At 38.4% G+C, this 139581-nt stretch overlaps 6 protein-coding genes across 10 annotated transcripts; 4 read left to right on the top strand and 2 right to left on the bottom strand.

Moving 5' to 3' along the window:
* The first annotated feature begins 46247 nt into the window (after window positions 1–46247).
* LOC129732214 (zinc finger protein 236-like) lies at window positions 46248–49171 on the top strand. The gene is made up of 5 exons (XM_055692862.1): window positions 46248–46882; window positions 46935–47054; window positions 47113–47573; window positions 47627–48663; window positions 48723–49171. Exons 1-5 carry the CDS (start codon window positions 46454–46456, stop codon window positions 49034–49036), a joined length of 2361 nt encoding a protein of 786 aa, XP_055548837.1. The 5' UTR covers window positions 46248–46453; the 3' UTR covers window positions 49037–49171.
* Window positions 49097–51427, bottom strand: LOC129732215 (RNA polymerase I-specific transcription initiation factor RRN3). Its single transcript, XM_055692863.1, has 3 exons — window positions 50623–51427; window positions 49944–50561; window positions 49097–49880 (listed from the first exon to the last, which is right to left on the bottom strand). The coding sequence occupies exons 1-3, from the start codon at window positions 51159–51161 to the stop codon at window positions 49220–49222; spliced, it is 1818 nt and encodes a 605-aa protein (XP_055548838.1). The 5' UTR covers window positions 51162–51427; the 3' UTR covers window positions 49097–49219.
* A 17562-nt stretch (window positions 51428–68989) lies between these two features.
* Window positions 68990–73197, top strand: LOC129732213 (cytosolic 10-formyltetrahydrofolate dehydrogenase). The gene is made up of 3 exons (XM_055692861.1): window positions 68990–69187; window positions 70231–72934; window positions 72995–73197. Exons 1-3 carry the CDS (start codon window positions 69149–69151, stop codon window positions 73048–73050), a joined length of 2799 nt encoding a protein of 932 aa, XP_055548836.1. The 5' UTR covers window positions 68990–69148; the 3' UTR covers window positions 73051–73197.
* On the bottom strand, window positions 73119–84913 carry LOC129732212 (dynein axonemal assembly factor 1 homolog). 2 transcript variants are annotated; one of them, XM_055692860.1, is made up of 12 exons: window positions 84741–84913; window positions 77211–77281; window positions 77079–77149; window positions 76926–77017; window positions 76732–76871; window positions 76570–76657; window positions 76362–76504; window positions 76199–76297; window positions 76071–76135; window positions 75928–76013; window positions 75828–75871; window positions 73119–75763 (listed from the first exon to the last, which is right to left on the bottom strand). In XM_055692860.1, the coding sequence occupies exons 3-12, from the start codon at window positions 77117–77119 to the stop codon at window positions 73178–73180; spliced, it is 3384 nt and encodes a 1127-aa protein (XP_055548835.1). In that variant the 5' UTR covers window positions 77120–77149; window positions 77211–77281; window positions 84741–84913; the 3' UTR covers window positions 73119–73177. The 2 variants fall into 2 exon arrangements, with proteins under 2 accessions (XP_055548835.1, XP_055548833.1); XM_055692858.1 differs by lacking the exons at window positions 77211–77281; window positions 84741–84913 and having other exon boundaries at window positions 77079–77198.
* A 2238-nt stretch (window positions 84914–87151) lies between these two features.
* On the top strand, window positions 87152–133615 carry LOC129732211 (sodium/potassium-transporting ATPase subunit beta-2). Of its 3 annotated transcripts, none has more exons than XM_055692855.1 (9): window positions 87152–87299; window positions 87445–87678; window positions 104992–105293; window positions 126485–126625; window positions 127065–127184; window positions 127251–127414; window positions 127479–127589; window positions 127667–127835; window positions 127903–133615. In XM_055692855.1, exons 3-9 carry the CDS (start codon window positions 105164–105166, stop codon window positions 128004–128006), a joined length of 939 nt encoding a protein of 312 aa, XP_055548830.1. In that variant the 5' UTR covers window positions 87152–87299; window positions 87445–87678; window positions 104992–105163; the 3' UTR covers window positions 128007–133615. The 3 variants fall into 3 exon arrangements, with proteins under 3 accessions (XP_055548830.1, XP_055548832.1, XP_055548831.1); XM_055692857.1 differs by having other exon boundaries at window positions 87185–87364; XM_055692856.1 differs by lacking the exons at window positions 87152–87299; window positions 87445–87678 and adding an exon at window positions 104266–104537.
* A 2973-nt stretch (window positions 133616–136588) lies between these two features.
* LOC129732209 (uncharacterized) lies at window positions 136589–138799 on the top strand. 2 transcript variants are annotated; one of them, XM_055692854.1, is made up of 3 exons: window positions 136589–137794; window positions 137852–137917; window positions 137972–138799. In XM_055692854.1, the coding sequence occupies exon 3, from the start codon at window positions 138085–138087 to the stop codon at window positions 138772–138774; it is 690 nt and encodes a 229-aa protein (XP_055548829.1). In that variant the 5' UTR covers window positions 136589–137794; window positions 137852–137917; window positions 137972–138084; the 3' UTR covers window positions 138775–138799. The 2 variants fall into 2 exon arrangements, with proteins under 2 accessions (XP_055548829.1, XP_055548828.1); XM_055692853.1 differs by having other exon boundaries at window positions 136589–137917.
* Window positions 138800–139581: the final 782 nt, after the last annotated feature.

Here is a 139581-nt window from a genome sequence, read left to right as displayed (position 1 = left end):
AGTGTAACCACTTTCCGACATTTATCAGACGAAGGCAAAAGCAGCAATAAATTATATGAGTCTTAGTGTCCTGTGCTGGCTCCTCTCTGGCACCCCGCAGCAGCTTGAGCGTGGCCACGCCACCGGACCGTATGCCAACAGTATGCTGCTTGGCCTAGGCAAACACGACGACCAACACACGTACAAACCGGGGAAAGACGGCGAGCGAATCCAGAAAGCGTTCATACATCATAGGAATAATACAAAATGTATTTAAAAACTTTATCAGTAAATCTAGTCATTCTCAGTGTTGTGTGGAAACATGCCCGGACATGGACGTAGCTTGTAAAGTTCAGCTCGCACTGAGCCGGTCATGCGTCTCTGCACTGCATGCATGTAAAACGCTTAGAATTTATGAAAAACATAAAAATGTATAAATTTAAATTTAAGTTTTCATTTCTATCATAGTAGTATAAATTATCAAATGTAAGCATTATTAATCCATTTAGCAGAATTTATCGTCCTGACACGTAAATGTACACCGGCAGTACACATTAAGTTCGGAGCCAGTTCTGCATTTCTACACAGTTTCCAAAGTGTGCGATGGTTACTTGTTGACATAAATATCTCGCCAAACTCGGGCTCTCACGGCGTTGTGGTTTACCGCTATCCTCGGTGAGTGTGCATGCAGTGCAGCACCCTAAAGGGGCGTTTCTTCGGTAACAAATCAGCAAAACATGGCTTTCCCACAGTAAACCAAAAGTTTGCTCGAAGGTAAGTTTTTATGTTTGGTGGATGGAAACGGTCCCATCGACAACTATCTTCTGCTGCATAACAAAATTGTGGATGCTCACCAAAATCACACTGCCAACCGGTACCAGCTCAAGGTGCTCCAGAATTAGTTCGACTGCTTGTTTGTTTTTCTCGGCGACAAATGCACATTATTTCCATCCGTATCCCCGTTCCTGATGAGCGAAACAGCAATCCGCTTCTGAGAAGCATCATCGCCATCGCTACCACCGAGCAATGCTTTGCCGAGGGATAAGATTTTTGAATAATATCCATAACTGGACAATAAATTCCGGCACACTCAGTAATAATAGCTCCCTCTTTGCCAGCTATTCAACCGAAAAACCCACCACCGCCACCCATCACGGAGAACGGTAACGTTGTAGAATACAAACCGTTGTTGTTTCGGCACTCATAAATTTGCCGATGCTAAAATATTTCTTCACGTGGTGTACATTCCAAAACTATTTAGAGCTCCTACACCTCGGAAGCCCTTCTTGGCTCATTCCACCCCTACGTTCGGCGGAAACAGGGTGGTGGCACCCGTTCGCGTCCCGGGCGGTTGTCGAAAAATGGCATTACATATATTCATTAGAAGCGCAAACAAAACTCAGCCCGGCTGCCACAGACACACACACACACACTCACACACAAAGCAACATCTAAACTTATACTCGGGTAGCATAGCACACATCATATGCATACGGGCGGCTTCGAATGTAACTCTGCACCGAGGAGAACCGTTCCGACACCTTCCTGCCGAAAAACCTGAAAGGGGTTACTCGATGTTATGGGGGAGGGTAAGCGCTAGCAGTTATACTACAAACCGAAGCTCTAAACGACATATATTTCCTAGAATGCGCCTGTGGTACAATTACACACGGGGTTTTGTAATGAATTTATTTTCTTACCGCTCTGCAGTACCTCGTTATAGATGACCGAAATGGTTCAAGTGGGGTGAGAAAACCCTCAGATTAAATATGGATCCTTCCAAGCGCTGCTAGTTATCATTACGTGAATTATAAAAAAAAAACTGTTTCCATCTGTGAGGCTCAATAATGCCTCGTTGGCTTTCTGGAATCAATTGTTTCGGAAGTGGGGGAGAAAAAAATGTATTACCTAAACCTGCTGGCATGGTTATTGTCAATAAATAAATTCCAAATAAAAACAAAAGTCAACCAAAACTCGCCCCAAAACGGAACCACTTCTCCCCGCCGAAACAGCAATCGACCTAATTATCGTTAATCTTCCGATCAATTACAATTTCCTTGCCGTAGCGAATCAAATCGAACTAATCAAAGTCAAACCTCCTGCCAAAGAAAAACCGGTCCATTTTCCCGCCGTTAACTTTCGCCCGCTTTCACTCGGCCAAATGATGCCCACCCATCCGTTTCCGGAAGCGCGAAAACGCCAAACTGCGGCCCGTCAGGGTCGGCCATGAGGAAGGGGAACGATCACAGACATGAAAATAAATATGAGAATGATACCAAACCGAAATTAGCTTTGCGTTTCAAATTTATGACCAATAAGAACAAAAGGAAAAGACCCCGCGGGGCAGTAAGAATTTATGCTTCACCGAGCCGGTGTTCAATTTCCTCCAGGCGGCTAACTCCAAACTCAAGCATCATCATCATCATTAACAGGGTCGGGTAAGCAACAAAACACACTACTCCAACAAAAAAGAAAGTAGAACCCCGGCTCCTAGAGCGCTCCGTTCCGAAGAGCAGCAGCCACTCACAGTCACTGGAGCAAGAAAACACGTAAAACATCCCTTCCTATTTTCCACGACGATCCTTTCCTAAATTCACGCAGAAAAACGCCCGGAGCAATTTTTGACGTGAAATATATTTTTGAAGCCTTATTGTCGAATTCAAATCAAATCAAAATGAAGGAAAGGAAACTTTGGTTATAATCGTAAATCGCCTCCACCCCCGATGCCGGTTTACCCCTCAGCAGCGCTCGCCGGCCACGTGCTACACAAGCATCCTAGGCAGAGAATCTCCCTCCTTCTTTTTTCTATCCATTCTGCGTGCTCTGTTTTCAGACGTGTCAGGATCTCTTCCAATAACTTTTCATCTCTCCAACCCAACCACCCCCCCCCCCCCCAAGCCTTGAAAAACGGGCCAACCGAGCATGAACTGTACCAGTCTTCGTCAGTCTTGTTGTTGTGGAGAACGCTCAACTAAATCCCCGAGCCCAAACGATTCCGAGTCCTTGCTTGTCTTGCTTGACTTTCTTTTCACCACGGCTGCCACCGTTCGTCGTCTTCTATTCCCAGTCAAATGCCCCGAACCAGAGCAACTATATATTTATGTATGTATAAATTGTACATATCCAACGCAATCCCGCGTGCTATCGCTATTTCCCAGCGCAGCATTCAAACTGACTGATGAAAGACTCTTCTGCGGCACTGCGCTATAATTTTTCACCAAACCACCCCGCCCCGCTACCGCTGCCACCTACACCTACAATCCGTCACCACCGTCAGACCTTCCGGCTCCTTGCGATGCTGGCTGGCTGGCGATGATGGCTTCTTGTAGAAATTGTCGAACCACGGAAGCAGAAGAAACGCTCTACCGCAGGAAAAAAGGGGGATCAACTTGGACGAACACGACGGAGGAATGCTGCACCCGGTGTGGGGTGGGAAATATATACATTTTTTTTTTGCGGAAACTTTCGCTCTATCTCTCTCGTCAGGAACATCAACGCTTTGAAGGCAAGATTAGTTCAGACCGGGGTGCGAGACTTTTTGTTTTTTTTTTTTTTGTGCGACCCTTTTTTATGCCATTATAGAGGGGGTAAATTTACTCATAAATTATGACAAATTCAACTAGATGAACCACATTTTAATGTTACTATTCTAATACTCGTCAAAACGTTCTAGCATAATTTGAGTAACTAGTGCACTTATCTAATCAACAATTATGATTTTGAATGATAGAATATTATTTAAGCAGGCTGATTTAAACTTTGTCCAAGAAATAACTATGAGCAGTGATTTTTATTCCACTGTTGCTTAAGAATTCTGGTGTACAGTTTATATAATAGCTCCTATAACATATAAATGAGTCAATTAACACCGATATAAAATCTTAATGAGCGTTTTGAAACCATTAGGATTGCGTAAAACGAGGTAAACGCTTAGGTTATATACAAGGTAAATAAAAGATTGAATACGACAAAATTAATTACTTAATTTTGGGGTTAAAGGGGTAAAAGGAGGTCAAACACGATAAGAATAAGAAATAGGAAGATATCGTAAACTAAATAAACCAAAAATTCGTCACATTGGTATAAAATAAGATAAACAAAAAGGGTAAACATTTTAGAAAGTGGTAAATTTGCCAAAAAATTTAGAAATAAGTCAATGTGAGGCGAATAAAAAGGTAATTAAGTGAAGGGTGAGTTAATTATAGAGCAAATGAGGAATAGAATCAGAAAAGAGGTTGGTGCCACCGGCCAAACTGTGGAAATTACCTGGCGAAAATGCATGGCAACTTGCACTTTGCATTTTACTTACCCCACGAAGGAACACGCAAAAGTTGGAGTGTGCGTAACCAGATCATTTATGAGCGAAATTAGCGCATTTACTGATTAAAATCGGAACCAGTACAACGCATGTGCGCAGCTCCAAACCACTACACTTATAAAGCATCATCCGATGTTCAGAAGGTTGGCATCGTTAAAACAGTGTAACCAGCAATCAATACTGATAAGTTGGGTACTGACTCCATTGAAGAAAGTATTGTCTGATCGATTCACTTTCAAGAATCAGGTCATTTGAAAACATCATTCAAGCATTATGAATTATCATTGAACAAAAACATAAGATTAGTCCAAAACATTTTGCATTTAATTATGCATTAACTAATTATCTGGTGTCATTCACATGCATTCGGTTCTGCGTTACTGGCACCAGCGTCAATAACTTCCGCGGCAACAAGGCTCGCCATTGGCTGTTTTGGTTGCTGACGATTTTTAGGGATGCACGAGCTGTTGATACGCACCGGCTCGCGAAAGTAAAGAACGGTTTTTTGAGCGCCTCGAAACTGATCGTTCGCCCGAAGCCGGAGTTTACCGAGCCATTACGATTTTTGTGTATATGATACATATTCTGATTTTGATCTCTGTCAATGTATTCCTTGTACAACTTTTGCGTTATGCGTATCACGCATTGGTTGTGCGAAGTCAGAGCAAATTCTGTGCGAATTGAAAGGACACATTGGATGATTAAAGCTTGAACTTTTGCGTGAAGTGAGTTCCGAGGTGAGGTTTATTTGACACACCAAGTTCCCCATGAAGGTGCTGCTGTAGCTGACAATCAACCCAGAAGGGGATGTCCAAGTCACTCTTCTTTCGATCCAGACTGACCGTGAACGGGGAAATTTATAGTAAAAGTACCTGCCAGAAGTTGCTTCGTAAGTGAGGGCGAAAACGCGGTGTACTGACTGGATCTGCTTCGGCTCACTACTCTAAGCAATCGTTGGAGGAGTAGAACGTCTTCCAGCTACGCACCATCAAGAGTTTCTGGGCAAAACTGAAGCGTTTGATCTACTCCAACAATTTTGTCGCGAATATTGATAAATAAAACGAAGAAAGAACAAAAAAACATCCCTACACGCATGTTTTCGTCCACCATGGCGATTGTTCTGGTTAACTAGCGGAAGGCCACCCATAAACCTTCCTTATTCCACACTACCCCTAGCAAAAATATAACAAAAATAGAGTAAATGCGCCAAAAACAGAATAAGCCAAGTATATGGTAATTAGATCAACAACCGTAAAATTCTTAATCTGAACACTTCAAATCCGATTAAAATGTCCATTAGAACTTTTAAAGTATAATACGTCTTAAGGCAACATATACAGGGACCCAACTTCAAAACAGGGATCCAATTTCAAAACCGAAAACATCGAGAGCGTCACGAAAATTGTCCAATTTCAACGTTTTAAACTCAGTCAGCTTCCAACCGATTTCTGTCATTTTTGCAGCAATCGATTGGAAAATCATTTAAGCACCCGTCCAAATGTAAAAAAAATGTAATCTGATTGTTCGAACTATTGTACTATTGAAAATTGTTGGATATAGTCGAAACGCAAATGTCGACTTTTGATTGGTCGCTCGCTGCCTTTCCCTAAAAAGGACGACAGAATGGACAACCTAGTTAGCCGGGAATGCACTCTTTGGGCTATATAAGAGACTGTTTCTCCTCAAGCAAATCAGTTAACTAGCAGCAGGCAGCAGCAGCGGACATCAACACCGATGGCAGTAGGCGAAGGCAGCGTGGATCAGCAGCGGTTAAGAGCGGCGGTAGTAGTGGTTAGTTGCAGTTCCTACCTCTCTCAGTTCGGCTTCTATTCGATCTGAGTTGGACCCCACCAGCGGTAATCCAATTCAGATATCGTTGGGTGAATACAACCCGAAACTGAAAGAGACTCGCACCGTCAGGTGGTTTGAGAAGTCACCATCATCCAGCGTATGTATATATAGGGTGTGTGCACTTGACTGGGACACGGTTATATGGAAAAAAGGGATGGTACGATTTTGTCACTCCCATGCACTTTTTGTGTTCCTTATAGGTCATATAACAACTGTGTAACCTTCAGATCGTTCGGTGGAACTATATTTTTGCGCCCGATTTTTAAAGTTTCCATACGATTTTATATGGGTAAATCCACTGTTTCGAAATTTATTCTCTAGAGATGTCTAGTTGGATCCTAAAAATATATCGATGCATGATATTTGTAGGAAATTTTCCTGGAAATAATTCTTCTGAAAACCGTAAGGCGCTAGAACGGCGCTTATAGAAAAAGTTATTGCCCTCAAACTGACTCAATATCTGACGAATGGTTTACCATTGAAATTTTCTGGCAATACCATTGAATTGATTTACCCCAATTGAGTGTATTCCCAAACGTATTCCAATAAATACATTGACATGAGACAGGCTGTCGTATTCTACGTTAACTCTGCGGTCGTGTCTTATAAACAACCTCTTCAACTTTTATTAGAAAATTTTATCATTTTACTCTAACAGAGTTTCAATGTGCGATCCATCTGTACTTGAACACAAATTTTTCAATTAATTTTTCAGTAATGCATTTTTAACCCTCTAGTGCCCAAATTTTTTATTTTAATAAAGAAATTCTCCAAAACGCTCATTTTGTGGTCAGATTCAAAAAAAAAATTCAATTCAAATACACTATGGTCGCTTTTTACGCGGCTGTTTTTAAGAGGATTCTGGAATTTACGCGTTATTTTTTTCTCGTGGACTCCTGAATTAATGCGTTTTTTTTACGCGGATTCCGGAGTTTACGCGGTATTTTTTACGAGGATTCCGGAATTCACGCAGCTTTTTACGCGGACTCCGGAATTCACGCGGTATTTTTTTTAACGCGAATTCCGGAATTTCTTTACAAGGATTCCGCAATTTACGCGTTTTTTACGCGGATTCGGGAATTTACGCGTTATTTTGCGCGGATATCGGAATTTACACGTTTTTTTTTTTGCACGGATTCCGAAATTTAGGCTTTTCTCAGGCAGATTCCGGAATTTACGCGGTATTCTTTTCTCACGCGGATTCCAGAATTAACGCAGTTTTATTTACGCGGATTCTGGAAATTCGCGCGATTTTTTTACGCGTATTCCGGAACTTACACGTTTTTTTTTTGAGCGGATATCGGAATTCACGCGTTTTTTACGGGGATTCCGGAATTCACGCGGTATTTTTTTCTTACGTGGATTTCGGAATTTCTTTACTCGGATTCCGGAATTTACGCAATTTATTTACGCGGATTATGAAATTAACGCGTTTTCCTATGCGAATTCCGAAACTTACGCTTTTTTTACGCGGATATCGGAATTTACTCGGTTTTAATTTCGCGGATCCTGGAATTTGCGCGGCTTTTACGCGTATTCTGGAATTTAAGGGTTTATTCACGCGGATAGCGTGAAAAAACCCTTAACGGTTTTATTTACGCGGATTCCAAAATTTAAGCTTTTTTTCCGCAGATTCTGGAATTCACGCGTTTTATTACTCGGATTCCTGAATTTACGCGGTATTCTTTTCTTACGGGGTTCCAGAATTTCTTTAATCGGATTCCGTAATTATCGTAGTTTTATTTACGCGGATTCTGGAATTTACGCAGTTTTTTACGCGAATTCCGGAACTTACGTGTTTTTTTACGCGGATATCGGAATTTAGGCGGTTTTTTACGCGGATTTCGAAATTTACGCGTTTTTTATGCGGATTCCAGAATTTACGCTGTATTTTTTTCATACGAGTAATTGTAGAATTTAAGTTATTTTTTACGCAGATTCCGGAACTTACGCGTTTTTTACGCGGATATCGGAATTCACGCGTTATTTACGGTGATTCCGGAATTTACGCGGTATTTTTTTCTTTCGGGGATTTCGGAATTTTTTTACGCGGATTCGAGAATTTACGCGTTTTATTTACGCGGATTCTGAAATTTACGCGTTTTTCGACGCGAATTCCGAAATTTACGTGTTTTTTTTTACGCGGATATCGGAATTTACGGTGGTTTGAATTTCGCGGATTCTGTAATTTACGCGGTTTTTACGCGTATTCCGGAATTTACGCGTTTTTCACGCGGATATCGGAATTTACTCGGTTTTAATTTCGCGGATCCTGGAATTTGCGCGGTTTTTACGCGTATTCTGGAATTTAAGGGTTTATTCACGCGGATAGCGTGAAAAAACCCTTAACGGTTTTATTTACGCGGATTCCAAAATTTAAGCTTTTTTTCCGCAGATTCTGGAATTCACGCGTTTTATTACTCGGATTCCTGAATTTACGCGGTATTCTTTTCTTACGGGGTTCCAGAATTTCTTTAATCGGATTCCGTAATTATCGTAGTTTTATTTACGCGGATTCTGGAATTTACGCAGTTTTTTACGCGAATTCCGGAACTTACGTGTTTTTTTACGCGGATATCGGAATTTAGGCGGTTTTTTTGCGCGGATTTCGAAATTTACGCGTTTTTTATGCGGATTCCAGAATTTACGCTGTATTTTTTTCATACGAGTAATTGTAGAATTTAAGTTATTTTTTACGCAGATTCCGGAACTTACGCGTTTTTTACGCGGATATCGGAATTCACGCGTTATTTACGGTGATTCCGGAATTTACGCGGTATTTTTTTCTTACGTGGATTTCGGAATTTCTTTACTCGGATTCCGGAATTTACGCAATTTATTTACGCGGATTATGAAATTAACGCGTTTTCCTATGCGAATTCCAAAACTTACGCTTTTTTTACGCGGATATCGGAATTTACTCGGTTTTAATTTCGCGGATCCTGGAATTTGCGCGGTTTTTACGCGTATTCTGGAATTTAAGGGTTTATTTACGCGGATAGCGTGAAAAAACCCTTAACGGTTTTATTTACGCGGATTCCAAAATTTAAGCTTTTTTTCCGCAGATTCTGGAATTCACGCGTTTTATTACTCGGATTCCTGAATTTACGCGGTATTCTTTTCTTACGGGGTTCCAGAATTTCTTTAATCGGATTCCGTAATTATCGTAGTTTTATTTACGCGGATTCTGGAATTTACGCAGTTTTTTACGCGAATTCCGGAACTTACGTGTTTTTTTACGCGGATATCGGAATTTAGGCGGTTTTTTACGCGGATTTCGAAATTTACGCGTTTTTTATGCGGATTCCAGAATTTACGCTGTATTTTTTTCATACGAGTAATTGTAGAATTTAAGTTATTTTTTACGCAGATTCCGGAACTTACGCGTTTTTTACGCGGATATCGGAATTCACGCGTTATTTACGGTGATTCCGGAATTTACGCGGTATTTTTTTCTTTCGGGGATTTCGGAATTTTTTCACGCGGATTCGAGAATTTACGCGTTTTATTTACGCGGATTCTGAAATTTACGCGTTTTTCGACGCGAATTCCGAAATTTACGTGTTTTTTTTTACGCGGATATCGGAATTTACGGTGGTTTGAATTTCGCGGATTCTGTAATTTACGCGGTTTTTACGCGTATTCCGGAATTTACGCGTTTTTCACGCGGATATCGGTGTTCACGCGTTTTTTACGCGGATTCCTGAATTTACGCAGTATTCTTTTCTTACGGAGTTCCATAATTTGTTTACTCGGATTCCGGAATTTACGCTGTTTTATTTACGCGGATTCTGGAATTTACGCGAATTCCGGAACTCACGTGTTTTTTTACGCGGAAATCGGAATTAAAGCGGTTTTTTTACGCGGATTCCGGAACTTACGCGTTTGTTATGCGGATTACAGAATTTACGCGGTATTTTTTTCTTACGTGGATTCCGGAATTTCTTCACTCGGTTATCAGAATTTACGCGGATAGCAGAGTTTAAGTTATTTTTTACGCAGATTCCGGAATTTACGCGGTATAATTTGCTTACGCGAATTCCAGAATTTCTTTACTCGGATTCCTAAAATTTACGCGGTTTAATTTACGCGGATTCCGGAAACTACGCGGTTTCTTTACTCGAACTCCGAAATTTACGCGTTTTTTTACGCTGATTCCGGAATTTACGCGTTTTTTATGTGGATATCGAAATTTACGCGGTTTTTTAGGCGGATTCCGGGATTTTAGCGGTATTTTTCTCTTACGTGGATTCCGGAATTTCTTTACTCGGATTCCGGAATTCACGAGGTTTTTTTTTCGCGGATTCTGGAATTTACGCGGTTTTTAACGCGGATCCCGGAATTTACGCTTTTTTTACACGGGTTCCGGAATTTCAGAATTTCTTTACTGGGACTCCGGAGTCTAGGCGGTTTTATTCACGCGGATTCTGAAATTCACACGTTTCTTTTACGCGGATTCCGAAATTTACGCGGTTTTTTGCTGGGTTTTCTTTTTTGCCGATACGTGCCATTCTTTTACGTATCCCCCGCGTAAAAAAATGACTCTAGTGTAGTTCATAAATAGTTTGTTATTTGTGAAAATGTGAAACCCGTCGAATAGCGAGGTTGGGCAGGTGGGCGAAAAAAAGTTGCGAAACAAAATTTCTTATAGACATTTCTTTTCTTAGTCAAAATGTTCTTTGTCATCTTATGACTCAGAAAAAGTTATACAAGAGGTCTAAAAGTGGTATTTTTGCGTTGCTGAGCATTTTGTATTTTTGTTAATGCTGATTTCTCGCGTGTTTTATTTATATTAACTTGTTGCTTGCGAACTTCTTCTATGATATTTAGAAAAATAAGCTTCTTGAGATTCTGAATTCCGAGTTGAAATATGAAATTCATAAAAAAGTCTTAACGAGCTTGCAGATAGAGGTAAACATTATACTTAATGCAAGTTTCTTTAACTTCTACGATAAATTAACCTTCATACCAAAAACTACAATGTTCTATCTACTTACTAATAATTTTATTGTTTGTATTGACCAATAAATAAGAGAAAACCAGCGGTTATAATTTCACTGTACACAGCACAATTATTTTTTCTGTTTGTTACAATTTTTTTTGTAGCCACCAATTTATCGATCAAACCAGTCTGATTGGAGCGGGGGCCTAGTGTGGTTGGTGACGTCTCCGTCAACCACGCTCGACGCCTGGGTTCGAATCCCACCGCCGACATAGGTGTCGATGGTTGTGAGGTGGCGTGATCCACTCACAACCAACCCAACTGGTCTAGATTCAATCCTAGCCGACACCGGGAGATTTTCTGAGGCGAAAAATCTCTGGGATCACGCCTTCCATCGCATGAGGAAGTAAAGCCGTTGGCGCCGGTCCGTTAATAAACGGGTCGTGAGTTAGGTTCCTGGGTGTGGAGTCGCCTCCCTGGGCGTCGGTGATTGGCCACAACAGTGGCGGAACTAGACCGACGGAAAATAAGCGAGAATAAAAAAAAAACAGTCTGATTCAATGCAAACAAAGTACATGATTGGATAAATAGTTGAGACTATGCTAATCAAGCATGAATTGGAAAAAAGCAATGTTTATTAAAGATTTATAGTCATTTTGCTGAAGCCCGTCGAATGACGGGCTTGGGAACTAGAGGGTTAATTGATCAATTATTTAAAAGTCTCTCTATTGAACTTTTGTTGAAAACCTTGCATGTGTGGCGAGTGGAAAAAAGTTCTGGAAATTTTATTTAAACTGATCTCGTTCAGCTATAGTGCGAGTAACAAAACGCAAACAGGTTCGAGAGTTAAGAACTATGGAATTAATTCAAAACAACATTAGAATAGAAAACCTTTCAAAACGCATTCTCATCCCGCTAGTATGCCAACACTGCTTGCCAATTGGGACATCCCTTTTTTGCCAATCGAGAAAACAGCGCAGACTGTATCACCACAGCAACGCGCACAAATAGCTGTGATGTGACGTGATGTGATCCGACACCGTTTCGTTCCGCCGACAATGTCGCCCCTCTCTGCCCAGACGCTATCTCGCATTCTGTACTGCTCTACTATTCGGATCCTTATTCTGGCTGGCTGACACCACCCAATACGAAATGTGCCACTTTGAGGAGGTACTGAAGCCGTGCCAGCAATTTGTCCATGAACGAAAAAGTATACAACAATCTAAGCGCGGTGAAAACTTACCGGCACACAATTCAGTAGCAATAAAGATGTTGCCCGTCGAAATTCTGAGAAGCTTTTCTTTTTCTAAAAAAAATGTGAATTATCACCACACAGGGTTCGTCACTGTACAGAGTGACGAAGTAATCTGCTATATGTGAGTACAACTCTCCCACGTCAGATTCTGCAGGAGACGCTCGGTGACTAGGAGACCGCTTCGCTCATCCTATTAACACAAAGGCTGCGGTCTAACGAGTCGAGCAGCAGCACAAAAGGACGAAGTTGGGCGTAATAATATAATACCGCTGCTGTATTTATTAATGATGGAAGCAAAGAGAAAAGCCAGAGGAAAAGTATTCAGAAATAAGGACAGCCTAGAGAGATGGTTTTAATGGCCACCGAAGCGGAAAGGTTGGAAAAATAACAACAAGCGGACGGTGTGACACGGCCTGATGGCGAGGTGGAACTGTGATGGACAAGAGTACAATATAGCGTTACAAGGTTGTTGTTGTTTTTCCGTGCTCTGGTTGTAAAGTTGCTGCGGGATCGTAATTATCGAGATTTTTTACTTGCGGTGGATACCGTTCATCATTTACGTTTTTGTTCGTCTAAACCGAGGTGGCCTGCAAAATTTAACCATCTCATGGTTAACTTGAGAGTCCATTTACCCCAGGTATAAAAGTATTCAAGTAATGAAACTGGATTATATATCTGATACCCTAGCTGAATTGGTTTTTATTTGATGAACTCTTCCTCAGACAATTTTCTATACAACCTAGGGTGTTTAAACTATACTGCTCTATAAAAGGGGATTCTTAAATACATACGCCCTTTTAGAACATTACTCTTGAATTCACAAAAATTTTCCAACCGAGTAAAAAAACAATATTTGCTGAACTAAACTCGCGTGGAAAGCTTTATTCAATTAAATATGATCGATAAAATGTACCATACGGTGTTTTTTTCTCGCCGCGATCAGTATCTCAGCAGCAGCGCCACTGTATCCGCATGTGTCAAACAGGGAACCAGAAAGAAATGACATTGCACGCCAGCGCTATGAACAATTACAACGATTATTGTTGTTCAGTGGAGATATGGAATGGCGGTGTTTATTCTTCCATTTTTTTTTTCTTTATTCACACCACTAAAGCAGTGTATGATCAACTTACAAGATTTACGTCATAGCCTCATAGTCATTCGTAGAATATACAGTATAGAATTGGCAATAACCGGCCACAATCAAGAGAAATTCAATTGAAGTTGCGAGGAATAATACCTCACCGGATTCCACTCCAATGATACATTCTTTGCTTTGGGTTTTTATACTCTTTTCTCAAGCATTCAGTCGGTTGCAAATTGGTTGGTTGCCCGATTGCGAAACTTGTCTGATGATAAACCCACAATTGGAAAATATTTGTAGAGCGTGTTAGTAGAATGATATTAAATATTGAGAGAAATATTTATCTAAATTTAGTTATTATCAGAGGTTTATTTGTTTGTGCATTCATGGCTTTTCGCTGTCTCAAAGAAAGAATTGTGCGTTAGCATGTCGATCAGCGAATGTTGTTAAGTTTTATAGAAATTTATAGTCAATGTCATCAGTCATCGAGATCTAATCAAATTTAGTAACTTTTTAAACTGATGCAAAAGAATAGGAATAATCGATAAAAATATGTCAAATACCGTTCAATCCAATATTGTTTACCGCATCCACACAAATTGCTTAATCCCTAGGCTACATCAGTGAGTCACTAAACAAGACAAAAAACACCTTCCCTAATGGGACCGCAACCAGCAGGACATTGCATTCGTAATGCTGGCTCGAGCACCACCAATCAAAGTAATAGAACGAGAAACAAGAGCAAGAGATTAGCCGTGCAGTGGAAAATGATCCAAACGACGGGGTGAAAATAAATCTTTCTTAAACTTTTAACATATTTCTTAATGGTTACATGTATTTGAGATCGGAAAGCATTTCTGGAGCAATGTGCACCGACGGACAAACGGTACATGGATAGAATGTGCACAAATACATCTGGACTTGTAGCAGCAGCAGCAGCCACCATCCGAATGGCATCAGACCAAATCACCGCCATTGAGATGTTTCTGACGAAAGAACGGGGCGCGCTTCGGAAGGGGAGGTTTCACTTTTCGCAAAAAGTTTGCACACCGACCGCCTGCCAACCCACCTCTGTGCTTCACACCCTGCGGGAGGAAACACTCTGATGAACGGTTATATAGCTGCTAGCTATGATGGTGAAATGCGGATAAAGTTCTGCATAAATATCCTTCTTGCCAACATCAGGAAACACGTCGACGACGAGAAACGACCAGGACGAATCAGGACGCTGCGCTAGCTGTACTTGCCTTGCCATATACATGCACCAACAGGAGCAGCAATATCACGCTTCAGCTCGTGAGAAGACGTCACGACCGTCGACCGAAAGGAGGAAAAAAGGATGGATGGATATCGCCAATTTCTGCCGGGAGTGTGAGAAACGGTACACAGTGGTACTACAGTGTTTCGTCTATGTGTGTGCGAAGCGAATGCACTTTTTTCAGCATTTTCTTCGTACTGGCGAGGCGATGCTAGATGGAACCATTTCCTCATCACTATGTGACTGCTGCCTGGCGTGCTACTCTCTTTTCTGATGGTATATAGTTGTGCACGTCTTCAAGTATTCGCACATTTCACTGTTCTTTTTTTCTTTCTCCATCTTGTTCTTCCACTACTCCTCTTGTTTTTCCAGCCGATCCTGACGCGTACACCGAGGCAAGTACGCCGTATCGAGCAGGTTGACCCAGCGGCGTCGGTCCGCTGCTGCTGTGTGGTGGCATGGTGGGAACCGGTGAGCAGCAACAGGGAAGTAAAATGCACCGGATGACATCGGTCCCAGGGCTGCCGGGGCCTGGTGCTGTCTCTCGGAAATGAATCCGAAAACTCCTCGTACCGTTCGGATATATGGAGATGATTGTGATATGCGCACATCTAGATATTGTACATGCCATAAAATAATAAAATACAAAACTTTTCCGAATGAAGCCGTACATTTAATTTTATGTACAATTTCAGTCGGAAAATGCAGCAGTTTCGGAATTTATTTCTCGATTCCGCAGTTGCTGGTAACGATGATTGTTGTGCGACCGATTGAATTGGAATAGTTTTAATAGAATGATTTATGCCGTCTCACTGCACTGGTATTGCCAACTTGCTGCTTCATTTCAACGAAAACAAAAACGATGACTTATGAGTAAAAAGTCAATTGAGTTTTGTCACGATAAAAAGAAACAGGATATATTGAGACTTTGTAATTAAAATTTGTAATCAATCAGCACATTTTTATAAAAACAGATAGGGCTTTTGATATTAATCAAGATGTTGACGTTGTATCATATAAACGCGTTTTTGGCCAAAGTTACAGCATCGCAATACAGTATCCCAGTTCGAGCAAAGAGGTACTAACGACGATACTCCACTGTGTAATTTTTAGGATTTGGGAGGAACTGAGACTACTGGAGGAATGGATGGAAGGAGTTGTATGCCCCATCTACAAGAAAGGCGTTCGACTACATTGCAGTAACTACCATGTCATTACGTTGACCAACGTTACCTACAAAGTTCTCTCCCAGCTCCTACTCCCCCATCTTACTCCTCTAGAAAACGAATCCCTAGAGCAGTATCAAGCGGGCTTCATGCAAGCACGTGCCACTACGGATCAAATCTTACTCTCTGACAGATCCTTCAGAAATGCCGGGAGTACAAAGCAGCCAAACATTATATTTTTGTGGACTTCAAGGCAGCGTATGATAAAATCGACAGACCAGCACGACAACGGTTTTCCAGTGAACTGACACGACTTATCAAAGCTATCTTGGATTGAAAAATGTGTTGAGGGGCGCGTTTCGGGGACACTCTCGAGTCCCTTCAAAGCGCGCAGAGGGTTGACATATCGATACACTGCTCTTTTCATCAAAAATAGTCAACTCATAGGCTTCGCAGATGACCTCGATGTTGTCACGAAAAACTTTGTGACGGCGGAGGCAATCTACGACAGACTAAAAGTTGAGGCTAGGAAAGTTGGACTAGAAATTAATGCGTCGAAAACCAAGTGTATGAATTGGAGAGGCTCGAGAGAAACCAACATTCGACTCCCTCGGACGGTGGTCGTGGACGGTGACGAACTTGAAGTGATAGATGAGTTCGTATACTTGGGATTTCTGGTAACCGCCGACAATAACACAAGTATGGAGATCCAACGTCGTATTCAAGCTGAAATCGGGCCTGATTTGACCAGTAGTTCTCCATGAAGTTGAAACCATGACACATTTTAGCACATTTTTCGCAACGTCCGATCAGCAAAGAGGAGCCGTGTACCTCGCTGTAATATAGCAGTAACGTCGTTGATGAAGAGTGAGAACAAAGTTGGGCCCAGATTGCTACCTTGCGGAACTCCAAAAGAACTCCAATACAAACACATACAACTCTGTCAGTCAGGTATAATTCAAACCATCTCACAAGAACGGTAGAGAATCCCAGTTTATCCAGCTTTCGAAGTTGGATGTCATGATTTACTAGGGCTGGGACTATCCGGATTAAAATATCCCGATATCCGGCATCGGATATCCGTCAAATATCCAAAATCCGGATCAACCGGATATCCGGATATTATCCGATAGGATATCCGGATTTTCGGATAGTCGGATATCCGGATTCTATATCCGAACATAGTTTAATGAAACTTATTTACATAAATAATAACGAGCATGAAGTTCAGCTACATACTCGGCTACATAGGGATATAAAATGAAAATCTTAAACCGGAAATAGTTAAAAATATGTCCAATTTCAAATGCTAATAAATTGGTTAGTTTTTGGTGGATTTCCTTCGTTCTTGCAGCAATAGATTGGAAAATCTTCTAAGATTCTTCTCAAATGCAGAAAATTGTAATTTAATTATTCAAACTATTCTGCCGGTATCCGCAAGTTAGTCTCATCTGTAAAAATATGAAATCGAGAAAACAGCTTCGAAAGATATTTTATTCACGCTCAGTTATCACTTATTTAAGATGAATTATTTGAACAATATTCATGCTAAAATATAGTTTGCATGCTAGCCTGCACTAATTACGTTGTTAAAATACTGAAATCATATATTTCATGATAAAAAAATTGAGTGTGACTGACTTGCCGTTACATTCTTCACCGAAGAGAAGAGTAACATCAAGTCAGTCACATTGCCATGTTGATGCTATAGTGCGTGTTGACGTTTTGTTATTCGTTGCCGTGAAAAGCCGTCAATCCTTTGCAGTTCGGAAGTGTATATTCATGAGAACAGTTTAAAAAATCTCGGTTTTGAAAAATTTCGAGATGTATGGAACCGATGAAAGCTCATCCGGTGAGTATTTGGATGGAGAAACTTAAGGGGTTATATACCTTTTTAGTTTTCAAAAAACCGAGAAAAATTTTATTGCATTATCTTCAAATACAACATCTTGAGAACATTTTCACAAATTTTCATAAAGATCTGAGCAATAGGAAGAAAGTTAGAGCGATTTGCAGCGCGCCTCGCCACGGCCGCATAAGCTAAACTTGAAACTTTACACGCGATTATCTCGGAATAGTATTTTCCGAAAAATGACTTTGCCGTGATCCTGATTGCGGGAAAACTACTGAACCGATTTCCTTCATCTTTTTTTTTTTTTTTTTTTCGAAGTAGAATACTTCTCTCAGGAAGTTCGGCTACGTAAGGATGTGAAATGAAAATCTAAAACCGAAAAAAGTGAAAAATATGTCCAATTTCAAATGCTAATAAATCGGTTAGTATTTGATGGATTTCCTTCGTTCTTGCAGCAATAGATTGGAAAATCTTCTAAGATTCTTCCCAAATGAAGATAATTGTAATTTTATTATTCAAACTATTATACTATTGAAAATAGTCAAGCCTCGTCAAAACGAAAAATTCGACCTCTAATTGGTCGTTATATGATTGCTTCCCAAGCACGGTCGAGAGAATCATATACCTTGCAATTTAAAATATACTTTTTGGCCTATATAAGAGCCTGTTTCAGCCGAAGCCGCTCATAATAGTTCTAGACAGCGACAACAGCACTGCCGTAATCTCGCACACTGACGTAAGCGCCAAAGTGGTCGATTTGTGTTTTTTGTGATTAAACGATAGAACACACCAGATCGGACCTATAGGCACCGAAATTTTATCAATAGTGTAAAAAATAACGTCATTAATTCACGAAAACGAAATGACGTACCCGCCATTTGTACTCAAAGTGACGTAAATCCAACCCAACCATTCAACGACTCAAGAACTAATCAAGCAAATTAAACCAAATTCAGCATGTAGAAGTTTTTGGGAGCAAGAAATCTTTCTATGGTGGTACAACACCTCTTCTCTGCAAGAGAAGGGTTCCGTACAAGTAAAACACATATTCGAAACAATTTTTCCGGGAACCAGCTTAAAATGATCGAAATGATACCCAGGAGCCAAGATTTGCCCCTAGAGACTATTTTGAATTCTAAGATGGTAACTTCTGTTTCTTGATAACGGACCAAAATGGCCCAATACTATCCAATATGAGAATTTCTGGAACCAGAATGATACCCAGAGGCCAGAAATTAGGCCTTTTTTTGAAATCCAAGATGACGACTTTTGCTCTCTGCAAAATATTCCAAAATTATCGAATACCACTGAATATGGATATTTCCGTAATCATGATGATGCACAAAGCGTTCAATCGACCTCAGAGATAACCGTGTTGATTTCCTTCCACGGATTTAGCTTAGCAGTGATGAAATCGAGGTAATTGACAAATGCGTGCACGTAGGCTAACTGGTGATTACCAATAACGACATTAGCAGAGAAATTCGTCGAGGTCCCAGGGTAGGAAATCGTGTCTTTTTTGGATTCCGGAGGACGCATTGCTCAAATAAAATTCGTTGCGGCACGAAGTTGACTATTTACAAAACTTTTATCATACTGTAGCTCTCTAAGGCCACGAAGCTTGGTCCATGTTCGTGGACAACTAAAGCGCACTTGCTTTTTGTACGGAAGAAGTGCAGATGGAAGATGGCAGAGGCCACGAATGCAATTATATTCCAAACCAAATTCATTTCTGAAAAAGCATTCTCGAATCGCGACTATTTGCCTAATTAGCAAAAAAATTTGTTGAGCGACTTGTCGCATACTACGATGGATGTACGTCAATCGGTTGTAGAAACAGTGAAAAAAAATCGCTGTTTCTACAACAAAATGACGTTGGTAACATAACTTCAGTTAATAAACCTTTTTGTACAACTCATACGTTCGGCAATGTTTTGTGATTATACTAATGCATTATGTACATATCAGATTGTTGATGTTCGTCCGCATATGTCAAGATGGCTTGACAAAATAATTTTTTTTGATTCTTTTATCACCAATATTTAGTGGATAATTTGTGAGTTCGAAATCCAATTTGTGGTAATTTGTGGTTAAGTGGTTCCCGAGAAATTTTCTAAAAACTGAGTCAAGCCATCTTGAAACATGATTTTGCTTCAAATGAATCGGACAACGATGATATATACATCAATCGAAAGCTCTCAATTTGTGGTTCATGAAAATGTAATTTTTAAAGCGGTAATTACTAGTGTTTGTACAGAAATTTGTGTTTTATTGTTCACATAGTTTTATGTTTTGCTGCTGGCCGCTAGTGGCGTTAGCTGTTAGCGGTGTTTGTCACTGCTATACTGAGCGTGCCTGCGGGGAATATGGTAAATATCGAGATTCGGGTAACTAAGCCAACACACTTGCTATTTCAGGTAGCCAACCAGGCGCAAAATGAATGTGTGTAATTTTTTTGGTACAAAGGAAAAAGGGTAACGAAAATGTACTTTCAAAGTGAAGCAATCCAAATTCGACGGATTATTTTTCAGAACCAGTAGGTATTTTTCATCACCTAGATTCTGAGAAATGTTTCGGAAATATTTAAACAAATGTTCAAATAAGCTGCCGGGATCCAACTTAATGTTGCTCTTCTGTTATTTTTCCATGCATGTGTGCTAACTTATGAGCAAAGTAATAAAGAAGATGTCTGCTGTCTGCGGGTCTGTTAAGCTACTAGTGGCACCATCGGGAAAAACGTGCTGTTTTGCAAATGGAGGATTTGTCATGATTTTGAAAAATTTGTAAAATCAACTTGAACCATTTTTGAATGAAAAAAGAACTGTATAAAATCAACATGCATTGAACCCGAAAGTATGTTGTTAAAATTGATTTGGTTTATTCAGAAAAAAAAACAAAATTGATTTGAAGCACTGAAATCAATAAGAATATACTTAAACAAGTATTAAAAGCACGTAAAAGTTGGTACAAAGTGCAGAAAGTAAGAATAAATCTTAGGCGTTGAAAATAATAATTACACATATAAAAATTATCAAATATTTGTCAGAAATCTAAAATATACTGCCCATTGAGAGAAATTAAAATAGTCAGAGCATTAACATCAACAGCAGAAGCAGAACATTCAACTAAAGAAATTCTTAAAATTCATCTGGACGTTAATAGACAGGAATGCATAAAATTTTAAAGGCGGTAAGAAAAATGAAAACGAATTGATTGAAATAGAGATTTTAGAAAACTACAATTTTTATCAAATTTTAATGAATAAGTAAGCTATCACTGTGGTTGTAAAATTAATTGAGCAAAATCGTGCCGAATGATTTGGAAATTCGCAACAATTTTATCGGCCATATTTGAATGAATATTTGATTTGAAAGACCTTCCAGTTGGTCTCGAAGTACGATGCTGGCCTAACAAGCCAGTCGTCGTAGATTCGACTCCCGGCGCGGGAGAGACTGTTAGTGTCAGTAGGATCGTAGCGTTGGCCCCGCAATTGTCCTGTAGGGGAACAACGGGCAACACTGACAGGGCGAGTAAGATGGACCGTTGCTCATTTCTATATAAACCACTGAAATTAGCACAAATCAGTTATGCCAGTTACATACCAACAGGGTCCTGGGAGTTTCGAGATATTATGTAGATTGAAACAATAGTTAGTTATTTGAGAAATAATCAAAATAAGCACACCCTCAACAGCAAAGCAATGTGATGTAGTTTTGGCCGTGTCGAATTTAAGCTTCTGCTTCGGTAAAACTTCAGAAAAATATAGTTTTCAATGACATTGGAATAATTGAGCATATTTGAGACACGTGGGCGAAGATAGTTTAGTGAAAATATAATTTTTTTTTGGAAATCACATCGATCCAAAAAATATTTGCCTCTTGGGCAAGACGGTCAGATGTTGTGTTAGCAAAATGGGTAGTCTAAGAAAACAACAATAGCACCATTTATTATTCTTTTTTCAGCATTCTCAGCATGCGATATGAGACCTAAAGTCATTAACTCTCATTTGAAACAAATATCGTCATTAAAAACATTGTTAAAAGCTGTAAATATGTTACATGTAAATGATGTGAATGGTTCCATCGGCGCAGCCGACGGTAAGCTTCAAACACGTGCTTTTTTGCGCAACGCGTCGTCCCGTATAGAAAAGAAATTAGTTTTTCATAGGTCTGTCTTACCAGCACAGCCGGTCCGTTTCATATGCACGTTGTGAAATAGTGGTTTTTCGAGACTGTTTTTATTTTAGTGAAAACTAATATAAAATCACTCTAAAAAGGAAAAGTTTGCATTATTTAATGAAAAGCACTAGTAAATGTCGAATGTTATGAATATCGTTGGTTGAAATGTTGTGTTTTGAGCAGAATAATGAATGATTTCCTTAGGGTGACCCCGTTCTTGCCCGTTGTTCCCCTACATCAAACAGTTGGCAAAATTCCATTGAAACCGTTGTATGTATAGAAAAACTGTAGTACTAGAGAATTGCTAATGCCTTGTAAAAAATGATATTTACCATATTCCCTACACGCACGCTCAGTATAGCAGTGACAAATACCGCAAACAGCCAACCCCACTAGCGGCCAGCAGCGTCAACAAAATAAACAAAACATAGAACTACGTGAACAATAAAACATAAATTTATGTGCAAACACTAGTAATTATGACCTTGAAATTACATTTTCGCGAACCACAAATTGAGAGCTTCGTTGTCCGATTCATTTGAAGCAAAATCATGTTTCAAGATGGCTTGACTCAGTTTTTTGAAAAATTTTCGGAAACCACTTAACCACAAATTACCACAAATTGGATTTCGAACTCACAAATTAACCACTAAATATTGGTGATAAAAGAATCAAAAAAAAATATTTTCTCAAGCCATCTTGATATATGCTGTTCGTCCTAACAGTTATTATACAAACGTTTTTGGGAAAAGCTTCGTACTGAAGATTTTACTCACTGTCTCATACGTCAGTCTGCGAGATTACGGCAGAGCAGTCATCCCTTAGCAGCAGCAGTAGCAGTGCAGTGGATACCAGCGATAGCGGATACCGGCCCCAGCTGTGGCATAGTGATAGCGCACTAGTTGCAGCGGATCACAGCATCGATAGCAGCTGAGTCAGCTGATGCAGGGGCAGCGGATACCAATGGCAGCGTATAGCGGCCACAACTGTGGCATGGCTACGGATAGCGTAGCAGTTGCAGCGGGTATATCTGACCATGAAGCATTTAGGCAATAATTGAATGGAAATTGCAACAATCGGCCTTTTTCAAGGCTACTAAATGTTTTGGAAGAGCATAATGAATGGTTATTAATAAACTGCAACTGAGGTTTGATGCTGCTGCAAATGCACAGCAGTGTGATGTTTATTACGATTTGTTTATACTGTGCTTAACAAGCGGTATATACGAAACAAATCTTATTTCAAAATGACTGACTAGCAAGCAGCCGGGTTATCATTCTTGTAAAAGTATTCTACTTCAACCTTGCGGTCGTGGCTTTGCACACAACCTTCCTGTGATTTTTTAATTTTCGTTATTAAATTCGCCGATCCATGAACGATCGCTTTTTGAACCACACAGCTACATTTTGCCGCAAAAAAATTTTTAATGCAACTTTTGGCGCTCAAAACGTGCATTTTTTGGGAAAACGTTCCCGTTTGCACTGAAAACAAAATACGATTTTAATGCAACTTTTGGCGCTCAAAACGTGCATTTTTTGGGAAAACGTTCCCGTTTGCACTGAAAACAAAATACTCATAAAAGCGATCGTTCAAGGACCCGGCACACTTCTAAACTAATGATAAATGATAATATGAGTTTTTTTATTTCGGTTGACCCGCTGAGTTTCTATCAGGATCACCGCAAGCCTCTGCAAAAAAAATTGCGTTTCGGGGAAACGGCCATTACTCCAGTAATAATTGGTATGTCTCAAAATCAAACATATTTTTTTGTTGTTGATAAACTGCATTTTCAGAAAAATATCACTTTGATGCAATGAAAATGGTGCTATGCACTTAAAAATAAATTCAAACTTCCCTCATTTTTCTCGATCAAAAAGGTATATAACCCCTTAAGCCGGGACTGCAGTTGGTTCATCCGACAACAAATTTCAAGATGATCAAAATCCGTTTGAGGTTCGAGCACCACCTTTGGAGATATCTTGAACGATTCCCTGGATTCCGATGGAAGTTTTTTCGGTACTGAAGATTTTCCGGATAGATCCACGAAAAAGCGAACCATGAAAAAATCGACTTGAATTCACAACTAACATGCAACTGGACTTGAGGGAATTGGTGCATAGAAATTCATCACCAATTCAAACTAAAAAATAATCCCAATAATTGATAATTGTTACTAGATAACTTATTTTTATATAAACGGTCATATCAAACTTCTTTTCTCCACTCCCCATATATTTTATTGTACCTATTATGCATGTTTTTTTTTAATTGTGACTGACTTTCGGTTATTTTTCCTCTGGGACTGACTTGCGGTTAATTTTCATAATGACACAATTCGACTTGGTATTGATTTCCACTTTTGTTGAACAAACCAGTATTTTTTATCAGTACATCTGAAAATACACTCGAAAATAGGCCAAAATTCGATGCCAACTCAAAATCGACAAAATTAAATATGGGACTGACTTGTGGTTACCGGTAGTATTGTAAAGGGTGATTTTTGCCTTTCTTCTAGAAAGGTATAGCAATCACTTGCAAAACCGAAAGTATAAAAGTGCTCCAAAAGGCCGAATGGCATATATCACTCGACTCAGCTCGATGAGCTGAGCATTTTCTGTATCTATGTGTGTGTGTGTATGTGTGTGTGTGTGTGTGTGTGTATGTGTGTGTGTATGTGCAGATTTTTATTCTCACTCACTTTTCTCAGAGATGGCTGGACCGATTTTCATGAAATTAATTGCAAATTTAGAGTTTATGTATCAAAATGCAAAAATCATGAAACATCATTATCTTGAAAACTAAACAACCGATTTGAACAAAATTGGTTTCAAATGAACGGGCTACCTAAAATACTCTTAACTTTTGAATTTCATAAAGATTGAACTTGTGGTTCAAAAGTTATGACAAGAAACGTGTTTTGAAGACTACTCAATCTCACTCATGTTTCTCAGAGATGGCTGAACCGATTATCATAAAATCAGTGTCAAATGGAAGGTCTAGTTGCCCCAGAAGACCCTATTGATTTGTTTTGCAATCAGACTATTACTTTGCCTGTTATGTTTAAAAATGTGAAATCCAGCTATGAAAAGGAACATATTCCGAAGACTACTTGAACTCACTCACTTTTCTCAGAGATGGCTGACCCGATTTCCACAAAATTAGTGTCAACTAATAAGTCTAGCTGCCTCGTAACACCCTATTGAATTTTACTGTAATCGGACTGTAACTTCGTCTGTAAAGTACCAAGATGTGAAAATCACGAAACTTCTTTATCTCAGAAACTACACAACCGATTTGATCAATATTATTATAAGATGAGCGGGCTAGTTAACGGTTAACTGATGAATTATGATTGAACACGTGGTTTCGAAGTTTGGCTGCCCTATACGTTCCCATTTCATTTGATTAATAAATTAAATTGTTAATTAAATTGTTAATAAAACAACGAAAGTCTATTATTTCAAAGATTACAGAGATTTGAACATAACTAGTGTCATACGAACGAGTCATCTCTCAAACTTACAAATAACAAACTTCATAACAATTTGATACGTGGCTCAAAAGATATGGAAAGAAAAGAAATTCAAAGGCTATTCAAAACTATACCTGCTTTGATTGATATATGTATGTGGTCTCCACATAGTTTAAATGTGATTTTGTACTATTTGAAAGTTCCAAATTCATTGATTCCTTGCGATGTGCAAATGCACGACGAATTGGCCATAGGATATGATCAAAATCAAAAGACAAATCGTTTAAAATGATTGGTTTTATCGAAATGACAACATCCTCGACTTTTGGCTTCTGTACATTGCCCTAATTCTGAATATATTCATATTGGGTGGTATTCGGTCATTTTCAGCAAATTTTCTGGCATCAATCTGACACCGGAAATAGTCATATTGGGAGGTTTTTAGTTTTTTTGGTTGTTTTCCAGAAACTAACAGTGTTCGTCTTTGAATTCAAAATGGTGTCAAGGTGGTCGTCTTTGAATTCAAAATGGTGTCAAGGGTCAATGTTTGGTTTCTATGTATCATCTCAATTACGGAAATATCCATATTGATTATTATTCGGTCATTTTCGACTGTTTCCTAGAAGTTGCCATTTGGCAATTCAAAATGGTGCCTGACGTCAATTGTTAGCTCATTGCATCATTCTGGTTCCAGAGACACTCATATTGGATGGTATTTGGTTATTTTAGGCTGGTTTTCACAAACCGGAAGTCGCCGTCTTGGATTTCAAAATGGTATTTAAGATAATTTCTGGCCTCTGAGCGTCATTCTGGTTGAAGAAACACCCATATTGGGTGTTATTCGATCATTCTCGGCTGTTTCCCAGGAACCGGAAGTCGCCAACCTAGAATCCAAAATGGGGTCTGTGGTAAATTTCAGCTGCTGTGTATCATTCTAGACCCGGAGATACTCATGTTAGACGGAAATCGGCCATTTTTGGCTGTTTTCCAGAAACCAGGAATTGCCATTACACAATTCATAATGGTGTCTGAGGTTAGCTTCTTGCATTATTGTCGCCATCTTAAAATTCAAAATGGTATCTGTGGTCGATTTGAACTACTGTGTATCCTTTTGGATCGGGATATTATTATATTGGGTGGAAATCGGCCATTTTTGGCTGTTTTCCAGAAACCGGATGCTGCCATCTTACAATCCAAAATGCTGCCTGAGGTCGATTATGGAACATATTTCTTACCTCTTACTTCTTACCGTCCAACTATTATAGACATATTTGTTACTCCTTAAAATATCCACATGCCAAATTCGGTTTTACCTGCTTGGTTGGTTCTTGAGTTGTGCAGCAATTTATGTTTCATTTGTACGGGACCCCTCCCTTCCAGAAGAGGGAGGGGTCTCAAACTATCATAGGATCCTTTACCGGCACCAAAAACCCCTACACACAAATTTTCACGTCGATCGGTTCGGTAGTTTTTGAGCCAATAATATGGATCAGACAGACAGACAGACAGACAAACCGGACTGCATTTTTATATGTATAGACTAGCTGATACCCGGCCCGCGTTGCTGCGCCATTAAGTTTACGACAACCGCATATCTCTCAAATGTACATAATTACAACAAAAATTAGCATTACCATGTTATATCTATAAGGCTGTATGTCTTCTCCCCTAAAAACTGTTTTTCTGTTTTTCTTTCTACAACGTTTCGATTTCTTTAAAAACTCTAACAAATACATTCGGAAAGAACTCAAAAACTTTACGGAACGTTCTGTTACTAAGCTTATTATTTGGGCTAGAAAAAACTAAAGCATTCTCTAATCAAGTAACATGTGCCAAAAATCCACGTAACCCACGAAACGTGAACAAATTGAAATGGTTATTTCGATTACAAATAATTTAAGGAGTGTATTCGTTTTACAAATAAAAAGGGTATCCATTAATTTTTATAACTACCTCAACCTGTTAATGTTGGGTGGTGAACAATTATTTCCGACAATATAAGACAATCCATTAATAAAAATATTTGTGCTGTATACAGTGTTTTATCAAGTGGGGTATACGTACCTCTAAAAAAACGCGTAAAAAATCGCGTAAAAAAACCGCGATAGTTAGAAAATCCGCGAGGACAATCGTGGTAAAAAAGCGTTAATTAGAAAATCCGCGAGAATCAGCAAAATCAATAGTATCAGTAAAAGTCCAATATATTTTAATGTTAATGAGAAATTCATCTCGTAATGTTGTGTGCAAAGCCACAACCGCAAATTTGACGTAGAACTACATACACATGGCTTGCATTATTGCATTCGAGAACGATAGCAAAAGATGAGTTCAATAATTACGATGGATTATTTTGTATTAATATGTTTATGTTTATAATTATCACCTATCATTTTGGATGTTTTCCAGAAACCGAAAATCACCATCTTGGATTTGGCGCCTGGTATTCGGTATTTGGTATTGTAAAAATCGGATATCATAAAATCACTATCTTGGATTTTAAAATTGCGTCGGATTTGATTTCCAATCTTTGGGTATCGTATCAATTCCGGAATGATCATTTTTGGCTGTTTGCCAACATCCTAACGTTGCAACGTTGATTTTAAACGTTGATTTCAAAATGGCGTCTGTGATCATTTTTTAGCTTCTATGCAATACCCATATTGGGTGATATTTGGTATTTCCCAGTAGCCGGATATCGTTATTGCAGTTGAGTTGCAAAAAGGCGTCTGGATTTGTTCTCCGGTCTTAATAACAGATATACCCATTTGGGTGATGTTTGGTGATTTATGAAAACCGGAAGTCACCATCATGGATTTCTAAACGGCGTGTTATGCAATTACAGGTGTCTTGGCATCATTTTGATTCCAAATATACCCATATTTGGTGGTGTTCGGTCATTCTAGGTTGTTTTCCAGAAACCGGAATTCTTCATATTGGACTTGGTCTGTTAAGTCGATTTTCGGCCACTGGCTGTCGTATATGGTCATTTTCGGTAACCGGATGTCGCCATCTTGCATTTTCCAATAGCGTCTGGATTTGATATCAAGTCCCTGGGTGTCATCTCGGTTCTGGACTGTCGATTTTTGTCACCCAACAACCGGAAGTTGCCACTTCGAATGTCAAAATAGTGTCTGGGGACGATTTTTGGCCAATGTGCATCATCTTGATTACAGAAATGCCCGTGTTGGGTTGTTTTTGGTATTTTTCTGACACCAGAAATCGCCAAGTTGGATTTTAAAACGGCGTCTGGGTTTGATTCACGGTCTGTGGGCACCATTTGCAATACCGGTATTGGGTGGTGTTTTGCCATTGAAGGCTGTTTTCCGAAAGTCGGAAGTCGCCACCTTGGATTTTAAAGTGGCATCTGGATTTGTACTCCGGTATCCGGGCATCATTTCGATTCCAAAATGATAATTCTCGGTCGTTTTCCAATAGCTGGAAATGGCCACTTCGAATTAAAATTAAAATTCGTCAGGGGTCGATTTCTGGCCTATGAGCATTATCTCAATTACGGATGTAGCCATTTTGGGTGGTATTTGGTGATTTTTGGAAAACGGAAGCCACTATCTTGGATTTCGAAACGGCGTCTGGAATTGATTTCAGGTCTCTTGGTATCATTTCGTTGGTGTTCGGTCATTATAGGTTGGTTTCCGCAAACCGGAAACCATCAAATTGGATTCTAAAATGGTCTGTAAAGTCGATTCTGGGTCGAAGGCTATCACACAATGTAGTATTTGGTCTTTTTCGGTAACCGTTAGTCGCCATCCTGTATTTCGTCTCGGTTCTGGAATGACTATTTTTGGCTGTTTTCCAGCAACCGCAAGTTGCCACTTCGAATTTCAAAATGACGATTTTTGGCCTATGTGTATCATCTTGATTGCAGCAGTGCTCATATTGGGTGATATTTGATCCTTTTTGGAAACTGGAAATCATCATCTCGGATTTCAAAGTGGTGTTTAAAGTTGATTTTAGGTCCCTGGGATTTATCTAGATTCCAAAAACACCTAGAATTTAATCATTTCAGAATGTTTTCTGGAAATCGGAAACCCCCATCTTGGATTTTAAAAATTGTGACTGAACTCGATTTTGGGCTTCTGGGTATCATTTTGGTTTCAAAAATAACAATAATGAGTGGTATTAGATAATTTTCATTTCAAAATGGTTTCTAGATTGAGCCATTTTAGAATGTTTTCCAAAAACCGCAGAACGTCATATTGACATTTTGGGTTGATTTCCGGTCTCTAGATAAAACCTCGGTTCCGAAAATACCCATATTGGTTTTTTCAGCTCTAATTGGTCGGAACATGAGTTCAAAACATGTCTCAACATTTTTCAATAGTTCAATAGTTGTTGTCATAACATTAGGATTTTGCCGCATGTTGATGAAGGCGTGCAAATTTTCCAATCTATTGTTGCAAAAAAACAAGGAAAATCGGAGAGGGAACAATATCATGGGAACACCCTTTAGGATTGAAACCCTTTACAATTAAATTAAAATGATGATAGGAGTAACCGACGGTTTTAAAATTAATAAACACACAAACCGCAAATTCGCCCCCCTTGCCTACGCTTATGAGGTACAGTAAAAATAATGTTTTACGATTACTCCCCGTACTCGAAAACTCTTATGTACAATTTTTCACGGTAATCGGTTCAGTTGTTTTTGAGTCTTTGGAGAAGAGACAGACAGACAGACAGACAGCCAGACCTACAGACAAATAGACATTCGCATTTATAGATATAGAAGATAGATAGAAGATATATGCTACTACACGACCTGTATTTACCGAATCAAATGATAATCGGTTGAGAGTTTTAAAAATTAATTAACAACATTCATACCCCCCCCCCTTCCTCTTAACTATTTAATACACCCCCTCCTTTCTACGCCACTGAGATACAGAAAAATCAATGTTTCAGAATCTAACATACTTATAGAAGTTGGCACGGTAATTGAGTTTGGTGTTGAGAAGTTTACAAATAGCAAATTTACTTCCACCCCCCCCCTTTGCCACGCTAATGGAATATACAAAATTCAAAGCCGTTTAAATACATCAGATACTAAAGATTCTGCATACCGAATTTGATGCTGATCGGTCCAGCAGTTTTAAAATCATCAAAGGTTTACATTGTTTACCCCCCTCCCTCATCCTTGCAACGCCTCTGAGATACACGAAGGTCTAACATGACAGAGTAAGACACATAAACATTCTTGATATAAATTTGAACGGTTATCGGTGAGGAAGTTTTCAGTTTCATGAACCATAAATTCACCCCCCCCTCCCCTTGCCTACGCTTATGAGATAGAACAAAACTAATATTTTAGGAATACTCCCCGTACTCGAAAACCCCTATGTACAAATTTTCACGGTAATCGGTTCAGTAGTTTTTGAGTCTATATAGTTTCCCTATAGGGAACAGACAGACAGACAGACAGACAGACATTCGCATTTATAGATATAGAATAACAAGATCAATTTTTTTAGATCCTAAAGAGTGAATGTACATTTATTGGATCGAAGCGTTCATGTAAATCTATTTTTACAAATAATAAGTTTGAATGAGAAAGGCTGGGTCTGACCGCTAGGGGGATTAATTTAGGTTTTAAGAATTTGATTTTTCTTTAAAAAAAACGCATAAAAATTACAAAACTGTATGAAATCTTTATTTGAGCCGATAAATTGGTTTATGCCATTTACTTTTTAAAGATAATTTCATTCAAAAGTTGACCACGGCTACGTTTTAAATGGTCCATACGAAAAGTTCAAATTTGGGTCACTTTTTCTAGCATTTTGGCTGGTATCGCGCGAATAACGCGTGTAATGTTGTCTTCCAAGGCTGGAATTATTGTTGGCTTATCCGCATAGACGAGAGACTTAACGCAGCCCAACAAAAAATAATCTAGCGGTGTTAAATCGCATGATCTAGGCCAGCGGTTCTCAACCTGGGGTACGCGTACCCCTTGGGGTATTCGAAAGCCTTCAGGGGGCACGCGAAAAAAAAATCAGTAATGGCGGAATTGCTCACCGTACTCATTCCGCAAAATGTCCATCGATTCGCGCGATGTGTGGCACGTTGCTCCGTCTTGCTGAAACCACATGTCAACAAGACCCAGCTCTTTCATTTCTGGCAAAAAAATCAGAAATCATCGCGCGATAGCGAGCGCCATTGACCGTAACGTTGCGACTTTGATCATCTTTGAATAAATACGGACCAATGATGCCTCAGGCGTGTAAACCGCACCAAACCGTGCATTTTTCTGGGTGCACTGGCGATTCTTGTATTGCCTCTGGTTGCTCATCGATCCAAATGCGGCAATTTTGCTTATTAACATGCCCATATAACCAGAAATGAGCTTCGTTACTGAACACAATTTTTCGGTAAAAAGTGGATTTTCGGCAAGTTTTTGGTAATATTTTTGGTAATAAAAGTAATAAAGTTCGATTATTTGTAAGCGTTGTTCAGGCGTAAGTCTGTTCATGGTGAAATGGCAAACCAAACTGAGTACATTAGACTTTGACAGCTGTCAGAATTCCCGCATGAACTGTCAAATCTGAATACACGAAAAACCAAATAGCAAAAAAATCACCCTTTACTATTGAAAATTATCAAGCATTGTCAAAACGAAAAATTCCACCTCTGATTTGTCGTTATATGATTGCTTCCCAAGCAACGGTCGACAGAGTCATAGACCTTGCAATTTGAAATGTACTATTTGGCCTATATGAGAGCCTTTTTCAGCCGAAGTCGCTCATAATAGTTCTGGACAACGACAACAGCAGTCCTCCCTTAGCAGCAGCAGCAGTGGCAGCGGATAGCGCAGCAGTTACAGCGGGTATATCAGCATCGATGATAGCAGGGCCAGCTTATGCAGTGGGGCACTTCCTTCAGGGAAATGCTGTCTTTGTACGATAGCGGGTACTAGTAAATATGCATCCATTGACAAGTTGCCTCATTTTGACAACACACCAACGTTCTGGAAAACTGGCGTTCAAAATACATGAGCCGTCTAGTTTTGTGTGTTAAAACAGCTTTTCACTGTGTTATTCCATCACAAGGAATACCTTATTCGCACTGTCTGTGATAACGTAGAGAAGCGATCGGCATTTTATCCGATATTGAGTTAAACATCAAATTGTCCTATTCAGGATGAAATAAATACCTAATTGAAGAGTTAGTAAAAGCAAAGCCTTGGTGCTACATTCCGATTCGGAACTTGACCTTTTGTGTATTTATACACAGGCTTCGCAGCCGACTGTTTAATGTACAGAACAGATGCGGGGCTAGCGCTACGTTCCTACTGACACTAACAGTCTCTCCCGCGCCAAGACTCGAACCTACGACGACTGGCTTGTTAGGCCAGCATTGTACCTCGAGACCATCTGGGAGGACGAAGAGTTAGTATTTTCTCTTAAAATAATTCACACCTTCATATCTGGAACAGTTATAAATTTGGGTTCATCTCCATGTCTCAGAACGTACTGAATTATCTTTCCCTTCAGTAATAAGCACAACACCCGAACAGTTTTCATTATTTGCATGGAAATTAAATTATCGCAAAATTAAACCCTAAAAATTATCAAGCAACTATATCATTGAAAATGGTCAATGTCAATTGATCTGATTGACTTATATGATTGCTTTCCCAAGCACGGTCGACAGAATCATAGACCTAGTAATTCAGAATGGACTATTTGGCCTATATAAGAGCCTGTTTCAGCCGAAACTGCATATATTAGTTCTAGAAAGCGACAACAATCACAACAATCCATACTAAACAGTAGCAGCTGTGGCAGCGGATAGCATCAGCAACAGCAGTGCACAGTAGTCCACTCTAGAGCAAATCACGGTCAAAACCTCAAACTTATTTTTGAACGATTGGTATTGATAAATTACGGTCTTCTAACACCCTTGAACTTATTCCGTAATAAATTAGACTTCGTTTCCGGTTTTTATAGATGAATTATTTGTTATTTTTGTCCATTCTGATGCGTTTTCCTCATTATTTCGGTAACCACTTGAACGTTTTAACACTATTAACCGCCAAACGAACGGATTTTTAGTCTTCTTAAATCCTCTTTGTTTGTAATCTGAAATCGGCCTAACTATTCCAGAAATATGACCAAAACAGTGCCAAAATGTTTACATAATATACCTAGAACCACCTAAAAATGTTCAAAACTCATCATAGGACCACTCAAATGGTTCGGATTTATAACGTTAGGTTAATTGTAACCACATAATGTGTCTAGGTAGTTTGTCACCTGATACGCCCCGATGTTATGTTTTTGTTTAACTAAACGGAATTCCGTCATGCGATCATTCTTTTCCTGGATTCCCATGGAGAGCTAGTTCTCCAACATAAACCCAATCAGTTACTCAAAATGAAATTCTGTAGGGGTGCATTCGAGCAGGGTTTTATCTGATATCTCAAGCATTGAACGTTGAACGAATTTCGAAATAATTAATTTATTCTCCAGTACAATATTAATATTTACTAAGATGTATTACATAATTGAAATAACATTTGTGAGATCTGAAGTAAATTAAAGGAAAATTATTGATCTGAAACAATTGCACACTTAAATATTCTGTTCTCCGCGTTGTTTCTATTCGAAACAGCCGTTTGTGGAGAACGAGTTTCATGGCTACTACGACTACGGCTTTCAACTGTGTTATCAGAAAATTACCTTAATTTCCTCTGTCGGGGTAGCACAGATGCTATCTTTATTATCCCATATGAAACTGCACAACAACAGCCCTTATAAGGACAACAAAAAAATTATCGAAGATTAAGTTTTTTTCTCGTTTTGTGTTGGAATTAAAAGTAAAATGTTATTATAATCTGCATACACTTTGACTGTTGAAACTTGTTTGCGTTGCATAATGTTTGTTTCATTCCTGTTAAGTGATGAATGTTCAAACTAAAATTCGGCAGCACTTCAACTCCTCTTTTGCACAAAAATACAAGTAATGCAACAAACAACCTTATGTAGTTCTACGTCAACCTTACGGTCGTGGCTTTGCATACAACCCTTATGATTTTTCAGGGAAATGCTTTTATAACCTCTCAATTTCATGTGGGAACACTGCGAAATATTTTCTTTGAAGTTGTAAGAATTGGTAAATGCAAAGACCTTTTTGGTATCATGATCGGAACAGCTTACTTGTGACTCTTTACCGCTCCCTTTTGCCTGCGCTTGATGTTAATGATGGATTTCACGTAAACACAATTTATTGAAAAGTTTTATTTAGAAAAACTATTTTTCCCTGAAAGTGCTCATGTAGAAATTTTAGGAATAGTTTTGGCCAACCAATAAGACGACTGGTCCGATTATGATACAAATTCTATGATCAGATGAAACGATATAAATGAATGAATTCACGTGGGATTCACTATAAATTATTGTTTCTGTAAACGAGATAGATAGGATGTTTAAATAAACGTAATTTGTTTATGATTTCATGTGATTTTAATTGTGAAAATGCGACATGAAAAGTTATGTATTATGAAAATAGCTTATATTGTTCCGACCATGATACATTACTCTAAGTGTGAAAATGGAATGAAAACTACATTAACTAACAATATGTTTTTTAATTTTCAACACTATTGTTGCAATAAAAGAGCATTTTTGAATAAATGTTTTTTTTATAAATATTTTTGAACGGATTTTGACAAGTTGAGTTGTAAAACCAACTCCCAAAAAACTATTAATTTGTGAAACACAAGTTCAATTTTAATATATACAGCGAAAGCATCAGATGACTCTAAAATACAAGCATAATTTTCATTATTTTAATAAAGATCAAACTTACCACCGAGCTTCGAATGTATCACCATTCAGATGAACCCTTTCTATCAGTATTTGAATAGCATCTCCCCCGAGCTTCATCCCACCAAGCTTTTACTGAAGCAGTATCCTCCTTTCCTGGTGGAACCATATTTTAAATCATTCGAGGAAATTCACCTCACCGTCGCAGGCCGCATGATTCTCTCCATCAGCATCATCACCGTCGCCGCCGTCCCCACCACCTTCACCATTTTCCACGATGTCATTACCACCGCTACCGTTTGGGGGCGTCCTGCAAATGAGACACCAACTGTGTCCTCTTGGTTTGAGCCATTTAACTCCAGCCATTTGCACAACTTTCTCCTAACATTGAAACCCTTTTCTCATCTCCCAGCGAATTTATATAACTTTTGACTGTTCCCTCTCGTCGCGCACGACCCCATTCACATCCCGAGCTCGGTCGTCCCCCATGGGCCGGGCCAATCCTGCAGCCTACGTCGCGGCACACCGAATGGCAGGCAGGATTTGCTTCCTATTTAGACAGCCAGCGAACGAGCATCGTTTGGATTGCTAATATAATAAATCAAAAATTAAACGACATCTTTAGAAATCATAATCATAATTTTTGTCTCTCTCCGGAACTCATTCTGCTGCTCTCTGTTGGCACTTTTGTGGCGCAAAACGTCCGTACAGAAATATTTCACGTTTTTCCTATTTTCCTTTGTCTACTTTTTTTCAGCCTTTTATGTGCGATTTCTCTACGGCGCGAAAAGAGAATTTTCCGGAGCCCCCCTGAGGGGGTGTCAAACCCTCATCCGGCTCGAGGACCCGAGCTCATTGGGTTGAAGCGATCCTAACGGCTTGCTGCTGCTTTCCGTGCTCTGCAGCCAGCACGGAGTTTATTTCAAATATACGTTTATATATATAAACGATCGAAAAGAGTGTTAATGAACGAATTATCCGAGAGGAGAATATTTCGGCCAACAGTCACAAATCATCGACACACGAACTAACTCTTCTACTGCTGCTCAAAACTGAAGGAAGGTCGAGCCATCGCCATTCCGAACAACGCTCAGAGGTTACGCATTCAGACGACTTGGCCTGGGGAGGAGCAACCGGAGTTGAGGCGTCATATTTCATGGGTATCAATTTAAATTACAGCGGTAAATCTTAATAAATTCCCGATAGACGCTTGATAGTGTCCTTTTGACGAGGGCAAACTGCGAAAATTATGTGCGGACGGTGACGGAAGCATGGCTGGAGAAGCAAATGGAATTAACTGCTGAAAGTTAAATTTTTGAACCCACCACACGTCCTTGCCGCTGCTAGGCACCACTTTCCCCCTACGTTCGGGGATAGTGGTGGACGTACTACTAGCGATTGGATCCAGATGGCGGAGAAATTAGACCACCCGGTCTGCGGACTGTTATAATTATTATGCCAAAGAGTGAACTTTGTCACGCCAACTCAAAATGGTCTCGATATTGTAACATTATGAGCTATGACTTGATACAGCCAATCGTCTATTCGAAATAGAGGACGACTCGCTGCCAATTAGTGATTTGGGAGATATTGATTTTTTTCCTATTCAATGTTAGTTATACTGATCTAACCAAGTAACTCAGCTCCAGTCCAAACAGAATTTTCTCGCACAGTCTTGCAGAAAGTAAAATCGAACGAGTCTTGCTCGAGCCATCATCGTCGTCGTTGTCAAATCTGAATTGTGATACACTGATGGCTCGTTATCAGAACTTATTTGCAATAAATTTGGCACGCTTCATAAAAAAGGATGTATCGAAAATTATGCTCATGTTTGCGTTGTACTATAACGCGGTCGTATCGCAACTTTGGCGAAGCATTTAAAATTAGACGAGAACGAAGCAGAAGAAACGTTTAAAAACACGAAGAAAATATATTTGCCTAAATTTTTAACCAGCTTGAAGTTTTGAATTTGTGAACCGGAGAAAAAATACTCCTAGTACTCGAGATTTGTCGTAATCTGCATTGGATGTGTTTGTTAAAAATGTGAAATCCAGCTATGAAAAGAAACATATTCCGAAGACTACTCAAACTCACTCACTTTTCTCAGGGACGGCTGAACCGATTTCCACAGAATTAGTGTCAAATGGAAGGTCTCGTTGCCTCATAACACCCTTTCTAATTTCATTGTAATCGAAATGCAATTTCGTCCTTAATGTATCAAAATGAAATGAAAATCACGAACCATCATTATCTCAGAAATTACACAACCGATTTGAACAATACTGATAACAGATGAACGGTAGTTAAGGGTTACCTGATGAATTTTATAAATTTCGCGTCATATATTCGAAACATATTTATTTCATGTTATTTGCATGTGTTAAGGTATATTCATATGTGTTTGAATGTTATGTTTTAAATGTTCGGTGTAGTTTCACTGTTGGCTACCAAAATTTTGAAATATTTATCAGCAAATATTATCAAGGTGATTTTTTTTCTGCAAGTTGAAGTGTTTGTGTTAATCTATTTGAACAAATAACAAGTTTGAATGAGAAAGGCTAGGTCTCACCGCTGGGTGGATTAATTTGGGTTTTTATTTTAGAGAAACCAAAAAAATTACCAATCGAAAGAAACTTTTTAGAAGACATCGGAACGCTGAAACCATGCGTTTCGGCACAAACACTGTTATGTCGTTTTTGATTTTGTTCCACTGTGCGTTGGTGTTGCATAGCAAGCGTTCACACTCATTAGCGAAGACAAAAATCATTTTTTTACGAAAATTAATTAGTAGGCAGTAAGCTCATTTGGTGGTGCATGAACATTTCGAAAAAGGACGACGGTTTTTCAGAATTTTTCTTTGAAGAGCCCCGTCTGTTTGTGTGTGATTATATGTTAACACAACCGATGCGTAAGATACATTCGTTATCCAGGTTTTGAGCCCAATAAAAAATTGCGCTAATTTCGCAACAAATTGATGTGGTTTCGCACTATCCAGCTTTTGCGTGTTTTAACTTGCACTTGCCGATTTAATTAATAAGACTTTCTCGGTGCCTGATTTTTTTTTTTTTTTTAAGGGGGATTTGTTAGTAGCTTAAGTATTTATGATAAATATTAGTAAATAATGAGTATGTGTGTCCAATCACAAATGGTGACTTCTCAACACTGTTAGAAATTTGTAATTTTAATTGTTAGGATTTGTTTGCTTTCGCAATTAGGATTTATCATTCGTAGGGATTTAAACCTACTTGTCAGAAAAGGGGAAGTAAACTTACAACTAACTTAATTGCTAACTTATTGGCTATAAAGAGAGCTTATCGTAGCAATTGAGAATTGCAACGATTTTTGTCGAAAATTGTTAGTAATTTTATTTGACATAGCTTCTAATGGTTCAACACCAGTAAGTCTATGTAATTCGAGTGTACCAAACCAAGGAGGACGCTTCAAAATCATTTTCAGAATTTTATTCTGAATCCTTTGGAGCGTTTTCTTCCTTGTTGAACAGCAACTTGACCAGATCGGTACAGCATAAAGCATTGCTGATCTAAAAATTTGTTTGTAAATCAAAAGTTTGTTCTTTAAACAAAGTTTAAAATTCCTGTTAATGAGAGGATATAAACATCTCGTATATTTGATGCACTTGGCTTGTATACTCTCAATGTGCTCTTTGAAAATAAGTTTTTTATCATAAATTAGTCCGAAGTACTTAACCTTGTCGGACCAACTTAAAATAACCCCATTCATCTTGACAACGTGATTATTGTTTGGCTTGAGGAAAGAAGGCCTAGGCTTATGCGGAAAAATTATCATTTGAGTTTTAGAAGCATTGGGAGAGATTTTCCACTTTTGCAAGTAAGAAGAAAAAATATCTAAACTTTTCTGCAATCGACTGCATATGACACGAAGACTTTTTCCTTTTACGGAAATGCTTGTGTCATCGCAGAACAATGACTTTGTGCATCCTGGAGGCAAATCAGGAAGATCTGAAGTGAATATGTTGTACAGGACTGGACCCAAGACTGAACCTTGAGGTACACCTGCTCTGACAGGAAATCTATCAGATTTTGAATTCTGATAGACAACCTGCAGAGTTCGATCAGTAAGATAATTTTTTAAAATTTTGATTAGGAAAATTGGAAAATTAAAAGTTTGCAATTTCGCAATCAAACCTTTATGCCAAACACTGTCGAATGCTTTTTCTATGTCTAAAAGAGCAGCTCCAGTGGAATAACCTTCAGATTTGTTGGCTCGTATCATATTAGTAACTCTGAGCAATTGATGAGTTGTGGAATGCCCATGGCGAAATCCAAACTGTTCATTTGCAAAAATTGAATTTTCGTTGATGTGTGACATCATTCTGTTAAGAATAATTCTCTCAAACAGTTTACTTATTGAAGAAAGCAAACTGATTGGTCGATAACTTGAAACTTCCGCTGGGTTCTTATCCGGTTTTAAAATGGGAGTAATTTTTGCATTTTTCCATAAATTGGGAAAATATGCAATTTTGAAGCAGCAATTGAAAATTTTCACTAAAAATTCCATTGTGCTCTCAGGGAGATGTTTGATTAGTATATTAAAGATTCCATCGTCACCAGGTGCTTTCATATTTTTGAAATTTTTAATAATTGATTTAATCTCATTCAAGTTAGTTCCAATTATTTCTGCAGGTAAAAAATTCTGGGAAGAAATTAAATCAAATTGACGTGTGACTTCATTTTCAATTGGAGTCTCGGTGCCTGATAATTTTTTCTAAATATATATGTTGAATTTTCAAACACTACAGTGCTTCGATAGATTTTTTGACTGACTGTAAGCGCTTTACCGATCTGAAATTTGTATAATTTTATGACTTCAATACTTTCATAAATCTTAAATTGCTCGTATGAAATATCTGACTTAAAATCAAAGACGCTTTCAACTTCTACGTAGCCAAGAGGAGTGCTGTTCCGCGAGTTTGGAGACAACAATGACGCTGCAAAATTTTTGGAAGCCTCTTCAATTACCGATTCTCAACCATTTTCGATCACAGATCTGACATCGACCTGTTCCCAAGAACCCCACGACGAAGAAGTGATGTCGGAGCAAACTTTTCACAAAACATCGTTCTTTCGGAAGACAGAAACAAATGGGACGCAACGAGATTAGTAATGTGGAAGCCCGAAATCCCCCCTCCGCAGCCGTGTCATTCCAGCCAGCGGCCATCAGCTGTCTCAAACCTGCGTATGGGTGTGTAGAAGATGTCTTTCAAAAATCTAACGCAGGCAGGATGATTCCATCTTACATTTGCCAAGATTTGATACGCTATTCGCTTCCAGAGTTTTCCGAAATCATGGCCAGGGTTAATACGACTTTGTTCCGTAGTCTACAAGACATGATCTGCCTATTGTTTCGAGCGTTTCTCCGTTACCGCTTGCCATAGTTCATCCACCGTCTGAATCAATAGTCGCGATTTCCAGACACTGCTGATGCATCGATCCAGCCTCGATAAGCAACACGCTCGAGCTACTGTGGATGAAAAATAAACAAAAAAGTTCATTTTAAGCTTTTGAGTGCTGTATTTTCACCTAATCGACGAAATGATCTTGAAGCTATTCAAAAACATTCCGACTTTATTGGCTCCATCCTATCACACATGAATCCACACAACATTGCCTTTTTCTATTTGAGAATTACATCCAGAAATGCACTGGGTACCATCGGAAGGGAGTGGAATAGTCGTTGATACTAGACTGGGAGTGCTCTGTACCACGCATTCTGTCTCCATGGTTTGACGCAGACAAATACAGTCGAGAATCCTCGCTCTAGAACTATTGACCTAGTACTTGCAAACGAGCCGGCACTTCGAAAATGTTCTGTGATAGAGGTCGACGAAACTATAGCAAATATTAACGGATCATCCTGCTCTGGACGTTACGGTGATCGAATAAGTGCCTATTGCCCTTGAAATAGCATCAGCACTTCGTGGACTCGATGTGCTGAACGGAGCATTATTATCAATTGATTGGCAGTTTTTGAACTCGCAACGGGATCTTACATTGTTGATATGTTTACTACAGAGATGCGAACAGTTATTAAAGCTTACATCCCACTTCAACGATCATCGATGAAACCTGTTTGGGCTGATAGACATCTTCGTGAATTGAAGCGTTATAGACGAGCTGCTCAGCGAAATTATAAAAAAAAATCGTACGTTCCTTGCAAAGAACAAGTTCAAACTTGCTAGTAACTTCTGTACGGTCTGTTTCGACTGAAGTTGCTGCGTCTGTTCACATCGATGCTGCATTAAGTGAAAATTCGCAGGACAGCTTTGATTGTGGAGTATTCCAAGTCAGAGAAAAGCACGTTTTGAGCGCAATACGATAGCTTGAACATTGTCCAGGACCAAAAGGGATCCCGTCATCAATGATGAAATATTGTTTGAACGGACTGGTGGTGCCTTTTGTCAAGCTGTTTAATCTCTCCCTGCAACAAGAATTGCTTCCTGCACGATGGAAAAAATCAATGCACATGCCGATTCATGAAAAGAGGGACAAATGTGACACAGCCAACTATGGAGTAGTGCTTGGAATATCCGGATATCCGACAAATATCCAAAATCCAGATCAACCGGATATCCAGATATTATTCGACAGGATATCCGAATTTTCGAATAGTCGTATATCTGGATATCCGGATTTTGTACCCGAACATAGTTAAAAGAGAATAATGTAAATAATTACTTACGAGGGGATAGGGGATTGTGAAAACACCCATTTTTCGTGTTACGTTTTATTTTTTTCTGGGCTTCAAATGACAGAAAAAAAATTGCAGATATCCGGATAGTAAATATCTAGATATCCGGGTATCCGACTATTCGATTATCCGTATCCGAATATCCGGATATCCGGAAAAAAAATTCTGTCTTTTAAAGGCCATTTAAATAAAATGTAACGCGAAAAATGGCTTTTTCAAATCGAGTTGCGTTATATCGAAGCACAAAAAAAATTTTTTTTCATTGAAGCGAAATTGTTGATGGTTACTCAAAGGTGCGTAAAAACTTATTTCCTAACATCTAGTATATAAACATTTCTCATGCCTCTTTAAGACAATTTTCGTCGACAAACATAATCAGTCACAGAAAAGTGAAAAAAGGTCAATTTTACTTATTGGTTTCAAAACTTACTAAACACATATTTTCGGAACATTAAACACCCCACAAAGAAGAAATAAGAACTAGTACTGCACCCACGATCGATTCTCAAACCTAGCTCTCTCACTAACCTTACCAATTAGACGAGAGCCGTTGTGGCTCGTGTTGTATCAAGAAGTTGTTGCCACGCTGCACACTGTTTCCAAAGCTGCAAAAATGTGATCGAAATTTTTTTGACCCAGAATCATTGATGTTAGAGCCGTAACGTCTTCAGCAAATTTGTTCCATTAATTATTTTCCATGTTATGGAAGTTTCAATTCCATGATTAATCCATTCAACAGTGAGGAACGAATTTTACTTTTTTCATTTTGGAATATAAAAATCCACTTTGTTCAGCAGAGTTCAAGTTTTAAAGCAAGCAAGTTTTAAAAGAACAACTTTGTGGAAGACTTCATACTTCTATCTAGCGTATCGAACGTCTTCGTCAGTGGTTTTCTTCGGCAGTTTTTATGCAGCAATCTTATGCAAAAGGGGGCCGAAGAAAACTACTGACGAAGACGTTCGATACCCTATCTATTTAAATTTACCTTTGTGAAGTTTTTTCTAGATTATTACTAAGAATTTTTTTTTGCTATTTAACTTTTTATAGGGATTTAATACAATTTTTAAATGCTCTACAAAATTGTTTGCTACAATGATACAAACAATATCTTCGAAGAAAGTTTATTTTTATCTCACATATATTTTTGGTTGATGACGATTTTTACAGGTATAATGCGCTAATTTACACTAATTACTCTTAACTCAAAAAAAATGATTTGGAAGTTGTAGTGTCTTCAGTAAAGTTGTTCTATTAATTATTCTTCATTTTGTAGAAGTTAGAATTTTGTGGTTAATCTACCTAAATGTGAGAAATGAGTTTTATTTTTTTCATTTTTGCATATAAAAATTCGCTGAATCAAGTTCTACCACATTTTGTAAGAAACAACTTTGTCGAAGACACTATATTTTATCTGCTAATTTAAATGAACTATTGTGAAGTTTTCTTTAGAACGCCCCTCAAAATCATTTTAATATAACTTTTTATAGAAATTTTCTAAAATTTTTCAATGTTTTACAATGTTGTTAACTATAATAAAACACACAAGTTCGCCGAAGAAAGTTTATTTTTATCTCTTAAGTTTATTTAGTTATTTAAGATGTTTACTAAAATAATGCACTTATTTATTTACAAATATCTACACAGCACAACAAAAGACAAATGTCTAGATCTGGATTAAATGATGTTTGACTTGTACTTGAATATAGTAATGGTTTAGTCTGCAGATATTTGCAGATTTTAGAGATATCTGTTTAAAAATTAGTGCATTGTTTCTATAAAAATCGTCAATAACCAATGAAATATGGGAGATAAAAATAAACTTTCTTCGATGGAATTGTTTGTTTTGTGAACGCAAACAACATTGTAGAACATTGAAAAACAAAAACCTTACAAAAGCCCATTTAAAAAGGCAGATAGAAGTATGGTACCATTGACAAAGTTGTTTCTTATACAATGTACAACAACTTGCAAGAATGAAAAATTAAAATTCTCTTGTCACAGTTAGGTGGATTAATCACAAAATTGCAACTTCTATAAAATGGAGAATAATTAATGAATCAACTTTTCTGAAGGCACTATAGCTCTGAAATCTATTTTTTTGGGTCAAAATATATTTGATCACGTTTCTGCAGCTTTAGAAACAGTGTGCGCTGTTCGGTTTTGGGCTGTGTTTTGTCAGTTCTCCAGACATCTGATCACCCGCAAGTCTCTTTCGATCTGGTCGAGCCATCGTGCACACTGCGCCTCTCGAGTTCTGGTGCCGGCAGAGTTGCTGAAGAGAAGTGATTTCACAGGGTTGCCGTCCGGCATTCTTACGACGTGACCGGCCCACCGCAACCTGTTGACTTTTGCCAGGTGTGCAATGGGGTGCTCTCCAAGCAGCGCGTGCAACTCATGGTTCATGCACTGTCGCTATTATCCGTCGCCCGTCTGTACTCCACCGTAGATAGTCCGCAAGACCTTCCGTTCGAAAACTTCAAGAGCGTTAGGGCTCTCCGCCAGAAGCGTCGTTATATCCATATCGTAGAGGAATACCGGTCAGGTACATAGGTACAACTTTTTGCTTCGTCGCACTAGACTCGATCGAAGTGGTCATGTCCGAGCCAATATCCGCATTGCAATTGGTGCGTACGTTTGTATGTCTGAGAAGAACGTCGATGAGAACATGATCATGGTGAATACGTCGATGAGAACATGGTCAATTTGGTTGGTTGTACGTTGGTCAGCTGATCTTCAGGTGATTTTGTTGATGTCCTTTTGGGGAAAGAACTGCCAGTCTGCGGGAAGCTGCAAAGTTGACGCATCGCTGGCCGTTGTCGTTCGTCACGGTGTGCAGGCAGTGCGGGCCGATCACCGGCCGATATATGTCTTCTCTACCGATTTCAGCGTTCATGTTCCCGATGACGATCTTGATGTCTCTACAACTATCGTAGATTTTCTCCAGCGTGCGTATTGGGTCGCAGGGCAATGCACATTGAGGATAGTGTATAACTGTAGAGTTGTGTTCTATTCTCAACAAACACAACCTGTCGGTGATCGCCTGCCACTTGATCGCACGACTCTGCATCCTGCCCAGCACTAAAAAGCCAGTACCCAGCTCATTGGATGTGACGCCGCTCTAGTAGTACTGTTCCTTGCGGCCACAAATCCGCGATGTTGAAGTTGCGGGGTTTTAATGATCCAGCAGAACCGGTCGGAACCCGGGGCGTTTAGCGATCTACTGTTACATGTACCAAGCTTATAATCGTCTACCTTATTTCGTCGGCTAGGTCATTGTCGGCTGTTCTGGTTCGTTTGCAATTCTTGATTGTTCATAGTATGTTTATTTTAGCATGCTGCTCTACTGGGGCTACGATACCTTGTCTCGTGACGGGGCTGCCGTCTTGGGTTTAGCTGGTAGGACACCGCATTCCACAGTTTATCCATCCGCCTCGAATCAGTCGTTGTTTGAGCCGTCCCTATTGTGGGGAACAGACGCTCAGACAAGCTGCTCTACAAGGAGAACAACTACTCCTTCCCTGTTAGCATACGACAAAGTTTCCACTGGTTCATCGATCTTCCCTTGGCTGCTCGTGTTCCAGCTGGAGCCACATGCCTTGGACCACACTGGGGTCTATTTTATGCCAACTAGTACGGGTGTACTGCTGGTACGCACTGCCCACCCGTTTACCAAATCTAGCTCTCCTCAATATCGAAACAGTGATGCTGAAAGAGGTTGGCGTTGACGCTGTGGTTAAGATATTCAATACATTTTCGGAGATTCAATCCCGATTGAAGTAATTTTTTATACTATTACAACACTATTTTATGCGTTATCATATAAGAGCATTTTAATTCTTTTTTCTCTTTTTTTAAAAAAATTTATGTGCACTAGTCCCCGCTAGAAATTTTGCTTAGTTGCGCCCATGAAAGAAAGGTTAGTTAACTTTTATAAAAATGTTGAAAATATCAAAACATTTTTCGGTTTCGTAATGTCATGTTCATTTTTCGATGTTTTCAAGAAAAAAATATAACTCTTCAAATTACATCTTTCATAAAAACTTCGACCATTAAGAAATGCTCTATTAAAAAACTGATTACAATTCTTTTCATTTAGAAACGCTTTAAAAAGCTTTCAATACATGGTAAGTAACTTAACAGCGAACCATGCGGCAGTAGTTTGAACCATCTCCCTAGCGAAGCTTAGCTTACTCGTACAGCAGTGGCAGGAACAAGAACCAGCCACTCGAAGGATGCGATAAACGAAGCTTTACCTCTAGCGTTAACAGGGGCTGAATCAGTTGGATAAAAAGAAATGCTCTCTAGTCAGTGCTGAAACAAATGGTTTGTGTTTTCGATGCACATCTTGTGAAGTGGTTTTCTAGCTGAAACTAGTATATTTTACCACATAGGGCCAAAGAAGTAAACAGTTCCTGTGTTTTGATTTGCAGGATTCACTTACATCTAACAAAATATTAAAAAATTCATTTCTAGTTGCTTTGTAGGAACGTTCCTAATTATTGTGTTATCACTTTAAACTTTACGGTGAAGTTTCAGCAATTGCAAAATCAGTAACGAAGTATGAGCTGAATTTAGTAAAAACAAAACTCATCAATGAATCAACTCACGAGAACTGAAACTCTTTCCCCGGTCGAAGAAGAGATGGGGGAAAATTCCGCAACCATTCACAGATGCAACCTATGCGCAGCATCCTTTCACACCAGGGCCCTCCTGGCACGTCACACTATTCAATTACACAAGGCAACTAAAAAATTCCGCTGCACGCAGTGTAGTGCGTCATTCAACTCGCAGAAGAACGTTAGTCTGCATCGTGCAATCCACGGCCCAAAGCCGTTCAAATGTCCCAAATGCATGATCATTTTCCGGCGCTACGCTACCTTAGTAGGCCACATCGAACGGCACTACGTTCCGGAGGATCACGTGTGTGTGGTGTGCAATCGAGAGTTTCCAACGGTTGATGATTTGAAGGCTCATGTGTATGAAGGTCATGAAACCGATAAAATTCAAATGCTGCCAAGAAAGGTGAATTAGGTCATTTTTCTATTGTATTGGTTTTGTCATGAAATACTTTCAGAAAGCGAAAACTGCCGGTGCGAAGACCTACCAGTGCACATTTTGCGAGAATAAAGTATTTACCAAACTAAGTTTGCTTGAAAGGCATTTTCTTATACATACAAAGCAGAAACCTTTTGTTGTAAGTATTATAATTATTCTTAAAAACAAATCCTGGTAATGCATATTCATACCCCTAGTGTAACATTTGTGGCAAATCCTTCAATCAAAAGAGCAGTCTCAAAACTCATTCACTTACTCACGATGATATTCGAGATTTCGTTTGCCTGCTCTGTGGTTTGAAGTTTTCGCAGAAAACAAACCTTAGAGTACATACCCTTAGGGTTCACCCGAAGAAAAATGTTCCACTCTCGGACCGACTGCCATGTCCATACTGTCCATGCATTTTCAAAAAATTGGGCAGTTTGAATGCACACAAGACGAAAATTCACGCTGCCATACTATCGAACCCGGTTCGATTGAACGAGGACTCAACAAATAATCAAGAAAGTTTAAAACAAGAGGCACCGATTATGCAACCACAATCACCACCTGGAATAATTTACAAATGCGAAACTTGCGAAATCAATTTTCACGATATGGCACAGCTGGAAAAGCACTTGAATCGACACTCGAGAAACACGAACATCACTAATGAGAGGTTAGTAGTTAAAAAAATGTGGCATCATCCAACTTTTTTGAAATTTACTTTAGGACTCAACTTCAAACGCCGGAGATTATCCGACCCATAGTAGCCAACCGGAGTCAGTCACATATGCAAGGTGTAAATGAACAGCGTCGTTTTAGTTGTGATATTTGCTCGGCTGCCTTCAAAAAGTCCAGCCACCTTAAACAGCATGTCAAGTCTCATTACGGTATCAAAGGCAATCGGTGTGAAATTTGCGACAAAACTTTCACTACCAGTCACACACTGAAAGTGCATCGGAACAGTCACTGCCAAAACTCCCAATTGCATTACAAGTGCGAGCAATGTCCAACCCGGTTTAGTCTGCTGTCCAGTCTTCGTCGGCACACGAAACTGCACGACAATCCTGACCGCAGTTTCAGCTGCCCGTTCTGCAAACGTGCCTTCAAATGGTACCAAAACTGCAAAACTCACATCAGAAAGGTTCATCCTGAGGAGGCCAAAAATCTCAGCGAACGGTTAAGCCCACTTGCAACTCATGGGGGACAGACTGAAGCGATACAATTTGAAGAACTGGCAGCTGGTGAAACTATGATCGACCTGAGGAATTTACCAGAAAATGTCGGCATTGTCGACATTAGCAACCTCGGGAATTGTATTGTACGAATAGATGATCAATTGTACGAAATACCGTTTCAAATAGAAGCCAACGACGTGGGGGAAGGCTTCCTGCCAATCAGTTTTCATGAATCCTCAGCTAGAGAACATTCCGAACAACAAGAATCTAGATTAGATTCATCCGTGCCAACCGATAATATTGTTCTGGAAGCATCAGACGAAACCGTTTTTCAATACATTTATGAGTCTGCCGACGAAATTCCACAAGATATTGTCAACCAACAGCGTCGAGCAGTTTCGGATCCCGACAGATCTAAATCCGTCGGTGCCCCAACTAGATCAAAGCAACGAAAAATAACCAGCAAAAATGAACAGGATCTTTTCGGTGAAACCATTGAAGCGGGAAAGAAATGCTACCATTGCAAGGCTTGCGAGAAACCATTCAAAAAGCCGGCGGATCTACGACGGCATATTCGGACACACACGGGTATGTGTATGTTTAAATTTGATTCAATAAACGCTTCATTTCACCTTTTCCATTCGTAGGCGAACGTCCCTTCCACTGTTATCTTTGCTCGAAGAGTTTCACCCTGAAGGCGATTCTCCACGTGCATATGAAAACTCACGATCTCAAACGGGAAGCTATCATTTGTCCTGAACCGGGCTGTGGCAGAAAATTTTCCAGCAAAACCAGCCTAGATTTACATCATCGCATTCATACAGGGGACCGCCCATTCCGGTGTACGGTTTGCACGCTCACCTTTCGCACCTCTGGCCATATGCAGGCGCATATGACGTCCCATTCGCGGCTGACTGCGCGGCAGGAGCAGGACAATGCGGAACTCCGTTACGAACGCTAGTTTTCATCACTTACTGCTCGAAACTATCTGTGATAAAGTGAAAAGTAATTTTCATTATAGTTTATGAATTGGTAGAATCTAGTTTATTGCATAAATATTTTGATGCGGCCACTATTAAACATAAAAGACATCTAACGGATGAGTACCTATACTGTGAATATCCTAATCATTCGCTTTTTGAATTTAACTATGAAAACCAGGTGATACTCCGTAGGAGTAAGTGAAATGCATTTCGCCCAGTTCGGAAGCTGCACCACAATCATTTCTAGGACGCTTGCTTTCCTGCAGGAAATCATCGACATCTTCGGCCATGGACTCGTACCGCTTGCGACTACGCCCCTCCGGCGACTGAATCGCATGAGTCTCCTCGGCATCACTGGCTTGGTATTGTAGATAAATTGGATCAATACGTTTGCTCGACTTTTTCAGCATGTACGGGTCGAACGGAAAGAACGTATCCAAACATTCCTCCGGTGTTTGCGAATCATTTTTGTAAACCGTTGCCAATTTGCGTCGAGCGTTCCGTTCTAGAATCGTATGGCAGTATGCTAACTGGTGCGCTCTTGTGACACCCGCGAATGCCGTAGCCACTGCCGGTAAACACACTCTGAGTGGATTTAGGTGACAAGTAACGATTGACGAAAGCTGCAGTGACTGCAGGAAGGTAAGGTTTTTAGAGCTGACGGTTAGTTGCCTACTGCGGAATGCTATCACATAAAAGATGGCTTGGCAGACCGAATAGAAAACCATATGGGCTTTAAGGGCGGAGCTTAGCATAGAATCGATTTGCTGGATGTAATGGTGAACCCAGTTGGAGAATTCGTGGAGGGTGGATTTAAGTAAACTGCAGAAAAAAAAATACAATTATAATAAAAAGTACGGAATATTGGGTTATTCAATTGCCTACCTTAAAGAAACAAATTTGGCACGAGCCAGCATGCTAGCAATATACCCAACCGATGCCTGTCGCATCGGGGTGGATACGTTAGGATTGCACACGTGCTTCCACAAGTACGTTATAAAGTACTCAACATAGGACTGCTTGAAACTGCAAACATAGAATATCAGAAACTGCACGTGGTGTGTGTTGTGCGTAGGCAAGATGTGGTTATCGAATAGCCTTAGTAGTATTCTGAACATCTGATCCGCTTCACTATTGTTATCCGAAGAAGCGCGCTGTTCAATAAAACCCATCATTCTTTCCATGCAACAATCTAATGTTTCAGCTAGAGGAAGTTTCATAACCATTTCCTCTTCTGCATCTTGCCCAGCAACTAAATCTTCTTCCATAGAAAAAACCTGCTCATCATCCTCTGGAAACTCAGCTTCTTCGATTTCGTTCCTGGGAGCATTCACGTCTATCACCAGGAAGCGATTGAAAATAATTTCCAACAATTCTTCGACAAACATAGGCGAGTAATCAGTCATGAACAGCATGTTATGCAAGTACCCACACACCACGTGAGTGGGTTTTTTAAAGTAGGGATATTGTTTCCTCAGGTGAACTAGAATAACATCGAATATCCTGCAATACAAAAAAAAAAATCATCAATAAACGCCGTTACTCGAACGTATTCAAAGCTTACATTGGTATCACATTTTTCAGTCTCACGATCAAATCATGAATCGGTTCAAAGAATCGCACCGTTACCTCCGTTGGACTGCCATATTCCAACCCGCTGCGGTCCTCATCTTTCGGAATAAAACCCTGCACCAGTTTGGACACCACTAAAGATGTGTAATTACTGTGTGCCACTAGCAGCTCTATCACAAATTCCTTATAGATCTCACGAGCCAATTCATTGCGGGTTAACCAATTAACCGACACTAACGCTTCCACCAACATGCCAAAATTTGCATTCAACAGATGGACACATCGCTTCGATTCGACGAAAATCTGCTGAAACTTGCCGTCGTCAAACTGCTCCTCCTTGACGGTCGCCAGCAGTTGTTCGAATCGCTGCAATCGATTGGTATCCAATGCATCCTGAAGTACCGCTTCGACTGATAGATCCTCGAAGCGAACTTTGTTCTGCGACGCGCTTGTATTCAGTTTTGATCCATCCCCATTTGGGTAGGGCTTCAGAATGGACGACAATCTACGTTTTGCACCAGAGACGGACATTGCTTCATACTACCAGATGCGGTGGCTGCAAATCTGCTCAAGGTTAGTATTTAAGAGGAAGCAGAAGTAAATGCGCAGCACCAAAAGCACGAATTATAACGATATTTGCAAGTTTCAAGAGTTTTCCAATATCAAAAACTATCTATAGTACAGTTCGTGTTGTTAAATAACGAAAACTGCTTAATTTGTTACAATATTTTACGAAATTATACGGCAAATGTGCTCAACCAGGTAAGCTGGTGCACGTTTTTCCACGTTTTGTCGTTTTGACGTTTACCGAAGCAAATATGAATGGAGCGAATGGAGGGAATGAAAGTATAATAAAAACACATGAATGAGTATCGCACCACTACCATCGAAGCACCAAATACGGGATTCCGAGCTGCCAAAAATGTTATTGATTGAAAATAGACAAAATCAAAGTAATTTCAAATAAGGTATCATAACTTGAGTAATCTGCATGTGTTTTGTATCAGAGTGACCCAAAAACACGAAATAAACTGTCCAATCAGGCTTCAAACGAACAAACTAAACAACCGAGCTAAGAACACCTTGCGTACAAAACAAGAGTTGTGATTGTTTTTGACATCCATTTTGTTAAGAGGGTACCCTACTCTGAGAGGTCGAAAAATAATGAATTTTCGTGATTTTTCTTAGATGCTTAGAGTAAAGTGAAGTGTCCGGGTATTTTGGCTATTGATTAAGGTACAGTCGCCGTTCGATAACTGCAAGACTTTTAACTGCAACGCTTTTTAACTGCAAGAACTTTGCAGTTATCGGAACGCAATCCGTCGAATCTGATGTCAAAGTCATATTTGACATTGAAGTGACAGATCTCGCGGGAGGATTCTAAATGCATTCGAAAATGAAAATTGTTGAATCTCTAGAAACACTCCAAAAGGACTCTTTCATTTATCTCAATTTTTTTTCGATCTCGTTTACTTGTTGTCTCTTTATTCTAGATGGGAGATTATAGATCTCCACTATTAATCAATGAAGCAAAATCACCATGTCATGTGGTTCACTTTTCGTAATTATTATAAAAGAAAAACAAATATCACTTAAGTTGTGCATTGTTTGGCTAGTTTTCACTATAAACACTATATATATATATATATATATATATATATATATATATATATATATATATATATATATATATATATATATATATATATATATATATATATATATATATATATATATATATATATATATATATATATATATATATATATATATATATATATATATATATATATATATATATATATATATATATATATATATATACCTGCGGAGTGAAAGGTAGTATCCCTAGCATCGCTGGTTTTCTACTGGGAGGGAGAAACGAATACTACACTCAAAACAGAGAACACGCACATGCTTCGTTTTCTGATAGCGTGTAACTATCTTCTTCCTGTAACACATGCATGACTCAAACGAAGTTTTTAGAAACATCAGGAATACTGAATGTGCAAATTTTACAGACTAATTTTTCGAGTCTGCGTTTTTTTGTTTTTTTTTTTCAATTTGCCATTGTATAAAAGTTTCTTCAGAGTTTTGAGCTCGACCGTGATGAAGCGTGTTCGAAGTAGCCAAAGCCTTAAATCCAAAGAAGCGCAAGTTTAAAAATCGCAGTACGCTAGCATGATTGTTACTTAAAGATTATGAAATTTATTATTTTACGTCACAACAAACCAAAATATTTTGTAAAACGGCAATGAATACAAAAACTGTTTGCGATGCATATATTTTCGAGCAACGCGATACCGTTCTGTTATAACAATACTCATTGCAAAAAAAATGCTTTTTTCCTGGGTTCGAATTGACAGTCAATGACAGCTCATTCTGGTTCATTTTGACACTCACACAGCTTCGTATCCGTTTCTCCCTCCCAGGTTTTCTATATTGTTGTTATTTGTTTGACCAACACATTTTTCATTATTATGCATTTAGTTGAAAATTGGAGTTGTCGACTAGCGACATTCGATTTTACTCTTATACCGTACATTATACTTAACGTCGGAAGTAGTGTGCTGTATAGCGCATCTGATTTGCTATACAGCGCATTACTTCCAACGTTAAGTATAATGTACGGTTTGAGAGAAAAATCGAATGTCGCTAGTCGAAAAATTCGACTTTCTACTAGGGCGACAATATGTCCATTTTGGCTCGCTCGCTTGACAGTTGTTTTAGCTCGCTGCGATTCAGTCCTCAGGTATATATATATATAGTGTCTATAGTTTTCACTACTCAGCGAGGCAGTGCATAGTAGATCGCAAACAATATTTTGTGACCTATCTTTAAATAGACCATTTTGCGAACTGACATGTGTCACGAATCCTGCTGATGTTGTTGTTACTTGCGTTATGTCTGTGGTTCCGAGCTTTCTGTCAAAATTTTATTCATGAATTGAGTTCAGAAACGTCTCGTAAAATGGTCTATTGTAGTGATGAACTATATCTTCGCCTACGCGGAAATATGAATATCAAATTGATTATTCGGAAAGCTTGCCTATTCTAGTTTTATACTATTTTCGCCACTATTCCATTAAACAAATACATTCCGACCTCATTGAAAACAAAAATGGTAGTGACGGACCCACCTCCAAATTTTGGCATGTGTCAAGTGTAGCAGTTATCGAACGGCATTCGGTTGCAGTTATCGAACGACGACTGTTTATTCAAAGATGTATTTTGCATCTCGTGACTCACGAGTCGTGAGTGCAAATTTAGTGAGTATTACGGTGTTTGTAGCGTTTTTCTCGAAACCATGTTTTTTCAACTGGTTGTAAGTTTTTCTCAGCATCTACTGAGCCGATTTGGCTGAAATTGTTTTTCAGCGTATAAAAATGGATTATTTCACTTGTTACATAGTCATTTTCAAAAATTCCAAGAATTGGCAAAATGGCGGCCTTCTTTCAAGATAATTTTTTTTCAAGGAAAATTGAAAAAACGGCTAGGTGGCAAGTTAAGCCCTATTTAGAGCTCCAAGTGAAGTGAAAATCTCATACAAAATGTTCATTTTTTCACGCTCGTGAAAAATGCAACCTGCAAATATTTCTCTTCCCTTGGAACTGTAAACAAATTCGATCCATCGAAATCGAAGGATGTGGATCTCATCTTTTTCATGGGGTTTACGCATAAAAACGCATGCAAACGGTAGTGAAAAAAGCAGCAGCAAGCGAAAACTTGCAGTTGCAGCCAATTTTCATTTCGCTCGGAGTGTAAACTTGTGAATCTCGCTTCGCTTAAACTGTAAACTGCAGGCTGGTGAAATACCTGCATGTTCCACAAACGGGTTTTCACGACAGATTTCGCAAGCGAAAATTTACGCTTTTTCACTTGTCAAATTCTTCACTCCGCTTGGAACTGTAAACTATGCTTTAGACAATACATTTTTACATGCTAGAAAAAAAATCAGCCAAGTCGGTTTAGTAGATACTGAGAAAAACTTTCTCACCAGTTGAAAAACCAATACTCACTATGTTTACACCCACAACACGCAAAATAAATCTTCAAATATACCTCAATCAATAACTAAAATAGCCGAACACTTAACCTTACCTTAAGGGTTCGGAAAACAAATCACTAAAAATAATCATTTTTCAACTTTCCAGAGTAGGGCCCCCCTTAACCACATTCAATAATACTTGTCAGAGCTGAGAAAATTCACTATCATGATATTCACAATCACGATTTTCAACGATTGATAATCATACCACCCATGCCGTTTATATTCATGATACCAAACAATCGATGAACACCGACCAGATAAACTTTAACACTCGTGTTGATATTTTGATCGTCAATAATGAAAATCATTTCAAAACAGTGAAAATCAAAATTACCTCATTCCACAAATTATAATGTACTGTGCGGTAGAGATGGTCGGGTTTGCCTTTTTTTCAAACCCGTACCCGGAATATTTTTCTCGGTTGAAACCCGAACCCGAAATTATTTTTTTTCCAATCAAACCCGAACCCGACCCGAACCCAAAAAATTTTATTTTTGGGAAACCCGAACCCGAAGCTGTGAAACCCGATCCCGACCCGAACCCGAGATTTTTTTTCGAGGCCGATTTTTTAAAACAATTTGAGGCTGTTCTGAAGCTTTGAGTCTCGAATGGTATAAAGATGTTAGTGATTTTTACAGTTGCATGACATCATTATCTTATAAAAATGCTTATTTGATATAATCGGGTTTCAAGTTTTCAAACCCAAACCCGACATTTTCAGTTGCGAACCCGACCGAACCCGAATTTTGTTTTCCACCAAACCCGAACCCGACCATCTCTACCGTGCGGTGTGCAGCGTCTAAACAGACTTTCACTACTTGGATTGATAATCACCGAAACTTCTCTGAATATCATTTACGAGGCCTTTGATATTCATTCCACTGCTCTGTCATTGAATATGCTAAACGAAATTCATGCATCATCGCGGGGAGCATTGGTTACTGAGTTGCATCGGAAAATAAATGTGCTGACACTGAGAACTATTCAATTGGGTTGTTTAGCTATTTACGGATTTCCGATTTTTATATATCATCTGAATGAGTGTAATTTTCTGAGCAAAACGTGATTTTTAAAAATTTCATATCTTTATCCTTCGATTTTTAAATGAAGAATAAAAATTTGCTCTAAATCACTACAATGACAATTGGTATATGGGCGAACTGTCATTGTAGTGATTTCGAGCAGTTTTCGAGCAGTTTTAAATCGTGATTTAAAAAGCGAAAGACAACGATAGCAAATTTTTTTTTAATCACGTTTTACTAAGAAAATGCAGATCTTTCAGATGATATAAAAAACTGCTATAGCTAAATAACCCAATTCATCTACTCGTGAATAATCATCGATAATCTAAGGCACTGATACTTGTAACACGAACTAAATATGGCGACCAGATGCTATGTTATACTGTCGAAAGTTACTTTTTATAATATTTATTTGGAATATCCTTCGCAGCCATTTTGATAACCTTCTACAGGGTGTCACCGTGAAAGTGATACACTTCATTTATGCCATAAAATTAAAACAGATGAATATTTCTTCTCTGGTTTTTTTTTATTATCATGGTAAAGAGTAAAGTTACAGTTGAATCAGTTTAATTCACATCGGCCCGCAAGCGCTTCTTAACATTATCCGTATGAACGATTTCGATCGGCATTTCATCCCAGATTTTCAACAAACGGTTCTTTAAAGTGTCCAAAGTCATGTGTTTTGATTCACCTAGCTGAAGTTCAATTGATTCAAATCGGGAGAGTATGCAGACCATTCAGAGATAATGATAAAACACGGTAAATTTTCGTTGCACCACTTTTAGATAACCAATGCTTCATGCGCTGGCGCTGAATCTTGTCAAATGCAGAAACATTTTTCTCCAATTTATTCCTTTATACAAGGCAACAAATGGTCCTCGATGACTTGTTGTAGATAGTATTTTTGATTATTTTTCACATGCCTGTCCATGAATAGCAGTGTCAATTTTCCTCTGCTGGTTACTGCTACCAAACTATCACAGCTGAAGCATTCTGGAATTGTTTCACTGCTCTTTATCGGTTGGAATATCACGAGGACATGCTCCATACACCTTCCAGTCTTCAACTTAAACAATTTTTCATGTGCAAAAAGTTTGTTGAAAGCTCCGTATCTAAAGTCATTTCATTTGTTTTATGCATATTGTTATGACTCTTTCTCATTCCTTTTCTATTTCCATTTTCCTGCCCAACGAGCAGTGGGCCTCCCGATGCGAGCACATTCGAATGTATGAATCACTTCTACGGCGACACCCTGTGGAAAAGAGTGATTCTTAAAGAAGATTTAGTCATAGAACTGTCAAAAAAGGACCCATTCAAATATTACATAACGCGGAATTTGGCAATTTTCAATACCCACCCACCCCCATGTAACGCAATTCTAATAATTATTTGAATGATCCCTAAGTTTGATATCTTTGATTTCGATTAACCCTGATATGCAAAACGACACACAAAATGTTCTGGGAGGCATCAAATACCTAGAACGATGCAAGATTTGCGTAATAATCAAAGTATATTTTACATTGCAGTAATTCTGTTAGACGATTTTGGTGAGCGGTGAGTGGCTTTGGCTGCAAAAAAAAATGACATTCATAATGTATACCTACAAATCTATGGATTTGTAATTAAACATAATTTTGCGCAGTATCAATTTACTTCGGTTGTGCAAAAACTTCCCGTCAACTTGCCATTCAATTTCAAACGTCTACAAGTACCCATGTGCATCATATACTTGAATGGAGGTTGTCGAACTACTAGTTCAATAGATATTCGCAATGAACCAAAAATAGTTCAATAAAATTTCCAATGGAATAGTTTCGATTCAATGAAAACTTCCATTGAACTAGTAGTTAAACAACTTCTATCATATGGCAAAACTGAGAAACATACGGTGGTGTTCAATCCACATTTTTTTTTTTTTGAGCCTGAAGTTGCTAAAGATTTGCTACTACCGAACTTTTCTTTATCCGCATCTCCATACTACTTTCTGAAATCCGCATTGACAGTATATTTGTTAAAAAGATAACGGACCATCTATAAACAAAAATACTTTCAAAAAAATATGAAAAACCCCAACATATCACACAAATTAATGGCAACATGCGACCTGGTACGAGGTTGAGTATAACATACAAATTGTATCTTATCCCTTCAAAAGACAGTTTTTGGGTAGTTATCATAAAATGAAACTTTGTCTTCATCTCAAAAAATGTCCCTCACACATTATTTTCTAAACACTATAATAGAAGACTTTTTAACCCAATAAAAGAATTGCGGAGGGATTGCAAAACTTTAAATGTCAATCTATGTATCGATTCTTACAAAACAAGAGGGTGTTATTGTGCCCCGCAAAATCAAAACCCAATTGCTTGCCAGCGATAGGTTCACCGTTTATCGTTCGTTTATCGTTAAATGTTCAATTTTTTATAGTTGAAAGCTGATTTCTCAACAATTCTCATTCTAAACAAATAAGAATTCCTAATACCTACTACACCTCAAAGAAAGCAGGATTCGCATCAAAACAGTCACGATTATCGCGTTCAGCCTCGTTACCATTACAGCCATCTGTTTGTGAAGTCCAGTTTCAACCGGACGCTTCTCAAGTGGAAAATAAAGCATTTTGACACCGATTTGTTATTCAAACACTCTTCCTTACTAATGCCAACACCGCCAACTAAACCGGTTCAATCTTGGAAAGTACCTTTTCTTATTATTACTGTATAGTGATCATTTCATCATAGAGATACACGCGTCTGCACAGACCCAGACAGGCTGGCACGAGAAAACAACTGATTATTTATAGGCCATCCGAATCGACACCAAGGCTTAGCCACGAGCCCTTTAACTGATAAAGTAACGGCTTCGCGCCACTTGTAATAGTTTGTCGGAAGTGAATGTGGCGCCGAGTCGACAGCTGATCGTCAAATCACCGCGAAGCAGGGCACAGTTTGACCAGCGATCTGGTTCTATCCGAACCGAGCGGCCGTTATCACCCGATGTTCAGTTGCATCATCTAATTATATTGTTTACAATGACCAATAGTTTTCATAGAATTGATTCGAAGAAGTTCGACTAGCTAGCCAGTACCGGATTGTTTGCAGCTCACTGACCTGGAAATTTCCATTCGAATATAGCAAGTGTGCTCACGTGCCAAAAATGATCTTCTCAGCGCGAAGAATAAGACGGCTACCGGAGTGGAATAAACAGCTTTTGTTGATCAATTATGTGTCGTCTACATGAGTTGTTTACTATAATAGTACTGTTATTATCAACTTAATCTAACCAGTTTGTTGGTTTGGATAGTGAGTTACGAATACGAAGTTGAATCAAACCTTACATAAAAACGCACTGGCGCTTAAAGCAGAATTGTCTTATGCGTTTTGACGCACCAGAATCAGACTACTTCGGCAGCGGTTTTCTTAGAAATGTTTCCTACAGCAATCTTAAACGATTGATTTTTTTTTCAAATTATCCATTTTGAAATGAGCGTGGAAAATGCATTCCGCAGAAATTCTCTCTGTTCGCAACTAAAGAGTCATTTTTTAAGAGCCTTATTTTGAAAAGTTTAAAGGAATCGATAAATTGGTTCTTGTCATTTGCTTTTTACCGATTATTCCATGCAAATGTTCATCAAGGTTACGTTTCAAATAGTTTATACGGAAGGTTTAATTTTACACCACTTTATCCAGCATTTTGGTTTGAATCCCACCAATAACACATGTTATATTGTCTTATACCCGAACAGGAGAGCATAGAAAAATCATAACTCATCATTAACATATTTAGCTATAAGACTTATCTTGTTATTCGAAGGATATTCACGTTCCAAATATTCATAAATATCATAAAGTTTTGATATCATATCTTGCTATGCCTTCAATAAGATATTTGAGTTGATTTTAAAATATCTGATTGAAAGTAAGTTTTTAAGTGAAAATTGTTCGTTATTGATTATTTATAATATATTCAGTTATGCATTCAGTGTTCAATAAATTGAAAATATCTGAGTCGGTCATTTTCGTGATTTTTTATAAAAATTATTGGTTTCTTATTGAAATATCAAACTCTGTTATTATTATTGTCTTGGAGGATCAATATTTTGGTATTATTTTTTGTTATTTCACCAACTATGTAAACCATATTAAGATCAAAATGAGGTGTATTTTCAATATCTGGTTGTGATATTATAATGATATTTTCTCCTGCTCGGGTATAGCTTCAATAGTGTTGGGCTTGCGATTTCACGTAGCTCCATAAAAAATAGTTCAGTGCCGTTAAATCGCGTAATCTTGGTGGCCTAATTGCAGGGTCAAAACAAGAGATTAATTGCTCACCAAATTCATTCTTCACAATTTGCATTGTTTTGCGTACTGCATTTCATGATTTTGTCGCCCGCTTGGGGTCAGACGCTGTTGTACGCCATTCCTAACATGTAGATAGAGCTATCGAAGACCCCCCTTCCCAGTCAGCATACGACCAAAGTTTCCACTCAATGGATCATTGATCGATAGCAATCAACGCAGACGGTAACGTTTCGTCCAAGATCGTCTCTAGAGAAAAACGGCCCAATGATGCCACCAGCATCACACGCAAAAGTTGGACTGTGCTTAACCACATCAATATTGCGTCTTTCTAGAGCATCTGTTGTACTGTTTCGGAACCAGTACAACGATTGTGTGCTGTTCATAACGCATTTGGTGCTTTAGCGAATATTCGATGTATTGGACGGCTCAAAACCAAAACACTTTTGAAGAATTAACCGGTGCTAGTATTGCCATGATGATTCGTACAGGTATTGGTAATATTTTTCAGAATGCTGCTATCGTTAAAGCAGTGCAAGCAGTAACCAATACTGATGATTTTGGTACTGACTGGGTTAATGCAAATATGAACTGATCGATTCACTATCATGAATCCGGTCATTCAAAAACATCATCGAATCAATAACATATCATAGACATTGGATTTGTTTAAAACATTTTGCATTTAACGAGCGACTCTGGTTTTACTCATATGCGTTCGGTTCCATGTTACTGGCACCAGCGTCAGTGAATTCTGTTGCAGCAAGGCTCGCTATTGGCTGTTTCGGTTGCTGACGATGATTAGGAATACACGAGCTTTTGATACGCACTGAATCTCGAAAGTAACCAGCGGTTTTTTGAGCGCCCCAAACTGATCGTTCGTCCCAAACCAAAGTCTACCGAAACACCACGATTTTTTGTATATTATACATATTCCGATTTTGATCTCTGTCAATGTATTCATTACGCAACTGTTGCGTTATCCTTTGGATACATTTGTTGTGCAAAGCCAGAGCATTTAGTTTGCATTTTGACAAATCGGATGATGTAAGCTTGAACTTTTGCGTGCATAATGTGTCCAACACAGTGAATTCAGTGCACAATTTAATAGTGAAGCCTCTAATCGGATTTCACTCTACCATGACAACCATAATCGATCACGATTTTTTTTGAATAAATTTCTACGTTGTTCATTTGTCAATCCTTCCATGATGAAACGGCATAGTATACTGAACAGTTTTGACTTTAACAGATGACGCTTGGACGCCATCACATACAAGTGCTGCCAACTTAAAGGTGAAGTTCGTAAAAATCATCCTTTATTCTGTTTAAATTCATTCAATGTCACATTTTCAACTTGGAATATTCTTTCTACTCCTTTAGTATAGCTTTTTTAGTATATCATGAACTTTTAACTACTGTTATCTAAATGAACACTTAAAAACTAATGACAAGAACTATATCTGCACATAAAAGTTTGTAACACGATCACGAAAAACATGAAAGTCGAACAAATAATAATATCTATTGAATAGAGCGCACATAGTTCGAATAGGCTCGTTTTGTGAGTAGTCCGTCCTATGTTGTTGGAGCCTCAAAAAGCTTCGTTGACGCAGTGGACGTGGCAGCACGTTCACATTTTATTGAGAATCCAGGGCGCGTTAATCGCTCCTAGCAGGATCTTTCCGACGAAAACCGCTTTTTGCACATTGCTGCCCGGAAGAGTTTTGCGTTCATAAGTATCTCGAACAGCTTTGAACCAGCACATAGTGAGGTAACTCCACGATAGTTGGATTCGTCGCTTTTATTACCTTTTTTTAGAACTGAAAACATAATCGACTTCTTCCAACATTCTGGAAATAGTGCTTGTGATAAGGACAGGTTAAATATGGCTTTCAATGGCGCACACCTATCAACGGCGCATTTTATCAAAACTGTCGAAGGAATTCCATCCGATCCAGGCGTTTTCGAAGACTTCAATTTTTTTAACAGCTGCTAGGATGTCTGTGTTATTGAAATCACGGCAGTACATGGAAACCATACCAGTAGGGACATTGGCAAGCGCGCTCTCAATTTGTTGATTGCTGCATACTGCATCGTCAAATATACTAGCAAAACGTTTCGCAAACAGATTACATATTGCTTGAGTGGAGCTCGCGGTTTCGCAGCCCAAAAACATGCTTGAATGCAGACCATGTTCCTTCCGCTTTTCATTAACGCAAGCCCAAAACCGTTTTGGCTGAGTTTTTAACGTTTTTTGCATTCGCATTACGTACCGTCCGTACACACCAAAATCTGAAAAGAATTTTCAGCAAAATAAAATACTGAAAAAAATCAGTAAAAAATATTCTTGCTGATTATCAGCATTCAGAATTCTGTTTACCGAAAATCAGCAAATTGCTGGTAATTGCTGAATTTCTGGCAACTCCATCCTTCAAACTGTCAGAACAATCGCCATTTTGTGCGTAAAAAGTTAACAAAACTATAGAGAAATAAAAATGAGCTTATAAGCGTATGTAGCATGGATGTGAAATTTGAAAAAGCATTGCATGCGCTTAAATAGAATAATTGTGATATAAAAAAATGTTTGATAAGTTAATTTTCAGTCTTTTCTAGGAATTTGGGAATATCGGCAATATACTGTAATGCAATTTCTGCTACCAATTAGTGGAAGGTTGTGTCGATGGGCTACAAAGACATTTGAAAGTTCATACTGATAATTCAGATTCAAAATCAGATAACTTTAAAATAAATATTCGCAATGTAAAACATTTGTTTTAATAAAATAACAAAAAACAAAAGAACGTTCTGTGTGTTTTCTAACTTTTGCTGAGATACATCAGCAAAATCATGTCAAATGCTCAAATGCTGAACAGGCAGCAATTTATTTAAACAACTGATTTTCAGCAAAATGGTGCCAAAAATTTGACGTTTCGGTTTGCTGATCGTTTCAGTGAGAAAGTTTGCTGATATCATAGCTGATTTTTCAGCATGTAGAATATCAGCAAAATTTTGCTGGTTTCCAGCAATAAAAATTTAGTGTGTAAAGAGCTCTGTTGTAAAATTTATATTTGGTGTTCGCTTCAATGAATATCTGCTTGGTGGCGGAATTTCGGTTGTTTGAGTAGAGCCTCAAAGTTATAGAGCGCTGTTGTTTCAAATAACGGAGACGTCTATTAGTCCACGGAGGTGACATTTTTGGGCGACGAACTGGTACGAATCTTGGAAAAAGCTGCGTGAGCGTTGCGTTAAAGAATTGAACCGCCTCGTTTACGTCGGAAGCATTGTAAACTGGTGACCAATCGACAGACAAAAGAGCTTCTCTAAGGCCTTCAAAGTTTATGCGGGCGAAATCAAGGAGTTGATCGTCAGGGGGTTCACTGAAGCGTATGGGAGCCGTACAATGCAGGAGTGTCAGGATTGGAGGATGCAGAACATCAACGGGAATAAGCGCTTCAGGAGGATCTGAAAGGTGACACATCAGTACAGCCTCTTCATCCACAAATATTAGGTCTAGTGTTCGGTTCAAATTATTGGTCCTTAAGTTGAGTTGTTTCATATGGATCAGCGACATATTATCCATAAAAATGTTACTAACGGAGGCTGATTCACTGAGCACAATTTGGGCGTACCCACCAGTAGCGGCCCGCCAGCACAAATCCGAAAGATTGAAGTCACCGAATATCATGTAAGTGTCGCACACATTTAAAGATTCTGCCACGGAAGAAATCGAACTGTTGAGTCTCTCTATGACAAAGCGGTTTCTAGATAAGTCCGGGGGAACGTAAACCACGCCTAAGCAAACCACTCGTTCAATGCAGTCAACCTTAACCCGAAGATGCTCTAGGCTGTCGTCGATACGAACCGTGCAGAGAGTGGAATTAGGTGAGTTCTTAACAGCTATGAGAACGCCTCCTCCACGCGTTCTACCAGTCACTTCGGGAATGCGATCCTTCCTATATACAAAGTAACTCTGGTTGAACAACTGCATAGGAATTGATATCGTCTTTCAACCAGGTCTCCGTCAAAATGATGACGTCGTACTCACAGTCAGAAACAGCAATAAAAAAGTCGTCGATTTTCGTTCGTAGACCTCTAACATTCTGGTAGTATATCCTGATAGGTGTCACGCGTTCGGTCGGAGCTACTTTGAGCGTGCCATGGAGTATATCTGAATCGAGCGAAGTTCTACAAGTAGTCTGTACCATATAGCATGGGGCGGAGTCGGATTGGCTTTGAAGACTGCAGCGTGTCGCAACCTGTTTGCAGGAAAAATCGTCACACAGAGATAAACTCTTAATATTAATATACTTACCCATGCAAGCACGATGGAAGACCTCCTCTCTAACATCAGCCTCAGGACCGAGACGACTGTGATGAACGCTGGCTGCAGGAGGCAGGACTGAGTTGAGTATTAGTTGAGATTTCCCATATCATAAGCTATTTACTGCCTGTGCGTTTTCATCAGCGAAAGGTAAAATTCTGATCGCTTTGAGGCTCCACTTCCGGAAGTCCGATTGATCTCAAATTTTGCATGGGCCCTTATTTCGAGGAGACGAAATTTTTGAGTCCTACCGCTATACAAAATTTGAAGCTAAATTTTTGCCTTACATTCCATTAGCGCCCTACGGAGTATGTTCATAGACCAAGAGTGAAAGAGATTATTGTTACCAGATTGATACCGGGTTTGTTCATATAAGATTATGACTAAAGCGATAATATATATAAAATTATAATTAGAATAAGACAGGTGAATAAAACACAGTCATAAACAAACAGATTTCTGACACAAGGCCATAGATTTAAATCTGGAAAATCGACTAAAATTTTTATCCTACTTTTCTTTGGAGGAAATATTTTCCTGGATCCTAGGATTAAAAGAAAATTTCTTTCTTAAGGCAGTCTAGAATGATGCTTCAAAATATGATATTTTTTTAAAAAAAATTTTCGAGGTGAACAACAGAGCAATAATCTTCTGCATTATTTTGAAGGTGAAGTTGGGTATGAGAAAATAGTACGAGGGTGGTATCAAAGACACGACCGAATCACGTAAGACTACGGTATTTTTCTATATTTTTTAATCTAACAGTGCATTTTTATTTGCTGAGACATTAGAGCGTATTGAACAATAATTAATATAAATAAAATATATGAACTAATTTGTTTGTAGCTTAGGTGGAGGGGAAATTTGCAACCAAACCCCTGAGGTGACCAACCTCAGGGAGTGTGGAGTTGGTTTGAATCAGTGACCGGATAGTACTCCCCGGAACCACCGCTAGGTATTGCTTCAGGGAGCGGCTTTTGTGCTATGTGCACCCTCTTGATTCTTAAGGTCTCTTTGCTAACTTAGCTAACTAGCCTGGAGACTGGCCGTTAGCTAACACTGGATTGTCGGTGGTCAACCTGTCGCCTGTTTTGCAGCTCTAAAACTATTTGAGAGGCGACTGCACTAACCACCCTCCAAATGCTCGGGTCTTTACACATCCTCTGAACTACGTTGTCCGGAGTGGTATCTGGCCCGCTCACTACCATCATGTCACTCCGCGCCTGCGCAAAACGAGGGCACACAAAGAAGACATGCTCAGCAGTCTCTTTCGCATCAACGCACTCGGGACAGTTGGGGGAACCCGCATGCCCGAATCTGTGTAGATACTGCCTAAAGCAACCATGGCCTGACAGAATCTGTGTCAGATGGAAGTTCATTTCTCCATGGCGCCTCCCGACCCATCCGGATACATCCGGAATAAGTCGATGCGTCCATCTACCCTTCGCGGAATTGGACCACTCCTGCTGCCATCTGATCATCGAGAATGATCTTCTGGTACCTCGTATGCCCCTTGTGTCACGTTGATCAAAGCATTCTACGTCCTCCTTAATGGCTATGCTGATAGGCATCATGCCGGACAGGACGCAGATTGCGTCGTATGACACAGTTCGATGCGCGCTCGCAACCCTCAGGCACATGAGCCTGTAGGTACTTTCCAACTTACTCCGATGTTTACTAGTACCTAGTGCTTTGGACCACACTGGCCCGCCGTATCTCAGTATGGACGAAGTCACGCTAGCTAGAAGCTTCCGCTTACTGCCGTACACGGCTGAACTATTGGACATCATGCGAGATAATGCTGCAATAGCCATTGAAGCCCTTTTACAGGCATATTCGACATGGCTCCCGAAGGCGAGCTTGTCATCGATCATCACCCCCAGCAGCTTCAGGGTGCGCTTAGAGGCATGGTGCAATTCCCGACACTGATCAACGCCTGTTGCTTCGACTTGCGGTTATTGACAACTGAAATCTCCGTCTTATGATGCGCCAGCTCCAGTTTTTTGGAGCGCGTCCAGTCCTCGACGACGCTTATAGAGTGCGAAGCCGTCGGCTCAACCTCCTTGATCGACTCGCCGTAGACCTCAAGTGTGATGTCGTCCGCAAAACCAACGATCACAGCCCCTTGGGGGAGCTTTAGTTTCAGCACTTCATCGTACATGATATTCCACAGTACCGGGCCCAGGATGGAACCTTGTGGAACCCCTGCGGTAATTGGGACACAGTTTTGACCCTCGTCTGTGCTGTAAACTAGCACACGATTCTGGAAATAATTTTCCAGAATCCTGTACAACGGCTAGCTCCTAGCGTCCGTATGTCACTGGTACGGTTTTGCGATGTAAATGATGGGGTGAAATGCTTGAATGGTACCTTATATATCAAGGTTTTGTCAGTTATTTGGGAAGAGGGAGAAGTTAGGAAGAATAAGAAATGGTAAGAAAAGTAAAAAAGCATCGGAAAGAGAAAGTGACCTCGAGTAAAACAACAACAACAAATCGTTTACAAAGTCAGATCGGTTGTATCCGTTAGTGTCAGCTGTGCTTGGGAAGAGAGGTAATGATTGGCTGCTCAGTAGGGTTATAATTATATGAATCGATGTTATTTACCAATTTTTCAATAGTATGTCAAACATTAGTTTGTTTTTGTTACATAAATTCAACCGTGAAAAAATTTCTGATCGATTGATGCCGAAACCTCGATAACCTGATTATAAATGACTAAAATATAAGCGCTCAAAACCTGACCACTTTTCCCTGGTTTTCCCTGGTTGAATTACTAGATTTTCAAATTCAGGTACCTAACTTCCAGATAGACGTAGTCCTACGTCAAAAGAAATTCGACTAAAAATAAAACAAAATGGCTGATTTATTAACAATCTTACAAAACGGTTCGTCGCTGACAATTCAAACGGCATGTACGATTTGGATCTTTTTTTTCCACCTTCTAAACAAAAGAAAAATCTGTTTGTCAAAATCTGTTCAAAAATTGTAAAAAAAAAATTTCGCTATTATTTTTACTACAAAAACGTCAAAAAATGAGAAACAAATATTCCTGTTGTTAACTGTGGTGGAACAGTTACGTATTGTCATTATCTATAATGATAATGATTGTGATGTTGTATAAATAGTAGGGTGGGGAAAAATGATCAATTTTCCAGAACCAAGTTTTTTGATTCCTTTTGGGGTCCCAAACAACCCCAAACTTACCTGAAAACGATTGGTTTTGTCTCAGCTTGGCGCATTGCATTTCAAATTTGTATGAAAATTTATATGGGAAAACCTACTTTTTTGCATTTACCTTTCTAGAGAGCTCAATAATGCTCTAATAATGCACTACATTATGTTAAAGTATAGTATTTTAGATGCCTAACAACTTTGCAAAAGATACTGAAGAGTTAGAATGTCCCTAAGAAGAGCTATAGTTGTTCAAAGTTGAGTATGTCGATTTGAATGCAGAAAATCTTGTTTTCTGCCAACATTACCAATGCACCGGTGTCAGTAGGATTCCCATCAGAAGTAACCTGTCGTAACGAGTTTATACACTCAGCTGGACCAAGCAAACAAATTAAGGTTAATATTCTAGGCGTAAATAGAATCTACAACGTGTTTCAGAGGTTACTTTTGATGGAAATCTGACTGACGCCGGTACATTGGCAGTGTTGGCAGAAAAAATGATTTGCAACATAAATTTCGACATACTCAACCTTGAACATCTCTAGTATTTTTTTGGCAAACCTACCATTAGAAGTCATGAAACCTTTGATTTGAGCCATTTTGAGCTTTTTAGAATGGAAAATGCGAGAAAGTTGGTTTTTCCATACAAATTTCCATATAAATTTAAAATGCAATGCGCCAAGCGGAGACAAAACCAATCGACTTCCAATAAATTCAGGATTGTTTGGGGCCCCAAATAGAACAAAAAATAGCTATTTTGGTTTGTTTTTTTTTCGAACAATTGTTTTTCTCATTTTCAAATATATCTTTATGAAAATGTAAAAGATTATTTCGCTGTATCACTTTTTTCACCTCGGAAAAAAATTAATCACCTCCGTCTAACGAGGAGACCCGTTTAAAGTAAACTGGAGCTTTACTTTAGAAGTAGTTCTACACCAAAAGTCGTCTAATTGTCCAAATACGCTTTTGATATATGCTCTATTTAAAGCCCAAAACACTATCCACAATTTTGAAAGATGCCTTGAACTAAAAAAATATGTTTTATGAAAGCGGTTGATTGTTATACGTGCATACGGCAAGAGCTGATCGAAACAACGGTGTGCGATCGATCCAACATATGCCGCTCTTCCGCAGTCCATCCATTAATGACTGCGTGTTTTGTCCTTACGTTGAAATGGAGACGCAAAATTTGATACCCTCCCGTGATTAGTTTCGTCTCAACTCAACACAACGGAAGCGGGAAAGTCTAAGGTGAAATTCTATTCAAAATAAACCCTATCAGACATCACTTTTGTCTGTTTTGTGTTATAGAGAGTGTGTGTTTACGGTGGTGCACAGCGTGTCTACTTTAGTATGGCTGCCCCGAGCATCGAACAAGCGAAATTGATAAGGTATGTATATTATTATGACCAGCATTCCGTCGGCCAGTGGCCCGTGCCGGTGGAAGCTGTATAAATGCCGGCCCTCGGTCAGGTTAGTGGATCAGTCAACGGTAAAGTGTTCGTTCGAGAGGATCAGTTTTCTGTGCTGTGCTCTGTGCTGCCGCCTAGTGGATGTTTTTATAAATAGAATTTGATAGTTCTAAATGAGCTGTTAGTTGGACTAGGCTTTTTGCTTTTATGTTCTAGTTCAGTAGTAAAACAAAATGAGTGCGGAAAATAAATCAGTGGAAGCTAATGGCCATGTTAGTATGAAACCAGTTGTGCAATGTTAAAATAATTATCATTCAAGCATATGATGCATATGCGTTGATTATGTGAAGATCTTGTCTGGTTTTGTTATGTAATCTACGTGTATTGAATAATATAAATAATAAGTTCTCACAAGTGGTGATCACACATGAAGGATTATTTTCATCATAATAATGTGTTACGTGAGATGTCCTGTGGATTTCTAAAAATAAACGTATGATTAACAAATGAACCACAGTGATTAAACGTGTCAAAATCGCAGGCCATCAATCCTAAATACCATCAAAATACATATAAACTCCAAATAAGTTTTCAGTTGGTTCCTTGAGGTACTCCACAAGTGTTTGAATAGCTGTTCTATGTGTAGTAAACGAGCAAACATTTAATGTAGATACTTGAGAATCCCCGTGTGGTCCCCGTGGCTCTGTGGTTAGCGTTGTCGGTCGGCTAGCTCTCCCACACGGTTGTGATATTGGGTTCGATTCACGATCGAGCCGAGGATCTTTTAGAACTGGAAATTTTCTCGACTCAGCACTGGGGCACGGTGTATCGTTGTACTTATCCTACACATACAAAATGTGCCAAAAACAATATCTATAACGAATTCTCTCAACTAATCTAGTTGATCGAGACTGCTATTAGCCCCAAGGCTAAGCGTGCGATATTGTACTTGAGAATATCATGATTTGTGATCTTGTTCAAGTAAAAAGTAATATTAAAATATGAAAATGAAATGAATATTAAAATGATGAGTAAAAAAAAGATCATTCAAAAGCGTTTATAAAACAGGAGCACGATTGTGGGTTTGAACTCCGACGACAAACCATCCTGTGAAAGTAATAAAAGCAGAAGGATCTTGCATAATCAGTCCAATTCCAAAAATAACTCCCAACTTGTTTACCATCACACGCGCCTAGCCTAATCAGAGGAAAGGTGCCATTACTTTGCTATCGCTTGCCCCATATGACGACCCATATTCTTTCTCCCGTGTTTTAGAATCCACTTTCACACGCACGTTATCGCTTTCTTTTCACAGCTCAACGGGAACAGCGGCGGTCACACGGAGGACCTCAAGATAGCGATAATCGGCCAGAGCAACTTCGCCGCCGAGGTGCTGGAAGTGCTGCTCGAGCATCACCACATTGTTGTTGGTGTTTTCACGATTGCCGACAAAGGAAACCGGGAGGACATTTTAGCGACTACCGCTCAACAGTATGGTATTCCGGTGTATAAGTTTTCCGCCTGGCGGCGAAAAGGGGCACCGATTCCGGAGGTGCTGGAAAAGTACAAATCAGTTGGAGCGACTCTCAATGTGCTGCCCTTCTGCAGCCAGTTTATCCCCATGGAGGTTATAGACGGTGCCAAGTTTGGAAGCATTTGTTATCATCCGTCGATCTTACCGCGACATCGTGGAGCTAGTGCTATTTCGTGGACGTTGATCGAGGGTGACAATACGGCCGGGTTTTCTATTTTCTGGGCTGATGACGGTTTAGACACGGGACCGATTCTCCTGCAGAGACAATGTGCAGTCGAAGGTGATGATACACTGGATTCGCTGTACAAACGGTTTCTCTATCCGGAGGGTGTGACGGCTATGGCGGAAGCTGTCGATATGATTGCGGAAGGAACCGCTCCAAAGATACCACAAACCGAAATCGGTGCAAGCTACGATCCTGCGTTGTTCCGAGAGGAAAATCAGTACATTAATCTGAATCAGTCAGCGGAGCGAATATTCAATTTTATTCGCGGTTTAGATTCCGTACCTGGGGCTATAGCTTTAATTGAGGAAGAAGACGGAAGTAAAAGTCCTGTTCGCTTGTTTGGAGCATCGCTGTGTGGTCCAGTGGCCCTGGATAGGGCCAAGATGATTCGATTTCAAGGTGCTGGCAGTCCAGCTTTTGTAGATCGTGATGGTATCTTTCTCACCGGAAGCGATGGACGGTTGGTAAAGGTCAAGCGTTTGAAGAAAGGAAATAAAATGATTCAGGCTAGCCAGTGGTTTACACAGGCCGGTAAAAAAATTGTCCCCTTGGAACTAAGTGAACACGAACTGGAGATGGAGAATGTGGTTAGAAACATTTGGAAGGCTATTCTGAAGGTAGAAATCGAGGCCGACACTGACTTTTTCGCTTGTGGTGCTGGTTCAATGGATGTGGTTCGATTGGTAGAAGAGGTTAAGGATGCACTGGAAGTTCCGCTGGAAAATGAAAATGTCTTTATGGCTCCTAATTTCGCGGAGTTCATTCATGAGGTGATCACTCGAACTCGAAGCGGTTCAACTGCAGCATCTACTGGTCCTGTATTTGACGCAGTAGTACTACGAGAGAACAAAAAAGTTATTTCAGTTCCAACTCAAATGTTCGTTAATGGACAATTTATTGACGCTGAAAATAGGAAAACTTTGGATATAGTGAATCCAACCACGGAGGAGGTTATCTGCAAAGTAGCGGACGCGTCTAAAGCGGACGTGGATTATGCAGTAGGCAGTGCTTACGAAGCCTTTAAAGGTTCTTGGAATCAGGTTTCGGCTAGAGAAAGGGGCCAGCTTATGTACAAACTAGCGGACCTCATGGAACAGCACAAGGAAGAACTGGCGACCATCGAGGCGGTAGATTCGGGAGCAGTTTACACACTAGCACTGAAAACTCATGTCGGAATGTCGATTGATGCTTGGCGATACTATGCCGGATGGACAGACAAAATCGAAGGATCTACTATTCCAGTGAATCCAGCAAAACCGAATCATGTCCTCACCATTACCAAGCGTGAACCGCTGGGAGTTTGTGGATTGATCACCCCGTGGAACTATCCATTGATGATGTTATCATGGAAGATGGCCGCTTGTATAGCAGCAGGGAACACTGTAGTTATTAAACCTGCTCAAGTTTGCCCACTTACGGCGCTGAAGTTTGCTGAGCTAACCGTGAAAGCTGGCTTTCCTCCAGGAGTAATTAATGTCGTTACGGGAAGTGGATCCATTGCAGGTCAAGCAATATGTGAACATCCACTAATACGAAAGCTTGGTTTCACTGGGTCGACACCCATTGGAAAGCAAATCATGGCATCCTGCGCGCAATCTAACCTGAAAAAATGCTCATTAGAACTAGGTGGCAAGAGTCCCTTGATTATCTTTGCTGACTGTGACCTGGACAAAGCTGTTCGGTTAGGAATGTCATCGGTTTTCTTCAACAAGGGAGAAAATTGTATCGCAGCTGGGCGATTGTTCGTTGAGGACAAGATCCATGATGAGTTCGTACGAAGAGTTGTGAAGAATATTAAGACAATGGCCATCGGTGATCCGCTGAATCGAGCAACGGCCCATGGACCTCAGAATCACAAGGCCCACTTGGATAAACTGATCGAGTACTGCGAGATAGGTGTGAAGGAAGGAGCAAAGCTAGTAATCGGTGGTCGACGTGTGCCAAACAGGAAAGGATTTTTCTTCGAACCAACGGTTTTCACCGAAGTAGACGATGGAATGTTCATTGCCCAGGAGGAATCTTTTGGTCCGGTCATGGTGATTTCCAAATTTCACAGCAGTGACTTCGACGCGCTTGTACAACGCGCTAATAACACTGAGTACGGATTAGCCAGTGGAGTTTTTACCAAAGACGTACAAAAGGCTCTGTTGTTCGCGGAAAAGGTGGAAGCAGGAACAGTATTTGTAAACACCTACAACAAAACCGACGTAGCTGCCCCTTTCGGAGGTTTCAAACAAAGTGGGTTTGGAAAGGATCTAGGTATGATACTGAAATTATTGTACAATTTGAAATATCGTTGATATAATTGTAATTTTTCAGGAAAAGACGCCTTGAATGAATACCTCAAAACTAAATGCGTGACTATCGAGTACTGATCGGAATGCATCCACACCATCGAGACTGCAAAACCAAATAAAACATCTTTTTAACTAGTGTATGTAAGACTCAAATGTGCATTTATTAAATGTAGACGCTACTTACTACAGAAAAAGAAATTACAAGTTACAAATTATCACCATTGACATCACAGTTTTCTACAGACGCAACAACGAGAACCTCTATGTTAATTTTATTATTTTCAGATTCCAAATCAATAGGCTTAGACTCAGTATCTTCCTGTTCCGCAATTTCCACAGAAGGTTCCTGATTCTGAACCACCTTGTCATCATTTTCCTCAAAATTATCATTTTTCACCTCATCCCATGCAGTTGTCCTCTCTGAAACCACATCGGATGCGGGTAGCAAATTTTCTTGAACCTCTATAAGTTCAACTTCGTTCGCACTTGACTCTCCTCCGAGAGTGGCGATACTAACTTTACGACTCAACACTAAATATTCGTCAAACAATTGGTTCGACAGACGACGTTCCAGCTTACGGCAGACCTTATCAAGGTTAGCAACCGTTTCGGATGTCGCTTCATTTTCCTGTTTCTCATCGTGGCAGCGAATGAATTGCCGAAACTTCTGAATGATTGGATGGCCATCAAGGTTAACATTCTTGCGAAAATCCTCGACATCGTCATACCGCTTCCAATATTGATCAACCGCCCGATTCATGCACTGACCAATTGATGGATCGTCTGAGAGTTCACCTGCTGCCTCCGTTACGACGTTGTACAGCTCATCTTCCGTGAGCTGATCTATTTCCTGTTGAATCTCAATGAATTTCTGGTAAACTGGATCTTCAGTGAACTGATTCACAACCCCTGGATCAAGCTCAGGTTCCATGAAAGGAACAGGCTTCGGAGACGTGAGGAGCTCCAATAGGTTATGGTCCGGTTGACTGAACTGTTCTGCATCTGTGGAATCTTCCGAGGAAGAGCCCGCCGAATCATTGACTGGATCAGTTTGACAATCGTTGTTTATAACATTTTCGATGAATTTCTGGGTTTCATTCTCGATTTCAACGACATTCTCGTGCTGAATCTCTTCATCAATATTTTCAACCTTCAAAGACTCCAAATCTTCCGGAGCGTCAGAAGGCGGAATCTCTTCTTCAGCAATGCTTTGAACAAAATCGTCCATCTTTTTAAGTTTCTCACTGATCTGTCCATAATCTTCCATGATATTCTCCAACTGACTGTGTATCTGATCAATATGAGCATTGTATCGATCTTTCTGTGCATTCACCCGGTCGATTAAACCCTGCAACTTTTCTTGATCCTTACGAAATGTGTCTAATCTATACTCGTTAAAATCATATTTATGCCCTCCAATTGATATCAAGTGCTGTTCCACATTCATATCGACCGAGTTCTGCTGCTCAAGTAACCGATCAATAAGTGTTTGCTTTGAGGCGGCGACTTCCCTTCTAACTTCAGCAATTTTAGCTTCATTTGAGTTTTGTTCCATAGCCTTAAAAACGCCGTCGTAAACGACTGGATTTGTACGCACAGTTTTTGCTGTCTGTGGACGTATCACTTCGGTATGCGTCTTTTGATGTTCATCCGGTAGTGAATCCAACACATTGGCGGAACGGAAGAACTCCTTGTACTCATCGATGTATTGAGCAATTGACTTCTCGCGCATGAGACTTTTCGGGAACTGTTCCACCTTCTCATCTTGCTCGGATTCCGAACTGGAACTGGTTGGACTCGCTCTGTAGTTCATGGCTAGCTTTCGATTCTTTTTTGGTACGATTTGGTCAAACATATCCTTCCCCTCTGAAGAGTCCGTATCGGAGGAAATGCTTTTGGTTTCTTCGTCGTGGTTTCGTTCGCTTGTCTCAATGGTCGATTCTGAATCTGTGTCTTCGTGGTTGATGGACAGGGAGATTAAGGTTTGCACGTCGTCTACTATCGGCGATTGCGACTCAACTCGGCTGATTAGTTCTCCCTCTTTAGATTCCATAGTAATGCAAATATCTGCATTACTCTCGATTACCACATTCAATCTGTCGTCATCCAGCTCAGTCTTCTCTACTTTTGCCAGATTTGGAGAAGCTACAGGTTGTTCGTCAGAAACTTCTTCGACGAGTGCATGCTGATCATCTGTAGAGCCGTAATTTGAAACAGGAAAATCATCCGATGGAGATTCAGCAATTAAAGAACGTAAAGGCTTCAATATTTCCAAAGGATGTTTGGTCTCTTGAGCGCTTAAAATTGACTGTTCGTGGGGTAAATCAACAACGGGCTTCTCATCTTCTGAAAGTATCTCTTCAATTAACTTTTTTCTCGGCTGATAACAAACGGGAACAGGATCTTCCACGTCTTCAACCCCAACATCACTTACATACTGCTGACAAGCTTTATCCACAACGGGTCCTTCGTCCTCCGAAGATATCTCTTCAATTAATTTTTTTCTGGGTTGATAACACACAGGATCAAGAGGAGGTTCTTCCTCTTTCACCTCATATTTTGTTTCGCTCAATATATCGTTGCTCTCCTTTACGTCCTCTCTATTGGGTGTGAATCGTTGAAAGATCTCCATCGATCCGGTAGTACTAGGAGTTTTGCAAAAAAGTCGCTCAACCTCGTTCCATGCTTGTTCATTACTTTTTTGGTTGATCTCCGGCAGCTGTTCGAAATCTTTGGTTTTGTCTTTGGAAGGCGTCGCCGTCTCTCCTTCCTCGTCACTACTTGTGTTTAGCTGAAAGCCGAAATAAATACGTTGAAAGGTCTAAAATAAAATGAGAAGGAACATTCTTTCTTACCAGCTCCGGCTCTCCGCCGCCGCGATGGCGCATTCGAAGAGTTGCTGCCAAGGAATACGATTCATTAATAGGCAATTAATATTCAGCTTTGAAGTCTTACCGTTGATACCTCGTCGAATTTTCTTCTGCTCTTCCCTTTTCCATCGTTGAAATTCCTTACGCTCCGCATCGTAACCACCACGTTTCCTAGGAATCAATTAAATGTTAGTCATCATTTAATTTGTTATGATACCATCTACAAACCAAGCTTCCGCGCAAGCTCGATCACGATCGAAGACTGGTCGTGAGTCCAAATACGTGAGAGATTTCTACGTAAGTAAAAATTCATAGAGTAATGAAAATCTCCCATTGTAAACCTTAATTAAACTTACACATTCAAGTATCAGAGTTTTCCTGTAGGATGGAATTTCATTTACTACTGGATTTCCGGTTAGAGTAAGCACGCGTAATTCTTTCATATCACCCAATATCTGAAAGTAAACGATTCATGGTAGTCAGATATATACTATTCAAGTTTATATCGTTGGTGGTGACCTTTACAACAGCAATATCTTCGATTCGGTTGTGTGAAATATCCAAAACCGAAATATAGTAACAGTAACGCAGCTGATCCAAGCTTTCTGTCGTTTTCAAATAGTTATGCGATATGTTCAGCGTATTGAGGACGGGAAGTATTTCTGAGTGAAATGAAACGGACGATATTCAAATTCTCACTAGCGAAAACTACACAAACAGTACTTACCATGACCACAGTTCTCAATCTTATTGATATGGTTGTGAGACAGGTTCAGGGTATCTAGCTTTTTACATTTATCCAAATTTTCAATTTTCTATAAAAAAAAAACGGACGCCATTCAATCGACAATTATACACGTGCCATGCGGCACCCCTAAAATACACCTACCGTGATCAAATTGTTTTGTAAGTACAAGCACTTCAGCTCGGTTTGCTTCTCCAAACCACCGATTTCCGAAATAGCATTGCACTCTAACCAGAGGCACTTGAGGCCAACATATTCCTCCAGCGATTCTATTGCATTGTATCCTAGAACACATACTTTCGAACAACTACAATATCAAATCTATTGATTTTACTAACCGGAGTAGTGCAAATAAAGGATATCATTCAGGTGAGGCGTTATGTACAGTTTGTTCTTCTTGCACGACTCGACGATGGATTTTTTCGTCATCCTGTGGGGAAAATCTTTCATGTGGAATCGGATCGTCATTCTCAAAGACAGTAGGTACTTACTTTTTCGGGCCAAACAAATCTTCGCCACCTTCACGGACCATTTTTTGGTATTATTTTTCAGCAGAACGTAACTGAATTGACAAACAAAATGTTACTTCAACGGAAAAAAATATCAATACAAAAATAACAAACCGAAGGGTTGCTCTGGGTGACGGAACCCATCCAATTGCTTGTAGGCACGGCTGATTGACGCCAAGCGGCACCTAAAGGAAAGAAACTTGCATTATCTTTGCAGTGTGGCACGTGTTTATGTTAGCATAGCTGTTCCACTCAGACAGCTTTCTACGAGGATCGCGGAATGCTTTTATGCTTTATTGAAAGCTTTCAGTATCAATGGATCTACCAGCTCTACCAGTCGAGACAAAACGTCGAAACATCGCATGGGTTGTATCTTGTATGCAAGTTAGACTGTGTGTTAGAATAACGAAAAGAGAAGAAATTTCGTTGCACCATCTTTTTCCGTCATGTTCACGATTTACTGATGCTTGCTAATGAGTGTTTTTTTTTTAATATTTTGCAAAAAAAAACAAGATCATGAGTGGCTTGTTAATAGAGTAAGTCCTAAAGATACATATTACAAGAGTTGTCCAATCAAGACGCGGGTATCAAACGTGAAAACGCAGAATGAGGCCCAGAACCAAACCAAAAAAATAAGCCTCAAATGTGACTGCGACTGAATCCCAGGTTCTAGCCTGATCGTTATCCATAAATCTAATGAGGGATGGGCAACATATTACTTCCTACTACACGAGTCATCGGAAAATGGATGGAATACAAGAGCATCGATCTGTGGAGCTGCGAGAAATACGCTTTCGAAAGCCCTAGTAGCAATGCTTCCACTTCTTTCACTTCTTCGGGTGGTCAAACTGCAGGCGAAAGGGCAAACATAACGGTTGTAGGCTGATCTAATAAGACACCTGTGAATAGTGAAAAATTTCCAAATAGACTAGAAATGAGCAACTAAATTTGAGTAAAGTTGAAACCGAATTCCGAAACTTTCTTCAGAATAAAAGTAACCTAACGGTGAGAACTAGGTTTTCCCAGAATTTTCGCAGGTTCAGTTAGCTTCTACACAGATGGTTAATTTATAAATAAATATATAGGAGCCGGATTCACAGGCCCAAGTATTTATTCTAGGACACCAGCCAGCAGTATATCAATGCGTGGTTACTAGGGTGCCAATAGAACAAATTTGACCTTCGTATTTCGTTTAGCGCAAGGACATAAAAATTTCGTCTTCTTGAATAAATCCCCAAAATGTCAGCTCTGTCGGACTTCGGAAACGCGTGCCCCAAAGCGGTCAAAATTTTACTTTTTTGACCATGAAATTCGAATCTCGAAATTTTGTTCTTGAAAAATGTCTTAGAAATGCATAAAACGTCAGGATCTGGTGTACTCTAAAAAAAATCTATGAAAAAATTAATTTTCTAAGACTTAGAAATTTATGAGATGAGGAAGTTTCCTAGCTGTAACTGTCTCGTGAACCCGACAACCTAGAGAGTTGTGGACAAAGGCTTATGGTTACCTTGGCTGTAGTCGGAATTCTGCCACAATGTGGTGGCTAGACTGGTGGGGTCAACAGCAAAGTTGTTTAGGAAGTCACGGGCTTTGGTTTTGGGACAGTATGGTTGGAAATATGAACTAAATTTATCTCCAAAATCCAAGTACTACGAAAGTTGCAGTATTCAGCAACTCAGCGATTAATGTTTCTTAGAAGTAATTATGCAGTTTTAATTATTTTGTTTTCATTTTTTGTTAAGCGAATTTTTAACGTAGAATTACGTCTTACTTTAATAGGGTAGCATGCCATAAAATCAAGAATGGAATAAACGATAGAATGATAGGTTCCAAATACTTATAAATTTATTACCGCTGAACGGTCTTTGGTCATTGATTTCTTGTTGGATAGAGATCAAATTACTCTAGTTTATCAAAACATATTTTGAAACATGTGGAATAACAAACAGTGAAATAACCAACTTGATTATAATTCAACCAATCGCGTCCCCGCAATGATATATTCCAAACACAGACGACACATGTCTATAAAATGTTATATAAGCGAAATCTTAGTAGGGATGGGAGCCTTGTAGACGACGGATTTGAAGAGAAAACGAAACATTTGCAGTAGTAGTAACATTAACTAGCAACTATCGAGGCATAGCCATTCTTTCTTGTATACTTATGCTTTATGAAGCAATAGTTAACAAAAAGTTATTCCAGCAAATAAAAAATAGGATTACTCCAACGCAACACTATTTTTCGAAAGGCACTCAACAACAACTAACTTACTCGAGTTTATTAACTTCACTTTAAACGCAATGGATAAAGGAAATTACTTTGAAACCTTGTATGCTGACTTCAGCAGAGCTTTTGATCGCATTGATATACTCCTGTTTCTCTTCAAGTTACGAAAAATAGGTATTCATCCATTGAGGAAACTTATTCAGGTAACCTCAGCAGCTCCTCAAAGCTCTCACTTGGGCCCTCTACTATTTAAATTTTTTGTAAACGACATTTCCTCTGTTCTAAAACATGTAAAAACTCCTACTTATGCCAACGTCATGAAACTTTTAATTGAAATGGAAAACGATGTTGATGTAAACATTTTTCGTAACGAGACAAAACGTTGTAAAAAAGCCATCTTCAGCTAAACGTAAAAAATATAGTTCAATGGCTTTTGGCAGAAAAAGAAACATAGCAAAGATTATTATCAATGAGGCTAGCAACATGCTCATCAATGTTATCAAAGAGGTTAGCAACATGTTCAGTTTTATAAAACGTTTCTGCTTTAAAATCCAAGATCCATACACAATTAAAACACCTTATAATACCTATGTCAGGTCACCATTAGAATACTGTAGCGTAGCATTGTATGGTCTCCGTTTTTTGCACATGTAGACACATGTAGACAGAATTGTAAGCATTGCTAGCTTAAGCAATGAAGGTGGTAGGGATTGCTGAGAGTTATGAACCGCTGGCATTGGAAATGCAATGCAAGATCTACAGGAAGGGTTTGTCGTGAGTTGCTGTCACACCCCCACGCACCTGCACAGATAGGTCAGAGTTAGTCCACCGCACCCTAAAGCACGCAGCCCACCACCCATCGGTTTTCCAGACACCAGCACCCAATATAGAGCAGGCGAAAATATAAATAACAGATGGGGAAAAAGCGCGGCTACGATTATTGGCGCGAAAATTTAGACGAGGCCAACGTCTTAGGGCAAGGAGGAATGACCTGCTGTAGCCACTACACTTACTCAGTAACCAGATTCCGAATTAAACGGTCACGACCTGCGGAAAATTAGAAACCAAGAAGACAAGCGACTCTAAGGAGACAGTAAAAAGTGTGTGGCTATAGTGAACAGTAGGTAAGGCACTCTCCTTGTCCCGTAACAATTGCCTCGTCACCAGTTAGCCAATCAGGCTAAAAAAAGCAACGCTTATTTCCCAGAACCCCGCTGTTTTGGATTAAACACGAGTACGCCGAGAATCCCATTGGACCCTTCGCCGGTGACTGAGGACGCCGATTAGGAGCCATTTTGGCGGCAAAGGCCGCAAGTCGACGCCGGACAGAACGTGGGTGTGCAGGAACCAGGTGCAACGAGAAGGTGGACTGTGCGCTGACGGTAAAAGGGGGCCCCGGAGAAGAACGAAAGTGAATAAGGTTAGCTAGAGATAAGAAAGTGGGTGACGAATGCTAGTAATGAAAATTGTGTACATAGAGACTCAGACAAGCATTTTCCTGGAACCGCGAAATTTCCTTAGTAAGCCGACCCTAAGGCTATTGTTCAGGGAGTCCCTACAGCGCTCGCTGCTGAGGCTGGGATAATACTTACAGAATAGAATCAGTGCAAAATCATTTCCTATTATATGTACCTCGTAATCTACGATGGACGTCATTTCCACTAAAACTTTATGACGACTACTGCAGACTTATCGACATTCAAACATTGAAAGCCCATCGGGAATTCGCAATGATGTCATTTATTAACGATATTGTATCACAGCGCGTCGATTCACCCGAAATTTCATCAAAACTCAATTTTTATGTGCCTTCTAGAAATTTACGAGCTCGGAACAATTATGTTGAATACGGGTCCAACGGAAGCTCAACGGAACAATTATGCTAAACACGGACCCAATAATCAAATGATGTTAGTGTATAACCAACCATCATAAAATCACAACCAGATATTGGAAATTCACCTCACTTTGATCTTAATATGGTTTACACAGTTGGTAAAATAACAAAAAATAATACCAAAATATTGTTCTTCCAAGACTATATGAATAGTAAATCTTGCTATTTTAATAACAAACCAATAATTTGCATTAAAAATCACGAAACCTCCCCTCAAAAAGGAGAGAATTATGTAAAGACAAATTGTCATTGTATCTTCTAGTATCGCTTATACACTCGATATTACATTAAACAGATTTCAAATAAGTTAATCGAGATAAACCTATTTTAGTATTGTAGGGGAATTGGGGTAAAATCGACATGTTGCTGACATTTTACGTAGATCAGACAACTACCAATCGATTTCTTAGACTTTTTTACTCAATATAAGACAAAATTTGACTACCACTTGTAGATATTAGCGCATTACCATCAATGATCAGACATGCTCGATACTATTTTGCTTTGTGAAATATACTAAAACCATGCCAAAACCGGTTTCGTAGAATCACCGTTTTGAGCTCAGTTTTTGTCCGATTTAATCTGTTTTTTTTTTTTTTTTTCAAAAGATGAGTAAGAAGATGCTAATATGTGGAAAAACTCTTAGAATTTTGATATTTGGTCTTAAAACGAAATGGCGTCGAGAAAACATTGAAAATTTCCGATTTCTCAATTATTCAAAATGGCGCCATTGTTACCTCTTAAGTTGAAACATGTTCAAACTCAGGGGAATTTATTTTCGCATCAAACTTTATCAAAAAATCATACGTAGAAGCCAAGGCAAAAAGTTTGTTGCACTGTGTTGTAGCTTTTTAAACATTTCTGTGAATTTTGAAGCCCCTAGTGTATCAAAATACCGCACATCCAGAGCTCACCGGGTCCGTCGGCATACATATATATATTTTTTGCCATATTCGGCTTATATAAGAGTCACCCGTTTGTAAACCGGGAATGTACTATTTAGCCTAAGATCATGCCTCTGCTTATAACAGTCTCATTAGGTCTGGTTGGGACAAAGATAGCCTTTACTTAGCAGTAGCAGTAGTAATAGCAGCGATAGTGGTAGCAACGTCAGTGGTAGGTGCAGCGGCACTACTTCTTCCCCAATAAAATGTTGCCTTTGTACGGTAGCGGAAGCATCAGTGCTAGGTGCATTGACCAGTAACTTTCTCCAGTGGAAAGCACTGCCGTATTTTAACAACACACAGCCATTAGTTATTTGACCAATCTGTGAATGTCATACCTAAATATTGCATCACCCGTGTCATAGAAATGCGTCGAAAGCGAATCCCCACAGAGCAGTTATAGATGAGGACATTGTCGTCGACAGCAGTAACATTAGTTGAACTTGATCGGTAATCCGGTCACTCTCGAATGCAACAATACAAGTACTTATTCTAACAAACAGCTGTAGGTAGTGCTACGTCATCTTTTTGGTCGTGGCTTTGAATATAACCCTTGTGATTTTTGACCCTATGAAAAATGTTTTTGTTAATCATACTTGGCAAGAGGAATGAAACAATTCACCTAGAGCTACTGTATTTCGTAACTAAAGCTTTAGCTTCAACTTTAGGCCCAGCGAGCTTGGTCTCCTGGCAACAGCAAATTTACGGAAGTTTGGACTTGGCTGCTTTGTCGCTTGTATTCAGTGCCATATTAACAATATTTTTGCTGACGGTTAGGTGTTTAAACAAAAACTAATGGTAATTCAATTAATTCCCAGCTTTTTAAAAAGTGAAACCAACCAATTCAATTGAAGCAGTAAAATGAATTTTTGCCTCTAATTAAAATTTTGAAATTTGACACAACATTTTTATCGAGCAGGATCAACCCACGTATTTCATTTTGGCGGTGAAGTTGCAGTCAACTGTGTTCCAATAACCTTCAACATTATTTTCAAATGACCTCAAGTCAATTTGGAAACACGTCTCTTCAATCATTTAGTAGAGGGTCGAAAAATAAATATTACTGAAGTTTACCGCTTCACACCATCAAATTGATTAATCCCAATCGTGAGTATTCCCAAACCAGCTAAATATTAAAAAATACATTGACATAAGGCAGGTTGTCGTAATTCTACGTAAGCCTTGCAGTTGTCTCTTATAAACAACCTCCTATTTGTTTTCAATGTTAGCAAGATTACATGATTTCAAGTTGACATGGATTAGGTGTTGATTTTAAATGTTCGGCAGAAATTAAATTGAATCCTAATTACTTCAATTACTGAATAACATTTCCCCAAAGTTTCATGGGAATCCGTTGAGATATCAATTTTTGGCAGCTCTTCGAATGTTGCTGCGTTAGGCAATTTAGATGATGTTCAGGATCGAAAATCGCCATTTTAGGCCTAACTTCAAATACCTGAAACTCCCTCAACTTTAGATCAACCAGTTTCATTTTGAAGAGAAATTTATGTATTTTTTGTCAATTCTCAATGTTTGCCAAAAATTCAACCAATTTTGATTCAAGTTCAAAGCATCATTACCAGACGGTCAAAAACATGTATTTCAGAACTTATATGTACCGTGCAATCTTATGAAATAGTTCGGAACGATCGAAAAATCAGCAGCCTAAGGAAAATTTACTGTTCTTTTCAAATTTTTGAGCCCCGATTTGCACATTGTTGCTAAATAATGCTCAATCCAAAATCCGTAGAACGACGAAAATATAACAAACGTACTTTGATAGACGATTTTCTATTTTTCCTTAAAAGGCCTATAAGTTTTCTTCAATTTGCCATTGACAGATTAAGGATCAATCAAACGACTTAAAAGTAACAAATTTTTGAAAACATAGATTGTCGTTTGTTGGACAATCCTAATTCAAAAAGAAGTATTAAACAAAAAATATGGATCTAAAGTTTTTCGATAAAGAACAAGTATACCAAATGAGTGGCGAATGACCCTAAGGGTTAAAGCCACTATAAAAAACAGTGATTATATCTCATTTTCACTCATTTTTGTTTTTTTTTTCGAATTTGTTCAAAGACCTGCCACTGTGACTCCTGCCAATACTATCACCAATTACTATTCCCTGGAGAGGTTTCAACAAAATATCCCCGTGGCGAGTTTTATTGTAAGAAGGACTTATTTTTGTCAAGAGGTATTTTGCGAGGTTCCGTAGAATTCAACGTAAAGGCAGGGTTAATGGAGAGCCTGAGAATTAACGCATGCTTAAAAATATGCTTGGATTACGAGGAAAAATTTCCTCTACGTAAATTAAATTCTAATTTTTTCATTGTTCTGTAAAAAATGTACTAGTTAAAGACTAGAAAAAAAGAACTAGTTAAAGACTTTGATTTTATTCTCATGTTGCAGATTCATCTGAACAAATGAACAAATTCAAAATCTTGTCTACATCAATAACTTGAGTCTTCATATGAAGGTTAAGTGAATGTTATCATATAGGAAATAAATACTAAGCGGTGTATCAAAAACGTTATGACAGAGTGTTATTTAACAATTCTGTTAATATCATACCTAAATACTGCATCACCCGCGTCATAGAAATGCGTCGAAAGCGAGTCCCCACAGAGCAGTTATCGAAGAGGACTTTGTCGTCGACAACAGTGGCTTCAGTTGAACTTGATCGGCTTGGTAACAACATTACCGGCGGCTGTTAAAACATGACACTCAAACGGGATGATAAAACGTCACCAGCAGAATTGACCGATCCACTTAACGGTGAACAAATATGCAACTGGATAGCAGAATCCAACAAAGGCAGCAGACGCGCGACTTGTCGTATTTCACACGCGGCTACAACAACTGTACTCTTAAATTCGGTGCAAATTAAAGAATCAATATTATTACCCGCCAGATTGACTCGTGGTTTATTTGTTACGATAGAAGAATAATCTTTCCAATCAATTGGCTAGCAATTTCACAACCTGCTGTAAATCATCGGTGGTCAATATCAATTACTAAAATTAGTAAACTAACTTTGTTCTTGTGAGCTGCTTAACAGTGTAAAAGTTGTTGCTGCTGCTGCTGCCGAGCCTAGAGCCCCAGAATGAAGTCATGTGATCAATCAACAGGCAATTAGTTGCTTCAGTTGCAAAGTAACTGCATGGAGTAAAACAAACTGTTAGTTTAGTGCCAATTACTAACCGGTCGATATGGTGCAACCGGCTGGCGAAGGCGCTAGGAAACACCGCTGTTGACCGGTTCTGCTCCCTATCTCTACGTAAATCCCATTTGCGGTTGCCATATATCTTGATCAGTTTTCATTCGAGTGTGATTTTCTAGCGCGCTCGTACACTTGCGAGGTGTGTGGAAGATAACAACTGTTTGTCGATCGTCGCCTATTGTATCGCAACTAATGTATATGTTTTTAAAATGTACTAATTGTGTCTAAAAATAGTCTAGAAATTAGAGTATAGGCTTCTAAAGGAATGTGATAAACAATTAGTTCTTTCTTAACAGTAAATTGAACCGTTAGCAGTTCAAATGTTTCATGCAACCAATATTCCAATTCCATCTCAGTTAAAGAAAATCAACAAAACGTAAAAAACTACCTGTTTTCTCACTCCCTTATTTATTCGACACTCATGACATTTGCTACTGACGCTGATGAATTGGTTTTGAAACGTGGCTCGGGAACCCCTATATTTCTTATTTTATTACTCTGAAATGGAATTGATTGTTCTGGTTTTAAATAAAACGATGATCTACATAATGTAGTCTGCCCAAACACTGGAATAGTGAAAGAGACTTAAACGTCTTAAAAACAAAACTTAACGGTAAAATTCACAACTAAATTTATCCGAAAAGGAAAATGATTAAAGATAAATGACTGTTTTGGAAAAAAGCACTTTGCTTATTCTTTTACTGCGGCGATTATTTTAAACTACAACCTAGAGTAGATTTTATAACAAACCTGATGAATAACGCTAGCAGTAAAGCAATGGTGTGCGTTAGTCAAAATACCCCTGATAAAAAAAACAGAAATTAAATGGCTGACCTTGACGGCCCTTCTTTCCATTAGACTGATTATTAGGGAGGTTCGGATTTACAAAAAAAATCGAATAACTTTCAAGATACCTTATTCAATAATGATGTTTTATGAACTTCGAACATTCTTTAAAAATCCTCAACTATCGTTTTGATTCAGGCACTCACATCGAAGCGCCACACTGATTCCAGAACAGAATGACAGCAAAAAAGCTGCAAAAATGAAAAATCAGCTTCAGTTACGTAACCTTTATCTGATGAATGCATCGTCAGGATCACAACCAAAGGATGCCCACCTGGCCTATTGCCAGAGCCGAGCCTTCACATGGTACATAGGAACTTCTTTTCCTTTTTTTCAACTTGACAAAGGAAAACCTGTTTCCGAGTGTGGATGCAATGAAAAATTAATTATGAATCATCACGACAGGTACTCTGCTCCAGGAGCAGCACCCTCAAATCGAGCATAAATTATAGAATTGGTATTTCAGTTCGGCCCCAAAGCAATTTCTTTCTATGCCAATAAAAACAACCTAAGCGTTACAAGCGGGAGAAAGAACGAACGACCTAAAAAGGATACATTTCCGAATGTATTATTGTGCTGCTCCAAAAGCGGTACTTCATGAGACACTCCTCCGTACCACCTTCGAATGCATGTGTTCTATTTGTCCTCCAGCAGTCGGGGGAAGGACGTGAGCGAAACCCTAGACGTCCAACTAATGGCGTAACAGCTGAGGTATGACGTAATGAATTTTCCACAGAGAGCAGACTGAGAGCCATCATGGAGAGGATAACGAAGTTGAAAATTTGGAAAAAGATGACGGCCAATCTGTTACACAACCAAGTGGACTGGAAGTGGCTGGAAAATCTCGCTGGAAATAAACCCGCTCCGTAGAGCGGCATGGAAAAGAGAGTACCGGATCAATCTCTGTCAAAACGGGAAAACTTTTCAAAGCTTCGAACACGGAGAGGTTCACTAGCATAGAGAAGTCGATTCTATGTGGTCATAGTATACGCGTTTGTCCTTACTTGTGCGCTCTTCAGTGGTTCAGTAATTCTGGTGAAAAATTTTGTGATCCGGTCAAATCGGTAGGCAATCCACTGCGCTAAGTCTTTCTAATAACAATCCGTGGACTGTTTGTTGAATAGTATCTGTAAGCAATAGAGACAGTAGACAAGCGCAGCGGAAAAGAAAAAAATCATTGATTTTCTCTCTCGATTGTTAACACAATAGGAAAAACCCGACTAAAAGGTGTTACAAAATTTTCACCCGAATGATCCGAGCAAGTGATAGAAGTGGACCATCGGACCAGCAGTGCTCGTGAAGTAAAAATTGTAAGCCCCCGCTGAGGAGCCCAAATTGTTGAAACGGATCCTATCTGAGGATCGAGGACAAACGTTCCGTCGGCCCAACAACCCCTACAGACCACCAGGGGACCACATCTTAGGTTCTCCCCCTTCACTCAGTGTTAGTATCTGCAGCGTCGATCGAAGTGGGAGCGCATGCGGTCTGTTCAGTTTTGCGCAAACAAACGGGAAAACCAGTAACGAAAACCTACCACTCAAACTCTCGCTCGGGTGACAAACGTTCCGCTGGTTGTGTGGTGTGTACATATATAGCCACTCGAATACGTATAGCTTTATAATCTGTATCGCATTTAGCCGGAGCATACTCTCGCTCCCACGAGTACAGGGGGGTTCCATGAGGAACCATGCACTCGCTCGAACAGTGCGTCATCGCGTATAATCAATCTGGCCAAATGTGGAAGGACTGTTTTCTGTGAAAAGTCGAAGAAATCATTTTCGCTTGTAAAGTGTAAAATTAAAATACTAAAACAAACTGATTCATTATAAAATCCTTGAATTAAGTGAAATTGTCGGTGCTTCAATCATATATAAGCAGCGTTCTAGAAACTCCATGTTGTATGATAGACAGTAACTTGTATAAAAATATTAACTACTCACTCGTTTAAAAACAAAACAAGTACTTTGTTGAACTTTGACGCTTGACTACCTACTTGTTTGTCACCTGACATTACTCAATGAAGTTCTGAAAACAAACAGCTGCAATCACAAGAAATACTTTTTTGGGATCATTCCAAGTTGCAACTGTGGTCGTTTAGTCCAGAAATGTCACCTTGAAACGAACTTGTTGCTAATCACTCATGATTTCAAATTGGCATAATTATACCTTAATCTAGTTCAGTTATTTGTATTTTTTTTATTTAGTGTGATGTTTAGCCTTAAACACATGTTTTTTTGTGGCGTTTCGTTGTGATGAAATGCAATTCCGCAGCTTACCGTCATATAAACATTACGTAACACTGCAAGTCTATCATAATTTCATATAGGTTTTTAGCGATGAGGTAATTGTAAATAGTTATAAATTGTTCGGTAAAACTAGTGAACAATTCTTTCCAAGCCGACAACTGTTTGGTTTGAGCTCTTTTCGACAATCGTTTCGCTAGAGAAAAACATGAAATAAACTTCAGCAACAGTAACACTCCTCCCACAATTATGGATCACCCACAATTAAGGATCACTTTTTTGTTGTATTCAATGTTATTTAACTCTGCAAAAAAACTTTTTGAAGGCATGTAACATTTTTGCAATAGAATATGCCATATTCATATGCTATGTTAACTTTGAACACCGAAATCATCATTTATTCCTAGATTGATGCGTTTATATAAGCGTACAATACCCTCTCCACTTCTATTGAGTTCTACACGAAAGCTAAACAATGCTAAGTCGTTGAAAAATACTTTTTCCAAAGCTCACAGGACAGGAAAGCTACGTAAAGCGGCAAAACGTTATGATGTACCATATACAACGGTACATCGCTACTTTCGGGAGCGATCGTCCTGTACTCTCGATCTTGATGCAACCTCGAAAGTCACATAAAATGTGGCCAGGCCATGCTAAATCTTTAACCGTTATGTACTCGGCAGGGTACCCGGGAACATTTTCAGACGTTATTGCTTTAAAAAACAAGAACCACCTCAACTCAGCCAGCTGAAACTTATGGAATGCTTCTGACTAGTGGAAATAAACCATTTCCCATCATCAGACTGTTTATAGCAGGGGGGGGGGGGGTCGAAGGAGAAGACTTCGATTTTTTTACCCAATAAGTATTCGGAAGGGTACCCGGGTATCCACAAAATGAAATGCTTCTTGCTTTTTCATTTCTTGACCGATTTTCGATCTTGACCTGTCGAAAGATTGGAAAACCCTGTCTTTATTTATTTATTTATTTATTTCGTCAATCATATATGTAGACTGGTTACATTAATTTCTAAACTATACACGAACATAAAACAAATTAATTTTGCGTCCTCAGCCTCAAGGACTTGAAATACTGTTTCAGTTTATACCGGGACATCGTAAAGTCAATGGCTTCGCAGTGTTGATTATAAGAATTCATCATACTATTTATAGGTCCATTTTTTGCGTATTCCGTACGATGATGGTTAAGAGCAAAAAAACTACGGTGTCGAAGTTGTCGAATGGGTGCATAAAGGTTCAATTTAGAAAGTAGTACTGCTGAGTCAACGTTCTGCGAAACGATATCGTTTACAAATGAAGCCATCGCGTACTCTCGCCGTTCTTTCAATGTTTGAAAGTCAATCAACATGCAGCGTGCTTCATATGACGGAAGACGATGTGCGGTCCAACCTAGCTTACGAAGAGCATATAGTAGAAATTGCTTTTGTACTGATTCTATTCTTTCTTCATGTACGCCAGGACGAGGAGACCACACAATGCTACAGTATTCCAGTATTGACCTCACATAGGCAATATATAAAGTTTTGATAGTGTACGGGTCTTGAAAATTGTAACAGAAGCGTTTGATAAACCCTAACATGTTGTTTGCCTGGTTGTATGATAGTGTTATAGTGGTCGATGAAATTAAGTTTAGAATCTAAGATTATTCCTAAATCCCTAACTTTATCACATTTCTTCACATTCTGATCCCCTAATGCAATTACAATTTTGGGCGTTGTTAATTTTCTGCTAAAGGATATTACATTGCATTTTTTTACATTTACTTCTAGTAGGCTTTTCTTACACCAGATGTAAAATGTGTGGATTTCATCCTGAAATACATTGATGTCTTCTTGATTTTATATTTCCAAAAACAGCTTCATGTCGTCGGCATATATTAGAACTTTAACATTTTTGAGGATGAAGGAAATGTCGTTTAAGTACAAAATAAAAAGAAGTGGTCCTAAGTGGGAGCCTTGGGGAACACCTGAAGTAACTTGAATGGGATTTGACTTTTTTCCATTAAATTTTATTATTTGTTGCCTGTTTGTTAAATATGATTCAAGCCACTTCATGAGACCAGACTCAATTCCAATTTTTTGCAGTTTAAAAAGTAGCATTGGTATGTCAATACGATCAAATGCTTTGCTAAAGTCTGTATAGAGAGCTTCAACATGGTTCCCATTATCCATTGCATTCAATGAGTAATCTACGAATTCAAGTAAATTTGTGGATGTAGAGCGGCCTTTGAAGAAGCCGTGTTGTTTGTCAGTTATTCGATTTTTGACTTGAGCAAATATCTTTTCATTGACAATTGCCTCAAAGAGTTTAGGAATGCAAGAGATAATAGCGATTCCACGATAATTACGTATGTCAGATTTACGCCCAGATTTGAAAATAGGCACTAAAAATGAGCTTTTTCATATATTTGGGAAGACTCCAGTTTCCAACGACATATTGAACAGCCAGAACAAAGGAGATGCAAGTCCCTTCGAAACATTTTTCATGAGTGCTGGAGGTATTCCGTCAGGTCCAGGTCCTTTGGAAGGGTCTAAGTTTCTCAGACCCTGCAAAACATCCTGTACCTGAAGTTGGTTGACACCAACGTTTCTTGGATATTCTGGATTAAATGCAAAATAATCGCGGTCGCGATTTTCTTCGGAAAATGTGGTATAGATTTCCTGGAAAAATTTTGCAAAGAGATTGCAATTTTTCTCCGAGTTATCACCAACATGTTCATCGAGTTGCATTATTGATGGAAAATTGTCTGATTTTAGTTTTGTTTTGACGTAATTGAAGAAGTTCTTTGGACAAGACTTAATTTCTAGTTCAGTTTTTGTATTGAATTCTTCAAATCTTCACTGATTGCAAAGTTCAGTTGATCACAAATTTCCAAGTAAATTGCTAGATTTTCACTGCTATTGTGCTTTTTGAAAATTTTGTGAGCTTTTTGTTTGCGGTTTTCTAAATTTTTTATTTGTTTGATAAACCAGACTGGATGTTTAGTGTTAGCGTGGCGTCGTTTTTTCTTCAATGGAATCTCTTGAGAGATGATGTTGTACAGAATTTTGTAAAAGACGCTAACAGATGATTCGACATTTCCTTCATCTCTAAAAATTTGTTGCCAATTGACACAGTTTAATTTGTTTTTAATATTTGCATAGTTCGCGAGTTTGAAATCAAGGACTTCCTCATACTCACAGTCGTTGGGTCTTTGATATTCATGTAAAAATAAAGAATATTCAATTGCTGTGTGAAACTTTTCGTTTTTCCACAGTGGGTTAAATGATTCGGTCACACAGAAATCTTCATGGATATTCGTTAAGAGTAGGTCCAAATAACAATTTTCACGGTTTCTTACATGGTTAACCTGGTTCAAACCGAGTTTAGCAATTTCGTCAAACATGAAGCGCAAAGTGATGTTATCTCCAACGACTGGGAGTAGGATGCTTTAGTTTTCAGGGTTCAAGATGAAGTCAGCGGTGTTTTGATTGAAGTCCCCATAGATGTGAACTTTCACTTCTGGAGGTAGTTCAGATAAAAAATTTTCTGCGCAATTAAAAAACTTTTCATACGTAATTTTATTAGCGTTATGTGGAGGAAAGTACACAGAGGCGAATACGTGTGTTTCACCTGCTATGTGCGATTTTATCCAAATGTGCTCGAATTCTTTGAATTTAGGTGCAGCAACAGTTTCTGAATTGAAATTCACAGAGACCGCTATGAGGACTCCTCCGCCTGACTTCTTCTCGGATTCTTGAAGATTCCTGTCATTCCTGAATACATTAAACATATTTCCAAAAATTTCTTCACTTTTGACACTTTCATCCCAGTTTGTTTCAGTCGCCAATATGACTGAAAAGGATGAGCCTAGAAGATTGTTGTAAAATTGTTTCATTTTGACTGGGCCTTTCATGCGATTGAAATTTTGACAGTAAACCAAAATTTCAGTCGCATTTTGTGTTGGTGAAGAAATTTTTGGGGATATGGTGGTTGACGATGTTTGAGGGTTGGTGAGTGTTACCTGTAAGTCTTCTTCTTTCTCATCGAAAGGGGTCGTTATTTCCGAAAACTCGGTTTGTAAAATTTGTCGGTGCTTTCCCTTAGTTGTTGTAGGCGGTGTGTTCGTTCACTGGATAACGATGTCCGATGAGACTGCAGGTCTGCTAAAGCGTCATCGCGTGATATTCCCAGTTCTTCATGTACGTCCAGTAAAATTTCACGTAGCAGGTTTAAGTCAGTTGGTAGTCCTTCAGCTGCCAGCATCACCGATGCACTAATTTTGGTGATTCCTCGAATGCATACCGTTATTGGCTGATCATGCAGGAAAGCAAGGAAAGTTCGTACCGTATCCATAATTTTGTGATCACGCAGCCGTGCTCTCAGATAGCGTTTGTCACCAGCAGCGGATTGCTCCGTTAGTCTGACAATCGGTGGACGCATAGGATCTAGCAGCGGAGCAGTATTTTCCGGTTCTGACTTTGAAGTAGTGCTCTGTGTTGTACCTTTTTCAGATCGATACGGGTTGATAGTTTCTCCCATGGGCGCAACTACGGGGGGGCTAGGGGGGGCTACAGCCCCCTCTAGAAAGTTTTAAGCCCCCCCTAGAATTTCCCAGAGAATTATTGTAGTCAATAAAAATACATTCCATACTGCTTAGTAGAGCATCAAAATCATCACAAATTGAGATGTCATCATTCATTGGCTGAGAACTAGTACTGTGCCCAGGACAGTGCTGATAAAAGTCATTTTCCCCAGCAAAATTCTTCGAAAATTACAGCCAATCATTTTCAATTTTCACTTCCAATGATCGCAGCACTCTTTCAGATACACTAGATTTTCGTCCTAGTAACGTGCTGTTATACTCAGATGAAATAGATCGCGCGCATCGTTCACGGTTACGGAATAAAATTTGACGACAAATCCAACCAAGTGATCTTCACTTCAAAGCGAAAAAGAAAAACAAACAGTCCACTCTACCAAAATAAACCTCACCGAAACACTTTTTCACTGACACTGACCGATGCCTTGGCAATCTTCGTTAACTGATAAACTGATTTTGTTGTGTTGCTTTCATCGCATGAAATATAATGAGGTGTTTTGACAGTTCACTTCTATGCAAAAAGCGGGAAGGGAGAACTCTGAAAGGATTGTAAAAAAATAACGTTTCTGGATGCTTTTTTTCACCTTCACTCAAGACTGTCAACAAATATCAACCCTGGCCCAGGATCGTTTCTCAAACCTAGGTCTCACCAATACTTTGCCCCTTCGGTACCGGGACGTTAAGCGATCTACTGTTACATGTACCGAGCTTTTAATTGTCGTCCTCATTTCGTCACTAGATCATTGCGGGTAATTCCGGTTCGTTTTCAATTCTTGATTGTTCGTAGTATGTTTATTTAAACATTTACTAGGGCTGCGATACCTAATCTCGCGACGAGGCCGCCGTCTTGGGTGCAGAGGCGAGACACCGCATTTCATAGTTCACCGTTCACTTCGGATCAGTTGCTGTTCGAGCCGCCCCTATCCTGGAAAACAGACGCTCAGACAAGCTGCTCTCCAAGGAAAACAACTACCGATTCCCTGTCAGCATACGGCCGAGTTCCCACCGGTTCCCCAATCTTCTCTTGGTTGCTCGTATTCCAGTCGGTTTCACGTGGAGTTAGGAATATGGCATTATGCCTTGAACCACACTGGGATCTATTTTAAGCCGACTAGCACAGGTGTACTGTTGGTACGCACTGCCCAGTCGTTTACCAAACCTAGTTCTCCTCAATATCGAATCAGTGTCAGCTGAAAGAGGTGGTCAAGATATTCAATACATCTTCGGAGATTTATTCCCGATTGAAGTGATTTTGTCTTTTGTTACGACACTATTTTATGCGTTTTTAAATAGGCGCATTGTAACTCTTTTTCCTATTTTTTTTAAATGAAATGTATGAAAACTAGCCCCCCCTAGAAATTTTCCTTAGTTGCGCCCATGATTTCTCCTTTCCTGAAGTTGATGAGTTTTGGAGCAGAAAGTGCAGCTATCGGATGGTCGGTTGATGAGGGTGGCCCGGCGAATTGAACTTTTGCTGTGGCTAGTAATTCTTTGTCTGATGCGTTGATGCGTTGATAGTTTTGCGTACCGCTGTGCTGGTTGTTTTGTTTACTGGTATGAGTGATTTGTTGTTTTCTTTTTTCACGGTTTCTTTTGGCTTTTTCGGCAGCTTTTTCTTGTAGTCTTCGAGACCGTTGCTTGGCATCATAAGTGGACCAGTCCTGCTTCCATTGCCATTTGTTACCCAGAAATCTCCATCCCGGAGATGTATGGTCCGCTTTCGGGTAGAAAGATTTTTCAGCTAGTTCTGCCTGAAGATTTTTTTGAGATTTTGCACTGCATGTGTTGGTCACCTGAAGATTGGAGACAGTCCCTGAGACAAATTTCACCTCCTCGAGTATTTCAGTAAGTTTTGAGTCGTTATTTGTATGAGGTTTTCAATGACTCAGCCTCTGTGATTGAACTAATAAAATTGCTTGTCAGGCTTGAGAGCCGTTCGTCAAAATATTTATGTATTTTTTGTGGCATCGTTGAAAACGACTCGCTGATGCCGGTCAATGTCGTGTGCAATTTATTGTCACACGACTTTATGTGCTGCCCGACCGCACTGCACATGTTTTGATTGCTTTTGTTAATCGCTGACAAAGTTTCTTTGATATCATTAAGCAGGTGCTCAATACTGTCGAACAATTCTGACACTAAGCAGAATTTTTGTCTACTCTTGGAATCTCGGATCACCGACATGAACCATATAGTTCTTCTGGAGCATGTTCCGGTAAGACAAATTAGTGCAGTTGTCGATAAAACCGACTAACATTGTTATCAAAATTCATAAAACTACTCCAGGAGTTGATTTTCATTCTGTTTGAGTCCATTTGATAAGTTGTCCGAAAAGGCCGTTTCGGAGCAAATTCCCGACCTTGAACATCCGGATTTACGGGAAACACATAAGGACCAATGGCTCTTTCGGCCCCATACACTAAAAATAGACAAATTTTCCAATCTTTTGATGGGTCAAGATCGAAAATCGGTCAAGAATTGAGGAAGTAAGAAGCATTTCATTTTGGTAGGTACCCGGGTACCCTGCCGAGTACTGACGTGTGTTAAAATTGCCGAGTACATAAAGGTTGATAAGATTTGAAACTTGTTATTTCTTTATATTACATAATTTGAATAAGATTCATTGAAAGCATTCGTTGCTAAAATCTGTTTCTATTTTATTGATCCATAGTATGATGTAAATTGTTTTGTAATTGGGACCGCTCTCAAAAGTGATCCATAATTGTGTATATGATTAGTTATAAAATAAATATATTTTCTAAGAAATATTTACAAAACATGGAAACAAATACTCAATCAAGTGAATGATTACACATTTCTTTGACAGAAAACATTTATAGCTTACTTATAAACAATAAAATTGGCCAGAAATGATTTTTTTAGTTCATTCACCTTCTTTAGTGATTCATAATTGTTGGGAGACTGTACTGCTCATTTGCTTTCAATACTAGAGGTTCATTTGTTGATTTTTTGTTTTCGCTTGTAGCTAATGAAAGGGATTGTGAACAATTTCCCTAAAATTATTATCGAACTCGTAAATTAACCGAACCGAGTTCACCGAATAATCAGTATTCAGACGAATTTACTAATTTTCTCTTGATATAATTGATGAAAAGGTACATCAGAGTGCAAGTATTAGCATTAGATATTACACAGTTACAGTATAAAGTTAGCTTCGCTTTGTGCCGCATAGAAAAGTAATTTTCGCAGAGCGAATGTGAGCTAACATGAGAGGAGTTCCGGTTGATCATACCATTTATAGTCCTACGTCAAACCTGTTTCTGTGCACTTAGGTACAGGTTCTTATTTTTTATTTACAGGAACAATCAATCTATTTATAATATATTAAGCAGCTTCTATTTATGTATTAGGTGCGCTACTAGTTCTTGTAGTTTGTCAATAGATGATGCATGCAGTAAGTGCTGGTCGATTTTGACATACCCAAAACGTGATGAACCAGACTAAGACATACGATAACTAACGCGACTTTAGTGGTTTTATTGTGGCGTCATATTCATTTGCGAGAAGTGCAACTACGGGCAGTCTACCTAAGCTAAGCTAAGCGAATAATCATTATTCACGGGAAGGGTTCCTTTTTTCGTTTCATTCAAAGCAATATGACTGAAGCGCATCGAGTGTTAAAAAAAGGTTGAAGAAATGCTGCTCTAAGTGAAGCAATAATATGTCACAAAATATAAAAAAAAATGGTCACAGTGACGAAAATACCCAAGACGGAAAAAAGTGAAACAATGTGCCGTTACTGGTTCTATCGCTTTTAAGGCGGTGTCCGCATCGAGGAAAGTCAAAAACCTTCAATGAACATCCATGCCAAACGCAGGAACAGCTTGCTTTAACACGTGGGTTTCATATAATAATATAAATCTCTCATCATTGCACAATAGTTCAGAAAACGGATTTGAGAAGGGAATTTGGATCCTGTGCTGAATAGCAATACTGTAGAGAAGAACTTTTTTCTACAAAGTTGTTCAATATTATAAACCGCTTATTTTCATGTTATCAAAAATTTGAGTAACCAACATTTTCGAAGAAATCGGTAATCTACTTCTCATTTTTTTGTAAATAGAGATAAAAATTGTTCTAGGGTAAAGGCATCGATTTTGGCCATAATATGTTATGTATTAGAGATATTTGTTCTTCTTTTTTCAAATTGTAACTGAATCAGTTCAACGGGGAAATCGAATGATTCCGCTTATTTTCTACACTAACATTGAGTTTTAATATTAAAACTGAGTTATTTTGTTTACATATTCTCCAATCAAAAATCTTTTCTGAGCTCCTGTTTTGGCCATATAATTCCTAAATTGACCACTTGGGGCTCCTATATTGGCCAATTCGCGGAAACGTTGATGTCATACGAACTTATTTTATAATTTGACCATACCATTGAGATATATTTTATCAGCAAAAAATGCTTGTTATTGAACTAACTAAAAAGCCAGTATATCTTTAAATCAAACTAAATCAAAATATTATATTTACACATAGCTAGCAGTGCAGAGTACTTCGAGTTTGAATTTTATTTATATTAAATACGATGTTTTATAACACTAACACGAATTAATTTAAATTTTTCATAAATGGTCTGTCATTGATCTATATTAATAAGCTTCTGCTCTTTGCTTTTTTCACATTGCAACTTGTCCGCATTATTTTCTCACATCAACCTCGGTTACTCGAGTACCATGGAACGGAGTGAAATTGATCAATTTTCATAACCATTTCCAATTAACTAGCTCCATGTACATTTTTCCCGAAATAGTATAATTTTGAAACAAGTATTGGTATGTGCTCTAGTAAGCCTCTATGGCTATTGTTGAAATTTCTATCGTCTACTTCATGAAATAAATTCGATAATTCTATAAGGTACTATGAGGTAAATTGGGATGAAATTGATCACCATTGAAATCCATACATTCTTTTGGCAATGTGCTTTTTTTCGATATGCCAAAGATAAATGATGATTTCTGTACTTAAAAATATCATTTACGGCTAGTTTGGAAACGAAAATAACAATATTTCAGGTTAAAATTTGTTTATTTTGGTTCACGAGCTGCTTGCTGCTAAATTTGCTCTTATTCGATCGTTGTTAGACCGATTTCAATTCGGTTTGTTGCAAAAACTCAAAAACTAGCTCTGAAATTAAAATCCTGTGAATTCATCAGTATTTCTTTAATGGTATGGAATGATCATTGTTGAAAATTACATTTTTTGGGCTTTTATCAAACTTTACTCACTTCTCCAAATTTAACGTAATTATTCCTCAACTAAGATTACTTTAAGTAAATTCAATACTGAGTTGGAAGAATTTTTCGAAAATATGAAAAATTGCACCGGGCATGCAAGGGTTAACTTTGACAGGTATGTGAATCATGCAAAAGTTGCGTTTGAGGACACGTTAACATTGCATAGTGTTGTAAGAGAAATATCTAATGATTAGTAGTTTTTATCACGAATTTTCATGTGATCAATTTCACCCCATTCCACGGTACCACTTACTATAGTCACCAGGTCAGGTCAGTTTAATACAACTGAAGTTACAGTTTTATAAATATTCCCAACAAATGGAGATCGAAGATTTTTTTAGAAAGAGTGAGACAGAATACAATTCTTATCGCCTTATAAATAGCAGTAGCGGTACTATACAATCCTTATACAATCTATCTAATCCGAAACCAGTTAATTGATTTCACAATCATCGAATTGCATTGATATGTGACCAAGAATGGAACAGTGAACGTTTTTTGATTTATTTTTATGTTGCAGAGAAAAATAATACCAAAATGACTATTTTGTATCCATGTGCTGTAATAAGTTGTGCCTGATTCTGGCAACATTTTTTTTTTTTAGAAATGGACAAATTCAAGCAAAAAAATAGCTTGCAAACTTCCTAACTACCTGTACAGTAAACTGGGGAGAGTATAAATAGTTTCTTTATTAGAAGTGTAATGCAAATATTTATTTGCTGCAATTGGTACAGATTTTCACAATTATCAATTTTTCTATCATGACCAAAACCGGTACTCTACAATGTTGTAAATTTTAAGCAACTTTATAGAAAACTTTTTTCATCTTTGAAAATTCCATTTTCACATCAAAACTGTCTTTCCTTGGGGTTTTGGGCTCCTTTGGTGCAAAAAAAAACTGGAGATCAATGAACGGCGTGAAAGCCGTACAACACTGTTGAGCAATTCAACAAAAAAACGGGCAACCAATTTAATCGACCATTTTTGATTTGGCTGAAACTTTGCATAGACGTTTCAATAGGCAAAAGATGCCATTTTTGTGCTATTGGTTGATTTTTTTTTGGAACACGACTCACGAAGCTATTGAAAAATGCTATTTTGGGAAGGTATTGATGAATACAAATATTTTTAGGGCCAAACGGTTTGTTTGATCGGTATGACGTCTTCGACAAAGTTGTAGACAGTAATTTTGTCTTTCCGAAAAAACTTTACACTCTGAAAAAAAATATTTTTTGAAAAAAAAGTTAAAAAAAATTAAAAATTATCTTCTGAAAAAGTTTATTTTTTAAAAATCTAATGTTTTTATAGAAACTACAAGAGATTACCTAAACAATGCTATCTCCGATCATGGAGATATCAAGCAAAAACAAGTTACGATTTTTGAAAAAAAATGTTTTTTTTTTAATTTTTTTTTTTCGAATGACATTTTTTTCATTTGGAAAGACAAAATTGATATCTAAAAATACTACAAGGTATACAGCCCTAGCGGTTGTATGAAATGGTGACGTAGGACTTAATATATAAATATATATATATATATATATATATATATATATATATATATATATATATATATATATATATATATATATATATATATATATATATATATATATATATATATATATATATATATATATATATATATATATATGCTGCGATAAACTGTTCATAGGCAACACTACCGTTTGTATTTGATGGTCGTTATTGTAAAAATAACGATGCATGAATACATGAAAATTTCTCACTAGTAGAATTTGTGGAAATTCTCATAACTCTTATCTTTGAGCATTTATAGTTTCGAAAAAAACTGATTCCATAATCTTCAGTTTGAAATGTGTGCTACAGAAAGTTGATGATCGCACCACCAACGGTAGTATTGAATATTTTGCTTGGCCGCGCATAATAAAATATGGTCTGCCCTCAAAATATCCTGCAGCGTACAATGGTGCCTGTTGCTACCATATGCAAAATAAAACCGAACCGATTCCATAATCTTCAGCTCGAAATGTGTGCTACAGAACGTTGATGATCGCACCACCGGTAGCATTGAATATTTTGCTTGGCCGCGCAAAATAAAATTTGCAAATAAATACTTTACTCGCTATTGTGTGACAAACTAGACTGAAGCTGAATTTTCTACACGCAGTCTTTTGTATCGAGTTCAGTGTATATTTTTGCCATGAGGGCGTGGCCAAGCAGCTTAGAGAAAGAGAAACGGAACAAAACACTTTGTTGAGCCAGAATATGTAGGCAGTGGAATTTATTCCGCCCATGTTATTGTTATCCGTGCTCGGGAAACAAGGGAATAACAAGGAAAATGAAAACTTTTCACCTTTTTTCAGCATTAAGCAGTAAAGCAACAATGTTAATCGTTATATCAAACAATTGTTACACATTTTATCTATCCACCGACATATAAATAACTAAGATGCATTAAGTCGTTCGCTTGCTATGATCGTTTGAAATCTGACGCAACATTTGCCAGTTTCATTTTCAATTTCACAAAATGTAATCTAGAATAGAAAACAAAGACGTAGTCCTACGTCAAAGAAAAGAAATAATTTTTTTAGAGTGTATGTTTTTTTTTCGAAAAGATAAAATTATTATCTACGACTTTGTCGAAGGCATCACACCGATCAAACAAATCATTTTGGCCCTCAAAATGTTTGTAATCATCAATACCTTCCCAAAATAGCATTTTTCAATAGCTTCTCAAAAATGAGTCGTGCTCTAAAAAATTCAATCAATAGTACCAAATGGCATCTTTTGTTTATAGAAACGTCCATGTAAAATTTCAGCCAAATCAAAAATGACAATTTAAAAAAATCTTAAAACTTTAAATTTTTTGTGGAACTGCTGTGTTGTTCCTAACATCATAAGAAAGCTTCGTCAGAAGGCTGGTAACGGACCCTTCTCAAATGTTCAATTTTTTTAAGTTCATAATGAATGTATTTTCATGAGAAATAAATCAGTTTTTTTAAGCTCATTCACCTTTTTTGACTGCAGTAGAAAAAAATCCCAAATTTTTTGTTGTCATTCGTTACGACAAATATTGCAAGACTGAAATCGTAAGCATCCAAATCCTATTCAAAGTTTTTAATGTTTCTCGTCAAAAAATACTCGCAATTTTGACAAAATGTGCGTTTTGAGATATTCAATTTATATTTTTATTTTTAAATTTTAACTGCTATCTACAGCTTGGCCGGAAGACATCTCACCAATCAAACAAACCTTTCTACCTCTAAAAGATTAAAAAATTTTAACTTTTAAGGTTTTCATTTCTCCATGTTATAAAAACTTTAATTGTTTAGGTAACATTTTGCAGTTTTTATGAAAAAATAAATTTCTAAGAAAAATAAGACTTTGGATTATTAAATTTATATTTTAATTACAGTTCCTCCACAACTATGGGTCACTATTGCGAAAATACGTCTATTCTCACGAAACTGAGCAATTTTCATTAGCCATGGTATTTTTTTTAAACTCAGTTGTAACCTTATTTCAAATGTCACAAAAAATAATAATTCTACCCGGTGCATTAAACGAAGTGACCTATAATTGTAATAATTTCACATTTTGCGGTGCTTGTGGTTCAGTCCATGTTTCGGTTTTTTATTACTTTTGTATGATAATGCATCAAGACTGAATAAAATAACTTATTATCAAGTTTTTACAGCAAGAAAATAACTTTTGAGATGTATTTTGATGATTTTTTAGACTAAATGATTTCGAACGTCAAAAGTGACTCATAATTGTGTCTTTTGCTATGTATGTGATATTTTTCGTCCCAACCGATTTACACACTTCAGCTGCAGTGAAACTAACTGTTGATGGAAAGTGCACATCAGAACACAGAGATAGATAGTAAAACATTGGTTGTTAATAACTTCTCCGATTTTATATTTATATTCGAACATTAAGACAACACGTTCACTGACCCATAATTGTAGAGGGACTGTAATTAATTATTTTAAACATTCTCCAGGCAAGATTTTAGATCAATCGGACTTCTTCTTCTTCATTCTGCCTCAGAATGGTCAAAACTCCACTTTTATTAACCAATTAAAAGCAGTAGATCATAAAATATAGAATACGGCATTTTTATTCTAAATGTCTTCCAAATGCATGAAACGTGATGTTATACCATGAAAATTTATTTTATTGGCGAAAATAACATTCTGGGATTGATTCAAAGCGCCACTTCTCGAAGTTCCATTGCCACTCTAAATTGATCATAACATGAATTCTCAAAAATAAATAATAAAATTTATATCCTGGTTATTTATCGTGCAACATAAAGGGGGTTTCATTACATTACTTCTCCTTGTTATTGGAAGATAATCATTTTATACTGTCTGATGACATCCCTTCCAACTTGTTCCCACTTCGTAGGCTTCTAGCTGCTCCACTCCAACGATTTTATCCGAATGAAACAATCTAAATAGGACTGTCATGCAGCGCGGTTAGTTTTTCAAGATATTCAATTATTCATATACTTACCTTTACGGTAAAAATAAATAATCATTAAACCTGTCTGTATGGTTTTTTCGAAGACTTATTATAGAGCAATTTTTTTAAGCGCGGTCATGTGCACTATGTGAACAAAAAGTTACATACGGGATAATTATAAGATTGTTTCCTTTCAATGAGCAGTTTATAACAGCAAACCGCATCATTATAGAAACCGATAGGCAGTCAATTTACCTAAGCTCGATATTTAAAAAACCATTGGAATAAAAAGTATATGGAGTTGTGAAGGTTTTTGGAAGTTTTTGAAAATTTGTATATTGAAAGTAGGCGAAGTAACGCCCTTGTTTTATTTCAAAGCCCACCGATTTGAAAAATGGTCCATTCCTTTCAAGTACAGTCTGAGATTACAACGGAGAACTCTAATTTGTTTCAGGGTTCCTTTCATTGAAATAGAAGTTTCAAATTCATCAAAAAGCAAAAAAAAATCAAAATAGAGCAGTAGTGAACGAACCAAGGTAAAATTTTTTTGAATAGATTTGGATGGATACAAACAAAACCGGTTTATTGTTCACATATGAAATTGTTTTATAATATTTGCAGACAAGCATTCAATCGAATTTATTGGTTGAATAATACTCAGATAATAAAAGATTAGGTAGATATGCCGTAAGTAAATATTTGTCTAAAATAGAGGTGGAATGTGTGTAGAATCGAAGTATGTAAAATCGTGGTATACCGGTATGAATAATATATAATGCATTACCCTTGAAGTTTTTCCTAAAATCAATAAAATTTCCACCATCACACTCTTGGAGGTTCGATTAGGACCAAGAACTGTCTGTTTTTATCTTCAGGTTAAAATATTAAGGTCAAACAGCATTGCTTTAACTCTGTTCCTGTGAATTTAACACATAATATCTAATATTGGCTAGATCCCAATAGTTTCAATGTTTCAAATTTATTTCGTTCTACCGAATTGATTATATCATAATAACATCAATATCATTAGAATGCAAAAAGAAAATCAATTCATTACGCTTCCCAACTCCAATCACTAGTTACTAATAAGTGAGTGATATTTGCGTAGCGGCAAAAAAGTGGCCAACCGAAACTGACAGAGAAACTTTTTTCTCTGAATTCATCCATCAAAACTGGCACTGGATCGTAATCTTCTCCCACTGTGCACCACTCAAAAATCGCATGCACATGCTAACTTTTGGACAACATTAGGAAAAACTCTCGAAACTCTCGCATCCTTCGTTTGCTACCCGTCACAAGAGGCATGAGACTCTCACCGCTGCTAGTGTATTGCTGTAGACACTACTTAGCGCTCCTGCTCCATGATAGACGAACACGTATATGGAATGGAACCAGGGAGGCAAAGCGGAGCCGTTGGGGCATAACTCTCGGGGAGTATAAAATTGGCACTTTGCGAGAGCGCCAACGATCAGAGCTCGCGTACATTTCCGCGAGTCAAGTTGATACCATCTTAGCCGTAGCAGAACACAGCACGGTCGTGTGTTGTTCGAATCGGAGCTTTAGTTTTTCCTGCCGAGAGCAGGAGCGAGTGGAAAACGGTGTGCGCCTTCTGAGAACTGCCAAGCTGTACGCTTTTGGGTAAGGACACATTTGCTCGCGAGGCCAGCGGAGTTCGTGTTGTGCTGTGGTGGCGACTAGTCCTGGAACTTGTGGTGGATCCGAAAGATTACATCGCAAAGAAAGGTAACAGTTCTCGTATGGGTTAGTTACGGGAAGATTGTGGAGAGATTAAAACTAAATGTATTATACAATTGTTTAAAACTTTATAAGGGTGTGCCGTGTAATTCGAACGACACCGAACAGTAATGTGCTTGTTGAAGATTACGGAAAAGTGAGCTGGAAAATTCGCTGGAAAGCATGTGCCATTGAGTGTGTAGGGAATGTACGAGTGATGGAGTGGTTGAGAAAGTTATGCATGGAAAAGCGGGAGCGAACAGATAAGTGAGAATCTTTGACACACGCTGACCGAGAGTGTAGCAGTAGTGAAAGGTTTTTGTTACTGGCAGATTGTTACATAAAAAAATCGAAGAATATTTATTGAATTTCGGAAAACTGAACAGATCGCAGTGCAGTTCTGAAGTAGTGTGTTCACTTGATAGATGATTTTAGCGAAGATTTTGTTGGTTTCTATTTGCAGTATCGACGAATGTTGGTTTCGGTGAGGAAGTGATCAGTGCAATTTGGTAGATTGTGGAAAGGAACCAAAGATTTCGCGAGTTCGGTAATATACAGCACGGAGACGGTATTTTCTCGCCTAGCACCTAGATATTTCGAAGCAAAGCTTTGCCAGTTTGTGAAAGGGTACAGTCATGGCCGATAAAAAAGTAGCAGAGCAGTACTATGCCCCGCCCGAGAAGCTGGGCAAATGGGAAGGATTCAGCAAGTTCATCTGGAACGGCGAAACCAGCCAATGTCTGGGACGGACAGGATCCAGTTGGGGTAAGTAGACCTAAACCATTTGTGACTCATTTTCCCGAGCAGTTCTTCGCTTTGAGGATAAATTGTCCTTCTAATACTGGAAATCAGCCATCTTGTTTTTCCCACCCTCCTGTCGAGGGATGCATTCTCTGGAGCTTTCATACTCCCTCTCGCGCGCACTTCTTCGGACGGATTAAGGCAGGAGGTTTTCGTATATCCTTGAAACTATAGCTCTCGCAACGCTGTTGCTCTCACATTGGTTGCCCATGCTGCTCTTTTTCCATCCAAATATTTTCGAAAAACGGAAGTATGCGAGGAAAACTGATTACATAAATTTTGTTATAAAAGAAGCTTTTTATTGCAAACTACAAAGTCAATTTTTTGCTATTTCGTAAATTGAATGCCCATGTGGCGTCTAATTTTAAAACAGAGTTAAAATCAAAAAATATTGTATAAACCAATAATATGCATATCTCAATGATATTTCATTTTACCCATCTTCTTTTGCCCGTGAATATCTTGCTGTCAAAAAGATAGTATTATCAGGGCTAAACCCGGACTCCAAACGAGGGCGATTCGTGTCAAACAACGAACGGATATGGAAAGGATGAACAATATGAAGCATTTTTTCTCCTCAGTTATATAACCTGTTTTTGTCTGAACGAAGTATTCCATTTTCCATTTGAATGAATTGTCTACTGCAACAACAACAAAAAATGCTGAAAAAAGAATCGGTTATGGGTGCAAAAGGGGCTGGCAATTGATAGTTGGAAACGCTTTTCAACCAAATGATCGCTGGAAGGCTAGCATTATTTGATTCGCTAATAGAATTACGATTTTCGAACGTCGCCTTCGACAGACGACCAGGCAACTGCATTTCTTCATGGAGCAGCCACGTTCTGTAAACCAGGACCGTAGACCCTTCGATTGCTGCATGACTGATTGATGGAGGGGGACAGTAAGCGATTGAGAATGGCAGACTGAAGAATAGAGGTTAAAGTTTCGATGGGGTTTATCGATTTTCTGTTAAATTTTTCGTTTCTTTTTTTGCGTTTATGAGCGAAAGAGGGTGGACAACACTTGGCTCCTGTTTCTGACTGCCGTGAGCGTTAAATGGATGGAATATAAAATTTGATTCTTTGCTTTTTCCCTTGAATTGCTTCGTGCTCGAGCCGACTAGAGTGTGCTTCGATGCGGTGTCGGTTACATAATGCGGACTCCAAAAGGGGAAATGTAGCGCTGTGGTCTTTCTGCAGCTGATATTGGTCGCAGCCGGAGCCAACTTTTGTTCTTCCGTTTTAGGCATAATGAAAGTACCATTATAAATAGGTTATCAACACGCTACTTAGACGAGGTGGGGAGTCTTTTTACCATTTCTGGGAATGCTTGAGGATGTGAACCAGGTCCACATTTAATTCACACTAACCACATCATTCACATAACTTTAGCATAATTTTTGAAGCTTTCGCAACTCTACAATAAGTAGCGGGTCGAAAAATGTGCTAATGACATTAAAGGCACTTGATGAAATATTCATCTATAGCACTTCAAATAAAAGAAATTTGCCTTCCTTGGTGAATTCAAAAGATAAATACTTATTTTATTACAAATCGTCATTAGGCATAAGAATCGAAATGACGTAGGCGAAATCAATACGATGGAAATATCATTACCGGTATCACTTCCGTGAAAAAGCAATCTTGATTTTATTCACCACACAATGCAACAGGGTGTTTGTTAACTTTCTGTGCTCTGAAGTGGAATGTGAGGTGAAATTTCTATAGAACTTAATTTGATGATGAACAATGTGCTGAAGAGATAAAGGTTTAACATATCATAATAATTTTTATTGTTGGAAATAAATTTCACTATTGAATCACAACAAGTCGTGATATAAATTGCTTTTGAATTACTTATAATCATTTTTTGTGTCTTATGACCGCTCATTAGACAAAAAAGGTTACAAAATAGAAAAAAAACAAGCGCGTAACGCTTGTATGAGTTTCTGCACACATCTGAAGAATCTCTCCCGTAGCGTCCCAGCTTCAAATGTTCAATCGAAACGCCACTGTTTTGATCCAAAACTCAATTCACTGTTTACCGACTGTGAATTAAAAAGTATTCCATTGCGACTAAAGCTTCCGGAGATGGTTGCAAAATCATTAAAAAATCGAACATGGGTTTTCTAGATTGGCACGAGTTTTTACTATCAACAGTCCAAATAAGTCTTTTCCATGATAAACTCAATGAAGCTTACAGAGAATCTATTCTATAGAAGGAAAGAAAAATATATGCGGAACTTCAAATCCGTTTGGTGGCGATGAGGCGATTTCATTGCTTGTAGATAACAAATTTGTTACAAAAAGGAGAATGTTTCGTTATTGCTTCTAAAGTAATATATAGTGAATTTAACTAGATTTATGTTAAGCAAACCATTTTTTCAGCACACCAATTTTCGGGCCATGAATGCTTCAATATTCATTTTACTATTTTTTATCCTAAACACAGCAAAAGCAAAAAATGCATATTAATATAACTATGTTGGGCAAAACTTCAGAAAAATAATCCGAAGGACCAGTAGGAACTTCAATTTTCAAAACATTTGCAGTGTGCCCTTACTAACACGCAGAGAATTCTGAGTAAGGATCCCCAGGATACCTTCAACTCGGTGACGGAATCGTGAAAGGAGTCGCAAACACGATCCGGAGGATTTCCACTCACGATTCTTATTCAAGAATCCTAGACTGGGCATTCCTGAGGATTCTTTTTTCAGGAACCCTTTTCAAGGACGCTCACGAATCCAATGTGAGAAATCCTAGAGAATCTATGCGAATCGTATGTGTTCGTACGGGTGGTCTTATTTAATCTCATTCTAATGGTTGATTAATCTATTATGCTATCGGGGTTTTCAATGAATACGTATGAATTAGAAGAGTGAGTAGATTATCCTATATTTTATCTATCTTTTAAAAAATCGGAAAAAAGTCATCCAAAAAATATGTCATCTAAAAAATATGAGGAAATGGGATGCCGGACTACTTCCAATGTAGGGTAATTGTACCTGTTAAGAGAAAAGTCTATTTACGCTAAACTTTTTCTCCGATTTTTTTGTGTAATGACGAGACTAAAAACATTATTGAAAATTAATCTAAAGGCTTTTTGAGTGGCATAAGTCACTTTTCTTTTGAAAGTCTTTGCACACATACAAAAACAGGGTGACTGGTTCCTTGTTGGGAGTATTTTAGAGGCTGATAGAGGAACATATTTGATGTGACAGCTGACGGTGAATGTGAAAAATAACTTTGAGCAAAAATGTTTGAAAGTAATAGGTGTTGTGAACGTATTTTTATATTTTTTCATAAGAAAATGTAGTTAACATTGTTGTTTTTTAGCTTAAATTTAGCATTATCAACCGCTCTCACCAACAATTTATCTGCTTTATTTTTCGAGAAATTTCAATTTTAATGCAGCATTTTTGATGGTTTGATTACCACTTTTATGTTCATGCAGGTTCTTCACCAAACGTGCTTTATTAAAATTGTAATTACTCAAAAACTATGACAAATAGAGTGTTGGTGTCAAAGAACGAACTGTATAGTGGTTGAAAACGTTCAATTTTAGTTAAAAAAATACAAGAACATCACAATACGTTTACAACAGTACTACTTTGAAACATTTTTGCTTACAGAATGTTATTTTCACGTTCAATCACGTTCTGTTTCTGCTAGCAAATTCCCTCAACTTTCAAATGAAACTAAAAGAATTGATCTAAGTGGTATACGCTTTATCAAAAGAGTGTCCAAGAAACTTGTTGTCCAACGTGAGGGCATATGCGTAGAAGAAATTTTTTTTATCAAATATGGCCTTCTATCATCCTCTGAAATACTTCCAACAAGGAACCAATCACCCTGTACATCTTCTACTACAGGTTTGGTTCCGAAGCACTCAAGTACCTGGGGACTCCACCAAAAAGTGCAGGGGGAGTATAAGATTTGTAAAAAAAAAACTTCTCATTTCAAAGCTTTTTTTTCGAAAATTTGGGATAAATACAGGGTGCGCGTGCGGTGCGACCGCTATATTTAATTCTAATGAGGCACAATCTTAACATATTTGGCAATATTGTGCCTGTAAAAATGGCACAACTGTTAAAAATAATGGTCCTCGTGGCTCTGTGGTTAGCGATGTCGATCGGCTTGCAGGTCGATCGGCAGGTCGAGCATCTTTTCGAGCTGGAAATTTTCTCGACTCAGCACTGGGGCACGGTGTATAGTTGTACTTATCCTACACTTGCAAAATGAGTCGAAACAAAATCGATAACGAATTTTCTCTACTAATCTTAATTGATCGAGACCGCTATAAGTTCCACCAGCTAGCGTGCGATATTGTTTGTTAAAAATAAACTGGTGGCAAATCAGAACGTATTCTTTTCTCGATTATCGATTTTCTTCGCGCTGAAAAAAGTGTCTATGAAATCATTCATCTCGTAAACCTGTTGCGATCAATAGTATTTTTTAATAAAAAGTTTGGGAAAAACGTAAAACATTATACACTCATTAGAATACACTAAGAATACAGATAAATAGATTACGATTGAGTATTACAAATACTACAAATTGAAGTATTCGGTAGTGTGCTGAGTGGTTCACGCAAAAGTCCTCGCAGAGAAAATGCAAAATGTTTTGAACAATTATAATGTCTTTATAATTGTTAATGATTCAATGATGTTTTTAAATATTCGGATTAATGAAAGTGAATCGATCAGATAATATTTTCATTTGTTTAGTCGGTATCCAAATCAACAGTATTGATTGCTGGTTAAACAGCTTCAACGATAGCAGCTTCGTGGAAAACGTAACCAATACCAGTGCAAATCCCGATGGCGACCAACACCAGTTATACTTTATAAGTGTGATCGGAGCTAGACATACGCTAGGGCATCAATTGCGTTATGACCAACACAATCTGTTATCAACGCCTCAATACCAATCAGAAGTTGCACAAAAAAGTTACACACAGTTGAATACCTTTCCAGGCAGTTATAATAGCCGACTCCTGGCAGGGTAATTAACGAGGCTCGGTATGAAAGAGCAGCAAAGGCTATATATGGGAGTGTAGAGAAGAATAAGGGTATAAGTATAAAAACCAGTTGCTGACCACGGTGACAAAGTAACCTTCCTTTCCGTTATAGTCGTTGTAGATGCAGAGATAAGCTCGGTCTCCGGCAAAAACGATTGTAAGGACGTAGCCGGCGCCGTTATAGATCTATACAAATTGGAAGTTACTGAATTGTTGCACATTGAGAATGGTAAATTACCTTGAAAGTGGTTCTTTGTGCAACACCACTAGCGGTCATTCAAATTCAAGCTCAAATTTAGAACTTTCAAGTGAGTTTTTAAAATTTCTACTTCATAAAAAACCTGAAGTAGACTAAAAGGAATCCATTCGATGGATTAGTAGACTGATTTAGTTAGTATGTCAATGTTCTCCGAGATGAATATATGATCCAAGATGAAAAAAAGAACGAATACCCTAGCACACTGAAAAAACTGAAATGCCTTCTGCGGCAGAACGGAAAAAATACATTCATCAAAAAAGACGGCATTCTATCGGCTTAGATGTCTATTGAGTCCGCTTGTCATTCAGTGACAATAAACCTAAGCATAGAATTTTGCTCAGAGGTTTTCCTATGAACGCTATTTTTCGCTTTTTTTATTGTGGGTGTCCTATTTTGGATTCACCTGTCCATATATTGTGTCCACTCCATGGCTTATTCCAAGAGGAAACCTCCACTTCGTTCTTTTTAGTGACAGTACGTACTATTTGCAAGCTTATATTTTTCTCCTCACTTTTCCTAAAGCGAATTTCCTGATTTCCCTAACCCACCTAGTTTCGACCTGAAGCCAACCTGACTGCTGTCAAAACAAAACACATTTGATCTGCCACCTCCACCTCCGAGGTGCACCGTCAAATTTGTCGGCTTTAGCCGCCGCATGGATTTAGTTTTTACTTGCGCTGGTTGGCGTTTCTTTATATAAAGAATAAAAAAAATCACAAGTAATGATTGCCTCATGTGTTTGTATGTAAAAAAGTTAAGTGAGAAGGAAAAAAAATATTCTTATTACTTTCAATTGATAATTGGCTTGCTTGAGACGTCGCACCCTACGACTGAGTATTACGGGTAGATAAGAAAATCAGTTGTTTCTCTTTTAAAGGCAGGTGCACGAGTCTTATTTCATACAAATATGCAGTAGTTTTTTTTTTTTTTTTTTTTGAGATCTAATAATACACTGGTTTTCCCTGTTCTCCAAAGCGGGCCTCTAGGTCGATATAAAAACTATTATGTATTCAAGTATAGTAATAATTATTCATATGTAGGACCAATATAGAAAATTTATCCCTTGTTTGTTCTGGAGATGTGAATCCAAAGTAGGATTTGAGCATAAGAATTTGTCTCCAGTGTTTCAGAAGAAATTTTTCACGTTGTGATATTTTAGTAGCGCTAAACGTATAAGTTATCCTGAACTGATCAGGAACAACATTGGCGTTCCGACTCTACATGTAGATTTCCTAGCCTAGCAGTGAGCCCTCATATGTGCATACTCTCCATATGTTCAATTATCATTAATATATATTGATTGTTTCTCCATTGAATTAATTGAGACACGGTCGCAGCCGCCGTCGCCACCGAGAAAGCATTCAATTGAGTAAACGAAAGGCATGGCAACAACTTTGCCCAGCATGCTTCAGCTAACGTCACATGTCACCGATAGCTCTTCGGTGAACCGGCAAGTATAGTGACACAAGCTGCGACTAGGGTAGAACGTCTTTATCACGTTCTGCCGTTCTTATGAACAATCCGGGTCTCTTACATTCATCAAACGGCTGAGACTGGAAAGCAATACCCCCACTGTGGCAGGAATCCACTCCACCATGCATCTATTAATTATTCAAACTTGTATAAAACCTCTCTTTCACGGTTGTTGTATAAAACCAGTACGGGGATTTCGCGCATTAATTCCAATGACGTGTGTGTACAAGTGTCATTGCTTGTAAATTACGGTTCGTGATTTTACCCTATTCCTAGAATAAAACTACATTTGTACTTCAAAAAAGTTTGCTGAAACAAGCCACAGAATGCTGACTAAAATTAAAAGAATCTAAATACTTGCTTTCACTCTCAATTGAAACAGAGCACTTCGAACGTCAGCAACCAAAATAAAAAAAGCGTATGACGACAATACTTCTCACACGCAGCAACACCAGCTAGCACGTGTTAACCGTTGACCGTAATAGCAGATCGTATAGGTACACCAATATACCTACTACCTATGCGATGAGTAAATCATTCTGTTTCTTTTCAATCAGCTGACAGTAAGCCAAGGTCAGTCATTTAATGTGCTTCACTGCTTCGCAATGTTGCGAAATACGTAGCACGGTTTTCGGCCCCGATCCACTCGGTTCGGACTCAATTAAAACCGCTGAACTCTGGTCAATCGCAACCAAATTGAATCGCTTCTAATTGCCGATAAGTCTGGAGCTAGCAAGTCTGGTGTTGGAAATCCGATCCCTGATATGTACCGCGACGCTCTGGGTTCTTCCTAGTAAGAACCGTGCGTTCTGAATGATTTCACGAACACATAAAATAAGCTTTCTGTTTGAGTCAGCACAATACCGGTTGATAAGAGTCGGCCGAACTGGAATGTTTATGGTACAGTGGACGCATACTATTTTGCAGCTTTCATTGTTACACTTTAAACTTTTTTCTGTTTGTTGTAATCAACAATTTTCGATGGTAAGTGCTAAATGAGTCCCAACAAAACCAGATACGCGTTAGATTATCAACAAAAAATTAAAGGGATTGTGTTCAGACAATAAACAATTGTAGAATTAAGCTTGGAATAACTAATTCCCGACAAAACCGGATATGCGTTGAACTGCCCACAAAAAAAATCAAGGGTTTGTGTCTAGACATAACGTTAGTGTGATTTTTACATTATTAACGGTATTCTGGTTTCATTCACTATGAATTTTAAAAAGGAAAAAAACTTATTATTTCCTCTATACATAAACAACCTCTTTTTCAACTCTTTCAGACTACTATTATTAACCCCAAGGTTATGCCTGATGTCTGAATTCTAGTATGAATTGTCGACTTCGAATTCTTCTTTTCCGTATCAATCTCACAATTCAATCGTAGATTACCATAGCATAATAGCCTTTCAACCCAATACTCTTATCAAATCCGACTGGCGCGGAGCCATACAGGTGGTATCAGTGCATGTATTTTGTTTCCTACGTGCTGTTTTGTGCCATTACGGTGCTCGATTTGTAAGGCCTTTTGACGTGATTAATAATGTTGCTAGGTCTGTTTATTCCATGCTGATTATTCTGAAAAAAAAATCAATTTTTGATGTAGTAACACAGCACACCATCGACAAACTGCTATCAGTTACTTATCGCACTGATTTCATGACTTGAATTGTAATCCGTTGGATTACTCTAGTGCAATTGGCTATCAAGGGAAATGTGATGTCGTACAACTCGTTCATATCAATAATCTGTCTGTCAGTGTCAAAAGACATAACAATGAGGCTTATTGAAGTGTTCCTTTCCTTTACTGTAGGTGGTCTCTTTCAAGAAACTAAGACTAACTATACATTTAGAATGACTTTCATTTATACACAATCCAGCCACGATTTGACAGAATGAATTGATGAATTATATTACATTCTCAATCCAGAGGCAATTTCCCCACAGGGTATGACCTCACATGAGTAGAACTTTATGACTTTTCCGTGCATTCCCCCATCCCCATACGCAACTGTGTCGTTTCGCGTCACCGATCGTTTAAATCCTGTCCGCAAGCGTTGCAGAGTAAGTGTCCATAATGTTGACTTAGCGCTGTATACCAATGTCCAATTACTACTACTTGCTATCCCAACCGGTGGCGCACATAAACAGCGATTGAAACGATGTTCTAGACGCCGGCATATCGGTCAGTACGGCACCTCCAAAAATCCCCTGACTGTACGTAACGGTCTCAACCATCGATGGCGAGTTTTATGTGGTACTTGCACAAACGCCTGTCAAAGCGCTTGCGCTTCAACTATAAATAACTGCTGTATTTCCGTCGGTTGACGCTTATCTATCTATATTTCCAAGCCAGCATGCAAACCACCCACAATTTCGAGCTGCTGCTGCTTTTCCATGTACTTCATGGTCGTTTGAAGACGGTTTGTAGGGCTAACATTGGAGGCAACTGTAGAAAAATACGATTTTAATGATCGAATTACAGCGACGATCTGGGAAAGTATGAATCGTGCAAATTGTTTCCGTACTTTACCATTCCGGAATGCTGCCCTTCAATGCATACTTCTCGGTTGAGAAGCTCAGGTTTGCTACATTTCTAATAGCAGAAGGATGCTTCAATATTATCAGCTGGTAAGGAACTTAATACTGATAAAGCCTGGAAATTGAAAAGAAGCGGCACAATGTTTGATTCTTCCAAATGTGCTTTAATATTATCTGTTAAATCTGGAATTACCTCGTCCCACTGGATTGTGTTTTTGGCTTCCATAACTGATTTTCTTTACAAATTAAAACGAAACAACACTATGCTATCCGTTAAAATTTAAATGATTTCAAACAAAAAAATCAAACAAGTATGGAGAAGTAAATGATAAATTCGAATAATTAAATTACAATTTTCTGCAGTTCTGCAGATTTCTTAATCGATTGCTGCAAGAACGAATGAAGTCCGTTGAAAATTAATTAATTTATAAGCATATGGAATTGGACATATTTTTCTCCTGTTCCGTTCTTCAAATTTTCATTTTACACCCTTTTGTAGATGAACTTCCTGAGAGACATAATTCTACGTCAAAATCACGAGGTCGTTGAGGTTGGCTTTATTTAACAGGTGGAAACTTAAATTTTGCGATTTTATTGAGGTTCTCTTACTTCACAGCGAACACGGTCAGAGAGAAATGAGAACATGTATGCTCTTATGGCCGCAAAAAAATCCACCCCTCGTTTAAAATCGAAGTATGCTGATAATAATTTTTTTTCGGGGTTTCAATTCCGGAAAAATAATGCTTTCCAGACAATTTTGCCACAATTGTTTATTCGATCTAATTCTTTTTACGCGACTATTTCTACCTGATTTCATTTTACACGATGCTTTTACGCGATTTTCACGAAATTATGCGTTCTTTTCAAGGAGATTTTCCCGAAATTACGCAATTTGTGACATTTTTATATAAACAAAGATAAAACCCACCCGCGCACACATATCACGTAGCGAAAGAGTCAAAACCACGCGATTCTTTTTAAACGATTTGTTCAAAACTAGCACGCAATCTTTCCATGTGATGTGTTAAAAATTATGTGACCTTTGTTTGCGCAGATGCATCAATCGCGTTAAAATAGAATCTAGGGTATTTAAGAATAATAAATACAAATAATTTAAAGTCGATATGATCTTTGGCCTCGAAAATCAACTGACAACGCTTTGGCATATTTTTCACGAAGTTCTGGAGGTGTTGGGGATCCAGTTCGTTCAGTCGGGGCTTTAGGGTGGCCACACCATTGGTTTGATCCGAGCCGAACGGAAGAATGCTGATGTTTTCTTCGCTGTATGCTTCGGGTCATTATTTTGCTGGAAGGTGTAGTTGTTCTCTAACCCTATTTCCAGCACGGATTCTTACAGGTTCTCGCGCAAAATGTGGGTGTAACCATCGGCAGTCATAATACCGTTAACGAGAAACAGCCTCACAGCCTCACGAGAGTTGACTAAACAGCTATAAAAATTATGTGTGTGTCAGATGTAAACAACCAGCTGTCAAAACCTGGGTGTGTATGGTAAAAACACGCTAAAATAAATTTACACAAGCAGATTTTTTATGCCATCCCTACTAAGAGTATCCATTTAGGAATGAAAGTAATTTTTTTGTACAAAAATGCCAAAATGTTCTCCTAGTTACCTACTTTTACGTAGTATTGACTGAAATACCTCCAAGTTTGAGAAAACTTTTATTATTGGCACACTTTGAATACAAATAGGGGTGAATTTTGTATGGGCCCATCAGTATATTTGAGCTATCTCTCTCGCCTCTTTATGACATCATTTTTTTGTTTTGCTTATGTATATTCAGTTCTGCTCAAAATGGTGCCGAATCAAGAAGCATTTTACCAAAAACATCATATCAAGTAGACTGGGAACTCTGCCTGAGATTGAGCGACAGTTTTGGCAGCGCAGTCTTTCGAGTAAAAGTGGAACTGACGCATACTAGTGTGTGCTGGCGATGCGAATGCAAGCTGAACGCACAGGTTGGACTTCCACATACGCCCACTCTGTCTTCGCAGCGATGCAAACTTCCACCTTTGATAGATGGAGAGCACTGTTTGATTTGACGCTTGTCATTTGTATGGGATCGATCCAGAGTTGCCAGTCTTCTTGATATGATGTTTTTGATTTTACTTAGTGCATACAGTTCTAACTGACATGGACAAGAATGTTGGAAAAAGATTCACGGTAAACCATTTAAAAGCGAAAATCTTTCGGTTTCGACGGTGGGTAACCTCAACAACAATTCTCCAGGAAGGTAGTCAAAAAACACTTCTTGTCCAAACCAATATCTAGAATAAAGTTCTTTCGAAACATGAAAGATGAATCCTCTTGAACCACGAAAAGCTTCTAGGCAAATATTCTGTAAAGCCACTGGTCGAGATGAGTTCCTAGCAAGTTCATTTTCGTTTTTGTCGGTAAATTCGTTGAAAAGTTGACAATTTGGCAGTTTTTTGTGACGAACAAGACTATGGATTTTAATATGTATAAGCAGAGGTGCCTTGAAAAAAAATATTCTTCCGTATTTTAAAGCTCACAATGGACCTGTAAAATTTTGACCAGATTTGGTACGCTGTAGTGTCAGCGAAGAAGTGCTACAGTGGTAAATGCTCAGGCAGTTTTCAACGGATTTCCTTCATTTATACAGCAATCGATTGGGCTATGCATCGCTCGAAATACGAAAAATTGTGATTTTGTGATGCTAGCTATTGTACCATTGAGAAACATTTTGTTTTTTTTTTTTATTACTTTTTTAAGGTGACTTTCAGTTACAGGCTGGTTCGTCACCATTCCATTGAGAAACGTAGAGCCTAGTTTTAAACGCATGTTTCGATCAATCAGGCCTGAAAACAAGGCCAAATATCATTTCATATGAATTATTTTAGAACCGGCTACCTGATATCAAGCACCCGGACCCAAGACGCCGAATTTCAACTTGGTGACTTCCGTTTCCTGGAAAACAGCAATACCAGTTAATACGTGTATTTCCGGAATCGGGATGATGCCCAGGACCGCGAATAAACATCAGATGCTATTCAAAAATCAATGGTTACAACTTCCGGTTTTCATTAATCTGCATAAAATATCGAAATATCACCCTAAATGGATATACTCGGAATCAGAGTGATGTCCAGAATCCGAAAATCGACTCCAGAAGTTATTTTGGAATCCAAGATTGTGTCTTCTAGTTTATGTGAAACAGCCCAAAGTAACCAAATACCACTTAGTATGAGTATTTTCGAGATTCAGTTACCAGTCGTTAAAAAATAGAGTTTAGAGAAAAAGAGGATTAAAATTTCCCTTTCCATAATATTAAATTCAATAATCAGAATCGAGTGTATCCCCTAACCTATCACCAGAAAGACATTGACATGAGATAGGTTGTCGTAATTCTACGTTAACCTTGCGGTCGTGTCAACCTCTTCAACAGTTTTTGGATATTTCTTGAAAAAAATTCGAACGAATGAACATGAGGTATGTAGGTAACAGTTGCAAACAGTTAAGTTCATTTTTTGCATGAGGCGAATTCATTGAAGCAATGAATGTTTTATTTTGCTAGGTGAAAACTTTTAAAAAATAATTAATTGTCCCGTTTTTTTATCTTTTGCACAAAAAAATGGTCAGCCATTATTTTGCGTCCATATTAAATAACTCAAGCTTTGTTATTCTAGGTTATAGTAAATATAGCTCAACAACGTGTTGAAACGGGCGTTTGTATATTGAATTATTCCAACAAACGCGTTGCAAGAGACACTTATTACGCGTACTCTCATATAAGCTAACTATTGGATAGGGGCCAGTTTTCAGCAAAACGGAATCCAAAATTAATGGCTAGCTATGGATTTGATTGCTATTACTTTCGGAAGCCAAGAAAGTTGTAGGTAACATCATTAATACAGTGTGACATCATTTCTTACCCCTGTCGCGCCAACAAGTAACGCTAGTCTAAATTTTCTTTCACTTCTTTTCCTGTCTCTCTTACCCACTGGTAGCAGCCCTTGCTACCGGAAAAGCTTTATCATTGAATGACCTACATACTGCTTATTGCTACGGAACTGGCAAGCCCCGTACAGCCACTGCCAATGAGCATGTGCTAGAAGACACAACAGGCTCGCTAAAAATGAAGATGGGACATCCAAAGTTTGTTTCAAATAGGCACTTAGAAAATAAACTAGTGGGGGGGCTTCTGCTTGCTAACGACATTTTGTGTGCGCAAAAATGGTCTATGTGTTATATGTGTAGATATGCGACATTATTATTTTTTGCTGTTTTTCCATTACAATGTCACAAGATGTTGGTTGGTTTCCAAAGAAGGAAAAGTATTGAGACTTCGTAAGTAACAAGTATGCTACCGATGGAAACTATGAGAATCTGGAGTATGTATAATTTATTACCTTGGCTGGTAAAAAACTACTTCAATAGGTAAAGGGAAACTAGGCAGCAAAATACGATCATGGATGTAAAAATGTGCACATATAACATGGTAAAACTTGATACGGAAATAAAAATATGCACGTATGCATGTGAAACCGTAAAAAATCAATTGAATTGATTTGATTTTTTTTATCCAACTGTTTACTTATTCGAACCTTTGCTAACATTAGTTTCTCATTTACTTCATCAAATCATAAAACAGTCACGATCAGAATAAAAAAAAACAGGGTGTGTAAACCAAGAAACTTCAAACTTTGGACAAACTGTTGTTCCGGTGTAATCTCGTGCATGTAAAACCCCTCCGAAGCTCTCCAAGAATGCAAAGTTTGTTAATTATCGACAACGTTAGGGAAAACCCATTAACAAAACTTGCTCCATTTCAAACGAGATAATTAAGCAGCTGGTGCTCAACTAACTACCAACTACACAGAAAGACGCAAGATTATAGCACTCGTTACACTCACCATCAGCTCAACCATCATAGGTGAAGAAAGCTTTATCCTTTTTTTATCTCTCTATTAATAAAAGCTTTCTGCCCAAGGCTGCATATGCAGGAGATGTGTGTATATTTAGAATATCCTCCGCCCACATTTGCGAATGGTGACGAGTTAGACGGATCACTTTTAATCCGGCCCACTCTAGCGAATCGACACTTAACAGGCTTCATGGAAGGTATCCTATTCACGCCAGGACTATATGCCGTGAGGCTGAAAAATGAGCAGGAAAAAAGTGAGATGATGAAAACCGTATAAGGTTACGGTGTTTATCAAACTGATTCTGACGACTTGCAGTCACAGTCACTGTCTCGTGTGCATGCATAGCCACAACCCAGCGGCTATTTGTCACCAATAGAAGATCCGGAACAACAAGTGAGCCACTTCTGATGTCTAATTTTATCTTGAAATGGCTCGTCGTACCATTACGAAATCAGACGGCAATTGTTAGCTCAATGAGCAAATATGATGGGTTGTTTCTCTAATTAAAGCAAACTACTTTTATGAGATTTTTAATGAATCCTCATCCTGTGATTTTTAAAGCTGAATTTTTTGTTTCCAAGAGAAATGCATGGAATTTTCTTATACCTTACACCTCCTTTTATAGTTTACATATCAACTCATGAGTAATGAGTAATGAGTAATGAGAGAATAACTTTTTTTACAAACTTCATGGTGCGTTATGGTCTTCAAAAAAAATTCCCAGGAAAATTTCCTACTAATATCATCTACCGATATATTTTTATAAGCCAACTGGGTATCTCTGGAGAATAATTTTGGAAAAGTGGATCGATCTAAAAAGTTAGACAGTTGTTATAAACCCTTTAAGGAACACGAAAGGTGCATGAGAGCGAAAAAGTTAACACCATCGCTTTTTCTTTTATAACCGTGTCCCAGTCTGTACCCACAACATACGGCATTTGTCCATTTTTTGCTCATTCCCAGAAACTGGAAGTTTCCATGGATGGAGAGCCATTTAGATACTTTTAATGGATGATATTTAACCTCGTTTTCAGCGTCTGCGAAATCTGCGTTCAAAACGAGGCTCAACATTTTTCAGTAGTAAGCATCATAGAATCACAGTTTTCTACGTTTTGGCAAACATGTAGCTGATTTTCCAATCGATTGCTGCAAGAATTAAAGGAATCCGTTGAAAACTAACTAAGTTATAAGCATTTAAAATTGGACAATGTTTGTGAGACTCTCGAATTTGAGATCCTAAACTGCAACAAAAACAAAACAAATATAGGCATATCGCGTTTAGACAGTTTTTTTCAGTTTGCTGTCCGTGAGCGTGATCCAAACGGCTGCCGTTGTACTACAGCCACGATATGCAGCGAATTCGGCTGTAACGGTTTTCAGCGGGTGTTGTCTTCCTGCCGCTTATTGTCGATTAGCCGGAGGTAGCCAATAGCGTAGGGTACCCTATCTGACAAGCACTCGATCTGGGGCCAACGCAACGGAACAACCTTCACTAGACTTGCACAAAGGTGGAAAAATCTTCCGTTTCACTGCACGCAGAGCCGGATTTAGGGGGTCCCAAGCGGCCCGGGCCTCGAGCCCCCACATTTTTGGGACCCCCACAACTCAAGAAAAAGTTTTTTCTCTATCAAAAATGAGATTCAATCAAAAGTTCGATTTACAGCAAGAAAATTTGAACAGACCATTTCAATCTGAATCTTTCCTTCATTGTTATTTTTTCGCGAGCGCCAACATCACAACTACATCCATAAGAGTTCAGCTTGGATTCTCTTAGAATGACACACATTAACACACCATTTGAATCGAACCGGGACGTACATGGGAGGTAAAGCAGAGAAAGAAAATAACCCACAATTTTTTTTCAATGCATTGCTATTGCTTACTTGTCCGAATCAGGGATACCAGATGTGCTTTGCAAAATGCAGATTTTCAGAGTCCGTGTGCAAATTTTTTTGCAGATGTGTGCAGTTTTTGTCCTAATTTCTGTAGATTATTGTCAGGGTCGCCTTATAAATGTGCAGTCTTTCTTAAATTGTGTGCAAATTTTTGCTTATGGATCGCATTTTTTTTTTCAAATTGCGGTAGGTTTTTTTTGGATATCAACAAAAAAATTCGGTTTTCGAGCAGTTGCAGATATCTTTCAAAAACATCTGGCACCTCTGGTCCAAATCTCGTACCCGTACTACCCGTACGATGAAAAAAGCGGTGTTGTTTTTTTTTTGGAGCCCCCACTTAAAACTGGACCCGGGCCCTCACGGTCGTAAATCCGTCTCTGACTGTACGGGACACAAATTGGGAAAAAAAACTAAACAAAACAAAACAAACGTCGCTGCCGATCAAAACAAACCCACCGAGACGTCTAATTCAGTATCGGTTTTTGACAGCTAGAGCAAATTCACCGCCTAACAATTATTAACAAACAAGACAAAACAATTGGTGCACCCCTAACTCACGCGATTTTAATTCACATATTCATTCACAAATAAGAAAACGAATAAAATAAACAAATTTACATGATCGATATTCAGCGCATAGTGAGTGGTGGGAAATTGTCATGATGATTACACGCTACTCCAATGGTATCCAAAATCAAGCTAATTTTCCACTCGATGCTGACATTGGAACCCCGCTGGACACAAAACAAAAAAGAAATTGAAAAAAAAACAGTATTTTAATTTTTTTCTAACCTATGTTTTAAACATAGATATTTTAGTTGCTTTCAAATCTTTTGAACATTTTAAAGTTAGCGCTGAATTTCTCTAACAACCATTCTATGTCCATGAAACATTTTCATGAAAAAGTTTTTGTTAGATAAACTTTGTTTCCTCAACAGGTTCGATTTTTTTTAGTCAGTAAGTAAAACAATAAAGTCCGCTTAAGCGTATTCTGTATCAAGCGACGATTGTATGGATTTATGCTATAAAATGAAAAGGATTTCACTAAAAAAAAACTAAAGAAAAGCTCTTTATTTTAAACGCGACCCTCTTTCTGCGCCTGCAAACATAGTAACTAAGCGACGAAAGTAAGAAAATAATCTCAAGCACTTGTTCAACTGCTTAACGTCGGTCGGAAAAAGCAGGCTTCCTATAAATGGTTCCTGTATCATGTCAATTAATTTTTGAGATACAACCAAACCGAAGCATTCCGGAACTCGAAAGGCATTATCACATATATGTACTGTCCAGAAGGTGTTACAAAAGTAGTATATGGAACGGAATCCAGAGCCATATTTACTTGATGATACCTACTCTTCAAGTCCAAAGAAGACGAATATTTCTATCCTTCAACTCGCTCCATATTCGTCGCTCACCGGATTTTTAAATCCTGAAGACAATCGGAAATGAATATGGGGAATCGCTCTTCAATTATGTTATCAACTTCAAATCTGTCGGAATACTTTTACCGTCTCGAACCGAAACTTGTTAGCGTTTCTGCACCAGTCTTAAGAAGGTATTAGACGAAGCAAATATTTGCTGTTTTTCAATACAGATCTTATTTTGTGCAAATAAAAATCGTACCAAAATAGCAAATATTTGCGTCGTCTAATACCTGCTTACCCTCATTTCTTAAGAATATTACCGCACCGGTATTCGCAAAGTTTTAACTTTATTCTCATTGATCACTTTGAGCAGCTCGTGTTGATGGACATCTTCCAGCATTTTATTAATCGGACATTCATCTATTATGTCGATTGTATAAATTTTCGGAAAAGCAGTTTCGACAGAACCATGCTTGTCTTTTCTCCTTAGAAAACCTCTAGTGTGCAGGAGAACATCTTGCACTGCGGAAACAACTGCCGTCACACTAAAGAGCAAATCAATACGCTCATGCTAGAAGAGAGCGACAAACGATTTTTATCTTTTGAGCTACCTGAACGCACTGCGGTGAAATCTGAAATCCCTGTCTTGCAAGACAATGAACTATGGTGTACTTTCTCACACGTGTGGACATCACGCACAATAATTACACTGCAGAGCTATCTGCGGTGCGTTTCACAGTTGGTTTCTTGAGCATGGCAGAAGAGGAAAATATATTGGGAGAAAAAAAAATAGACTGCGTTGCTCTTGCCGCTCGTGCCGGTCGAACTTATGTCGTTTTCGTTTTTTCGGTGTAGCTACACCTTTTTCGGACTATACTTTGCAGCTTCAAATAAAACATTTTCAGTGTCGTTGCATTGGTATGCGTAATAATAGGATAGCTGTCAATTCGTATTGTTTTGGTCATTAGCGCATTCGTCATTTTGTCTCGTTTCCATTTCATATGTCCATCTTGCAAATGTGCTGAAAAAAAATTTACCTGACACTTTACCACGTGGAACGAGAACCAAAACAAACCAGTTTTGACACATTCGTATGAATGTGTTGGTAACTTCCTACAGTACACTCTGCTTTTTTCGGGTGTCGTCAGGGACAGAAAAAAGGTAGTCAGAGACAGAAAAAGGGTAGTCCGAAAAGTCAAATAAAACATTTCCGGTGGCAAAAGTGTCGTTTGAGTGTAGCTACACCACGAAAACGCAAACGACATTACTCTGGTGGAATTCGTTCGTAGCTACACGAGGATTACATTTTTGCACGGTAGGTTTTTTTTCACCTTCCGGACTACTCGCCAGTGGACACTGTTGTGTTTTTCTGCATTTTCTATGTAGAGTGATTCACCCCTCTTGTTTCTATCAGATGTGGGGTGAGCTGGAAGTGTGTTTGTCTCTCTGTAAGCTGGTTGAGACACTTTGGAGTGGAGAAAGAAGCAGTGTGGTGAAAGCATTTGCTACACGCAGGCACATACTGGAAGGGAAGTGCGCGGTGAATTTTTTCTCCTCTCCTTTCACATACTGAGGAGAATGACAAGCATGGACAGAACCACTATCACTATGTGAGATATTTTCCAGAACTCGTTATTGCGCTCCTGCAGCCATTCCATCAGCTCGGCCTTGTTAAACAGTAACTATTGGTCATCTCGTATCCCTCTTCCGATGATGTAAAGTCAAAATTATTTCACTAAACATGACGAAATAAAACTCCTCGTGGTACGCTGCAAAGCTCTTTGTTTTAATCTAGTCTCAATGATTCTACATACAAAAGTTTCGGTAACTTGTCGATTCCTGTTCCTCCCAGGAAGTTTTTCGCGTGAAAGAATTTCACTAAAGTGAAGTGACAGTTCGCAAGTGTTGCTAGCGGAATGGGAGAAACAGAATTTCACACAATGAAGGAAATATGGTCGAAATAGTGGAATCGTTTACACCCTACTAATTAACTACCGAGACCTTCCAATTTATTTAACTCTAAAATACTGTGATGACTTTCTTATGTTTATAGGTACTGCAAAAAGACGTACTGCTTTAGAATAGTAAAAGAAGAAAACATTCATGAATGTACAGAAGAAAAAGATTATCATTTAATCATGTAACAGACAAATTGTGATAATTCGATACTAAGCTTTTCTCTGACAGATCAAATATATGAGAAAACGATAAAAAGTAATGCAAAAAAGTAGATCCTTCTTATCTCCGACATTTATTCAAAACTTTTCGCTTCAGTTTAACCAAATAAACCTCGTTCGTCAATATTCTGTAAATGAATTGAAATTCTCCAAATCATGAAGCCCCGAACCATGATTCTAGCATGGAAGAAAATGATAAAACCAAGTTAGGTTATTATTGAATTTGTTATAATTCACCTCTACCATGTTTGATGGCAGTCTGTTTTCAGACTTTCACCATTCGCTTCATCTGTTTCGTGTGGTACGGACAAGCTCACATAAAGTAATTTTGGTTTCGAATAAATTACCTTTTTCCAGTCATTAATCGTCCATGAAATGTGATCTCGTGCTCAGGAAAGCCTTTTCCTAATGATTTTTCGCCGGTAATCTAGACTTCTTAAATGCTTTTCTGCTCTTCAAACCTTGTTGATGGAATCGATTTCGCATATGGACGTAAAACTCACTATTAAATTGTTTTGATATTTTTGGAACAGGTAGACTTCGGGTTTGTTCCGCTTCTATCTTCACCGAACGTCCTGATTGCTTTACTAGTGTGAAAGAACCACTCTTTTTTAATTTCTGCACAATTTTGACAATCGTGCCTTCACTTAGCCGGAAAATATTTGTAATTTGACGTTAACTTTTTCCGGATTCGTGATGCTCTCTAATCAGTTTTCGGATACTAAGTAAAATTTGCTAAATCAAATAACAAAAAAAAACATGATATCGATAGGGCAATATTTATGCAGCGCAACTGGGGCACAAGACAGATGTCGTTAGTGTTTTAAAGTATTTTGATTCAAATTTTTAAACATGATGTTCGAATTTCTTTATATGAACATGAATGTCTGTTCTCTGTGTTATTGGTACCAACTACCTAACTTTAGAAAAACATATGGCAGTATCCCAGTTCTTTCTTTCCTGTGTGGGCTCATCACTGCGACCAGAGATTAGATCTATTGTGATATTGCCCAAGTGTTTTCTGTACTCCGCACTTCATGTTATTGGCAGTATCACTATTGATAGTAAGTGATACGCTTATCATTCATATCCGTGCTTGTGTGTAAGTTTTACCTTTCCGTTTCAAGCTTACTATTCTACTATACCGAGCCTCTGTCCATCCTAACAATATCGCCAAATTACAATTCCCTGGAGAGAACTTCCATACGTTACTCACACCAGTTTTATTATAACAGGGACTTATTTTTGTTAGAAAGAGAGTCAACCGAGGTACTGTAGAATTTAGATTGAAGGAAAGGTACTTGGTGGGAAGCCTGAGAATAAACCCATGCTAAAGTCCTTTGGCAACCAAATGGCCTGATTCTACTGAGATTCGAACCCACGACCATTCGCTTATCAAGACGGACTCTGTAACCTTGCGGCTACGGAGCTCCCCTCAGTTTCCCAGTTCATCTAATTCTTAAATTAAAAACACAATCCTGTTCAGTACTAATGAAAGTGTCTCGTTTCTATCATTACAGCGAAAATTCTCTTCTTCTACCTGGTGTTCTACGCAATTCTAGTTGGATTCTTCGTAGCAATGCTTGCAGTATTTTGGCAGACACTTGATATGAAGATTCCCAGATGGCAACTTGGCGAATCGTTAATAGGGACGAATCCAGGTAAGCACTTTTTTATTCAAATGGCCAATTAATGTAAACTATCGATGATTTCAAGAGATAAGTTTGAAATAATAATGATAAATAATCATATATAAGTACACTTTTATGAAATCAAAGAAATAGTTATCGGTTACCGTTATACTCTACTAAATTTTTTGGAAATAAATATTGAAATTCAGTCCGCAAATATATATTTCGACTGTGACTTACAGTCTTTCTCAGTGCTTATGTGGACTGGCACTGAGGAAGACTGTAAGTCATAGTCGAAATATATATTTGCGGACTGAATTTCAATATTTATTTCCAATAAAAATTTAGTAGAGTATAACAGTAACCGATAACTATTTCTTTGATTTCTCAATCACTCTGCTAAGACGCTCGGTATAGATTTTCTAAATTTTACCCTTTTATGATTTTTTACCTCTTCGTTTGTTCACAGGACTGGGCTTCCGACCGATGCCCAACGAAGCCAACGTAGAAAGTACGTTAATCTGGTACAAAGCGTCCGACAAAGGCAACGTAGAAGCCTGGACAAGACAGATCGATGAGTTCTTGGATCGTAAGTAAACCTCGTTGTTTGTGAAGCGAGTATTCAAATTGATTACGATTCGCATTACCAAAATAGCCTACCTATCGGAAGAGGACAACCGTGTGGATTGTTCGTTCGATAGCCCACCACCAGAAGGTAAGGTATGCAAGGTACCTATGAATGAGTGGGGTCCCTGCACCAAGGCGAATCGATTCAACTTCCAGAAGAAAAGCCCGTGCATATTCTTGAAACTTAATAAGGTAGGTGTTACACTAGATCTACGAATGGGGAGATTCGCAACTGATTGTGTCGTTTTGCTGGTAGATCTTCAACTGGACACCGGATCTATACAACACCACTGAACATTTGCCGGAGGCTATGCCCGATGACCTCAAGGAGCACATCGGTGCTGAACTTGGCCGTGGAGATAAAAACGTTAGTGAAAATTCTTTTTTTTTTCAATTTTCGTATTTAAATTTGATTCTACGTAATATTTAATTTTTGCTTTCCAGGCCAATATTGTCTGGGTGTCATGCAGCGGTGAAAATCCAGCTGACAATGAACATATCGGACCTATTAATTACATCCCACGCCGAGGATTCCCATATTACTATTTCCCATTCAAGAACATCGAAGGTTATCTGCCACCAATAGTAGCGGTACACTTCGAGAGTCCCAAGAGTAAGTGTCGATGGGTCTTTCTAATCTGGAGTTCCTTTCTTCAATGGTTTGATTTTCAACCTTTCAGATGGCGTCCTGATCAACATCGAATGCAAAGCCTGGGCTCGTAACATTCTCTACGACCGAGCGGAACGAAGAGGGTCCGTTCACTTTGAACTGATGGTCGACTAAGAGACCCGGCCATCGTCCCTAATAGCAGCTGGCAAGAGCAAAGCAGGCCGTAGAAGATGAGTCTAGGTGCAGGCGAAAAAACACAAAACGTGGGCTAGAAGAAGACCGAAAAATAAAAGCCACAAGAGCAGCAGAAAACTAGAAGAAACCAACATCAGCGAAAACAAGCAAAAACAAAAAGAGAAGATAAATTTGAACAATTAATAATTGGTAAACATTCACTGAGAAGAAAATACAAGCCTCGTGCATGGTGAACATCGGAAATGTCAGAACTACAAACTAAGAACAACAAATTTAGGTGCGATCAATAATTAATTTAACATATAACTAAAGTAAAAAAAAATCAACGTAGACACTAAACAAAAACCAAAACAAGCGCGAAAAATCATCTCGTATAGGACAAAACAGCGGAAGAAGAGTAACAGACAATTGCAACATGTACAGCTCTTTTATGTATACTCATAACTGAGATCGCGAAGAACATAACCTAAAATATGTAATAGAAATTGCTAAACAAACGAAGAAAGAGGTTAGCCCAGATGAACGCGACATCGAGCAGTAAAAGAGCGGAATGAGTTCTGGTGTTTGGAAGGATGTGATCGTTCAATTTGACTGAGAGAATAACACCTATAAAAACAAGTTACAAGACGCACGCAAAACAGACGTCCACAGACGAGCAGACGGACAACGAGAGACCGAAACATGACGAATTCTTCTATGTAAGATTAGGCGATATGACAGATGTACGCGTTTCGGACGTATTTTAGAGCAGATTCGAGAACACTGAATCAGAATGTTTTCGAATTTACATAGAACTGTGTACAAACGCAAGAATTTAATCGCTAATCAATGTAAAGATCGGTAAGCTCGCAAAAGTAGGACAGGAAAAACTCTTATAATTTTTGTATGAGTCCAATTTGAAGCTTTTATAGTGAATTAGCACAGTTAAAAATTCAACAACTAACCGTAAGCAAACAAAACTCGATATATTTGTGATTTGGGAGAGATCGGATGCAATGTTGTTTTGGTTATTTAGTTTCCGGGTCGAAAATCTCAGCATTAAAATAAATCACAAATATATCTCGCGCGAAATATCAACAAAGCAGCGGTATAGCAAACACGAAACATATAGAAATAACGATTGATCTAACAGGAAAAGCAAAAACCCTAGTGCAAACAAGTGCAGCAAAAATCATCTGAATGAGAAACACGTTTAAGGGCCTCTTTCTATTCTTACACTCACTGCCCAACAAAAAAATAAATAAAACATAAAAAATGCCCACGTAAAGACAAGTTCATGACCTTACTGTAAAGAGTTAAACTGACTTAACAAACAAGCGGAACTAAGGCGAAATGAAAAAAAAAACACATAAAACAAACAAAAGATATAATTTGGTGTAATTAAACATAGGAAGCAAATCGATGCATAAGAGTAAACAAGTAAATTTGATAATGTAATTAGGTACTTCGTCATTTAACAAAAGATCATTTAGTTGGATGAACAAAAACAACTGGTTCACTGAGCTGCGGGCGACTCTCGCTGTCGGAACGGGCTGTCAGCCGATGCTAATCGAAGCAGTCAGTCATTTTGAAGCGATCATCGCTCCGTCGGGCCTTTAAAACCTGAGCGAGAATATTTACTGCCTCCTTTCCCCTTATAGAGGCAGGCCATCATTATATGATGGCTGCATGAGCTCTTTAAACGACTCTCTCTCACACACAACACACAAGCGAATGAAACTATTCAGTTTACGAAATATAACAGTTGTTGAAAATATTATTACAAAGAAAATATTATTGGGAGAAATTGATAGGAAAAATTGAAAACCAAACATAAAAAATTGAGCCTCGTATTAGTTACAACAGCTAGCGAAAACAAAACGAGTGAACGGGATCGAATATTATAAAGCAACAAAAAAAGCATAAACACATAAGCAAAGCTATTATTGAGTGTTACTGATAGTGCACCGTGGCAGTTTCAATGTTTTAACTCGATTTCGTTCATACGCGAACTGTTCACTATCGACCAAAACTCGAATAGGAATAGCCTGATTTGTTTCGTTCAGTTGTATTTTGAACGCATTGTGTTCTTGTTTTACTTTTTCCGCCGCATTTTTCAATTACTATATATATATAATATTTATTTAAACTCGTAAATTATTGAAACCAGCTCGACGAAGCGAAAGTATTTTGTTTATGTTAAGCTTGCTTTTGTTAACCTTTTTAGTCTACCTTGGGTATTGTGTTCATGTATTGAATCCTGCAAAGTAAGGCAAATTAAAAAAAAAAAGTTGATGAATTTGTTAATCTAACGCATAGAGTAACTGTAATGAACGATTTACTAAACAATAACAAACACACAGCAAAAGAGAGAAAATACAACAGAATGCCATGCCAATGTGGCACCCTTACTTTTTGAGCTTAGGCTGAATAGTTTTATATAAACTTAGTCAATATTTTTAAAAAACAAACGAAATGAACCTAATGAAAGCGAAATTTTATTTTAGAAGATATTGATTTGTTTAGACTATATTTAAGATGCTATTAGAGAAACGATAATTACAAGTGGTATGTGAAATTGATTGTGACTAAATTATTAGACCTATTTTACGTTATAACTACTATTATCTCTGAGAACATGTTTGAATAGCTGAAAATGTGTTACAAACTGGAAAGTATACAAATATTGAAAACAGCTCGAATGAAAAAATAAAACAGTGAAACTGATTGTTACATTTAAACTACCGTAGAAATAAAGCAGAATAATAAATGCTCCCGTATAGATCATGCAACAGCTACACACTACTTATTAAAAAATATCCAGTTAAGGCAACGGAATCAGATAGTTTTACTTATAGCAGGCCGCAGGGTAGCGTCGCTTACAAGCAAACCACAATATGCAAAAATAATGGCATTTAAAGGGGTTCTTAATGCAAAAAAAACATAGTTTCATTCACTTACAACAACAAAACAACAAGCTATTAAAACACCCACCACATACACACGATTACCGCTAAACGTAAAGAAACTAATGGAAAATATGAACAAAATCATACTAAAAAAATAAACAAGCAACATTGTAAAGTTATTATATCTTTTTATTGAAATATTATTGAAATAAAAATCAAAAGATCTATAGAGACAAGCTGTTAGTTTGATTTACATACGCTTATCAGTTTGAGTTTCGATTTACACGTACAACGAGACGTAACGCTTGCAGGCATCCCACCGATCACGAAAGTAGCTAACCTCTCTAGAAACTTAGCGAACCTATACATTAGAGAAATGACAAGACACTCACCGTTAAGGCAACTGTCAACATCAAAACGGATAACGGCAATGCAAAATTATACAGATCGCCCGTTTTGATGTTGACAGCTGCCTTAACGGTGAGTGTCTCGGCGTCTCTCTGGTGTATAGGCTGACTATAGAAACTAGTGGTTACAACAGCATACCACGTGCTACAAAATTAGAAAATCAACCACGATTTATTCTGGAATTGTCATTGTTCTGTTGTAGGTTACTTATTAAAAATAGTGACGACGATTTTTGCCAAGCGTTATGTCCGTACATATCTTATTATTTGAACCGCAACTTTACGAAACTCTATCACAATCACTCCATCAACCATTGAAGAACGTGCACTGCATGGCTGCTAATTTCACTGACACATTTTGGCATTTTCATTCATAGCACTCATCAAGCCTGTGGACCGTACAAAACACTGAAGCTCTAATCATGGTAGCGTCATCGAATTGAGGAAAAAAAATAAAAGAATTCAGTATAGCCACTCTCTGATGGAATGTTCTCTAAAGAACTCGGAATTATTTATGGACCACCTTCGAACATGAATTATCGAACTACCGCAATAACGCATCAATTTTGCGTATTGTCGCTACAAACTTGAACAAAAAAATCAACAAAAAGAACCCTGGAAAATAAAACTAAAATAAAAACAGTTTTATTTTTCTTTTTTAAGAGTGTTTACACCAACTAAGATATAAACAAACACATGAATAACGAACCCCTTTGACTGCAAATGGCCAACTTCGAATCTTTTTATACATCTTATTACAATCAGTCACTTTGTATCACTATTTTACTAGCCAAAACAGAATAGTTCTTATAATTAACTTGATTATAGCCGTTTGTCTTTGTCATGTAAAACTTTATTCGAACCAGGTGCTGTAGTGCAAAGCAATAGGCATTAAACTTGCTTTCTGTGATCTATGTAGTAGGCATTTACACCAGCGCATTATTAAAAGCTGTTATAAAAATGATCTATCAATTTATTTTTCAATTTTTCCCATCAATTTTCCTGATTTCCAAAAGTCATTGTCATAAGGCGACTAAATGTGTGTAAAATAAGCTCTAGGAAGTTGTAAATATTTGTTGCAAGACAATGCCTAAGTTGATTGATCGGATTTCACGTTACGTTTGAATCTTGAGAATATGAATCGTAAAAGTAGTTTAACATCTCTTTATCGACCGTCTTGCGTTCATTAAAGCTAGTTATAGCGAGCGTTGTTACACATTCGAATATTCGCATTTCACATTATCACACAGCAACTAAGCCGGTCGTTGAACAAGTAAATATATTTAGCATTGCGATAATTGCTAGGAACTTGCAAAAGAGAACTTAATTTAGTATTTAAAGTTAGATTTTTCGTACGTAAGTAAGTAAACTGATCTAGACATGCTATATATAATATTAATAAGAAGTATAGTAAACTTTAAATGTTGACACAATAATATGGCGGCAGTACTAAAAGGTGAAATTATCTTTACAAACATATTGAGCGCCACCGAAATTTGAGGAAATTATTCAAACAGATATATAAAATAAAAAAAAAAACAAAATAACTTTACAATTATCATGATCCGATTTTTGTTTCCTTCTTTCTTTTGATAACAACTAAACAATCGCAAAACAGTAAAACATCCGGCTAACATAACCGCAATGCTGATAAAAGGGCATAGACAACTGTTATGAATAGTTAGAAGTACGCACTTGAATGTTACTCGTGCTCCAAATAGTCTAGCGATCTAGGAAAAAATATAAAAAATTGAACTGCAGCCATAGCAAACAATTCAAACAAACTAATTTCTCGACGAACGTCTTTTAGGTATCACTAGCAGCGAGTTACTGAGTTACTGAATTCTCCTACATATTACGCAATAACTTTTTTTTACTCGAGCGAGCTAATTGAATCAACAAAATGGTAGTAGAGATTTCACTATTTTTATACCCAAGCAGTTTTCACTTGTTGATTTAATATAGTTATCGGTTTTGTTGATAATGCATGTAAAACTAATATTAAGGAAACAATACCAAGAATAATCTAGAAATTTTAAAGAAAATCTGTATAAAATCCCCAAAACCATTTAAATAACCCAAAGCAAAAAAAACAGTACGGAAATCATTATTTTACGGCATGCAAAAGATAGTCTGTAATGGAACAAAAAGAGTTGAAATGTTTCACGGATTGCTGACGAATGATAGACGAAACAAAAAGAAGTAATAAGTTGGTCGTTCGATTATGCTTGAATGTAAACATTTTTAAGAAAGAAATCAATAAAACATCCATAGTGGTTCTAAAAGCCTTGAATCCAGTGTGTTGTAAATTTGTTTGTGAACTTGCCAATTTGAAAAATGATTTATTTTAATCGAGATGCTGCTGAAGATCACCAACTGTTTGTGCGTTGTTGATTAGGGAAATTTTAAAAGAATTACAAATAGCTCATCCAGATTGTTAATTTATTCCAATCTGGTCTGATTCATGTCTGCTAAAGTAGTATTAAGACTGAAAAGCGAATAGAGCAATTGAAAATACATGGTTGAAATAACTATGATAGCTTTGTACAATGAAATGACATATTACAACCTCTGTTAATCGAATCACATGTTTGACTACAAACATTGGTAATCCTTGAAACAAACCTGCTATTAACTCAGCACTCACATTTTTTATAGTGTAGTGTATAGTTTCGACATCTGATATCTGTGAACATGTTTCAGAGCCGATCATGTTTACTAAAAATGAACTTTTTTACTCATTTTTGTATCACTTTTTACGAGCGTGCAACTTGAACCCACTCGCAAGTGTCATCCCACAGTCACCACGGTCACCACAGCTGATATTACGCATCATGCAAGGTCCAAGCCCATAAGCTTGTGTTTGTTTATACCTTCGCAGCCGGAGAGCAATAATACACTTGTGGTGAGAAAAAATACATTGAAATACGAGAGCGCGCTGTACCAGCGTTGCCAAGATTTTTTGAAATGTTAAGCGTTAGGTCATTATTTTCCAATCCATTAAAAATGTGTCTTCTGCCTATGAACGTAATTGTAGTCAAATACATTCATAGTATTGCTATTTTTATAACACTATTACAGACTGCATTGAACCACATTCCGTTCGAGTATACTAAAATACAAATACAAATTCCCAAATTTTGTACTGATTACTACCGTTGACTACGCTGCCCACTCTCTAAACAGCAGTTCAGCTTGAGCAGTAGTATTTACCCCAAGTATGATGACAGTTCTACAAGGTATGCTATTCACGTCGATGCATTAGTATTAGTGATCGTTATGAACTTTTTCCAATTTTGTATGAAATTTGAAATGATTTTGCATTTTAAACTAAACTTATAAAACATACTTTCCTGAAAAGTTATAGAAATGATGTTGAAACATGTTTTATTTGTGGGGAATACATAAACATGCTGCGATTTAGGTAAAATATGCTGTTTTTCATCAATTTGCCGGTAACCTTTTTGCACTTTTCGTTTTTTTATTGTAGTCTAATAGCGCTTCTAAATAGAGTCGCTTATGTTTCATACAGTAACAAAAGTCATGAGCTATGACAATGACTAAGATTATGCTCCAACTATTAGAAATATAGCATTTTTATATATTTTAGGTCGACATATTGTCGCAATTTTTCACATTAAATCTAAATTAATATCAATTTCTAGTGTGTTTCAACTGGAGATTCACTCTCCAACCAAAAAAATTAGATATAAAACAACATAAAACGAGAAATTTCCAAAAATGTTCTGAATTCCATACAAAACGCGAAATTTTTCATAACGAGAATTGTTTGTGTGCGTGGATAGACAAAAATGTAGCATGCCTTGTAGAACTGTCATCATACTTGGGTATTTACCTAAGGGAAGACAACTGGGTATAGATTTGCAGTAACTTTGGGAACCACTCGCTGATTGGTTGAAATTGAAAACCCCGAGTGCCTTAATATTTATCATCAGGCTTGCTGGCAGTGTTGCTGAACACCATGTTTCGTTGTTTTGATTTATGTTTTTAATGAAGTCACCTGTTATAATCTGAAATATTTTCAAGTGAACATTCAAAATAAAGTACGAAGCGTACAAATACGGGTGCAGTGAGAGATTCGACTTGGATCATCACTTATATCGATTACCAAAGGTCTAAAAAGTGCGCAAGGAGGAGATCATACGGTTACGCGTGAAGTATAGGAACAGCATACCGCTGCTCAATGTCGGAAGTAAATAGTGTACACCAAATTGTCGAAAATAAATTCAGTAATCTATGAGAACTGAAGAAAACTTGGTTTAGGAGCATTTCTCGCTTGAAAAATGCGCTTGGCACCAACTTTGAAGGCCCATTTTTTTTTATCAAAAAATATCACCATAGCGAAATTTTCAGGGCAGTTTCGAAATTCCGTCAAAAATACTTGTGAATTTTTCCGGATTTTTGAGTGCCCCAGAACATAGATTTTCAACATATTGTTTCAAAAACTATTGAAAAAATATTTTTTTCACCAAAAAAAATATTTTCGTAAACTACAACTTCATCAAATTCGATGCAATATTTTTAAAGCTATGTCAGTTTAAAAACAATTTTGACCTAAATTTCAAATGACAATAACAACTTGTAAACTTACTCAAATTCAATAAAAATTGGAAAATCAACTTCCCGAGTGAAATTCTTGAAGTTTTTAATACTTATTTGAAAAAATTAGACATCGCGATTTTTAGTGATCCGTTTCACGAATTCTGACCCAAATTCAACATTAAAAACCATGTACTGGAAATTCAGCAATTTAAACGTGTACTGGAAATTCAACGATTCGTTTTGCTCTACCGATATTCAGCAATCGTTTCTTTGATTACTGAATATACGGCAATAAACTGTCAAAATGAAAAAATGATGCTTGTTGTCCAATTTTTTAGCGCGCACTAAGTGAAAATTTGTGATGTTGGGTATAAATTTATTTAAATAAATGGTTCTGGAGCTTATAGGGCCTGAACGTCGACCATTGACACGTGAATGGAATAATTAATTATTCTTGTTTATTTTTTAGTTCAGTGAAGAAAGATGGCGAAAGGTCATCGGATGGACGGATCGGACTTCGGCGACTCATTACTCGAATATCAATCTTATCTTTGTGACATGAAGGTAAAAGTTAAAAAAATAATAAACAAAAAATCAACTTTCAACGTGTCTCAAAACCCATACAAAGAATTCCCACTGAATTGACATTTCAGTAATCTTTTTTTTTTTTATGGCGCAGACCAGATGATCCATAAATGCCAGAACTGTCAAGTACATGTTATTCCAATTTTTGTAGCTCGAAATGACGGTTGATAGGCAAATTTTTGATTTCAGTAATCTGACGAACGTTTGCTGAAACCTATCAGCAAACTGTAGTCAAAATTTTCGATAGCCGACATTACTGAATGTTCGGCAATGCTTTGAACATTGCTGGAAATTCAGTAAAAGTCCGTCAAACACAGGGGGCGCTTGTGGCTGTCAAACTCCATACATTTTCCATCTACCACTCATTGATTCTGATACCAGCGTTTCTGGTACCCACTTTTTGGTTGGTTTGCCCTAAAACAAGTGAAATAGAGTAAACGTCCGATTTTTTTGGTAGACTTATTTTCGAGTAAATGTCGTTTTAGATGAAAAAAAAACAAGAGCTCAACATTTGTTTTCAGTACAATGTGCACTTTCAATGAATAAGATAAGTTTTGTAAGTGTTTGAAATAAAATATTACCGCCGTGATGAATTTATGATTGGTAGGCAAAATGTTGACGTTTATAGGCCCCTGGTCAAACATGAATGACATTTTACATGGCTGAAAATTTAGTAAAGTAGCGTCAAAATGAATGACATTTCACATTGCTGAAACGTTCAGTAATAATTTATTGCTGAAACGATTACTGAAGTTTCAGCGTGGCAAAATTCAGTAAAAGTTAAATGAATTTCAGTAAAAAAAATTTGGTAGTGTAATCTTATTTCTACTTTTGAATCCGTTCTGAAGTAAGTTGAACCTGTTGAGGCATATTGCTTGAGCGGAGAATACAATTCAGATGGGTCAATTAATGTATCATGATCATTGATTGATGACACATTTGATAATAAGGATATTATAGATGTTGCTGCTGGGCACTCTGCCTCAGATCAGCGTAACGCAAGGCCAACCCTGAAAGGCCCAACGAAATGAGTGTCACTGAACGTCAAACTACTATCGAAATAATAAAGAAACTAAGTAGAACGGAAGCAAAGTAGATGATCGAGAACATCGAGTTGAGGAGTTAGATTGAACCACTCGTGGTGTGAACATCTTAAAATACTTATAATTAAAACTTAGTGCTATCTTAACCTAAATGCTATTAAACTACATTATTACTTATAAACTAAATTGGAATTTTGGCCTTAAACCTAAAGAGGCGGTCACAGAGAGCTAGGTTAGATCATTGCATCAAATGTGCAGTCTGAGATAACGTTAACCTACAAGTAATTATTGTAAACTTATGTCTAAACTACATGCAATACCAATATGTACAATTACAGCTGGATTAAAAATATAAAATAGGTCAGGTTGACCGTGAGCAACAATCCGGTGAGAACACCGAAAGTGTGAGTAAAAAGAAACTATATTTATTGTAACAAAACTAATTAATACATTTGCAGTTTAAAGCTGCACTGAACCGTAATTTGGTTGTTTGTGCTGCTAAGAACCCGGTGTTCGAAATTCTCCACGAAATTGCTCCTCGCTAACACAACTTTAAAACTTTCGTTCGACGATGTTGCGAATAACGAGTGATCGCAAACGCCGGATCCTAAATAGAATTGTCATTGGCGATGTTGCGAATAGCAAATCGCAAACACCAGATTTAGGAAAAGCGGGAAGCTGCGTCAGCTGTTCGCGCTCCGATTCCTATGACAATCTTGTCCAGTGTGACCAGTGTGACGAGTGGCGGCACATGCGATGTGCGGGAGTAACTGAATCAATTGCAGATCAGTCATGGGTATGCCGCGGTTGTGTACCGCACAGTGTGATTTCATCTTCCAGTAGTAAATCTGCACGTATAGGTCTACGAATTCAGCAGCTGGAGGAAGAGCGCGCAATTCAGCAGCGCGAGTTGGAGGCAGAGAGAAAGGCATTGGAGCAAGAGAGGAAAGCGATACAAGAGAAATATAGGCTCCTGGAAGAGCAGTTATCAAATACGAGAGACGACGTTAGTAGTGGTAGCCGAGTGAGTCGGCAATTGAGCATGGGACGCGTTCGCAACGAACAAATGAAGGAAGGTGCCGCAGCTGAAGCAGTAGATGAGGATGAACTACATCATCAAGATGATACCAATAGGTCGGTGATGAATGGCAAGAATAATTTCAACGTACAGCAAATACACCAATCCAACCAACAGTCAACAATAATGGAAAAATTTGATATGCAGAGGAATCAGAGTGATCACCCAGGTGACCGGAGGTAAGATAATCGAAGTCGGCAGCGGCACACCGGTGCGATTCCGAAAGTAGTTCCAGCTAGTCGTACTTTGGTTTCGAATGGGTATATGAATTTTGTAAAAGGTAACATTCTCCCCTATACACGCCCTACACTGCCACCAGGTAAGCCACCCACTAGTTCTCAAATAAACGCGGATGTTCAACCGAGCGATGATCCTTATAGTGATATGCTAGCTCTATTAGGCTCAATTAGCCTGACTCAGAATCCTTCGAGTCCAACAAAAATTGTGGGAACTGAACCTGTTACACAAGGTATCGCTTCCACCCCTTTCCCCAAATCCTCGGGAGAGACGAGACACCAACATGCTCGTGGAGCAGGTGCGCCTCCCAAAATCAACTTTACGCAGTTGAATACTTCGGCGGCATCCATAATGCCTGAAACAGTTCCTACACCTTCGCAGTTAGCCGCGCGACAAATTATGCCTCGCGATTTACCCCCCTTCGCCGGCGACCCCGCAGATTGGCAATGTTTTTTAGTGCCTTCGTTAATACAAGCGCCGCGTGTGGATACTCAAAGGTGGAAAACCTTGCAAGATTGCAAAGATGTTTAAAAGGTGCAGCATATGAAGCCGTTCGAAGCCGTCTTCTTTTACCCTAATCAGTGCCACAAGTGATCAACACATTGCAGCTACTTTATGGGCTACCGGAGTTGTTGATTAATGTTCTTTTGGAAATTGCTCATTGAGTTTGGAATGGCTGTGCAGAGCCTGTGCGATCATTTGGAAGCTGCGGGCCAGCGAGCTCATCTTACGAATCCTTACCTATTAATGGAA

The sequence above is a fragment of the Wyeomyia smithii genome, chromosome 3 (assembly GCF_029784165.1).
Source record: "Wyeomyia smithii strain HCP4-BCI-WySm-NY-G18 chromosome 3, ASM2978416v1, whole genome shotgun sequence".
Lineage (NCBI taxonomy): Eukaryota > Metazoa > Arthropoda > Insecta > Diptera > Culicidae > Wyeomyia > Wyeomyia smithii.
This window is presented reverse-complemented; position numbering and strand designations above follow the sequence as displayed.

Bases quoted from the DNA above. Each gene is read 5' to 3' on its own strand.
- LOC129732211 (XM_055692855.1), top strand. From the start codon at position 105,164: ATGGCCGATAAAAAAGTAGCAGAGCAGTACTATGCCCCGCCCGAGAAG. The intron at 126,626-127,064 runs GTAAGCACTTTT...GTTTGTTCACAG, and splicing joins GTTAATAGGGACGAATCCAG to GACTGGGCTTCCGACCGATG. The intron at 127,185-127,250 runs GTAAGTAAACCT...TTACCAAAATAG, and splicing joins GATCGATGAGTTCTTGGATC to CCTACCTATCGGAAGAGGAC.
- LOC129732209 (XM_055692854.1), top strand. From the start codon at position 138,085: ATGTTGCGAATAACGAGTGATCGCAAACGCCGGATCCTAAATAGAATT.
- LOC129732212 (XM_055692860.1), bottom strand. From the start codon at position 77,119: ATGGTCCGTGAAGGTGGCGAAGATTTGTTTGGCCCGAAAAA. The intron at 76,658-76,731 runs GTAGGTGTATTT...TTTTTTTTATAG, and splicing joins TACAAAACAATTTGATCACG to AAAATTGAAAATTTGGATAA. The intron at 76,505-76,569 runs GTAAGTACTGTT...CATTTCACTCAG, and splicing joins GATTGAGAACTGTGGTCATG to AAATACTTCCCGTCCTCAAT.
- LOC129732214 (XM_055692862.1), top strand. From the start codon at position 46,454: ATGAATCAACTCACGAGAACTGAAACTCTTTCCCCGGTCGAAGAAGAG. The intron at 46,883-46,934 runs GTGAATTAGGTC...AAATACTTTCAG, and splicing joins TTCAAATGCTGCCAAGAAAG to AAAGCGAAAACTGCCGGTGC. The intron at 48,664-48,722 runs GTATGTGTATGT...TTCCATTCGTAG, and splicing joins GCATATTCGGACACACACGG to GCGAACGTCCCTTCCACTGT.
- LOC129732213 (XM_055692861.1), top strand. From the start codon at position 69,149: ATGAGTGCGGAAAATAAATCAGTGGAAGCTAATGGCCAT. The intron at 69,188-70,230 runs GTTAGTATGAAA...TTCTTTTCACAG, and splicing joins CAGTGGAAGCTAATGGCCAT to CTCAACGGGAACAGCGGCGG. The intron at 72,935-72,994 runs GTATGATACTGA...GTAATTTTTCAG, and splicing joins TGGGTTTGGAAAGGATCTAG to GAAAAGACGCCTTGAATGAA.
- LOC129732215 (XM_055692863.1), bottom strand. From the start codon at position 51,161: ATGTCCGTCTCTGGTGCAAAACGTAGATTGTCGTCCATTCTGAAGCCC. The intron at 50,562-50,622 runs GTAAGCTTTGAA...TTTGTATTGCAG, and splicing joins CTGAAAAATGTGATACCAAT to GATATTCGATGTTATTCTAG. The intron at 49,881-49,943 runs GTAGGCAATTGA...TTTTTTCTGCAG, and splicing joins GCCAAATTTGTTTCTTTAAG to TTTACTTAAATCCACCCTCC.